Consider the following 109,315-nt stretch of genomic DNA (forward strand, 5'->3'; position numbering starts at 1 on the left):
ATATACATATATATTTTTGAAAGGCTACACAAGAAACTTAAATGTGGTTATCTCAGGAGCTAGGTGATGAAGAAAAGAGAAGCTTTACAATTAGAATATACCGTTTTGTTCTGGCTTTTCTTTCTCACCATTTGCAAGTAGTACGATCCTTTTTAATTTAAATAATAGTTCTTTTTCTTAGAACAAACAACAACAACAAAAAAAACCTTAAGAAAACGAAAAAAGAACACAGCGAAGAGCAAATTAATAACGGCAAATTATGGTTTACTGAGTACCCGTGAGCCTAGAACTTCATAGGCTCTAATCCAATTATTCTGCATAGCAAATTTACTAAGTAGAGAGCTATATCTCCATTTCACAGGTGAGGAAACTGGTGTTCAAGGAGACTAAAGGACACAGTAAATGGCAGAGAGCAGATTCCAACCACAAACTGTGCAATCCCAAAGTCAAGCGCACCTTCCCTCGCAGTCCCCCGGGCTTCGCCTCCAGGTGAGAAGCGCACGCACTGGACGCAGGTCCACGCGGCGTAGCGCTCAAGCCCGGCGCACCCGCGGCCCCAGCGCGCAAGGGGCTCCACGCTCGGAGAGCGCGCGCACGCAGTGGCGCGGGCCCGGTGGCAGCAGCGGCGGCGGCTGCGACGACGTCACAACCCGAGCTTTCCTTTTCGGGAGTCCCCGGCACACATCCTGTGTCCATGTTTGGGCATTTACGTCATGGCGGCAGGGCCGGGGCCTCCCGAAATGGCAGTGGCCCGGGGAGTCGGAAGCCCTGAGCCAGCGCCGCCGCTGCTATATAAGTGGGGGGGCCGCGGGTTGGGGGAGCCCGGCTGCGCTTTGAAGAGGCGAGGTGCGGTTGCCCGAGACTAGTCCCGGCGAAAAAAGAGAACCCTGGCCCCAGACCTTTTTCCCAGAGGTGAGCGCCGGGAGCCAGGAGCCCGGGCACCTGGGTGTGTGCGGCGCGGGGCGCCTCGACTGCTGGCTTGCCCATCACCCGCGCGCTCCCAAGCCTAGCGGGCGAGGCCCCCGGCGCCCCGCAGCTGCGGCCGCGCCATGCTCCACCTTAGCGAGTTTTCCAACCCCGACGCGCTTCTGGTCAAGTCCACCGAGGGCTGTTGCGCCGAACCCAGCGCAGAACTGCCTCGGCTGCCCGCCAGGGACGCTCCCGCGGCCGCCGGCTATCCCGGAGGTAAGGAGCGCGGTCAGGGGTGCTCAGACGGCGGCGCAGCGCGGGGGCACTGGATACCGGAGAACCGGCGAGGACTGGAATGCAGGAACTGTGGGGGTAGGGGCCGTAGGAGGCTCCGGGGTCCTGTAGTGCGCACCCCTTACCCACCCCCACAGGGCCGCCGCCTGCGCAGAAACCTTTGCGTGTATCGAGACATCCTTTGCCTGCACGTGTGTTTTTCGTGTGCATGCTCATGTGTGCGTCTCGGGGCATTTGCCGGCTGCGGCTGGGTCAGGATGTGCAAAAGACATTTTGTGTCAGTGAGCACCACGGGCTTCCTGGGTAGGGGGTGGAACTCCGAGGCGTGCCCTTTATTGTGCCCGCAGCTGATTCCTGCTCCCCCCTCAGCAGGCGACTTCTTGAGCTGGGCTTTGAGCAGCTGCGGCGCCGGGGGGGACTTAGTCGACTCCTGCTTCCTGGAGGGGCCTGCGCCCACGCCCCCTCCCGGCCTCAGCTACAGCGGTAGCTTCTTCATCCAGGCAGTACCCGAACACCCGCACGACCCGGAGGCACTCTTCAACCTCATGTCGGGCATCCTAGGCCTGGCACCTTTCCCTGGCCCTGAAGCGTCAGCATCCCGGTCTCCGCTGGACGCCTCTTTTCCCGCAGCTTCCGATACCTTGCTGCCGGGACCGCCGGATCTTTACTCCCCGGATCTGGGCGCAGCCGCTTTCCCAGAGGCGTTCTGGGAGGCCTCACCCTCAGAGGGCGCTCCCTCGCAGTGCCTGTACGAGCCTCAGCTCTCCCCGCCCGACGTCAAGCCTGGCCTCCGTGCTCCTCCAGTCTCCCCAGCGCTGGACGCTGCCTCCTCTTTCAAAGGTCCCTATGCTCCCTGGGAGCTGCTTTCGACCGGGGCCCCAGGGAGCTGTGGGGCACAGGGAAGCTACCAGGCCGCCCCGGAGACCCGTTTCCCTCCTTTGGGGGCCAAGATTGAAGACCTACTGTCCATCAGTTGCCCGGCAGAGCTGCCGGCGGGCCCGGCTAACAGACTCTACCCGACGGGGTCCTACGACGCTTTCCTGCTGGCCCCGGGTGACCTAGGGGAGGGGACCGAAAGCCTCCCTGGGCTCTTGACCCCTCCTAGTGGGGAGGGAGGGAGTAGCGGCGACAGTGGAGAGTTTCTGCCGGGTACGCAGCCTCCGCTTTCTCCGCTGGGCCTCCACGGCGCGGCGGCGGACTTCCCAAAACCTCTGGTAGCGGACATCCCAGGGACCACTGGTGTGCCCGAGCCTCCGGGGCCGCCGCCACCAACTCCATTCCCTCCGGCCAAAGCTCGGCGCAAGGGGCGCCGGGGCGGCAAGTGCAGCGCGCGCTGCTTTTGCCCGCGGCCTCATGCCAAGGCCTTTGCCTGCCCGGTGGAGAGCTGTGTGCGCAGCTTTGCGCGCTCCGACGAGCTCAACCGCCATCTGCGCATCCACACGGGTCACAAGCCCTTCCAGTGCCGCATCTGCCTCCGCAACTTTAGCCGCAGCGACCACCTTACCACACACGTACGCACCCATACGGGCGAAAAACCCTTTGCCTGCGACGTGTGTGGCCGCCGCTTTGCGCGCAGTGATGAGAAGAAACGGCATAGCAAGGTGCACCTCAAGCAGAAGGCGCGCGCCGAGGAGCGGCTCAAGGGCCTGGGCTTTTACTCGTTGGGCCTTTCTTTCGCCGCCCTGTGAGAGAGTGGTGGGTTTGTAGATCGAGGCCGGCGCCGCCGCCCGGCTCGCAAGAGAAGACTTGGCCCGCTCTTCTCTCTGCTCCTCTTCCAACCTGTGGTCATGCTTCCGGCGCGCCCGGGGCAGACCTCTGGTCCTGCTTCCAGTTTCCTTGAAGCGCCCGCAGCACACGCCCCGTTCAGCACCAGCTCCGCGGACAGCTCCCGCCGTCCGGGCGCTGTCGCCCCACCTCGGCCAAGCTTTGGGGGAAGTCCTCTTTGGTTACTCACGGAGTAGGTACTTCCAGAGACTCCTTGGGACTCCAGACAGTCTTTTGTAATTGGCGCATGCCCCACGCCTTCCCCTCGATTCCCCAGAGACAGGCTGGGGTAGTGCCGAGCCGGTCTCGTGCGGGACTTTGTACAGCAATGTCGTTTCCAGCAGCCATTGGATGTAACGTTTTGCTTTGGGGTTATTTCCTTTTAGTTGTTGTTAATTTTTTTTTTTTTTTGTAAAGCAAACGCTACTTTCAAGCAGTTGACAAAACTGTTTATTTTTGCAATTAAAATTGTTGTGCTAAAAGCTTATTGAATCTACCATCGGAGCTCCTGAGCCCTCCCCCTGCCCCCGCTCCCCTAGGAGAATTTGTGCCAGAAGAGAAGAGATATCCAGGCTCATGGAGTCATTGCATATCTGTCAGGCCTTGTGGCACAAAGTAGGCCTTCAATAAATATGTACTGAACTGATGGATAAATTTAATCACAGCTGACCCAAGAGCTCAAGATATTCCTGGAACTTGAGAGTGATTGAGAAGCTTAAGGTTAAACATTGTGTGTATGTTACCCTTCTGAATCCTCATAATCCTGAGTGAAGCAGGCATATAATCCATTTCAAAGATAAGGAAGCAGTGTAGGTCACTTTCTGGGTTATCCAGCTAGGAATGGGCAGGGTCAAACACAGGTCTGGCTCCAACGCCATTGCTTTTTTCCCCCAACCCAAGAATGGAGGCACATCAGCTTAAGCACTGTTTGGAAAAGTTTTCTATCAGGAGGTGAGAGACAGATTCCACAGCTAGAGGGAGCCCCAGTCAGTGGTGATAGCATAAGACTACTATTTCAGTGCTGTTTGTGAACACCCAGAGTGTTGGTTGGCACAAAGCCTCTAGACAGAGCCTATGCATGTGTCTGCAAAACACATAGTGAGGGCCACAAGGGACTCAGCATTCAGCCAGACCATTGATGAGCAGAGCCAGGCCCAGCTAGGAGGGGGTGTTTGCCCGAGACTCACAGCTGCCTTAGTTGCTCTCCCCTCAAAGGATCTATTCCATGGAGCAAGGGCCCACTGACTGTCCTGCCCTGTGCCTGCCACAGTCCCTTTTCCCTCGCTCTCCTTCCAGGGGCAACCTTCATGGTTTTGGGTGAAGATAGAAGCATAGTAAGTAAAGCATGATCCTATAATGGGGAAGGTGGGACTCCCTGAATTCCCAGCTTGGAAATTTTTGCACTCTTTCTGGCCCCATGGGCAGATTGTGGAGCATTACAAGCCTGCTATGTACCACCTTTCTCTTCCCCAACTGCTCCTCTCTGCTAAGAACAGAAAAAGGTCTGTGTAGGGAACTTGCTCTTTTCTCTTAGAAGCTGAGTTATTCTTGAATTAAGAAAGCCTTTCAGTCCTAGGCTGTCAAATCAACCCAGCTTCTGATCCTCTGGCTCTCCTCCATTCTCAGATGTGCTCACACTCCAGCTCCACAATCTGGTTGATCAGAGACAAAATTATCAAAACAGAGATTTCCACCTATTTCTCTCCCCAGGTGTAAAGTGCTTTCACATGGTTGAGTATCTTGTGTTTGATAAACTGATTTATAGTAAAGGAGTTAATATTACTTCTTGGAGAGTTAACATTTTAAAAGAGTAGCCTGCAGAGGGCAATATTTAACCCTATCAAGAGGCTCAAATGATGGACTCTCAGGCCCTGTATTGGATAAGTTGTGGATTCATGGAGACATAAGATGATGATGACCTCATTATCTTACTATTTAAATGACCACATCTTTCAAGTGTAGGTATGAAGGCTTAAAGAGGTCACCTGGAAGGAGAGCTAGGGAAAAGGAGCTATGGCAGACACATGGCAGGAAAGCCAGTGGACCACTGCTCCCTGGAGAAGATCCTTAGAAGGGAGAGCAACTAAGGTGACTGTGAATGTCCTTGCTGGCCTTCGCCTGCCCATCACTTAAATGTAATGTGATAACTTTCATTATGTTACTATTTAAGTTACCACACCTTTCATTTACAGGCACAGGCATTTTCCATACAGAGAAAGGTAAGAAAGAGCACAAAGGCTTAAATTTCCAGCAATAATCCCAAATTGCACAAACGGAAAAAAGGCAGAAGGCAGACATGCTGTGGGTGAGTGGCTTATTATAATCCACTCATCCTTGCTCCTTTCAGTGGCATTCCACCAAGTGCTATAAGCTCTACCGTATTCTTTCTAATCCCCCTAGTCTCCTGGGTTTTATGTCACTGTTGAGCACGTTGAACCCCATAGAAGTAGTGGTACCAGTACCAAAGCCCTGCCTGGTTCTAGAATTCCTAGATAGAAATCCTTCCTATTATTTCCAAGGGAAATTGCTCCATTTACTCCATTACTTTCTCTAGGGAGTGAGAGAAGAGCATGTTAGACCATGAGATGGAAGGAATTAAAATCAACCAATCAGAAAATCAATGCAAAACCAATTGGAGACCAATAGAGACTATTGAGGACTCATTTTCCTTACTTGCTCCTCTTTTCTATCTGGTCCTCAAAATATGGGTGTTCTCCTAGACTTGGTTCTAAGCCCTCTCCTTCCTTATTTCAACATTCATTCCCAGGCCTTCAGCTATCACTGATAGCACAGATGATTTCTAAGTCTGTCAGCTATGTTCTCTACCTGTCACAACCACCTAATCCTGACAACTGAACATCCCCCAAATGTAGTTCCACCATCATTTCAAACATAATCTGGCTAAAGTAAAATCATCCTTTCATATACCCACTTTCTGCTAATGGCAACCGTCAATTTTTGGTTACATAGACACCTAAACAACCACAATTCTCCTATAGGATTCACCTTGGCCTCTTCCTCCTGCATATCCACAGGCTATCACACAGATCTGTTGGATATTATTGAAGTCCTTCCGGGTCTTATATATGCTCACTCATGGTTCATTGTTTCTCTTATGTATTGTAATTTTTGGCTTGTGAGCCCATCTTCAGTGGGCATTTACTTGGGCAGTGACATTCTCTGTTTCAAGGTATGTTTCTCCTGAGCAGTGTTGTGTTTGCTTGCTAGGCATTCCAGGAGCATCAACTAATAGAGACCAATTTTTATGTTAATTTCTTGGCTCAGTGTTCCTGCACCATGCAGGTGTTGTGAGTTCAAACTGTAACTCAAGTAGTTTTAAATTCTTAGAGGCAACTCCCTTTATTCCAACAAGGGCCCAGGTCAGGACAGATAAGCGATATGCCCTCCTCCCCATACCCCCTGAGGTTACACACAGCACATCTCATGCTTACATTCTTGTTTAGGTCCATGTAGATATTTTTCCTTTCTTGTAGGTTTAGTTAAGCATTTCAGTTGTCTGTTTTTTGCAAATCAGCCACACTTTCTGCAGCAGGAGGGTCTTTGGGTTATTTATTCAACAACATTGATGAAAAACCAATACCAGAAAATGTTAATTCTTCCATTAAAATATTGCCCACATTTAGCTTCTCTGTGCCTATTACCAACACCTCAGCACCCCCTCCACAACTTACACACCCATTGACTATAACATCACACACCAGTTATAAAGGTTCACTGAAATCCTGATTCTTATGCTGGAAAGACAAGAGTTGAGTAATATAAATCTTTATGAAACAAGATATGGGGGAGAGTTTGGCAAAACAATCCAGAATGTGTTACTTCCCATCCCAGCCTCTGTGCCTTATTTGAGACAAGACTGCAGTAAGCCAAATCACTTATTGTGGTCGCTTTGCTTCCATTCCTTTATCACTTCATTCCATATTGCACAGCAGTACTGACGTAATTTCTCTAAAACATTATTCATGGTGCTTATCCCAAGCTGGTCACAGTTTTCACCTTTCTACAAGAAATACACTGCACCACAAGAAGTACAAATAAACCACCAAGTCTACTGCCCCAAATATTAAGTGCTTAATTATTGTGTTGGTTGGCAAGGGGGAAAAAGCCCTAAAGGCCTAAAGGGAGAAAGGAAAAGAAACGGGAAAGAGTAAGGAAGGAAGGTAGATGAAGAACATAAAACTGGGAAAAAGAGGAGAGAGGAGGAGGGATAAGAAGAGAGAGATCGAAAGATGTAGGACTGAGGCCCTGATCCAAACCAAAGGCTTCCATGAAGGGGATCACATATCTGGCTGGTCTGTACCTGTCCAAATCATGTGGACTCCCATAACTGTGCCTCAGATGTAGCCCCAGATGTGTCTGTCACTCAACTCTTTGTTTCTCTGGCCCAAATGGAGTAGGATTCAGTATAAACATTTTTAGAACTGTGGTTCCCATAACAACCAAGCAGGGATTGTTGTCTGTGAAATGTAGCAGGAGCACACATGCGCACAGGCACACACACATACATATATGCACATGTACAAAAAATACAACCCACACACACATACATGGACTCACACATTGCATGTACCCACACATGTACGTGCATGTGCTCACATTCATACACATATGTGCATGTGCATAGCTATATACCTATATTCACATGCCTATATACACACATGCACAAAAGCACACATATACCTACACAAACACACTCCAAATTGTTTTTGAGTATTCACAGTAAGCACTGAGTGAAGATAACCTTCACTACAACAAAGGTAGAACCAAGAAAAGATATGGATATTTTTGGCTCTCTGCAAAAGCGGTGCTTTTAGGGAATCTGCATTTTGGCAGGAAAAGGCTCAGTAAGCTTAATATAGCAAAGAAGTGACAGGAGAGCACTGTATTTAAGCACAGACTTTGGAGTTTGGCAACTTAAGTTCAAATTCTGGCTGTGCCATTCACTGAGTTCTGAACTTTAGTTTTCCCACACTATTAGTATCTCCAATCTAAAGAGGGGCTAATAACAATACCTACTTGGTATGCATAAAAATTATGGGTATGATGCTTGCACTTAGTTAATGGAGCTATTATCACTTAGGTTTTAGGAGAGGTGATTTATCATTAGTTCAGTTTAAGAAGACTTTCTCAGAGAGGAGAGAAATTCAGGAGTTAGGGGGAGGAAGAGAGAATGTGGGGAAGGGAGAGTTTGACCACTGTTCAGCCTCAGTCTTTTTTCAACTTGCTTCTCCTCAAAAGCCACCTGGCAATTCAACTTGCTTCTCCTCAAAAGCCACCTGGCAAGTCTATAAATTATCCTTCTTAATATTGAATGCCCAATGCTCACTCTCAGCAGTACGATGGGGTGAAGGGAAGTCTCCCTCAGCCATGTTTACTGGAGAACACTGGGGTTATTGCTACATTTCTGTTCTGCTGCAGCTGGACTGCCCATCACCATCTAGGGGCTCAACACTGCCCAAGTCCATCTCTATAACTTTGCCCAAGCACCACACCTAGCCTGAAATGCCAGCTCCACTTAGCCTCATCAAAAACCCACCTCAGCCCTGGTGTTGGCAATCCCAATGCCCTGTCTCATTTCTCAGGTCCTCTGCAACCCTGTTGGCCTCCCCAGGCTTAGGGCCTCCATATTGTTGCTGCCTTAACAGCCTAGATAGGCCTCAAGCCAAGGGGCTGTGTGCTCCTTCCAGGGAACCAGGCTTTCCTCTGACCAAGTTCAAGGTGGGAGTGGGTGAGAAGGAACACGGGCTGTGGAGGTCACTGTCTCTTGTCTTCCAGTAATTCTGGGATGGGATTTGTGACTAAAATACTCCTAGACGGCACCTTCAAGAGCAAGATTGGTCCCCGGGACTTGTAAGGCCTGGCCACAGCCACTCCCAGCTCCCTAGCACCCCTAGGTATGCCCAGAGGGGACTGACCCAAGCTGTTACCGGGACGCCTACTGCACAACCCAAGCAGCGCAGTGATGTGTCGGTTTAGGGACCATGGCGCTCATCCCAGGAATAATGCAGCGCCCCCTCCCTCCTCCAGACCCACAGGACCGCCCACCCCAGGATGAGAGGGAGCAGGCCCAAACCAGACTGGTAGGGTTAGGACGGAGAGGCTCGGATTAAAGGTGAGCTGCAGAGACCAGGATTGGAGGTTCCCGGGACAGGGTGAGAGCACAGGGCGGTGCCGGGAGCCTGGAAGCTGGGACCCAGAAGCCGCGCAGCCTGCAGCCCTAGCGTCCCCGCACACTCCAAGCGGCTTCGCGGACCCCTCCCCCCTTGAAGCCACCTTCAGCGGAAAACGTGGGGTCCCGGCGCAGCCGCTTCAGGCGCATCTGCCGCTCCCCAGCTCCCAGAAAAGCCCGCCCCGGAGGAGGGGCCGGCTCCGCCCCACCCCCTCGCTGCCTCCCTCCCCCTTCCCTTCCTTTCCTGCGGCCGCGCGCCCCCTCCTCCCGCCTCCTCCTCTGTGCTTCCCCCGCCGGGTTTGTGTGCCCCTCCCGCTGCGACTGGCTGGGAGGCTCGGCCGCCCCCGCCCCGAGAGGGAGGCGGGGGCGCGAGCCGCGGCGGCCACCCGAGGTTGCTGGGCGAGCGAGATCCGAGGCCCCGAGGCGGCCCTGCCTCTGCACCGGGCACGCGGGGGCTGTCTCTGCGCCCCGAATCGAGGGCCGCGGGGGCCTGGCTTCGCCGCGGGCTGGAGAAGGTAAGGGAGAGTCGCGGGGCGCTGCAGGACCGCTCTGGAGAGAAGGCAGGGAGGACCCAGCCGCTGCCTCCTCTTCCTTCCGTCTCACAGCCTCCTGGAGGCCCGCTAGGCTGCCAGGGAGGGATTCTGGGCAGGCCAGGCCAGGGGCGAGGAATGGGTTAATTTAAGGAATTAAAATCAGAACGATTTGAGATCTGACTTCCCATCCCCCCCTCTTCGTAGTGCTCCCGGAGCCAGACTGGGGGGCGGGGACGGACCCCAGACCCCACTGGGACTCCTGGCCTGGGAGAGCAGGAGCCAGAGGGAGGGAGGAGGGGAAGCGCCCCCAAACCCAGCCCTTTCCACCTGCTTCTGAAAGGGAGTGGGGGAGGGGCCTGATGTTGAGGCCTGGCTGGCACCTGTGCGGGTGTCTGAGGGTGCGAGGGTTTGGGGGCCCCTGTGCGTGCTGGTGTGCACGTGTGATAGTCTGGAGGTGTGCATGTGTGTGGACCCATGTTTCTGTCTCCTCATGTCCCAGAGCCTCTGCTGGTGCCTGTGCCCATAGTGATCTGGATGTGTGCACCCCACTGCATTGCTTTGCACGTGAGTGTGTGACAGGGTTCCTGTGTGCACTGGGTGCACTTCCCACTGTCTGCCTGTGAGGAAGAGTGGGGCCTACTCTCTCCTTTGGGTGTCTGCAGTGAGGGGCCCCGATGGCTTTCTGGGTGTGGGATCCAGGTGCTGGAGTCATATGCATGTGACCTTGGGAGGTGTGTGCATGTTTGCAGGAGCCAGAGAGTGAGGGGGAGCTTAGAACAGAACAGGCCATGTCAGGGCTGCTGGGAAGCAGAGGACTGGCTGCACTGACCCCTGCGGGTCTTCTCCAGGATACAGTGACTCTTGTAGGAAGCGCACATGTTCAGACTTTAGCCCCAGTTGTGGATAGCAAGAGCCCTTGCCCTCTCTGGGGATGCAGGGAGATAAAGATTCAGGGGGCATTCCTTTATTTCCCTTTGCAAGGGACACCTCCTGTTGCCTCCCCACCCTTAGAATACCTCCTCCACCTGCTGCCAGATGTCTCCTGAAGGCACAGAGTTTAGAGTGTCATTTCTTTGACCTGTAAAACCACCTATTAATAGCCAAATCGCCCCTATCCCCCTTTTTCTGTAATTCCCCCTTTTTCTGAACCTTTCCTGCATGTGGATTTATATGGAAAAAGGGAGAAAGAGATCTTGGTCCCAAAAAGCCAAGTGGGAGGGTAAGGAATAGCCAGATAGGGAGTTGGGGCCAGGAAGGATGACCATCAAAATCCAAACTCTGCTACCAATGGCTGAGCTGATGCATCTTAAGTTTTAATTTCAAGTCTACAGGTGTGGGACATCTTCCAACTCTTGTTTATCCAGAGTGAATGGAGAATGAATAGGCCACTGCTACCACCATCCTTGTTATTTTGAGATGGGTTTTCCAGAGTTCTTTTAAAACTAAATACTAGCCTATTGTAAGTGCAGAGTCTTAAATAAAAATAAGCAACAAGATTGGGTAAGACAATATTCACCATGAGACTTCATGACTCGGTGCTCAATAAAAAATGTCTAAATTGTATCCAAAAAAAAAAAAAAAATCCAAACTCTGCTAACTTCTCAATTTTGCCTGATCTGAATTTAACAGAGAAAGAGAAAGAGAGATAGACAGAGGGAGTTGGGTGATATCCAACAAGTATTTCTAGATTTAGGGATGCCTAACTTGCTTTTGGCCAAAGCATGGCCAAGTTCTAAGTCAATGTGGAAGGGGACCACATGAGGGCAAGAATGCTGGGAGACATATCATTGGGGTCACGGAGGTCGTTGTTCGTTACAGTTACTTATAGGCCTTGGGCAAATGATTTGGTTACTGTGATCCTCAACTTCCTCATCCTAAAATGGAGATTTAGTCAGTAGGTGGTTTTACCTACATGGCATCACTGTTGTGAGAAATAAATGAGAAACGAGGTGTTTGGCCAGAATAAATAGTAGGTAAATGCTCACTGTTTTGAAGCACTTTGAGGGCATTACTGTTTTATTCATCTTTGTGTCCCCAGTGTCTGGCACCTTCCTTGTGTTTGATATCTTGTTGTTGGGTGGGTAAATAGAATGGAGCAGACAAGTCCTAAGGCTTGGAGCTCAGCTACATCTATAGTGTTAAGAAGACACAGCAACTTCTTACCTCTCAGAGGGTAACTAGCAGAGCCTAGGAAGTTCTTGTTATTTGTGATGATTCTTGGATTCATTTAATTGTCATCAAGTTCACCCATTTCTATGATGATGAGTGATAGAAGTCACTTTGGTTACTTGAAATCAATCAATCCATTACTCACTCGATTCCTCTACGAATATACTGATGTCTGCTGTGTGTGAGGAAGGTATAAGGATGAGCCAGTGACATTGTCTCTGTCCTCCATTGTATGTATAAGGCAGGATCTGATGTATAAACAGATCCATGACCATCCTGCATATGCTACCTGTTACTACTGGTGAAGAACTGTGTGGTGGGAAGTGACTATGTTGTGATGTGACTTGAGCTGGAGCAAGTGGTCAAGAAAGGCTTCCTGGAAAGGGTAACATTTGCTCCCTGATTGCTCACTGATTGCAGAAGGGGATCCTAGGAGAGGGGCCAGCATGAGCCAAAGCTGGAGGCTGGAACAGTATGTGATATGATGAAACTAAAGTCCGTAGAGCTCAGTGAGGATGCACATGGGCAGCAGAGGCAAAAGCTCGGGCTGACAAAGTTAAATGGTGGTCAGATGCCAGCCAGACTTGGAAGCAGAAAAAGCTGGGTGGACTTTACCTCTCAGAGGATGGCCTGCCTTGAGGGAATTTTTTTAGGAGAGTAACATGATTGGATCTTTTTGTGCAGGAAATGCAAGAATTCAAAGCTGGTGTTAGACTCCAGTTAGAAATAGTACCAGTGGTCCAGATGGAAGAGGATAATAGGTCTGGGGCAGTGGTTTTGGAAAAGAAAGAAATAGTCAGATATTCAGAAGGTAGTGTTGACAAAAACCAATGATTGGTGAGAATTCAGAGCTGCCTTGGGAGTTCCCTCCAAGGACTGAGTAGATAATGAAGATGTTAGTCAAGCTGGGAAACATGAGAAAGAAGCAGGTTTAAAGGGAGTGTTATAGTATTGTGAGTTCACTACTAGCCAGAATCAGCTCTGAGCCACCTACATTAAAATATTATCCTTTTCATCCTCTCCCTGTCTACTAGCTGCTCCTAAGAAACACACAAAAAATGGAACTGCTATAAATGTAAGGCCTAAGGCATTGAGTTATCCATGCCTCAGACTAGTGGAAGTGATGGTATAGATTAGAATTTGGTTTTCTGTAAGAAACATGTAAATAAGTTCTGATCTCTCATTAAAAACTGCTTCTGGATTCTTTCTTTTTTTTCCTTACATTTTTGTACAGTAATTGGTTAGTTGCTTCTCTCAGGTATAATCCCTGCAGTTCACCCACCATCATAATACCCATGAACCATCACCATTGCTTCTGGATTCTTCCACTTAATATTTGAGCTCTTGTGTCCATTCGCTGTTCTACTCACATCCTTACCTCACTCTCATCAGCATGGCTCATCAAAGTGACCCTCTCTAAAGTCACCTGTGGACTCTTTTCACCTCTGCCCTGACGTGAGTTGCTAGCATTATTTATATTGCTGTTCCCAAGGTTTCCTCCCAAAATTCCCATTTCTGCTACTGGTTGTGAGGAACTTCTTGGTTCTCTTCCTACCTCTGCCTCTCTGAGGGTCCACCTTTCCCCCTGCACTCCTTTCTCTCCACCTTCTTCTTGTTCCTGCTCTTCCATTTTTGTTTTTATGCTCAAGTTGCCAAAATTGTATTTTCAGCTCCATATTGTAAATTATGTGCTGAATATATCTTCTTTTCTCAAACTCATAGAATCTACACCCAAACTTGTTATATCTCCCCCAAACCTGCCCTCCTTTATTTTCCCTCCTTACTGAAACCCATCCCCATCTTACTAGATGCTCAAAACCCAAATCTGAGCATGATCCTTGACTCCTCCCTTGCAGACCTGCCACAGTCATTCTGTCACCAAGCGTTCTCCGCGCTCCTTCCTTAAATGCTCCCATATCCATCCTTCTCCCTATTCACATTGCTCTCCCTTGGCTAACAGTTTCCACTTGCATTGTTTCCACTGCCTTCTTCCTGACCTTGGCCCTCTGTAGTCCATTTTTCAAACTCTATATCTGGTTAAGTCCTTGCCATTCATTCATTCCATAAATACTTACTGTGCATCCACACCATGTCAGCCACTGTTGTAAGGACTGGGGAGACAGCAGTGTTTGAGACAATGTCTCTACCTTGCAGAAATTACATTTTTGTTCTCTGAAGGAGGCTACTCTTCCTCACTTCCTTGCTTTTGTACTCACTTGTTTTGCTGTTCATAATGCCTTTCCTCCCCTTCCCAATCTCATAGTTGGCCTTGCTCACCTGACACCTTTACTTTGCTAGAAGCTACCACCTGTGGGGGTTCCCCAACCCCCCACTCCTCAAACTAAGTGTAGAAACCCATGACAGGTTCTTGCATAGCATTTATCGCCTGGCTGTATCATTCAAAACCTCTGTCTGGCCCAGGAGATCATAAGCTGCTGGGAGACAAGGACTGGCTCTTGGCTGAAAGTCCTCAGCATCCCTAGCACAGTTCTTGATATGGCTCATGGCACAGAGCAGTAAATGTGTGCTAAATAAATGCATGTTTGGAAAGAATTCTAGGCTAGAAATATAGATTTGGAAAACTATTAATTAGAACCTTTGATCACAAATGACAGAAACCCAACCCAACCTATTTTCAGGGGGAAAAAAAGAGAATATAATGCCAGTTCATGTATTGGAAAGGAGGATGAGTGGTTCTTGGCCATAACGCTGGCCACAGTCTTAAAAATGAACTGAGGACTCTGTCTCCAGCTATTGGGTCACTTTTTTTTTTTTCTGCATGCATGAACTTTCTCCATGTGAGTTGAGGTTACATAAGACCAGAGACAAGCTTCATCATCTTTGTATGTGATCTCAAGAGACAGGAGGGCTCCTCATCTTTCATATAAGTTCCCAGTGACAGACTGTTGGCTCAACTTGAAGAAGGTACCCATCCCTGTGGCCAAGAAGATGGGGGTACCATGATTAGCCAAGCCTGGGGTATGTGTCCATCCTACGAGGATTGGCAGAAACCATAGGGAGTAGGAAAGGGCAGCTCACCAAAGAAAAGATGAGATGTTGCTGTTACCAAAAGGTAAAGAAGACTCAATGAGCAGATAAAAGTAATAATGGCCACTACAGGAATTATCAGTGGCCATTAAAATGCAAGATCATCTGTGTTTCTGGCAGAATGAACATGTGAAAATGAGACAGACAGGAGTCAGAGACAACATACATCTTGAGATGGTTGATCTTATTTGAAGAGATGAGACTCACATCCCTGAAAGCCTTTTTTAAAAAGATACCTCTGATTGGTTCTTCAACCCAAACAAAACCTTGATCTGGACTTTAAGTAGCCATTTCAGAGGATCCTAGGATGGTGAGGAAGGAGGGAAAGAACAAAGGCAAATCTAATGTTCTGTCATGGTGCTGATAGTACTATCTTTTTTTTTTTTTTTAAGATTTATTTATTTATACAAGTACTGGGTACAGTGAGAAGCACGGGAGGGTAAGAGAACTCAACAGAGCCAGAGCCGGGAACAGAACAGGCAGATCTACGAAATACACTGCTGAGGGTAGCAGCGGGTGCTGCAGGAGAGGTCTGCGTGCCATGTGGGACCCTCGCTCTGCCGGGCGGCGCTGCAGAGGCTGCCGGCAGCTTCACAGCCCAGCGCTCAACCACTGTGCCACCCGGGGAGGCTCTATTTTTTCCTCTTCTTAACCCTTCTCCCCATCCCCATCTCTATCACCTGCATTCAGCAAGCTTCATGTCCACTCTGAGAAGGGTATACATTTAGACAAGAATCTTCCTAAGAATGATTCATAGTCATTCCTCATCTCCAACAATGGAGGGAAACTATGGGGCCAGCTGGTGGCAAGTGAAGAACCACTTTCTCTCAGAGCCTCACTAGCAGGGTGATGTGCAAGCAAAAGGTGCTTTGAAATAGCATGGGGTAGGGATGGAGAAGGCTGGCTACTTCTGAGGCCATGAAAGGCACCCCCAACAGGAGAGTTGAGCACTTAGCTGAAATGGACAGGCACATACGGGAGCCTGAGCACCAGGCGAACGTACATTCCAGGTAACTCTCTTCCTGAACAGTTTTGTGTGTGAACTGAATTCTACTTATGATACCCCTGGTCACCTTGCCAAATCTTTCAGTTTTGTCTATTGTTATTAGTTTACTCAGGTTTTCTGTTTCTTCTTGAGTCAATTTTGGTCATTTGTATTTTCCTAGAAAAGCATTTAGTTCATCCAGATTTTTAAAATGTGGGCTGTGGAGCATTTTAGTAATTACAAAATATATTATCTGTGTCAGTGGTCATAGCCCTTTACTCATTCATAGTTTACATATTTGTTTTCTTTCTTCCTTTCTTTTCTCTCTTTGAATAGATTTGCCAGTGGGCTGTATATTTTGCTGGTCTTTTCAGAGAATCATCTTTTGGATTTACTCCTCAAGCCTACTTTTTGGATCTTAAGGGATGGTGATGTTAGAACAATGACTATTTATTTTTTAAAAAGAAGTCTAAATCCCTGTTTTATACATACTAAGGCATTTGGGTATGAAATAATATGATATCTAGGATTTGCTCATAACTATCCAGTGGCATGGGTGGAGGGAGTATGAAGCAAGGGGCAGTGTATAAGTGAAAAATAGTTGGCCATGGGTTGATGATTGTTGAAATGGGATGATGTGTTCATAGCTCATCATCATATTCCCTCTAGTATTGAATATGTGTGAAAACATCCTTAACAAAAAGGTGTTTTTTTAAAATCCTTGTCTTACCATACATACCTCGAATTGCTGGGTTAAAAATCTATTGATAACAAGAAACCACACAGCTTAAATTTTTTGTATGTCACCAAGTCCTTCTCAGTTTATGGTATTATGGTTATTTGCTTAACACTTTTAATTGAAAAAAAATTGTAGACTTTAGAAAAGAGGAAATCACCAAGTACTAGAAGTTGAATATAATCTTGGCATAGGGATGGGCTTCCTGAGCATGACAACCAAATCACCTAATCATAAATATTTTACTGAAGCAAACCTTAGCATATCAATAGAGACCATAAGCTAAAGTAAAAGCCACTCCACACACACGGGAAAAATATTTGCAATTATAATCTTATAGATGACAAAAGATCAATATATAAAAAGCCCTTGCTAATCAATAAGAAAATATGGATGTTCAGTATAAAATGTATACATAGACAAGTTAACAAAGAGTTATACATGATTGGCAAATGTGTGCGAAAATATGCCCAGCCATAGTAAGTCAAAGAAATGCAAGTGAAACAACCAGGCCACTTTAACTTTCAAAGAAGCAAGAGTACAGGGAGGCCAAAGGTGAAACTGAGGAGTTTGGTTGTATTTAATAGAAGATAAGGAGTGATTGAAGAAGCATGAGCAGGAGTGATATGTAGAGGGAGGAATCTGGTGCCTTCTAGAAGATGGAAGGAGCTGTGGGATGATAGACTGGGCTGGCAGTCCAGGTGTGAGGACACAGTGGCTCAGAGCAGCACAAAGCATGAGAGGAGAAGAGATGGGTTGAAAATATTCTGAAGGAAAAGTCATCAGGGGTTGATGGCTAGCAGAGAGAGCAAAATCAAGATGGCCACCAGTGTGGTGTGGCACCATTGAAGGCAACAGGGGAATGGGTGAGAGGAAGCCCAAGGTTTGTTTTTGGAAGCTGTTTTTGTGTAAGTCTAGAGTGTTATTGCAAGTGACTTGCAACTGACTCAAATGATTGAGCTACAAAAAGAACTTACTGACTCACCCATTGACAAGTCCTGGGTTAAAGTTTCAGGTACATCTGGATCTGGGTGCTCAAGGGATGTCATCAGGAGTTTTTTTTCTTTTTCTTGCCCAAAGAAAGAACGCAAGCAGCTCTAGGCTCACATTCTACTAGCTGAGGACAGGTCTTGGAGTGGCTGGGTTAGCCTGAACTAGGACACATGTCCAGTACTGAGTGATCACTGTGACTGATCAATAGACAAGGGTCATGTGTGCTGACTTGGAGCTGGGAACTCACCCCTTCCTGACAATCAGTATTCAAAGTTGGGGAGAATGGCTCACTCTGGGAATACTGGGCATCTATTCACAAAAGAGGACTGAAACTGAGCAGTAAAAACAATAAATGTCCAGTACATTCCATCTTGGCTGTTTAGAATCTACATCGATCACCCTTCTCATATAATTAATTTTTTTCTGTTTATCACAATGCAACTATATCCCCCTCATGGAACTTAAAACCCATTTGTCACATCTTTGGAAGGAGATGTTCCAAGTTCTCTCCCACTTACTTTATTCAGTTATAATTCAGATCTTGGTGAGAGGCTATCTGTTTGGCAAGGTACTGAGCAATCCCCTCATAATCTTTTAACTAATGGACAGATTACAAGGTGGAGGAAAAATCAGATATCTGAAAGAACAAAACCCTCCCATTGAAGAGGGGAGATAAGGAAAAGCGCAGGTCCAAAGCACGGTCCACATTCTCAACCTATGGAGGACAAGCTTCCTCAGCCCACCAATCAGCTGCTCTGGTCTGCTGTGTTGAAGAGCTTCCCATGTCCTTTGTGGCCATGCAGAAGGGCCATTGAGGGGTCACCTCCCATTGGTGCAGATTTGGGGGCTGGGGAACTTCAGGAGCTCAGTAATCCCTTGCTTTTGTTTTCCTGGTTTCTTCAAATTCCCTTAATCTTTAAGAGATTTTCAGTAAATTCAAATTGAGTCATCCCCAGAACTATTAACCAAGCTAGAGATCTCACTGAAAGTTATAATTTCTGAATTGACTCCCTGGTGGTGGTGTTGGGGCAGGAGGTGGGGTTATCTCTTAACAGACCTTGATGCTCTCCCCATCCAGGGAACCTCTGGTTCTGTAGCTTCTAGCTTCGCTTCTGCTAAAGGGCAATGCCAACCTGTAATCTCGGGTGGGAGGCAGAGCTCGTTTGCCTCTTCCTACTCTAGCTGCATCCCAGTGGAAGGCTGCTTGTAATGGAAGCAACAGTGGCCTCCCTTGAGCTGGGAAGGCACAGCAGGAGGGAAATACAAAAGAGCCTGAGGAGTCAAGAGCCTATCAGGCCCTGTTTGTCTCCTTCTGTTTCCAACCTCCCTGTCTTGCTTGAGCTGACTTTAGCTAGAAGCAGAGAACTGGCTTTTAATTATCTGACTCTCAGCCATATTGGATTACTGGCCTCAGGCAGAAAGGGCCAATTTGGGCAAAGCAGCTTTTCCTTTCTTCGTTTTCAATGGACCCATTTCAGTGTCTCTTTCTTGCTGTACTTACTGAGGCCATGGGAAAGTGTGCACTCCAACATCTTGATATTTTCAGTAAGTCCCTTAAAGTTTCAGCCTTGGTAGGAACATCATCTGAGCTCCAGAGGCAGTAGGACAATTTAATTAACTTCTTCGCTGCTGTGTAGTCTGGTTACCAACCTCTGAGTGGGGGAAACTATCTTACTATCCCATTTAGTTCAGCTGATTCTTAGGATCTATTACTTGGGGGAATAATTTTTTATTTTAATTTCTGGGTTAGGATTTTTTTCTTGGTGCAAATAACACTCAACTCCAACTGACTTAAGCCAAAAGAGAATCAGGATCTCAAATAGTGTCTATGAGGAATCACTCTTTTTCCATATCAGTTCCATTTCTGTGTTGGAACCCAGGTTGTTCCTCCCAAAAGGAAATAAAGATCACCTCCCAGTTCTGCCCCCCCCCCCGCCCCCATTAGCTTAGAACTTTTATTGTAAAGAGGTTGTACTCCTCCAGTTGTTCCAGAGACATCCTGGAGAAAGGACTCATCGACTCAATGAGAAAAGACTCACAATTGTAAACAAAGGCAAGTCAACACAATTTGATTAAAAAAGAAAAGGTGCATGGGTTTCACTTGGGTGATCTGTGCCTACCCCAGGGCTCTGTCCAGGACTATGTAACATTCTTACTCCTGGACACAGGGTAGACCATTAATCCCCACTCAGACCTTGAGAGCTAAGAAAATAGGGAAGGAAAGATGGTTCCCCAAGATCAATACAAGATGCTATTACCAGAAGGAGGACTGGGTTCTGGGCTGAAAAAGGGGCCAACATCTATCCATATGTCTTTCCTTTTCTCATTGAAGTGGAAATGCATGAAAGCAAATGGAACTCTAGGGCAGGTCAGGATGGAGAGGTAGAGCTGAGAGTCAATGTTTTGGAAGTGGGCATGAACTAGTCTGCCTGGGAGATGCTAGAGGCAAAAGGGTGTGTGAAGGCAGCCTTTCTATCAGGAGACGGGAAGATCAGGAAGGCAACAAGAAGAGGAGGTCAGAGAACCTAACTGGGACAGCTTCAAGGCAGCCTATAAAAATGGATGGATCGGGAGTAGAAGCCAAAGGACCAAGTGGGTGAAGACCCTTGATGACAACTGGTTTGTCTGATTAGCAAGTGGTCTGTGGCCCAGAGGAACACAGTGACAGCAGAGGGTGGTTGAAGCTCAGCCATAGGTAGATAGGATGGAGACAGCATGCGGAATGGGATAGAGATCCCATAAGGCAGTGGAGGGGTAACTGGAAGCTAGGGATATGGTGGAATGCCGAGAAAGATGGTTTATGTCAGAAGGGGTCTGGGAAGGACACATGTGATCCTTGGAACAGAGGACAGAGCAGGGGCACTTATTAGAGACCAACCCAGCAAAGAAAAATGAAGAAAGGAACTAGATCCCTGGAGTGTCAGGGTTGGAAGGGTGTTGTGCAGAAGTAGGGACAGGAGCAGTGACACATACACAGATGTGTCACTTGATCACTACAATATGGTGCCAATAGTCTAGTCTGTCTGATTGGTGTGGTTTGTACAACATGGAAATAAGTGTTTTTTAAAGTTTTTTTGAGATGTCACACACATACATACAGTCACATACATCCAGTGTACCCGCTTTAAGTGTACAGCTTGACTGGTTCCATAGGCATACACCTGTGTAACCACTACTCATCTCAAGATAGACAACATTTTTAGCATTACTTATGGTTCCCTCCTGCTCCTTCCCAGTTCATAGAGTCCCCAGAGGTAAACTCTGTTTTGACTCTGTCATCAACTCTGGTTTGGCTTCTTTCCTGCAACATGACATCGAATAGATTCATCCATGTTATTGTGTGGCCCATGGTTCCTTTTCTTACTGCAGGATAATATTCTATTACTTAATCCACGGTTTATCCATTCTACAGGTGATAGGTTGAGGCTGGAACTATTGTAAATAAAACTAATGCTCCCCCCCAATACAAAAAAGGAAATCTTATTCTTTCTCACTCATGTACACATATGAACCCTTGCACAGGTGCCAGAGCAGGCCAGCCCCTCTGGGGTCAGACCACGCATACCCCCCTTGACCTTCCATTCTGGGCCTGTGTTTCTTGGGGAGCCAATTTCCTCACAACGGGGGGCACCTGGGCTGGGGAGGGAAGCAGTGATACCATCCTCCTAAGACTTACTCCCTCTTTTCTAGCCTCCTCCTTCCCCTGACCCTTGACCCTCAGAGCCTTCCTGACTCCGCAGGGGGGCTCGTCCGCACCCTCCCATGAGCGCGCCCGGCTGACCTGCGGGGCGGCCGAAGTGGAGCCCGGGCGCCCCGGCGGCGGTGGGGCCATGGCCTCGCTGGACCTGCCGTACCGTTGCCCCCGCTGTGGGGAGCACAAGCGCTTCCGGAGCCTGTCGTCCTTGCGCGCACACCTGGAATACAGCCACACATACGAGACGCTCTATATCCTCTCCAAGACCAACAGCATCTGCGACGGTGCCGCAGCCGCTGCTGCAGCCGCTGCTGCCTCCGGCTTCCCGCTGGCGCCCGAGCCCGCCGCCCTGCTGGCCGTGCCCGGCGCCCGGCGCGAGGTCTTCGAGAGCACCTCCTTCCAGGGCAAGGAGCAGGCGGCGGGGCCGTCGTCCGCAGCGCCACACCTGCTGCACCACCATCACCACCACGCACCCCTCGCCCACTTCCCCAGCGACCTGGTGCCCGCCAGCCTACCCTGCGAGGAGCTGGCAGAGCCGGGCCTCGTACCCGCCGCCGCCGCGCGCTATGCGCTGCGTGAGATCGAGATCCCGTTGGGAGAGCTGTTCGCCCGCAAGTCCGTGGCCTCCTCGGCCTGCTCCACGCCCCCGCCGGGTCCGGGCCCCGGCTCTTGCCCCGGGCCCGCTTCTGCCTCGCCCGCGTCTCCTTCACCAGCCGATGTGGCTTACGAAGAGGGCCTGGCGCGCCTCAAGATCCGCGCACTGGAGAAGCTGGAGGTGGATCGGCGGCTGGAGCGGCTGAGCGAGGAGGTGGAGCAGAAGATCGCAGGCCAGGTGGGCCGGCTGCAGGCGGAGCTGGAGCGCAAGGCCGCTGAGCTGGAGACAGCTAGGCAGGAGAGCGCGCGGCTGGGCCGCGAGAAGGAGGAGCTGGAGGAGCGAGCGTCTGAGCTGTCCCGCCAGGTGGACGTGAGTGTGGAGCTACTGGCCTCACTCAAGCAAGACCTAGTGCACAAGGAGCAGGAGCTGAGCCGCAAGCAGCAGTGAGTGGCCCTGGGGGTGGGTGTGCCTGCAATGTTCCCGAGTGGATGATCGTGTGTGTCATTGTGCCATTACCACCACCATGGTAAGTGTACCTGAGTGTGACAGTGAGTGTCTGTATGTGGCCATGGCTTTGTAATACGGGGTTTCATATGCGAGCATGTCATGGTCTGATGGGGCAATGTGTGGGGCCAAGAGTGTCATGAGGAAGTATGTAGCCGACCGTCAGTCCCATGACAGAAGGAATGATCTGTGAACTCTTTTCCTTCTCTGTCCTCCTAACCAAGTCTAGTTCCTGCATTAAAGCACCGAATCTTTTTTCTTTTGGCTACTCAAAGATATGATTCAATTCTCCCCTTTCCCTTTGCAATCATCAGATTTTCTCTATCTACTGTATCATCGTCCCCATAAAAGTATACAAACACTTCTTTTCTGCCATCTGCCGTCACCCTCTCTCCCCCTTAAACCACTGCCCCTTTTCTCTCATCCCTACAGAAAAACTCCTTGAAAGTATTGTTTATACTTCTTGTCTCCAGTTTCTTTTCCCACTTTCTCTCTTGAACCCACTCTGATCAGGTGTCACCAGCACTGCCCTCCATGTCCTCCATGACCTTCCTGTTGCCAAGGCCAAGTAAACCATCTTACATGGACAAGCTGGTCCTTGAAGCATGCACTTCACTTGGCTTCCAGGACACTCCCCCTGGATTTCCTTCTATCTTTTTTTGTCTGTCCTTAGTTTTCTTGCCTAGTTTCTATTTCTCTGATTTTCAAATATAGAATTGTGAAATATATACATGTTATCTATCTATCCTTATTGTAATATAAGCTTCATGGGGGCAAGAATTTTTCTGTGCTTGGTCCACTGCTATATCCCAAATACCTAGAGCAAGTGTCGCACTTAGAAGGTGCTCAATAGAGATTGAATGGTTGCATGAACAATTGTGTGCATTTGGGAGTAAATGTGTGAGTCCTAAGTGTGCTGTGTAAATATGAAACTCCTGAGGTTGGTGCAACAGTAGGTATGCTTCTGTATCTGAGAATGTTTCTGAAAGTTTGTGCATGTGAATGTTTGAATATGTTGGAGGACCGTGCTTGTCTCAGACTTGAGCATGTGCCTGAGAAGAACATGATATCAGTCCATGTCTTGAGCACATGTGGCTGTGTATTGGGCTATGTGTACATGGCTGAGTGGTTATATATACCCATGTTTCTGGAGGGAGGTGGTAGCTGTGTGTGTATATACCTCCGTGTGGCTGTGTGACACTTCTGAGTATTTATCTAGGGCACAGGATGTCTAGTTGTGTGTTTGGACTGCGTGGTGAGGTGTGTTTAGTTTAGTGTGTATGCTTGCTTTTCTGTGGGTCCCATGTTTGGGGCAGTGTGCCTGGGCCTATGCTGCATGTTCCCATGAACAGATGCCATAGACACCTGTGCCCACCTATTGCCCCACTGGTGTGGGTCTTCTCCAGAGGGTGAGTGGGCAGACGGGCCGGGGCACTGGGGTAAGAGACTGCTCCGGGCCCAGGGAGGTGGTGCAGATTGACCAGTTCCTGAAGGAGACTGCGGCACGGGAGGCCAGCGCCAAGTTGCGGCTGCAGCAGTTCATCGAGGAGCTCCTGGAGCGGGCCGACCGGGCTGAACGGCAGCTTCAGGTCATCAGCAGCAGCTGTGGCAGCACACCGAGTGCCAGCCTGGGCCGTGGAGGGGGGGGCAGTGGTGCTGGACCTGGGGCCCGGGGCCCAGGCAGAATGGTGAGTGCCCACCTGCCTTCCCTTCTCTACCTGTCCACTTGTCCGCCCATGGCCCCCTTTCACACATAACCTGACATCAACCCCCACCGTAATGTTCCATGCTGCCCTTCTTTGACTCGTCTCCATAAGCAGATCCAGGCATGAAAAAGGGGTTCAGAAACAGGGAGCTCCTCTGATTGGTCAGAATGTCAGCCCCTGAGGCTGTCATGAGATGTGTTCCAGTGGTCACAGTCTTCAGGGCAATCCCTGCCATCCCTGCAAATGATAGCCATGAGCCAGGGTCTGAGGTGTTGGGTGGATATGGGGAGGAGGCTGGTGAGCCTACCTCTCTGGGCTGTCTGTCTGTCTATTTGTCCATCTTTCCCAACTTTTTTCCTTCTTCTCTCTTTTCCCTCCTCTCTTCTCTCCATTTTATGCCGTTTCTTCTTCTTCTCATCCTCTTGATTCCTCTGCCCCCCCTTCCCTTCCCTCCTGCTCTGGGGGCCCACAGCGAGAACACCACGCAGGCTCGGCCATGCCTAGCACATACGCGGTGTCACGGCATGGCTCCTCTCCCAGCACAGGGTAAGCCTTGGGCCTGGCCCACCCCCCGAAGCCCACCCTTACCCTGGAAAGATCCACTGTATTGGATGGCTGGCCCATCTGGGGGCATGGTTCCTCCTTTCCCCACCCCCATCCTTTCTGGGTCTCCTCTATCTGCCTTTCCACACTCAGAGGGGGCACTTAGAAAGTAGGGTGGTTGGGTGCCCTTGTCTGGTGGGAGGGTGGCTTGGGAAGTTCTGGTCAGCCTGGTGCCCCGCCCCTCACCAACTGGTCTACCCTACCCCAGGGCTTCCAGCCGCGTCCCAGCTGCATCCCAGAGTTCAGGCTGCTATGACAGTGACAGTCTGGAGCTGCCCCGGCCAGAAGAGGGCCCCCCAGAGGACATTGGCCCTGGGGGCTTGGGCACACGGGCCCAGGTGGCCAACGGTGGCTCGGAGCGAGCCCAGCCCCCTCGAAGCTCAGGCCTGCGGCGCCAGGCCATTCAAAACTGGCAGCGCAGACCCCGCCGGCACAGCACGGAGGGAGAGGAGGGCGATGTCTCAGATGTGGGCTCCAGAACCACGGAGTCAGAGGCTGAGGGTCCCTCAGATGCTCCCCGCCCTGGGCCTGCTATGTCTGGGCCATTGAGTAGCTGCCGGCTCTCAGGTGAGTCCTGGGAGGGTGAGCACAAAGGTCAGTCTTTCCCATGGTCCTGGGCCCTCTCTGGGGGACACAGGGCTGAGGTAACAAATCTCCTGGACTCCTGCACTGCCTTTCCCTTTGCCCCAGACTTCCCACCAGGAGAGTGACAAAGTCCCTCCCACACAGTGCCCTTCCAGCCTGGGGCGAGGAGTCATGTGACAGGTAGTGCTGCAGCACAGGTGCTGAGGTTGGGTACTGCACAAGGATGTCACAACCCAGGGGTCCACTCATATAGGTGGGCCCATTGATAGGTGATGACTCTGGCAGCCTCTCACCTGCCTTCTGTTCACAGAGGCCTGCTTTCTATTCAACCATACCCTAGTCCTCCAAACACTTTCCTTCTCCAAACTTGACTCAGCTGCCTCATCCCGGGGGTGAGTTGGACTATGTGATGACCTATGACCTTAAAGAGAAAGTTTACTTAAGGAAAGGCCACCTTTTTCTAGTTTGCGAAATTAGGGATGGGGTGATGCAGAAGAGGGGAAGCAGAGGAAACTTGTCCATCCTCCCAAGTCCTTGGGCCCCCAGCATGGTCTCTCACGCCCATTCATCCTGAAGTTCCTACCCTACCCCAGCTCCCCACCCGCATCTTCACACTGGCCTTTGACCCTCCACACTCACCTTTGACCCTCTGGTATTGTGCAGCCCGCCCTGAGGGAGGCAGTGGGCGGGGTCGGCGAGCAGAGAGGGGCAGCCCCTCACGCTCCAACGAGGTCATCAGCCCAGAGATCCTCAAGATGCGGGCCGCCCTGTTCTGCATCTTCACCTACCTGGACACACGCACACTACTGCATGCTGCCGAGGTCTGCCGGGACTGGCGCTTCGTGGCCCGCCATCCCGCCGTCTGGACACGGGTGCTGCTCGAGAATGCCCGCGTCTGTTCCAAGGTGCCTGTCCTTGCCCGCCACTCTTGCCCTTCCACTCAGCCCTGCTGTGAACCCACCTTTCCCCCTGGCAGAGTCTGGTCCCTCAAGACCTGGTCGTTGCAACCCTTACAACACCCTAACTCCAGCCTGGCTCCCTGAAATGCTCTCCTGGGGCTGGTCCACCTCCAGTCAGCCAAGCTCAGATCCTTTCATCCCTGGAAACCTCTCTCTCCCTGCAGTTCCTGGCCATGCTGGCTCAGTGGTGCACCCAGGCCCACTCACTGACACTGCAGAACCTGAAGCCCCGGCAGAGGGGCAAGAAGGAGAGCAAGGAAGAATATGCCCGGAGCACCAGGTGAGGCTCATGGTGAGGGGTTGGGAGGTTGGGTGCTCCTGAACCACAGACCCCAAATTATACGGAGAGGCTTCTCGGAGGAGGTGGTGTTTCCAAGCAGCAACTGGACCCTTTGGCCATCCCCAGGGGCTGCCTGGAAGCAGGGCTGGAGTCCCTGCTGAAGGCAGCAGGGGGGAATCTGCTGATCCTGCGCATCTCCCATTGTCCCAACATCCTCACTGACCGTTCGCTCTGGCTGGCCAGCTGCTACTGCCGTGCCCTGCAGGCTGTCACCTACAGGTGGGTTCACCCCTCCAGAGACAAAGCCCGTACCCCCTTGGTCTCAGGCCAGGGACCCCGGGCCTCTGCATACCCTTCCCTCAGGGCTTTCAAGCTGCGGGACTCAAGAGCTCTGAGAGAAGAGAGCAGAGGCCACCAGGGTGGGTGGCCCCAGCTTTGTCTTTTTAACAGAAGTGCCACGGACCCCGTGGGCCACGAAGTCATTTGGGCCCTGGGTGCTGGCTGCAGAGAGATCGTCTCCCTCCAAGTGGCACCACTGCACCCTTGGTGAGCCCTGGAAGGGGTGGGGAGTGGATCGGGGTGGACGGAGTCTGGGACTGGGAACAGATCTGGGCGCACCCCCTAATTTGGTTGGAGACATAGATTCACTTTCATCGATCTGTGTGTTTGGGCATTAGGAGCAGGACTTGATAATCAGAGCTGGCGCATGCCCTGGCTTGCTAGCAGTGTGACTTTAGGCAACTTGGTCATAGCTTAATTTTCCGACCTGCAAAATGAAGGTAATAGTTAGGAATCTGTCCACCTTTAGGACTATTGCTGGCACGAATGAGATATATACAAAAAGCCTGTAAGGTCCCAGTCAATGTTCAGTTAACACTAGCTAGGAATACTAATGTTCAGGTTTAACTTGGCATATGAAAGGGTAGTTCAGGGAGGTCAGTGTATACAAGAGTTGGTGGAAAATTCAGACTCTGAAATTGTTCATCGCTGTAGTTACAGTTGGTCAAAGATGCCAGTCTTTCTTGCCCTCTATATGGCAGCTCCTCCCAGGTCACTCAGCGTCCCTTTACTAACAATCCCCAGTAGATGCAGTCACTGCTCCCCTGCCTCCTTTCCTATTACACCTTCCCCGATCCCTGCTGTAGTCCACTCTACAGTCATATCTGTATTTCAGTCTATACCGAACTCACAATTCATACTGCCAACGCTGGGAATGTCTGTTTCTGTATCCCTGGTACCAAGTGCATGACACCAGGGAGATGCCTGTCACCTGGGCGAGTGTTGAGGGATCAGTGTTGAGGGAAACAGCAGGTTTGGCTGAGCAACTGTTTGGTGTGAAAAGGAAGATGGGGCAAGATCAAGAAGGTCTTTTCTAAGGCGTTTAGATTTTTGCATTTTATCTAGAAAATACTGAGGAAACATTGGGGGGTTTTAGATCTTAAAAAGGGATTAAATCCAACCGGTAATGCTCTGTGCCCCATGGCCAGACTCCACTTCTTGAGTACCATGTATCAATACTGTCTATACTGTCCCCTTTATCTCCAACTAGCTCAGTTGTTTTTGGTTCTAATAGGCACTTGCGTACCATTTGTTGAATGACTGAGTGAGAGAAAGTATGAATGAATGACTCAATGTCAGCAGTATAGAGAATGAATTGGCAGGGAGACTAGTTATAAAGTAGATGAATATAGATGGTGGTCTGAACTGTGGGTTGAAGAGTTACTCAGGAATCAGAATCTGCTGGTTTTGGTAGGAGATGAGGAAGGAATCGTCAGGGGTGATGCCGGGTTTCTGACTTAAGCAGCTGGGTGGTTGGTGGGAGCACACTTGGGGTCAGCAGCCAGAAGCTTCCCTGACAGCCTCCTTCTACCCTGTTCTCCAGCCAGCAGCCCACGCGCTTCAGTAACCGCTGCCTGCAGATGATTGGTCGCTGTTGGCCCCATCTCCGGGCCCTGGGGGTTGGGGGCGCTGGCTGTGGGGTGCAGGGCCTGGCATCCCTTGGTGAGTCTTTGCTTGGGATTGGAGTAGGGGTTGGTAGGGAGTAGGCATGGCTGCAACACTGCACTATGATAACCAGTGGGACTTGGGGGCGCAGCCTGGGAGGGGGCAGGAGCACCAAATGCTAGGCAGCAGGTGACTGGAGAGTTTGTTAGCAGAATTATCCCCTTTTTCCCTCTTTCTAGCAAGAAACTGCATGCGGCTGCAGGTCCTGGAGCTAGACCATGTGTCGGAGATCACCCAGGAGGTGGCAGCTGAGGTCTGCCGCGAAGGCCTGAAGGGACTGGAAATGCTGGTGCTCACAGCCACCCCCGTTACCCCTAAAGCCCTGCTGCATTTCAACAGTGAGCAATGGGGGAATACAGGGCAGGGTACAACTGTCCCCTTTTACTATATCTTGTCAGCAAGTAGCTTAACTAAACTCCCTGCTGCACCAGGGAGCGAGCACCAGACTAACCAGGGTTCTAGTCCTGGCATTGCCATCAGTGCCTTTGGAGGCCTGTGTGCCATTCCAAGCCTGCCAACATCTGATCCAAATAATTTGGTTTCACAGACATGTATTACCCTGTGCTTCTGCCACATTGGAGACATGAGTTGGGGATACTATATGCCATGCTGCACACACATACCTGTGAGCCTCTGGCCAAAGGCAGAGGCAGAGCTGCTAAGAGCATAGATTCTAGAGCTGGAATGACCTAGGGCTCAGTTCTGGCTTTACTGATTATTATCTATGTAACACTGGACAAGTCACTATACTTCTGAGTTCTGTATCTGTCTTGTAATTTGACTTTCTTACAAGGTCAACTTGTGGGAGGATTAAGTGAGACAATGTGTGAGTCCCCGAGGAAAATTCTCCATGTGCAGACTCCTTTCTCCCTGGTGTAGGCTCCAAATCATACCTCCTCTGGCTCTCCTTACCCTGCAGCTACCCCCTGCACTTCCAGTCATTTCTCCACCTCCACTGAGGACACAGATACCCAGGTTGGGCTGCTTGCACCCAAATGAAACAGTCAACAAGGATCATTCGGCCCCTGGGAGGACCCCATACTCTGAGTACCGAAGATTCCTTGACCTTATTATCTCCAGGATCCTTTTCCCTCCCCTTTGGCCCCATGACCCTGCTTTGAACCTGACCCCTAGAACCAACTGTTCAGTCTCTGAAATCATGATCTCTAGAATCTCTCAGCCTTCTCACCTTGCTTCTCCTCCGCTGACTTCACGGCAACAGCAAGTCCCTCTGTACTCAACACGTTTGCTTTCTCTCTCCCTCCTCCTCTGCTTCAGCCAAGACTCATCAGCCTCTCCTCAGCAACCTTGTCCTTGTAATTCATTTCCAAATGCCCAGGCCATAGCACAACTGTCCACTCTGCCAGAGAAACCCCTAGAGTCCCCTAGAGTCATTGTCTACTCATACTGAGTGGCATGGATCTGCTCTCCTCTTTATATTTGCAGTGACTGGCTCATGATTGTCTCTCTATAGGGGTATATACCATTAAATTAGTGACAGGAGAGGAGGCAGCCCCATTTGCCCAGGCCAAACACTGACCCCCACCTTACCCACCTTTTTCCAGGCATTTGCCGGAATCTCAAGTCCATCGTGGTCCAGATTGGGATTGCCGATTATTTTAAAGAGCCCAGCAGTCCTGAGGCCCAGAAGTTGTTTGAGGACATGGTGACAAAACTCCAGGTGAGGAGACCACCCTAGGCTTGGGCTGGAGATCTGGGTATGTGATGGGAGGGCCCCACCTGTCTGGCTCTGAAGGGGAACTAACCCAGGGTTTGGTCTCTGCAGGCCCTACGAAGGAGGCCCGGTTTCTCTAAGATCCTGCACATCAAGGTGGAAGGCGGCTGCTAACCCGGGTTGGGGGCGGCAGGGCTCCTGCCAGCCCCACACTAGGGCACTCTCTTTGTACCTCCAGAGGAACTCTGATTTGAACTAGACCTTCAGAGGTCTAGTGTTATCCCTGGCCTCTAGAGGGGTGCGGGGGTGGGTGGGGTGGATGGTTTCCTGGTCTCCTCTTGGGACAGTGGAGCAACAGGCCTGAACTGCCTCTCCCAGAGCAGAGGCTCAGACAAAGGTTGCCCTCCGACCCCCACCATACCCCAGCTGAAGCAGCCTTCTGGGCACAGCCAGTGAGGAGCTAAGTCACCACCAGCACCTGGTGTCACCACCCTGAGGATCTGCAATAACCATCCAGCGGTTCCTTGGCTGCTCAGGCAAGCCCCCCTTCCTGAGGCCCAGCTTCCTGGTCAGGGGCCTCTGCTGGACCCCTGCCAAAGGGTCTCCACAAGGCAGCTCAGACTTGGCAAAGAGGAGCCTTTTCTTCCCAGTGCCCTCTCCTAGCCTTCTGTGGGGCACGCCTTTCAGATGGTCCTCCTGGGCTCTGGGTCCGTATTCTCCAGGGATAACACAGACAGGCCTAGGTGCCCGGACATGTGGTCAGAAGAAAGAAGGGGCTGGGGTGGTGAGATAATGGGAGTGGGCGTGGAAGGGCAAAAGATTCATCTAGAACTTGTTCCCAGGGTATTGAGACCACCTCTCTCAAGGGGAGGGAATTCCCAGGTAGAAAAGACTTAGTTTTTACTTCTGTAGAAAAGACAAGATTCCTCCTCCACATACCCCCACAATACCCCAGAGCTAAAAGGTGCATGTTTCTATACCTACCACCAATCCCGAGCCTCTGGAGGGGCAAGGTAAAAGGGCCTTGGAAAATGCTGTCAGCAGTGAGAAGCAGTTCCTGTCCTCAAGGAATGTCCTTCTAATCCAGGTGCTTGGGAATCTGATGGTCTTTGGGTCTCCAAGGCTGTGTGGGAGTGTCACTGGGCTGCCTTGGAGGAGGCTAGGAGGGCGGTTCGGTTGCTTCCTTTTCTGACTGGTTTGCTTGAAGATGTGGCCAGACCTACAGAATCCTAGCCAGTCTTGCCCCCTTCTCAGTCTCCACCGGCCCCGTGTGCTGAGGGCTGGATTGGGTATCTTCAGCCTAGGGGCAGTGCTAGGTCTGAGCCAGAGCCACCTGGCTTAGAAGGGAACATATCTTCTAAGATACGCTTTAGGGACTACAAGGTGTGTGTGGGGGGGTGTCACTGACCCTTGTATGGTTCCCAAAGGACCAGGTTCTGGCACAAAGGCTCCAAAGACTCAGGTTTCCCCAGTTGCTCCTCTTAGCTTCCACAGTAGATTCTGCCAACCTGCATTTGGAAAGTTCTTTCAAATATGAACCTAGATCCACCTTAGGGTTTTTTTTTCTATAGAGGAGCAGCTTTTAACCCTAACCAGTGGGCTGCTGGTCCTGGCTGGGGTTCTCTAGTTTCTCAGTCTTTCCCAGGGACCCTACTTTCTGCCACAACCTGGTTTGAACATCAAGACCCAACCCTGGATTAGCCGGTACAGCAGCGCACCCACCTCCCTTGGCTGCACATCCAGCTCTATCCCAGCTCTCTTCATTGTTGTTGACTTTTCCTCCCAGGCTTCTTCGAGCCTTCCCTTCTGAGACCCCAAATACCAAGGGTGTCATGTTGGCAACTCTTTGTCTAGTCCTGCACGAAGCCTTGGCTATGTGGTACCTCCTATTCCCTGCTTTGGAGCAGCTGGCTCCATTGGCTTCCCATCCCCAGACCAGTCCCCAGGAGTCATGGGAAGAAGAAGCACAACTTTTCTCTGTCCTCCAGGGACCTGGAAGGGACGTGGAGGCTTATGCAGGGTCTGATTGATCTGGGCATATCAGTCTTACCCTGCCACCTGGCCCTCTATAGCCCCTGCTCCATGTGTCTCTAGGACCAGAGGTGCTGCCCTCCCTGTCTCCTGGACTAAGCACAAAGGGATGCCCTGCTTGGCCTGACCCTGCCCTACTGAGGGATGTTTTTTTGCTCCTGGAAGCCTCTGTCCCTGAATACAAGGGTATGGAATTTCTCTTTGGGTGGGTGCTCAAGTGCAGCCCTGAGCTCACTGGAATCTCTGGCACCAGCCTGGGAAAGGTGAGCTAGAGTGGGAGAGGTGGTGATGAGGACTGATGCCAGTAGGTTCCTTCATTCATTCACTCATTCATGCATCAGCTTTGAGTACTACCAGTATGAGGGGCAAAAGAGTGAACAAGAATCCCCTCCTGCTGGTGGGAAGTTTACCTTTCATGGATTTGGCTGTTTCCAGGAAACTCACCAAGATCCTCCTTCCCCAGTTTTCCAACTGAGTGTTATGAAGGATGTGTGGGAGTGCATCTTATATACGTGCCTGAGGCGGACAGATTTGCATGCCCTGACATTCCTGCATGCCCTGAGAACTGCAGATTTGCAGGCCTCCCATCCAACTCAGTGCTATCCTTTTGCTTCTCTTTAGGAGGATGAGCCCTGCTGCTGAAGGGGGAGCTTTTGTTTTTTGGGATGCTCCTTTTGTTCACTCCTTTGGCAATCATACACCTAGGGCTGAGGAGAGGGGAACAGGGATGGAGGGCCTGGCCACCTCTGGAGCTACCTCATCCTTCACTCACGCAAAGGAGAGCCCTTCTCACACCTAGTAGCAAAGAATATCAAAAGTAAACCATGGCAGGTCCTGGCAGGAATCCCAGGCATGTGTAGAGGGCCCATGGGTGGTGACCACTGCGTATTCCTACCACCTCCCCCTCTATCCAGACAGACCTCAACACCCAGAAGGCTTGGCATATTCGGCCTGTGTGCTTCGTGTGTTGCTCGGACTTCCTCCCTGCAGCACTGGCAGGAAACAAAGGAGATACTCTATATATCTGGGTCCCTGAAGGGAGAGGAAGTAGGCTATTCAGAGCCATGGCTTTTCACTGGCCAGGGATGACCACCTAGGGACCAAAGCAGCTCAACTTTTCCTAGTCCCATGAGAGTGGAGATTGAACCAGCCCCTCGTGAATTGCTTCCCCCAAAAAAGAAAAAAACCAACCTCCTTCTTCCCAAGGCCTGCTGCTCCAAGGTTTGGCTCTGTCCTTTGCCTTTGGGTCCTGCCTGTTCCCCTGGCCCTGGTCTCTAGTCCTCTGAACATGGGTGGATGGGGAGCCACCCAGGCCCCACTCCCTCTTAGGGGCTAAGTTGAAGATCTTCCCTGCGTGACTACTGGTGCCAAAGACCCAGTTCCAGGTGGACTTGGGGTTAAAAACAGGAGATGATGAGTGGTGCACAGAGGAGTTAACTCAAACTCATGAGCTCTGTCCCAGTCGGTCCCTGAGGAGTATAACTTCCCTTCCCAAGGGGCCTGGCACTTCTGTTTGTCCTTGGTGACCATGCTTCCTCACCCAGCCTTGTCCTAGGCCTGCGTTTCTGTATATATTGCTGTGTATCGTGTGTATGTATTTATTCCTGGACAAGTGTGTTGATCTGCAGCCCTTACCTAAGGATAAGGTTTAGGACTGGGTGAAGATCAGAACACCAGGGCCAACTAAGGCAACAGCTCCTATGCCTTTCCTAACCCCTTGGGACCCTGGCCAGTCCCAAGACTGCCCTGACAATCAGGCAGGCTTCCCCCCTCCAAGCCCCAGCCTCCCTTGCCTCCATTGGCACGACCCCAGGGAAGCTTGGCCTTGGGTTCCCTAGCCTCTGCTCTGCACTAGTAGGGGTGTTGCATCCAGGTGCAGAGGTCTGAGGTGTCTTAGGCTTGCCTCGTGGTTGCTGCCAGTTGGCTTGGCTCTAGTAGGCACTGCTGGTGGGGAACCTGCACAACTGGCCTTCAGGCCCTGCCTTCCCTGCATAGCCAGGCTGCAATGGGCCTGAGTTGTGAGAAGGTAGTTTCCCTCACCCCAAGCACATCAGGCAGAGGGGTGGAGAGCATTTTTTGGTTTTGTTTCTAAAGTGGTGCCTGTACCTCCAGCCCCCAGGGGGCCTTCCCTGGCCCCACTTCTCTGCCCCACCCAGGCATCACCATCCCAGCACTTTGCTTCGTGTCACCCATAGATGCCCCTTTGCTGAATGTACCCAAGTGTATGTATTTAAAAAGACCCAGGGGCATCGGAGAATTTACGACTCTGTATCCAATAAAAGATGGTGAAACTGGAATATCTGCCTTGGGGGAGTAAATAGTAGGTTTATTTGTCAGTCTGTGTCACCAAGTCTTTCTGCAGCTACATTGCACTGAGGCAAGAAGTAGATGATCCTGTAGGCATCAATGGGGTGAATGAAGTATTAGGAAGATTTGTCCTAGGACTACAGACATCTTTGGAGAAAGGCATCCAGTTTGCTGCCCCAGCCACAGTTCACCCTGGCAGTATCTGCCAAGGACAAAAAGCCTTAGTTGCATTTTTTACTGTCAGCTGGGAGAAGCCCTCTTAAAGGGCAAACCTGGCACAAGAGCAACAGGTACCACCTGGGTCCTCACAGGCTTGATCTCCCCAAGAAGCTCTAAGCCAGCTAATCAGGTTTTGGCATGGAGACAAAATTGCCGATCATGGTGTGACCTCAACTTCCCCATTTTACAACATGGGGTTACCCCACAGATTTAATAGGTCTTCAGAAAAAGGACAGGTATTTCAACTAAGTGTGCCTCTAGCATCAAACAAGTAGAATGCGCATTTATCTCCAAAACTCTGAGCCAGATGTCCTTACCTTTGGCATACTGATAAAATAGCTGAAACAATTAGTTTGCCCAAAGACCATCAAGTTATGAGGATACCACCCAGCCTGCTTTTGGGTCTATCACCAGGACTGGTCAGATTCAAGAGATTTTTAAAAAATCATGTCCCAGTTTCAGGTAGTGAAAAAAGTTGCAGGGCCTCAAGATGACATAATTTTTTTTTAAATTTCTAACTCCAAACATTACTAATTACAAAGCTGCAGATGAGCATAGGACTAGTGTATACAAGGAGGCACTTGAGACCCTGTTGATTACCAGTTTCTTTGTGCTGGTCATTCCATACTTCCACTGGTTAGAAAAAGTGAAAGGGACCCCCCCCCCCCAAGGCCATCAGTGGTTGAACTGAAGACCAGGTGCTTTATTCTTTCAGCCACCTTCTAAGAAGCCAGAGTTGCGAGGGGATGTACCCCTCTAAAACATTCTTTCAAGATAGCCTACTTAATCTGAAGGTCTTAAGTAACAGGGATCAAAAGATTCAGCCAAGAAAATGCAGACAAGGCAATGTAACACATTTACACAAACCCAGAAAGTAACCTTGGCGGCAGTGCCTGGCAAGGACAGGACTAAAGAAAATCATGTTAGAAGGAAGCACCTGTGCATCTCCCAGCAACTTCTGGGGCTAAGAAAACAACCAAAATGAACCGTCTCAACAAGGCCATGCAGGTGGAGCACCCCAGTGACAGAGTAAACCCACTCTGCCCTAAGAACCACAGGCTATTGAGAACTTACTCCAACAGAAGGGAAGAGTCTTTTCTACTTGTTGGGTGAGTATATATAAAGCTAAAATTCCAAGCTGCAGTCAAGATGTTTATGAGTAACACTAACAAGCCCGAATAACTTGCAAAGTGGATTGTAAGTCTCAAGTTTTATTTAAATAAACTTCAGTGAGAACAGACTGGGCCACCCTGTAAAAGCAATGACCCAAGACAGGAGAGTAGTGCACCCTACAGCCAGCCTGCCAGCCACTCAGGTGAGGAGTGAGGTGCTTCTCAATGGGGCCGGCCACGACCTCGCCCACGACCAGCAGCTGGGGGAGCATCCACTGTCGAGCGAGGGTTCTTGATTGTTTCATCTACTGACACGATAAGGCATGCGGCCTCAGAGGCTGCAGTCAGGGCATTGATCCGCACCATAGCTGGTTCCCACACGAAGGCCTCAAAGTTGTCAGCAATGTCCTCATTGTTGATGTCCACCCCATACCACTTACCCCCCTAAAAGAGCAGGAAAAGAGGAGGTAATATAGAACTGCCCTCAAATTTCTTCTCGCATACCTTGCAAAGACTCAGATTTGTTAGGACCCCCTGACTCTCTGAACCTGCTGATGTCTCTGAGAAAGACAGCATATGTCTACAGGAGTCTATCAGGAACCTGGAAGTGCTTCTATTCCCATCTCTGCCCCTGCTCACCACACCCTTCAGACACTGGGCATGCCGATCATGCTAGAGCTCCCAGATAAGCTGCTGTGTACCGAGGACTGCGGAGCTCAAACTATGGTTCTCAAGGAGAACACTTTCCAATCCCTTATTTCATTTATCCTCTCACTGCTTCAATTAATCACCATTTTACTGATGAGAAAACTGAGAAAGAACTAGAGTGACTTGCTTAAAATCCTGGCACAAATCAGAAGCAAGGCCACTGAGTGCTACAGTGTTAAGTACTTAAATCTCCAAATAAACATTTGCTAAAACCAATAAACAAATAATTTTAAGTTGGACGTCACAAGTTGGAGTTGGTAGAGCCATGGTAGGACTGCATGTCAGCAGGGTTCGTCTGGTTCCCCTGCCCTCAGAGGAGTCAGTTATCAATAGTTGGTGTCAACTGGGCTGAACATGCAGAGTTTGAGCAAACACAGTACATGCCACCACACATTCAGATCTAGCCTCATCCAATCATCCCCGAACCCTGGAGAAATGACTCACCTGGGCATGCCGAGCTCTCAGCTTGTTGAGGATATTGGTGGCATCAAAGCCAGCATTGTCACACAGCTGGCGTGGGATAATTTCCAAGGCTTTGGCATAAGCCCCAATCAATAGCTGCTGCTTTCCTGGAATGGTCCTTGAATAATCCCGCAGGTACTTAGAGAGCTCCATCTCAATGGCCCCGCCACCAGCCACCACTGAATCATTCTGCAGAGACCAGACCCACATCTCAACGCAAGCAGATCCTCCTGATTCAAGCTCCAGTCACTGTCAAGTGGGGCTGCTCAGTCAGTAGGTCCTCTAGCCCAGAGAGTGGTTTTGCATTCCTTCCTCCCAGCCTAATTCCCAGGAGTCCTGGTATGGCCCTTGCCTAGCACATTCCAACTTCAACCCACTGAACATATGGTTTCTGATCATCTTCAAGATCACCTGAAGGCCAGGTGCTTGAGGGCAATGGCACAACCCTTGAGTGACTAATCCACAAAGACAGGTCTTAGCCTTTAAGGCACCATGACCTATTATTATGAGACTGAGGCTCACTTCCTGATTTGTTAGGCACATGAAGACCAGTCTACTACCCAGGACAGGTTATACAGGGAAGGAAGGAACACACAAGGAACACACTAGGGTCTTGTCAGTTTGGGAGGCAGAGTGGCCTGTGTAAGCAGGGAGATACCAGCCCAGTACCTTGATGGCCCTCCTGACAATCATGATGGCATCATGCAAGGACCGCTCTGTCTCCTCCATAAATTGCTCAGCGCCACCGCGGAGGATGATGGTGCAAGTCTTGGCCTTGGGACAGCCAGTGAAGAAATTGTACCTACATCCAGGGTCAAATCATACACGTCAGCTCCTTTCTGTTAACCAACCTCCTGCGTTCTGATCTCACTACCAAGTTCTCAGCAGCTGTTCTTCTGTTCCCCACTAAGTTGCTCCAACCCCACACTTGAAAACATGTTCTTGGGAAGTTCTGGGGCTGTACCACAAGGCATAAAGAGTTGTGGAATCAGACTTTAGACCCAACTAGATCTTCACTCCTGAACACTCCGTATCTGAGTTCTTTATGTCCCAAAAGGTGAGAGCTCAAGAAAAAGTATCATGAGGTATAAATGACCATGCTCAACAGATGGAAAAAGGCCAGACCCAGGACTCAGATCTCAAGTCCAGTCAAAAGGTTGCCCAGGTCAGTGGCTCACCTCTCGCCTCCAATCTGTGTCTCTTCAAAGACCTGGCAGCGACCCAGCACGTCTGCTGACAGAGAATTCACACTGGTCTGGATTGAGCCTCCGCAGGCCTGAAGAGTACAAGGCAAGATGATCCAGCAGTGAAGGCTCACATAAGGCTAGATGTCAGCTTCCTGACACGTAGCCTCAAAATCAATTCCCATGTTGTACTCTGCCCCAGAGCCCTCTGCACTAGGAAATCCACTTGTTCCCTTGACCAGTAGGTGATTCTTATTCCCTCTAGAAGGGCAGAACAAAACAGAGCTAAGACATGACAGGCAAATAGGCCCAGTTAAAAGGAGATAGGAGACTTAGCTTTACCCAACACACTCTCTTCCAAACTAGGGCACTTTGGGTGAAGCAAATTGATTGAGGATCAGTGCTTTAGAACTAAAAGTGTCTCTTGTAAGATGCACAAGAATGGAGGAAATCTGGCTGGAAGCACCAATCATTGAGCCTGCTTAGCTGTTTACCACTTAGCTGTTTACCACTTAGCTGTTTACCACTAAGTTCCCTCACAAACCCGATTTGTTTCCTGACTTGTTCTGGTTAGAGAAGCTTTACAGCAGTCTGTATACCAAGCACATGTATACTGTGCAATGATTCACTGAAAGTTAAAATGACAGGGTTGGACTGACATTTCAACTGGACAGTGTTGAAATGTCAGCATACCAGGCATAAATGAAAACCTATCCAGGGCCCTGAGGCCAAGAAGTAGTCTCTCAAAGTTTGGTTACCATCATTGTCCTCTTCAGATCCTCCTCCGGTACTCGGCCAGCACAGAACATGTCCCTGTCAGCAAAGTACTGGGTAGCTACGTCCCCAATGGGGAGTTTGGATAAGACGACTTTGGCTCCAGAAAGATGGATCTTCTCTAACTTGTTATACAGAATGTTCCACTCAGCATCGACAATTGCCTGATAGTCCTAAAGAGACCCAGAAAAGGTATGGTAGGGGGCAGCATATATGATGGCTAAAAAATAAGCCCAAAACAAAGTATGTTGATTTAGTTGGGAATGAAAAGGGGTACACAGAATAATGTCTCTTCAGTCCAAGTGAAAAAGGACCCTCATAAAATTAACTTGGGAACCACTTAAAAATTTTAGACATAAATGCAAAAAGTAATCCCAGAATTGGGAGCTATTCAGAGTTGACACAGTGAGATATGAAAAATAGTTTAGCCTGGATGAGTTCTGGCCTCCCTTGGGGTGCTTCACCCATGAAGTTCCCAATGAGAGGAAAGACCCCTTTCCAAAGGCCATACTGTGTTGTGCACACACTGCCTAAGAGCTCATAGCTGGGGGATACTACTACCTCTAATGATAGCCTTGATGATCTCAATGACAGAAACAACTCTCTCTGTAGCATAGACCCAGTTTGGAAGGGGAGGACCCCACACCTGACCAACAAAGAATCAAAATACTGAGTAAGCTGGATGGCTAGAGAGCCCATGCCAGCCCCATCCCAAGGGGCAGGGGATAGTATTTCAGGTCTGCCCTATCCAAATCTCCTCAGGCTGAGGTCACTCAGGGAGAGCATAGAGTGAGAAAAGCAGCACGCCCCTATTTAGACATTAACATTCAGGGATATAGGAGGGGAAAGGGATCCATAAGGAGCTTAAGAAACAGATGGGCCCAAAATGACCAGAAAATTTTCCATTTCCATGCCACTGCCAGCTGTTGGTGCCTACCTCAACTGTGTGGACTCTAACTTCAGCATTATCTTTCTCAGCTTTCAGCTCGAGCTCAACATTTAAAAGTGCAATTGTTGGATTATTGTACTTTTTGGGTTGCATTTCAAAACCAGCATAAGAGAAAGTCTTCTTGAATGCGACGCCAGCTACCAGCTGGGACTCCTGTTAAAAAAAACCAAATATTCCAAAGTTTAGTACTAGCATGAAACAAAATCAAGCTAACAAATGATATGCTGGACTTGTGTGTTCATTCCTGTGAAGGGGAGTTAATCATGTCATTATTTCACTGTTGTAACAAAGCCTTTCATTATCATAAAGGCAGGGAAAAATAGCATAAAACTTATTTTGCTCACTTCTCAATCCCTTAGAACATGAACTTCTTTGCTTGTGCCAAAACAGAGTATCCTATGGGACATAATGTTACACTTGGGACTGACTTCAGAACTATTAGGAGACTTAGGTTCAAATCTTAGGTCTCTCTCTTACTAACGAGACCAAGTCATTTCCCATTCCATTAAGAAAGGTATTCAGTTCAATAGCCTACAGGTTTTCTGCCCATGCCAATCTAGAATTCTAATGTATACTACTGCAGCCAAATGGTGAACAAATTCTTGCATCATTCAAAACCATAGTCTTCTAAAGGGAATGATGTCTGAGCCAAGATGGAGGAACGGAAATTAATTATATAGAAATAAGGATGACAGGAACGTTCTCAAGAGGCAGACAGTGTGGTGGAATCAGGAAACGAAAAGTCACTTGTAGTTGCTGGAATATGAAGTAGAAGGCAGGGACCAGTTTAGGAGAATCTTACACAAGGCTGAAAGAAGGATGATCACTGGCAAAACAAAGATCTTGGGAATAAGCAAAAGATATAGACTGAAGAAATAAGCAGTAAACTGGTAGGTGCAATAATGGTAATCGACAAGTTGTGAGACTTGAGAAGGTTTTCCAGGATGATCCTAGATTTTGGATTTGAATTTGACTTAACAGTTGTGGTACCAATTATGCTAAGGAATACAGACAATGCTGACAGGTATGGATAACAAGATAATAAAGGCAGTAGCAGTCAGGAGTGTGAGGCTCAAGGGAGAAGTGAAGACTAAAGACATAAATGAAAGTTCTCAGTGCTAAGATAACTGTAAGTAATTACTCCTAACATTTATTGAATGTAGTGTGTTAGGCTTTATGTTATAGATTTTACATGCTAAGAATGTGGGACAGTCTAAGGAAAACATAAGAGGGGCTTAGGGCCCCTGCATTCTCACTGGATAAGATTATTAGTTCTGATCCCTAGTTTAGTGGATGCCAATCAAGTACCAAGAGTACTTCATGCAGTGAGTGAAGACAAAATCAGCAAGCCATGATGTAAAGAAGGAGTTAAAACTGATAACGGGGTTCAAGGACAGGAAAGTGGCTCAGATGCATCCAGCTTCCCCACAACTTTACTACATAGAGAGTCTCAAATCCACCCACAGGTGCTAGGACAGGAGAATGTCATGAGTGAGAATGCAAATTGGGAAGATGAAAGTCAAAGAATAAAAAGTGTAAGGGTCAGGCTATATTTTAAGCAGGCCTGGCCCTGTCCAAATCACTTCAGGCTCAGAAAGAACAGAAAGGTTAAGGAAGAATACAGTAAGAAATACAGCTGGTCAGCTGTTGGAAAGGTCAAAAGTAACACAGAGACTCCAATATCAAAGAATGTTTTCAGACTGATACCACTGTTGAAAAAGAATCACTTATGCGATGTAATACAGTAGCTAATCATGTGCTGCCAATCATGTGCTGCCATTTAAATTTAAATAAATGAAAATAAAATTTCAAATTCATTAGCTACCTGCATTTCAAGTGCCCAGTAGCCACATCTGGCTAGTGGCTACCACAATAGACAGCACAGATGTATTTAACAGTCTCACCATCACACAAAGTCCTTTTGGGTAGCAATGAGTTAACAAATCCTAAAATGTTGGTAAATGGACAGAAGTTATAGGATGTGGTGTATCACAAGCAATCATTTATGTCTAAGGAAATAATTATTTATATAGAGATGCACATAGTAATTCTGGAAAGGGAAACACCCACATACAATATTGGTTGTAGGGGCAGGAGTGGTATAGGGGACCTTTATTTTTTACTTTAGACTCTTTTATAAAGTTTGAACTATGCATTATCTATTCAAAAGAAATTAGTAAAAAAAAAAGTTGACTATATCACTTGGAGAAGAATGAACTAAAAAGTGCCTCTCAGATTTATTCACCAAGACGGCCATAGATAATTTATCAAAGCCAGTCTACCCTCTTACACTTTAGCACTGTGATTCTGAAAAATCAGCTAGTTCAGTCTCCCATTCTGCTGACAAATATTGGTCCATAGAGGATACAAAATTTATCTCCGGTAACAGCCAATATTGGCTATATGCAGAATACAATTCAAGTCTGACTTCTAGTCCAATGTGAGTTCTTTCTACAACTATGTGTACTCTCCTCCTATATCAACGGTTTAAGCCAGAGCCTTTTGGGGAGGCCACCACAGGCTTACCTCTAGGGCTCCACCTTGTACCTTCTTGATTCCAATCATTTTAAGTTGCAGCAAATCATCAAGCATCATCACTGCATCCACCACCATCTTAGCGAAGAAGGCTTTCTGCTGGGAGATCAGCTTGGAGCTCAGAGCAGTCATGGCACACTTTTCTAGCAGTTTTCTCTGCTCCCTGGGACAGAGTGGTGGGACCTGAATTAGGCCTTGGAAAGACTCCGTTGTTTGATTCTCTTGCAATGTACAGACAGTTTTTAAATTCAGTCTATAGCCTCTTTTGTGCTATAAGTTGAGTCACATAGAAAGAACCATATAGCCCCAGCCCCATACACTAATCACAAAACACTGCATCCAAGTTGACCACAGAAAGTCAATGTTCTGACAAAGCCCACCACCACCACCAACTTACACTTTATCTGCCCTTTTCACAGTCACGGCAATCTCTTTGATCTTGTTAACTGCCTGCCAAGAACAAAAGTTGAGTGAATCTCTCATGCTAAAGATAAACAACAGAAGTAGATTTCAGTCTCTTTTGCCAGTCCCCAATCTGTCTATTCCCAAATATTAAGCATTTCTATTCTATAACAGTTGAAAAGACTTTCCTAAGTCTTGTAGGTGCCCAGAAAAATATAAATCTCTATAGTTTTAGAAAACTCCCAAAGTTAGAAATGTAGTGTAGGTACAGTTCTGAAGAATCATCAGGGTATGCCAGGATTTAGCTCTGGATCTGCAGGTAATACACTAAAATAAATGAGTAGAAACAAGCTATCATACTAGATTAGCCAAACTTTCTGGCTTATGGAAAATACCCGATAATTTCTAACACTTTATAATTATTATTGTGTCACATTAATTAGATGTTATATACAACTTTGTGCCTTTTCATAAAAACTTCTCAGTTATTTTAACGTCACTCCCAGAGTTAGTGATGGGAGAAAGTAAGGCCTGGTGGATTGACTTGCCCCAGGTCACAAAACGAAAGTCAATAAAAGCAAGGTCTCAAGATATGCCATGATGTACCTGATTAAAACAAAAGCAGCAATCACAAACTGAGCCTTATGATATGTCTATATGATAGCCTATCAGGAAACCTGAGGCATAATAACATTAAGCAATATATCTAAGTCAGATAGCTACTAAATGTCATAACTGAGATTCCTTGGAAGTAGAATTCAGAAAATGTCCAGAGAACCCTAATCCCAGTCCTTCTACACCCTACTAAAGTTTTATCCTGAGAAAACAGCAAGGTGCCTGGGCACAAGGCAAAGTTAATTAATACTCCCATACCAACTGAGTGGCAGTACGGAAAGCTCGAATGATGATCTGTGGGTGCAAACCTTCCTCCACATATGGTTTCACCTGCTTCAGAAACTCTGCAGCCAGTAGTGTCACTGAGGTGGTGCCATCACCAACCTGGGAGAGGACAATAGGATAATTCACATTTTCGCATGGCAGGGATAGAGTCCCCAAATCCCATTTTTGGGCAATATACCCATTTAAACTGAGGGCTGTTTATTCATTTTTTTTTAAATTATTTATTTATACATACATACAAGCACTGGGTACAGTCAGAAGCGCGGGAGGGTGAGAGAATTCACCAGAGCCAGAGTGGGAAACAGTACAGGCAGACCAATGATATACTGCTGAGGGGAGCAGCGGCGGCAGGAGAGATCTGCGCGCCATGTGGGACCTTTGCCGGTGGCTGGGAATTGAACAGGCGCTGCATAGGCTGCGGACAGCTTCGCAGCCCAGCAGCCCAGTGCTCAACTGCTGCGCCACCGGGGAGGCCCATAAACTGAGGGCTGTTTAAATGGGTATAAAGGACTTTCTGAAAGCACAGGTTTTTGCAACACGTAGAAGAAAGCGGATGGGTGTTAGGTATCATCGCATTCAATGGTCCTAGGCCACAAATTTAATTCCTCAGCCAGGCTCATTCTTCAAAGAGAGCTAATGGGACAATCAAAATTCCTCCAGATTAAAAAAATCATATATGCAAATTAACTGATGACTTATTTATTATGTACAAAGCACTGTAAGACCATCAAGTGATGCTTATAATGCAATGCTCACTTGTCACAAAAAATCATGGTAGCAAAAGGCATGAGATAAATATTCTTTTAGGAGCACAAAGAACTACAGGAGCTTATAATTTTCAACCAAATTCCACTTTTAACACGAACCTCCCAGATCAGTCCAAGTCCCTTATATATATTTTTTTTTCTATAGAGGCATGTTTTATTTATTTATTTATTTGCTTGTTTGTTTGTTTTGTTTATACATGCACTGGGTACAGTCAGAAGCGCGGGAGGGTGAGAGAATTCACCAGAGCCAGAGCGGGGAGCAGAGCAGGCAGAAGGACTGAAGTACACTGCTGAGGGGAGAAGCGGGCGGCAGGAGAGGTCTGCATGCCATGTGGGACCCTCCTCCGGTGGCCGGGGAGCAGCCGGGGATCGAACTGGCGCCGCAGAGGCCTCGGGCAGCTTCGCAACCCAGCACTCAACCGCTGCGCCACCGGGGAGGCCCCAAGTCCCTTATATTTTAAACACTGTTTTGCTGTTTGGAATAAGCATATTACTTAGTCCACTAATCTTTCTTACATGGCAATTTTCTACAATGGGATCTAAGCTTTATTTTTAATGAAGGAGAAAAAGAATAAGGACTATTAAGAACTCTACCTATCCTCTCATTTGGAAGAAATTTACCTCATTTACGTTTAATTCATTTATAAAGGAATCTCAAGGGGGAGGGAAGGGTTACTGTGGTGAAGAGTTTAAGCTGTCAGAATTTTGGACAGGAAGATAGTACTTCCTTGCTGAAGACTAAGAGACCGAACCCAGATTCTTCTCACTTTGTCATACTGTCTCATAGGCTATTAGGCTCCAATAAACATTTTAATATAACTTCAGGACACACTGTAATACCTATCTCTCTCAACATTTACAGATTTCCCTTTTATCCAAAAGTAGAATACTCCTATTTTATAGCATTTGGTTGGTTATGTTTTGAGATTAGGAGCACTATTACCACTAAATTATACAGAAACATTCTGAGCATTTCCAGACCCCAAAAATAACATACTAAATCTTTCCAAATAGGAAAGGTCTACTTTCAGGTGGTAGGAAAACCAGAATTATTGACTCCAGTGTTAGTGGTTTTTAAAAAGGTACACTGGTTGATACCACTTACTTTTACACATTAGGATGGTAAACTACCAGGTCTCCCTGGTGGCCAACGGGTTAATTCTCAGTGCTACCACCATGAAGGCCCGAGTTCGATTCCTGGCCAGGGAGCTAACCTACGTGGCACAGAGGCCCTCTCCTGTTTTCCCACTGTTCCCCTCAGCAGTGTATTTCAGTGGATCTGCCTGTTCAGCTCCCCACTGTCTCTGGTGAATCCTGTTACTCCCCACATCTCTGGCCTGCACCCCATTCTATGTAAAAATAAATAAGTAAAATCTTAAAAAAAAAAAAAAAAAAAAAAAAGATGGTAAACTACCACCATTAAAAAAAAAAAAGACACATGGGAAATGTAGTGTTTCCAGTCCCATTTTATATGGTGACTAACAGGTGAGAGTGTATATTATTTACCTACCAACTCATATGAATGGCAGCACCTGGTCCTGGTTCTTAAGATACTGGCTACATGCAATGAAATGGTATACATTTTTAAAAGACTACTAATTCCATCTAAGTATGTTTATAAGCATGTATTATCTGTATAAGCATGTATTAACTTTACATATAAAAATCACAAGATTTTGGGGCAGAGCAAAGGAGCACACTGCCATGTGTTCCCACCCCATTTAAACACATAGGCTTGATTTTCCCACCTCAGCATCCTGGGATTTGGCAATGTCCACTAAAGTTTTTGCTGCAGGATGGACGACATCAAGGAGTTTCAGAATTGTGGCCCCATCATTAGAAATTGTTGCTTTGCCTTAAAAGGAAAAAACACAAAGCAAAAAATTAAAGGCCTTTTCCTTTAAAATTTTATTTTAATTAAGTTATTTTGAGCGAGGTAACACTGGTCTATAACACTATGTTTTAGGGGTATGGGGCCTTCAAATTATGTCATTACACTAAACTCCCCAGAAGCACCAATAATCCTCCACTAAAACCCATTGAGCTCTTCCATTCCTTATTCCTCAGGAGCCCCACCTCCCCTTCTGATAAACCTCAATAAAAAACCTTTTCTAAAATTGTCTTCTAGGTAGACAATTTAAGACTTGGCCCCACGTGCACTTAGTTAGAGCAGGGCAGAGGAGATTATGGCAGGAATGAAGGGAAATACCAATCTGATCTTTTTAGCTTTGTGCACAAAGGACCACTTAAATCACAAATTTCCAAAGATCATGAGCTCCTGATTTCCTCTGAGCAGCAAATCAGCATAACTCAAATGGATGCAGAAAAATGTGTTCTAAATAAGAATGAGTAATCACTTAGATATTAACACAACTGATACCCTAGTATCTCACATGTTATCTAATATACTAAAACATAAGGAGGACTTACTCATTGTCTTGGAAATATGATACAATGATGACATTGGTGGTTCCACTTCATGTTTCTAGGTTGTATCTCTCTCTGAGACAACAGGCTCTTAAGCCCAGTTTTCCCAACATAGTCCTGCAGGGCTCAGTATGTGGGACAATGTATGAAATGGAAGTGCTTCACAGTGATTAATTTCTCAGAGATCTTAAAAGCAGTGATTTCTGACGCATCCTCCATGAGCCCCAAATGCTCCCCAAGGACCTTCGCCTCTCCTGCACACTTACCTCTCCCATCCACAATGAGCTTGTCCATGCCACGGGGGCCCAGGGTGGTTCTTACGGCCTCAGCAATCACCTGGCAGGCACTGATGTTACTTACAAGCTGGGGAATGCCTTGGGAGCTATCAGTCCCCTCTTTTAACAGGATAACTGGTGTGGGCTAGACAAGAAAGAGCAATTGACTGTTTTTAATAATCATCTATCAAAATGACTCAAGGAGGAAGGGGAGAGGAAAAATGTTCCCAACTTCCCTGCAACAGAAATAGCTAAAGGCCCTTTAAAACCACATCTCCCAACTGCCCACCACATCCAATCCTTAATCGTACACTGGCCTCTACCTCCACACACTGCCATGGCCACAACATCCTTTGAAGGTGTGTTAGAAAGTGGTTTGAGAAGCACTTACCTAGTCTAAAAGAACAAATCAAATAATGCACCTCTGGTGCCCAGTTAAACAAGCACAGTTTTCCAATATCTGACCCTATTTCCAGTGTTGAGGAATCAGGTCAGAGCACAGCGGGAAGCAGCAGGACATGCTCAAGGTTCACTCTCCAGCAAAACATCTACATATTAGTTGGTGTTGGAGCTTTAATCCTAGAGAAATATATAGGGGCACTGACATAAAACACAACCTGCCAACAGCCTTAGTTGTCTCAAGAGATGCCCATGCAGCTTTACCTAGAAAATAGTGAAGCAGAGCCACAAATATCACTTTTGTCCTACCTCACAAAATAACAACACATCTAATTTCTATGTTTCCCACTCTCAGGCTGGATCCACAAAGCTCTCTGTGAAAAAAATCCAGCCAGATTTTCCAAAGAAGTGTTTCTTTCACATTAGTCTCCAGAACAGTCACTAAATTCCCTTACAGACTTAATTTGCAGACCTGTTTTAGAAACTCTGGGAATACAGGGATAATTGCTTATTTTAAGGGCCTTAGACAACTTTGCTCCGATGATCGAAGATAGCTTAACAAACCAGAGAACTTTCTCTCCATGGTGAAGCTCATGCCACAGAGCTGCGTTCATGTGCCAGACCCAGTCTTCCCAGGGCTTGTGACTAATTATGTCTATGTGAAACATAATACAGTAAGGTTAATTACTATTTTGAAAATTTTGGTATATTAGTTGTGTATGTGCTATTAGGCTGTAATTGAAAATTTATTTCTTAAAAAAAATTTAAAATTTTTTTTCTTATATGAATTGCAATAAAAAGTTTGAAAGTCACTGCCCAGGCTTCATCTAGGGGTACTTCAGGTCTCTGAGCAAGAAAGACACAGGAAAACATAGTCGCCACAGCCTAACAATGAGGAATCAGGAGTTCACACACCAGAATGTCTAGCAACACATGAGACTGACTCCATATTAACAGGGTAATTCCTTAAAAAGTTCAATTCTTTGGCCAGGAGACTGGAAGAAGGCCGAAGAAACAGCCAGAAAGACCACTGATTCACTTGGAGATCACACTGGAGTTTAGGTTTTTTTCATACCAAGGAGGGAAGCCCTGGATAGGCTTTTAGCCAAAGAATGGCACAGTTTGGTTTATGTTAAAAACAAAGAAAAAACATCACCTACAGAAAATGGCTAAGAAGAGAGAAGAGAAAATATGCAAATGTGCAAAATGGGGCATACTCTAAGGAACAAGTATGGCAGTAAATAGAGTTTTAAAATTTTGTATTGTATATTTTTTGTTTCAATTTTTCCCCTAAAGAGCATAAATTCTCCACCCCCCCTCCCACCCCCTTAAAAGAATGCCAGTAAGATAATCCTCTAAGTTTGGGGTCAAGCATGTGCTGGAGGGAAAATTCCTTATTTCTTATGATAATCTCCCAAGTCTAGTGATAAGAAATGGTTTTTCTACACTACCAGTATTCTTTTGGGCCATTTGGTTGACCTGGTCCTTGGGGTCTTCTATCAGGAGAGATGCAAACTCTAAAAGGTGCCACCTCCTCTCAGGTCTGCTAAATCATTCCTCATGGCAGCCTCAAGTACCCTCTGGTCCACCCTTGCTCTGAACACAGTTGTACACTTTTAAAATCAAAGTCAGTCTTTTCCTATTGCCTCCAATAGATTTCTTTCACCTTCCCAACAGGCGATCTTATCCAGTGTTTTTGTAGACCTTTTTTCACCTCCACATCCAAACTGTACCCTCATCTACAAAAGCCACCCTGTCACTTTCTACCAAACCCTTTTCTTACCACCAGGCAAGCAACTCCTCAGATATTCAGTCTTCTCTAGAGTAGTTAGCAAGGGCATCCTAAACAGGGAATCCCATAACTTTCTTATTGCTTCCTCTTATAAAGAATTTTTATATTACCATTCATTTTAAAAGTATGAGCTCCTCCCAAAGTAAAGACTATAGGAATCTCAATTTGTAGGGTGCCAAGTTTGGCCACATATAAAGTAGTAATACAGCAGCATTTACTGTTGAAAAATCAACTTTACATATATTAATACTTGAAGTGTTTGACATAAAGCATGAAGTAAGACAGCACAGTGCTTTTTACTTTTGGAAATAAGAATTGGCAATATGGTGACACTAAATTGACTGAGAATTCTTAAGCACAAAGCAAAATGGACTTGAAAGCAGCTGACCACAGTCACCGAGTTCCCTATGCTTCAAAGGCTGTACAGAAAAGGCAGATTGGGAAGAGGAGGATCCTATGGGGGAGAGAAAGGTGGCCGGGTTAGAATGAGCTAAGCCAATTGAAGCAGGAGGTGCCTGCTACAGAAAGTTCAGCTTCTGTCCCTAAATTACTTCTTAGCCTCACTCATTTTTACTCAGTAAAGAAACAGTAACAGTAGCTACCTACCAAGGGTATTAATGGAAGATTTAGAATGTTAGTTGAATGATCTTCATTCTCCTTAAAAACTTGTATTAAACAGTCTTAAGCTTGATATTCTATAAAACAAGTGTTCATATGCCCAGGCACACAGTGCTCAACACCAAAAAGGCAGGGAAAATATTTCATACAAAATGTTTCTAAGTCTCAGGAGTGAAGTCTGAAGGAACCCTTTTATCTCTCTTCCAATCGCAGAAGGCTTTTTAGCATATCTGGAGCCAAGTAGATGACAGCAAGGAAGAAACCTGGTGATAGAAGTTTTACATTCCAAGAGGAGAAGAGATACAAACAGCCATTACAGCAAGGAAACAAGGCAAAACCCAAGTATGTTAGTCTGGAGTTCTTTGGTAAAGGATTTGTCAGCACTGAAGGACTCTGGCTCTGACCCCCATCCTTTGATGGGGGGGGTCCTTGACAGGGGGATGGATTGCGAAGGAGGAAAGGTAGCAAGCAGCCCACCTAGCAGAATAGCTAACATTTGCTAAGCACTTACTACATGCTGGGCACTTTATATATTTAATACATTTAATCCCATAAACCAATACACTCTTGCTATCCCATCTAACAGACTGAGGGCAAGAAATTTAGTAACACGCTCAAATTCACAGAGCTAGTAAGTGATAATGAATTACAAACTTAGTAAGTGTAGTCCTTACTCAGTTGCTACACTATGCTGCCTCCACACAGAAGAACATGACTTCAGGAACATACGAAAAACTGATGATGTAATGAAAAGGGGCAGCACTGGAGGTATGAAGCGGGGAAGGAACACATATAAATACCAAGTTCCTTCAATCTTGGACACAAGTTGGATTCACAGGGTATTTAGCAGCAGACAGAACACGTCACAGCTATCAGCTTGACATCGACCAGGACAAAAGAAGCTTCAGGAAGCAGGAAAAGAGAACTGACTTGAACTAATAGGCCAGAATGAATAAATGAACTGCCAAGCAAACAGGGAGCAACATCTTAGGTTTTGCTCCAAGCATCTCCTTAAAAGCTGGTCTGCTTAAGGAAAAAGAATAACTACAAGAAAGAAAACATCAAAATCAACAAATAATTATGAACAAGAGACACTCTATGGGGGGTGGAGGACGGGGAAAGGAGGGCTTGGGGTAAAAATAAGGGGGTTGTAATTGTATAGGGAATATAAAAATAAAAATTAAAAAAAAAAAAAAAGCTAGTCTGCTTAGCAACTCAGGGTACACTACAACTGCCTGCAACCCATGGGAGGTATCTGCAGTTCTGAGATGGAGGAAAGGTATGCCACAGAGGGAGGTAATGGCTACAGAGAGCCTCCAGGACTTGCTAACCCCCCTAGTCTAACTAAGTAAAATCCAGAATTGGGTGGCCAACTAGAAAAGCCTAGTCTAATGTCATATGCGGAATGGGGCTGGCAGGGTCAGAGAGAAGGGCTCGTTTCCCCACCTCCCATCCGGTGTCTCCATCTGCCCAGCCCAACCTCCTGGCTGAGGAGTTGCACCCTCAACAACTATCTGGGCACGGAACATTCAGCAGGCAATACAACAGCGCTGACTTAATGTGAATGAATTAAAGCACGAGCGGAGGGGTCGGTCTCTGCATCAATGGACCGGCTGGGGGACAGCGAGAGACCCTCCTTGCCATCTTAGGCTTGACCCAAAATTAAAGTCCCCATGCTGCCTGTGGCCGTGCCAGGAAGCACACATCTTTACAGCCAGAATTTCCCAGAGCAGCCAGGGTTTCCAAGTCTGGCCGTCAACCCCATGTGCACACTGAATTCGCATTCCTGTAACACACCCCACGGGCGTGGGGGGCTGAAAAAACAACACCCCAGTCCCGAAGCAGTTCGCGGCCCCGAAGCAGCCTGGGACTTGTAGTCCCCTTCCCTCCCGACCAGAGGCTACCCTCGAGCCCCACACAGCCTCACCCCAGGCCCTTGCTCCTTGCCGGGGCCAAATAAGGCCGCGGTGGGCAGGGGTCGCCTACAGACAGGGGGTCCGGACAAGGACGGAGTCAGTAGGTAGGGGAGGGGCCTGTCGGACAGAGCCCAGTCAAATGGCGCCAATCACCGGCCAGATGGCTGCGGATGGCGAAGGATGCGCGAGACGCCACTCACCATCATCTTGGATGCTTATTCAGCAGCGGCCGGATACGTCTGTCTTCTCCTTGTTCAGGCCGCCCAGCAACCCCACAATGCCCCGCGCTAGAGAAATCCCCAGAAGCTTCGCCAAGCCGTTGGCCCGGGAGAGGAAGGGGACGGACCACTTCCGCCTCTCTATGGTTCGACCACAGAGTCGCTTTGGCTAGAAGGGCCAGAAGCTGGGTCTCCCCCGGCGCTCTAGGGAGAAGTGCTGGTTTTCCAAGGGTTGCAGGAATTCCGTCCTGCTTTTTCTCTTGGTGTGCAGAGTTCCTGCTCGGCCCGCGTAACCTGCTAACCCTATTTCCTTGTCCCCTCTCTGCCCCACTCCCCCGGACGCCAGACTAAGGAGTGCTGTAAATGCGGACTTTTATTGGGCAGGTTTAGGCTAAGTGAGCACGTAAGGAGAGTGATCACATCTAATCTCCCAACTCTACCGCGCTGGCACTGTTAAGTCTTTTACAGATGAGGGTACCGAGGGTGAGCGGTTAGGAAACGTATCCAAAGTCACAGTTGCACAGTAAGTGATAGAAAAGTGGGTGTAGGCACCTGACTCCAACGTCCATTTTCTACTTCTGCAATGGTCATTTCCTGCAGGGTGGGGTGCATCAGGCCGCGTCCCCGACAGTGGAAGTGAGCAGAGCAGGGGCCGCGAGAAACCACCTAGGCGTTGCAGAATGCTGCCCAAGGAAGGGAAGGGCGGGGGGCGTCACAGCTGGGACAAGGCGGCCGCGGGCAGCATCCCACCGAGTCCACAAAGACTGCGGGGACCTTCGGCGACTGAAGCGAGTCCGCCCGAGCGCCCACTTCAGGCCCCGGGCCTCCTCAGACAGCCCACCTGCCAGCGAGCTCCAGGAAAGTGGAACCCGACCTGACAAACGCTGTGGGGCCGTGGTGGCAGCCAGCAGTTGCTATTAAGAGTTTAGGCCAATCAGCCCGCGGCTCCACTTCTCTCGGCCAATAGAAAGTGGACTAAGGCGCAGAGGCGGGAAGTGCAGGTACATGGGCAGTCGTCAGAGCCAATCAGGCGTGGGCCTCGTTCCTCTCAGCCAACGGGCTGCTAGAGCGGGTCTGTGGGAGGGAGGCCGGAGCAGCTGTCAGGCTGAAGTCCGGCCAGCGACGCGCGGCCGGGCTGCTGGAGGTAGCGCGGCGCCGGGCCGGGCCCTGGAAATGGTCCCCGGCGCCGCGGGCTGGTGTTGTCTCGTGCTCTGGCTCCCCGCGTGCGTCGCGGCCCACGGTGAGCGGCAACGGGTGGGGCTGCGCTGCGGGGCGGGGTTGGCCGTCAAGCTTGCGCGCGTCTCGGGTCGGGGGCCACGGGTCACCTTGGGGACCCTGCGAGTTTCGAGCAGGGCACGAGCGGGGACGGGCGGCTGGAGTTGGGTGGGTGCTAGTCCCCAGTGACATGAGCTTGGCGCTGCCTGAGTCTGGACTTAGAGTCCTCAGCTCCCCTTGTCGAAACCAGCCTGCCCTCAAGCCTCCCCCCAGGAGCCCCTACTCTGGTGGCTGAGGGGGCGACTAGGAGGAATATGGGACAGCAAGTGATATTATCACCTGCTCACATACATAAGAACTCACGTTCCTACCTGTGGACACACGTACATACCGCCTGTTTGCACCTTCACTAGCACAAAAATGTATCTGCGTGAGCATGTATGTATACCCACGCTTAATTTACACAGATCAGCAGATGCAAAAGGTCAGGCAAAGATGTCTGTGGGAAGGAGGGGGAGTTTAGTGCTAATCCAGAAGGCTTCCTGGGAGTCTACTTTTATCTGATGGGAAATCTCCACCTCCAGGTTAATAGAATGCATAGCTCTGTGCCAAGCCAATGGTGCTCTACCTGGTGGTGGCTGTGATTTAGGCAGAAAGCCACCGTCCTGTGATCTTGGCACAGTTGTGACTTGGTAGTTTGTTGATTGACCATTTGACCTGTGCAGTGGCTTCCACATTTCCATGTTTCTCAATCTCTCTGGACCAAGGAAACCAGGGACTCAATTACAGCTAAAATATTAAACTTCAGTGCAAATGAAAAGTTCCCACACCCCAGAAAAACCTGGTTCTTCTGACAGTTGTCTTCCTCAGTGCAGGGTAGCTGGAAATAATTGTTCATTCATTCAATTACTTTTACTGAACACCCACTATCTCCTAGTCCCTGTGTTAGGTAATGTGAATACAAGATTGAATGAAGCTACAAACTCATGGTCCTTGTCTTAGGGGAGGAGGCAAACATTAAACAATTACAAATACTGTATAGTGTTCAAATTATGTTGAAAGGGCCTCCCCTGGTGGCGCAGTGGTTGAGCGCTGGGCTGCGAAGCTGCCCGCAGCCTCTGCAGCACCGGTTCGATCCCCGGCCGCCGGCGAGGGTCCCACATGGCGCAACAGACCTCTCCTGCTGCACCCGCTGCTCCCCTCAGCAGTGTATTTCGTTAGTCTGCCTGATCTGTTCCCCACTCTGGTGAATTCTCTCACCCTCCCATGCTTCTGACTGTACCCAGTGCTTGTATAAATAAATAAATCTTTAAAAAAACAACAACAACAACAAATTATGTTGAAAGTGGGCCTACCAGGTGGCTCAGGGGTTAAAGTCTCAGCCCGATCAAGCTATCACCAGCCATTGCAGCATGAGAAGCATGGGTTCGATCCCTGGCCAGGGAGCTAACTCACATGGCACAGCAGATGTCTCAGGTTTTGGCCGCTGCTCCCCTCAGCAGTGTATTTCAGTAGACCCACCTGTTTTACTTCCCACTTTGCTTCTGGTGAATCCTTACCATCCTCACAACCCCACACCGCTGGCCTACACCCTAGTTCTTATATGCATAAATAAATGAAAATAAATCTTTAAAAATATTATGTGGAAAGGGCAATGAAGAAAAAGTACTTTTTGAATGTACTTTCAAATTGAAAGGGAGGCCAGTTATAGGGCAGTTTCTCTGAGAAAGTGACATTTAATCTATGAGTTGATGGATGACTAGCAGTGAGCCAGGTAAAGAGGTGGGGTGGGGTGAAGGTAGGAAAACGCCTATGGAGGGAAGAGCTTGCAAGAAGTGGAGAAAAGAAGAAACTGAAAGGAGGCCAGCATGGCTTAAACACAGGATGGATGAGATTGGTAAAGTAGCTGTAGGTCAGATGAAGCAAGGCCTTGCAGACAATAGTGAAAGAGTTTAGATTTTAAGTGCAAAGGGAAGCTGTTGTAGAGTATTGAAACCTCGGGCATGGTGACATAATCACACTTACTTTAAGACATTTTAAGAAGATCCCTGGCTATTGTTTGGGAAGTGGATCTTAGGGAGCAAGAATGGAGGCCAAAAGACCAGTTAAAAAGCTGGAGGTAGTCAGGACAAGATATGACAGTGGGAGGAGTAGGGGAGACAGTAGTAGAACCTGATAGTCAACTTTTAAGTTTTACTGAGAAATGTTTTGTACCCAAGCTACCACATCTCCACCTTGAAACCCCCAAGTCCACTCAGAGCAATAATGGACTACTTTATCCTCAGGATTACACTAGATCCCTCAGTCTTCCTGGATCACTTGTGTAAGCAGCAGCAGCATCTATAAATCTCTGGTGTTACTAATTTCTTTTTTTTTAAATCCAATTTTATTTATTTATTTTTAAGATTTATTTATTTATTTACACAAGCACTGTGAACAGTCAGAAGCGCGGGAGGGTGAGAGAATTCACCAGAGCCAGAGCGGGGAGCAGAGCAGGCGGAAGGACCGAAGTACACTGCTGAGGGGAGCAGCGGGCGGCAGGAGAGGTCTGCATGCCATGTGGGACCCTCCTCCGGTGGCCGGGGAGCAGCCAGGGATCAAACCGGCACTGCAGAGGCTGCGGGCAGCTTTGCAACCTAGCTCTCAACCGCTGCGCCACCGGGGAGGCCCCTGGTGTTACTAATTTCTGTCTGCGTCAACTCTGTCGTTCCAAGGGCAGAGCCAATTTGTCCCACCCACCTGGAGGACCCATTTTGCTAAAGCTGGATCCCTGGGCCCAGACTATCACTAGCCCAATTGAAGACACAGGGTCCGTGATTTGAGTCTGAACCAACTTGTTCCCTGGAGGCTTCTCACCTGTACCCTTTATCTTTCAGGCTTACGCATCCATGATTATTTGTATTTTCAAGTGCTGAGTCCTGGGGACATTCGATACATCTTCACAGCCACACCTGCCAAGGACTTTGGTGGTATCTTCGTAAGTTCAGAGAGCTTCTCTCCTCCTCTGCCCTCCACCCCCCATTTCTGATCCTAGCTTCATCTTCTCCACTAAGCTGAGATGGCCCTCACATCCTTCAAACAATACCTGGGTTCTGGGACAGGGACGGGAGCAGACTCCAGCTCTGCCCCCTCAGTGGCTGAAGTGCAGAATAGCTTCCAGCTGCTCCACTGGGTCTAATAGACCTGGGCACCTTGGAGGGACAGACTGTCTTCATTGGGGTCACTAATTAGTGAAAGACCAAGGGCTCTGCTAGTTCCCCCTCTGAACGGTGTGACTTAAGGCAAGTTACTTCTCCTCTTTGGGTCCACACCAACTCCCCTATCTCACAGAAAGGCAGGCTGGAGTAGGATAAACCTTTGTGAGACCGAAGTAAAAATGCTTACGTGCACACAGAAACCACAGCACATTTCCATCACATTTTGTGGGACTGTCAGCCTGATGATCTGACAGTCTCTTCACATTCTCACCAGTCTAATGTCTTACAGCACACAAGGTATGAGCAGATTCATCTTGTTCCCGCGGAACCTTCAGAGGCCTGTGGGGAACTCAGCAACGGTTTCTTCATCCAGGACCAGATCGCTCTGGTGGAGCGGGGGTAAGGACCACATGGGTATGGGCACAAGGAGGGCAGGCAGACACCAGTAGGGGCAGTGGTGTTTTGAAATAGCTGTTTATAATTTTAAGAAATGTCTTAAGATTATCCATGTGTTTTGGTAATTTGCTTTAAAGCCTTTTAAAGAAGTTCTCCATGATCTTTCATCCTCCCCGGGTGATGGTGTAAGGGGGGGGGGGTAGGTAGGAACCGCTTTCCTTTGGTCTCATCACCACTTCTTCCAGGGGCTGCTCCTTCCTCTCCAAGACCCGGGTGGTGCAGGAGCACGGCGGGCGGGCGGTGATCATCTCTGACAACGCGGTTGACAATGACAGCTTCTACGTGGAGATGATCCAGGATAGTACCCAGCGCACCGCTGACATCCCTGCCCTATTCCTACTCGGCCGAGATGGGTGAGGGCTCCTTATTTTTGGCTGTGTCAGCACCAGGCTGGGTGCCATAACTTGGGGAGGTCAAGGGCAATCACCAGTCCCTTCCCTCAAGCCCCCATCTTGGGGTGCCCTAGTTGGAGGGCAATACAAGTCCTTGGGCACTGAAACCCCCCAGTAATGGGGACAGTGGGACATGATGGGGTGCCGAGAAAGTGACCATCACCACCTCTCTTCATGCCCTCCCAGCTACATGATCCGCCGCTCCCTGGAACAGCATGGGCTGCCATGGGCCATCATTTCCATTCCAGTTAATGTCACCAGCATCCCCACCTTTGAGCTGCTGCAGCCACCCTGGACCTTCTGGTAGAACTGGTCCCACATTCCTGCCATAAGCAACTCTGGGCTGGGAAGGGGGAATCCAGGAATTCTGCTGTTTGGGATTTGGGGATAGCACTTGGGGAAAGGTGGAGACAGGTACAGGTCATAGGCTAGGGCCTCGGCAAGGCTAAGGGAAGCTGCACCACTGGCCTTCCCTTCCCCAGGGTACACCCAAGGGTATCTCATGCTGTGGGAAGAGGCAAGAGCCAGATCCCAGGGCTTCTGGGTAGAATGTGGAACAAAAGAAATTAAAGGCAAGGAACCCAGGAGCCATCTGTGACCTGCCAAGTCCCACCTGGCTCCAGTCTCCCCCACCCAGGGTCTCTTCCTCACAATGTTCTTCACAGCAGTTCCTGGTGTGGTTTAAGGATTGGGTGTTTGGGGACTCAATAAATCCTCAGACTTTTTAGCAATAAAGTCTCTTATCAGGGTTGCAACTGTGTCCTAGAATAAGAGTATAGGGGTGGGGGGAGGGAGGGGTGGTATACAAACACTCCTCTGATCCCATGCTCTTGTTTTGATGGGAGGAACTGACTGAGGCCCAGAGGGGATACGTGACTTGATCAATTTCCTGAGGACCAATGCTTGGACTGCTAATGTTGGATCTCAACACAGAAGACTCATCTTGCAGCTGGCACTGGGCATTCACACTGGACCTCAGAGGACCCTTCCTCTTGGGTCTTAGAAACATTTACACAGCAGAGTTAGAGACCAGAGATGAGCCCAAAGTGGAGAGCTGGAGCCCCTGTCTCCTGCTATCACCCTGTCTATCCTGTGCCCCTATGCACCACTTACTTGGCCTGCTGTGTGCCACAGCCAGCCTGTTAAACCACTCTTCACAAAGCATTCCTGCAGAGGCCTGTCACCATTCATATTTTATTGAGAATAGTGGGCAGGCAGGGTGGGAGGGGGTGCTAGCTTCTGTGAAGAACCCAATAGGCCAGACAGGCAGGTTCCATCTGGCTCCATAATCCAGGAAAGGGCCTGTGGGGCACCTGCCCTCCCTGGGATCCCTCAGGGGGGTGGGGTGGTGGCAGGCCTCTCAGGGAAGGTAGGCTGGAAGGAACTGAGAGTAATGGGTTGTAATTCCCACAGCATCCAACCTAAGAGTGAGAGGGGTAGTGCTAATCTGAGGGGAGAGGACACAGTCAGGGCTGATCTCAGAGTAGCCCAGCAAGTCTAGGTTTCTGGAAGACTTCAATGTTCTGTGGAAATCCTAAAGATGGAGACTGAGGCCAGGCGTCTCACTGATTCATTTTAACTTGGTCCCAAGGAAGACTCTAGAGCATCCTGAATTAAGCAGCATGGGCATGTCAACACCCAGGTTTCAGCCATGTTGCTGGAGTCCTCAGTGGGACAAGGGTATGAGGAAAGGGTAAAGATCCCCCACATGCCCCTTCCTCCTGAGGGAGGCAGCGGCCCCTTCTATACCCCAATTGGGCCAGCCACTGTGCCAGAGCCCACGAGGCAAGGCACAAGTGCAGATTGTAGAGTCTGGGGGAGAGGTTAATCTTTACTATCCCAGATGTTTGGATGGTGAGAGTGAGGAGGTGGAGAGAGGGACATAATCCCCCTGGCTCAGTGTTCTCCTGATGGAAGAGAGCCATAGGGAAGGTCCTCTGGATGCCCAGTTCTTCTTTCCTGTCCCTCACAGCTATGTAAGCAGCTGAACAGTTGCCTTATCAACTCTCACTAGCAAGTTGAGAAGGTGGAGCCTCAGGCGGATGGGTAAGCATGGCCATGGGGCCAAGGGGAAGAAATACTGTTAAGCCCTGACATGGTTCTAGCCATTCACACCCTGAAGTGAAGTGCCTCAGGGGAAGGCCAGTTTCGAAAGGCTCAGTGTATAGCGCAGAGCCCAAGCCGCTCAGCAGCAGTGTCCAGGGCGTGAAGTCTGGTGGGGGATGGAGAGCCTAGGGTCCAGCCTCTGTCCTACCCGCCTGCAGAAACAGAGCTGGAAGGAGGGGAAGCAGGCAACGGGATTGGGGTGTTCCTTCCAAGCCTCTTCTCTGAGGGAAGGCCCCCTTTCCCGGCAGGATCTGGGGCAGGGCCTTTTCTAGGCAGGCAACATCACACATCAGTCATCTCATCCCCCAGCTCTGCATCCTCCTCCTCCTCTTCGTCTTCCTCCTCCTCTGAGGTCACGTTGGGTTCATCTGCCTCTGCCAGGCATTTGGGGCAGGAACAGACAAAAAGATAATTCTCCCTGAAGGGGGTGGGAGGACAGTGGTGAGAGTGAATAGTCAAGCAGTCATCAGGAAATAGGACCCGAGAGCCCAGCTGCCCACCACATCCCCGGCAGGCACCTGAGAATCTTGTGGCGGCTGTGGCGGCTGCGCTCCCGCTGACAGCAGTCTAAATAGCTGATACAGATTTCCTGGAAGGCAGAGAAGGGGGGCAGATTCTGAAGGCCTGTGCTCTCTATCAAATGGAATAATGGCCTCCCTACCACTGCCTTATCTCCAACCACTGCCCCAACATCCTATGTCTGATGCTGAGAGGGGACTGCAGCTAGTCTCAGGCCATGGTTAAAGGCAGTCAATGGCAAAGGTCTGTTTCTGAGGTCAAAGGTTATCTTGATGCAACACTCTGGAAGAAGATTCAACCAAACTCTTTGTCCTGTGCTAACAGCCAGGCCCCCAAACCCTACTAGCACCCCATGGTCCAAACCACAATGAGCCATTTCTCCTGATTTCTTAGGAACTACCAAAAAAAAATTTTTTTTTTTTTATAAAAATGGGCTGGAGACAAGAACCTGGGTGCACAGCTATCTCTTTTAGGAATTATTTTTTGAAGAAGTGAGGTTAGAGCTTTCCCAATGGGAAAAGACTCATGTCTTAGGGAGTGTGGGATTCAACCCAACAGCCCCTGAAGCCCCATCCAATGCTGTTCCTGACCCCAAGAGAAAACATGAAAGGTCCATTTCCTCCCCACTCCCAGCTCTTGGCCCCTCTCACCTCTCCTGGCTTAATATCCTCCAAGGCAGTGACATGCAAAAGGAAGTTGTTTTCTGGGAAGGAAGTCTCTGCATTGGGAACACAGCTGTGGTTGCCTGGATCACAAGAAGCAGGTAATGAGGACAGTTGACTAATGAAAATATCAGCCTCAACTCTGCAGAGCAGTGGGTCCCATTCTCCATGTTCTCTGATCCTTGCTAAAGTTGAGTAAGTACTGGCAACCAATCCCTAACCAGTGCTCTTTCCTGAAGGCCACAGTGCACAGGCACAAATAGACTCCCACATCACTCCCCTCTCCCACCCGCTCTCCTCACGGGTCAACTAGATCCTCAGCTGTGTTCTATCTTGCAAAGGGAGGAACAGGGCTATGAAAGGAACACCAAACCACACCACTTAACTCAGTCTTGTCTGCTACTGGACATCTGGTGATAACTGAACCAGGCCCTCTGAGAACTGAGTTAGGGAGGGAGAGAATGGCACTAGAGCCTGGGAGGAGGGGTCTGCAATGAGGAAACCAGAGGCTGGTTAGGGCTGGGAGGCTGAGATCTGGAAAAGATGACAGCCTGAGCTGGCTCTCCTTCTTTCCATCAGCTGCTGATGAGACTCACCTTCTAGCATGAGCTCCTCCTCCAGGATCCTGAGTGCCTCCTACCCTCTCATGACACTCCCTTGCCAAATCTCACAGGGCAGTGGTGGTGCAAAGTCCACACTTCCCTTTGCAAGAATCAGAGATATGTGCCCTTGTCTTAAGACAGCGCTTAGTCCACTGCAATGTTTTGTATATAAACATATTAAGGCACAAGCAGTCCGATGAATGTATAAATGAAAACATGGTGGAATCAAATGATCCAGGGGAATCTAAAGGAAACTGAAGACCTAACCCTGCACCAGACTCAACTGCATCAGCCTAGAAGGGGCCAAACAAGAGAGCTGAACTGTGGCTGCGAGGCCCTCCCTCCACAGCACTGTTGACTCACAGCAGCTCTGAAGCACAAAGAGGCCAGATCCTTCACAGTTAAGAAACTCGCCAGTTGCTGTAAGACAATAACATGCAGATGTTATTCTATCCATTTTCTAGATGGAAAAAGAAACCAGGCTTACAAGGACAGGTACTGGTTCCACTGTCCTGTCACCCTACCAGGATGCTCCACCTGCCAATCCCTACCATTTACCTGAAGTTGCTTCTCAGAGGCACAAGTCTTGCTTTTTTATAAACACTATCGCCCTATCTGTGAGCCCCCCTCATCCCCCACCATCTTCCGAAGTCCAACTCTAGCAACAAGCCTCTGTATGGATCTCAGGGCATTTCTTGTCTGCATGTCCTAGTGACAGATGTGAAGCTTCCACTGGCACACAGGGATTACCTTCCCCAACCATGAACTCAAAGCTCCCTGGGGGAAGACTGTGTGTCTGCCTTCTGACTGGGGAGGCGGGGAGATGGATCTCCAAGGTTGGGTAAGGTGAAGACTCCATGTTACCAACCTGCCTCGATGTCCTTGTAGAGCTGATCGATGTAGTTGTCCAGTTGTTCTCGGTCCTGAGGTTTCAGCTCCAGAGCATCACAGGCATGAACCCACTGGCTCAGGGAGCTGGGGGTCCCAGCCAGCCATAGTTGGAGAAGGAGGCCCCGCTCACAGGGCTCTCCACCCCAGGCAACTTAAGCCCATTTCTTTCTTGAGGATGAGATCCCTTTTTCCCCAACAGACCAGTGCTCCCAAGAGCAGACTCTACTTCCTCAATCTTTCTTACTCCACCACTGTGTCCAGTCCAGAATGCTGGCACAGTCACACCCTGCCCCACCCTAGTTTTCTTGAACAAAGCTGGGGCTACCTTCCTCATTAATCTCCCACCCAATCCCCGAGGGCCAAGTCCAAAACTCTGAAACATTCTCTCCTAACCTGGTCCCAATTCCTTGGCCATTGGTACCAACGAGAGCAAAGAGAGACCGGAATCCATCTGGAGTGAACCACTGTGGGGGAAAGAGCAATAAGCACTCAGGTTACAGTCACTTGCTTTTCTTCTTGTCAGGAAATCTCCCATGAGTCAGCCCTATCCCAACTCCAAAAGAGCCAGTCAGCTGTCCCAGCAGGAACAAGAGATGCTCACCCAATTGCTCCTGGAGAGCAAGCGGGGCTGGGAGGCCCCTGAACATTCCCCATGCTCACCTGGCTAAGTGCTTCCTCATAAAGGGCCTCTGTGAAGAGTCTCCGCAGAAGTTCCAGCTGGCCCTGGTGTAAGGGAAGCAGGGAAAGATTTGCTTCCCTATGAATTTCCCATTAGCATCCAGGCACAGCCCAGAATACCAGGTGAGGGGAGGAAAGAAAAGGGCCCTATCCGTAGACAGGCTTTTCTGGGAGCAAAGGAATGCCACAATCCTTACCTACAAAGAGCAGTTTTGTGGCCTGCTCCATTGCAGGGTAGCACCCCCAAACTCCTATTTTCCAGTACTGGTACCAGTGGGGCTGAGGCAGCCTGGTTTAGGACATCCATCCTCACCACCACCCTCCAGGCTTCCTGTTCTGACTTCCTGTCAGCAGGAGTCCCCCTCCTTCCCTTAAAATTCCTCTTAGGAAGGTGTGGTCCAGACATTCTTTCACACACCTGCCTCCACCTCTAGGTAGCACATGCAGGGAGCGCTGCTGTGCTCAGTGAGAACATCTGACTCATGGGAATGAGTGCCCAATACACTGTCAACTCAAATACTCCTTTTCACATGGTTCCTTGATCCTGTGGATTCCCAATCCTTCCTTTCCCATCACCCCGTAACTGCCCACTGCTATCCTACTGTGGGGTCCTACATTCTTACACCAGAGTACCTCACCCCTCCGTCTGTCATCCCACTTTCCAATTTTAGGCCCACATTAGGTCATAAAATTAAATAGTAGTAGAAATATAAGTCCTCTAAATAGATTTTTGGCTCCAGGCTCTCAGCCTTTCCTGTGGTAGGAAAGGGGCCAAATGTGTCCTCACCAGGCTATTGGGGGTAAAGGGTGATCAACAGACCTTGAATTTGTCCCCCAGGAGTTTGTGGACAATCTCTTCCTCCTCATTGGCTGTTTTATTACAGAACTGGGAGAAGAGCCTGATCCAACGATCCTTATCCTTCGCCTGCAGTGAATAAGCAAACATTCAGGGTACACATGTGGACTCCTGGACATCTGCTTCCTTACCGTCACTCCCACCTACATGGGAAGGCAGCCTGTGATTCTAAAGCCTCTGCCATTGGGGGAACACCATCACACTTGAGTTTCTAGGGAGCCCTCTACACTCCCTGGGGCCTTCCTCCCCACCCTACCCACACCCAACCAACTCCCCAACTGGGGTCAAACTAGCCAAGTCAACAACACTAGGAAAAACAGAAGAATGAGCCTGAGGAGCAACAATATTAAACAGAGAGTTGAGTGGCTCCTCCTACTTCATGCAGGAGATGCAGTCCTGAAGAAGTGGTGCTCAGAAACTGAATGCATGGATTCTGCTGCACGAGAAGTCCTCCCTTAGCTCAGTCTATAGACAAGATGACCTTTGTCCTCTCCTCCTACCAGATTTACAGTTAGTTACTCCTAAGGTTTATGGAGCAAGCAGCTCTCCTTTTAAAAGCTCAGCAGAATTGCTGCATCCAAGTCAGCATTTGAGGCGAGGAGGAGACTGAAGTCAAGAACTGAATGAGGCCAGAGTCAGTTTGCCTGGGAGGCAGATGGAGTCACCTGCTTCACTGTGGCCACCATCCGTGCCATCAACATGATGCTTGCTGTCTCAGGTGGATAGTGAACACTCCTGGGGAGAAAGAAAAATATTGGGTCTGGAAATCTACCCCCACCCTAGTATCTGAGTTCAGGGAAGCCCAGTCTGATTGTTACAGAGAATCCTTCCTAGCAGTCCCACAAAGAGAGAAATTGGCAAGGACTTGGTTTTACAACCCTGTGGGCTTAATGGGCTTCTTTCTGGGAGTATGTAAAATGTGCTGGATGGTGGTGCTGGCAGCTCAGAGGAAAGCGGGTAGGGAGGAGGGTAAGGTGGGCTTGACTGATGTGACCCCTGTTTAATCCTAAGAATGGATAAAATCCAGGGCATGGTAACTTAAGAAAAACGGTTATATCTGTTGAGCCCAGGCAAGCAGGGAGGGAAGGACAAAGGGAAGAACAGATGAAATGTTACCTACCTCCATGCTTCCTGCAGTTTATTGAGAGGATGCAGAGGGTCATCTTGGGAGGGGCCTGGGCACAGGACCTGATGGTATTGCTCAGCAGCTGCCAGGCGACATTCTGCACTGCAGTATATCACCTGTTTGGGGAAGATGGTGGAGGTCAGCACCCTAGGATCTGGCCGTGGGCTGAGGCACACACATCCCACATGGTCCTCACATCCTCTAGCTGCACTCCTTCCACAAAGAGCTCTGGGTGGTAGCTCAGTGGTACGACAGAGCATAGGGTGCTCTGAGCATGTAAGAGGCGCTTCTGACCCAGGCCTGTAAACTCATGGGAAGGAAACAGAGCTCTGCAGCTAGAGGGGAGAGTCTCCACCAGGATCCCAGGAAGTGAGCTAGCTCCCACCAAGTCCATTTTCTGGACAATGGGGCCAAAACAGGGAGGACAAAACTTGAACAGTAACTGAGCCTTTGCAATCTCGACCCTACATTGTGGCTCTCAAGAGCTGTGACCAGGTTTGTCCTTATTTCTGCCTCCCTGAGGAGGACTTTATGAGCCTCCTTTCAAGTACACTCCCCAGGGGTGCTCACCTGGCATTGGGGACAGTTCTGGTGGAGGTCCTTGCGCACAGTGCACAGCTCGGGGTGTGGCAGAACCTGGCCTGGTTTCCCAGTTAGCCGCTGGGCGTTCTCCTCTGCTTTCTCCAGTGCCCGCAGACAGTGGTCACAGGCTGATGGAGAGGGCCAGACATGACAATGTCAGTATTTTGAGAGCAGCAGCCATATTTATCCTTTTCACAGCAGTATCCCCAGAGCTAGAATAGTGCCTGGCACACAGTAGGTGCTTAACAAAAGTTGGGGAAGCGAGTGAATGAATGACTGTGTTAAAGAATTAAGTTAATGAGCTTCATTCATTCAAAAGTCAATGATTTCCTTGCAGCAGTCTGTCTGCCCACCTGTGACTATGCAGGTGTTTCTTTTCACCAACTTTCTCTCTCTGCAGGGCAGCAGCCTCCTGCCTGTCTGTGACCTGTACCATGCTGGGACTTCTCTTCACTGACTTCCCTCAGTGGAGGCAGCTCTCGTGGTTGCAGGCCGCCTGCCTGCAACCATGCAGGCCTCTCTCACCAAACCTGTCCCTTTTGGGGCAGCTCTTCCTGCCCACTTGTGTCTATGCAAGTGTCCTTTATTCTTCTGTCCCTTTCCTTAATAAATCTCCCCTTTAAATATATTTTTTTTTAAAGAAACAAAGTCAGTGATTTCCTCTTCTCTCTCTGGAGTCTCCATCCATGCTGTCAGACTCTGTGTCTTGATGGGACTTTATTTGTAGGGCTTTCCTCCCCTGCCAAACTGGGCTTTCCCCACATTCTACAACCATTCTGACCCTCCTTTCAGTTTTTCTCTAGCCTATGAAAAGGGTGAAAAAAGCATGTGGCTGGTCAAAGTTTAGCTTTTGACCCCTATGTCAGTCTTTTTTGACCAAGGAGCACATGGCCTTCTCTTTGGCAGAGTCCTTAAGCATGACGTCCAGTTCCCTATGGGCCAGATTGAGTTCTACCTGCATGACAGTCCTCCCCTAGGGAGCGCTTCAGTCTCTCACCTGCAGGCTCACTGCACCCAAGTGCCTGAGATTAGACAAAAGCATGGTTTTCAGGCAAGGTTCTCCAAGGGAAAACGGTCTTTCTTCCCAATACCCAGAATCCCAGAGTCATCAGCCATGGGGAGTGGGCACGATGAGCTCACCTCTGTAGCGATAAAGTGCATTCCAAAGAAACTGTGCAGCCACCAGGGGCCGTTCCACAAAGATGGTCTCTCCCTTCCGGATCAGCTGTGTGGCAAATAGCCCTTTCCCCTAAAAGGGCAGGGAAGGAAAAGGATGGCCATAAGGAGAAAGAGGACAGGGCTCCAAAGGCCAGAGGGCCACCCAGCCTCACCCCCAGGTGCTTCCCACTCAGCAGTGGTCTCTGCCTTGGGAGGGTTCATGGAGCATGGTCAGCATCCCTCACACAGCCTCCTCTGAAAATGCAGTGCTGACCTACTTTCAGTCACATTGCTTTCAGTTTGTTTAGGGCAGAAGGCCTTGGACAGGGAGTGCCATGTCAGCCATCTCACACCACTCAGAGAATTTTTAGACTGGCCAGAGCAGGGCCAAAGCTCAGAGCAGGCTGCAGTCTCCTGGAACAGGAGCTAGAAATGACAGCGCAGTCCCTTCTGAATCCCATGTGCCCCTTCAGGATCCTGGCAATGATGCTACTGCTCAGGGTTGCAGAGAAAGTCAATACCACAGCAGGAATGTGTCCTACTTCCCTAGTTGGCTGGGTACTTGTGACACCTACCATAGTACCTGGTCCCCAACAACTTCTCAGGTGTTCCACTGAAAGGAATGACTGTCCTTGGTCCTAGAGCTAACTTGTTGTTAATCCTTATAGCTATGGTAATAGCTAAGGTAGCTAATAATAGCTAAGGTAGTTTTCAGGATGCAATGATGTAGCATAGGTAAATGTAGCTCATGAGTTTTAGCTCCTTACTACTCAAAGTGAGGTGAGAAACTGACAACATGGGTATCACCTGGGAGACTGATAGAAATGCAGAATCTCAGCCAGAGCTGCAGAATCAGAACCTGCAATTTAACAAGATGTGCCAGTGATTCATATGCATGCTGGAGTTTGAGAAGCACTCATATAAAGGGTGAAAGATGAGAAAACCATTACTGAACTGTCATCCCTCATGTACAATGGGACTCACTCAGGAGACAGCTTCAGAATCCAGGCAGTCACTAGGCCTGCCAGGCACTTACTCTCACCATCCACTTAACAAAGAGGGGTGATGCCTCTGCCAACGTTGAACTGTCACAAAAATGTAGAAAAATCATTCAGCAGAGTAGTGAAATGTCCTGTCATGTGGCTTCCCAGGTAGCTCCTTATTTTCTTCTAGCACTGGTGCTATGGCTAGACAGGAATACCTCCCAAAGTCAGAATAGCATGGGCTATTCTGAGCAACTCTGGGGCCTCTAACAGGATAGTGACACAGCTGACAGCTGGGCAAAGCTGTTATGGCACCTCTGGTTGTCTTCCTGGAGCCCTATAGCCATGCCTAGTAGCTCTTGGGGCACAATCTGGCAAAATAAAAATTTGGCCTTCCTCTGTGGGACAAAAATATATGAACAGGGATCCATAGCATCTCTGGTGACCTCAGCGCTCAATACTGGATAAATATTAATTTTTTTCTCCCTCTTTCTGGAGAACCAAATATAGAAAATATTTGGTAGTTAAAACAAAGGGAAAAGAATCAGAGTTGATTTTCTCTGAAAACACTCACCTTCAAAACGTGTCTCAAGAAACACAGTTCCACTCCATATTACCATGAAGTGGAGAGAACTGAAGCTGAACTAAAAGGGCACAAAGCAGGCCAAAAATTTCCAATTTGAAGAGTAACTTTTAGAAAAGATGCAAAACTCTTAAGACTATGTAGTAAATTTAAAATTTTATTAAAATAATGATTTTCTAGAAAACTAAAAACTGCTAAGAATGAATTCAAAAGGAGGAAAGCCTAGGCAGACTAAGCAGCAGTGGGGATATCTGACTGATGTGTATCAGTAGGACATTTGGGTTGGCTTCCATTATATATGGTCAAATTTCTGTACTGATTGGTCTATCCCTGGCATAGCGATTGGTAAAAATATGAAAGTCATTCCTGGCAATATCTATAGAAGCAATAGAGATATAGGTAAAAACAGAGAAAGTGGTCAAAAACTACTCCTATGTGAGGCCCCCTTGTCTACTTTCTCAAACCAAGAAAAAGCAAATATCATGTTCTTGAAATATTCAGAGGGAAAAGGGAAAGCTCCACTTTACCCCCCCCAAAAAAAAATCAAGCATATATGCCTAATGTGGTAACCCGAGTAAGACAGCACAAATACAAAAAATTACAAACCAATCTCACCTGATGAATACAGATGCAAAAAGCCTACCCAGGATAATCAATCTTGTCACCAGATGGGATAGGTATGTGACCAGGTATAGGCATGGGGAGGGCAGTCAACTCACTCTTCCTGAGCTGGGGTTTTGACAAGAAGGCTTGGATAGGACAAATGGGCAAGGAGAGTGACTGAAGTGATGAAGTGAGAGGGGGGGAAAAAGGAAAGAGGTAGAAACAGAGGGCTAAGTGAAGGTATATCTGTACATAGGAGTGATGGAATGGAGACACCATCAAACTGTCAGCTAATGGAGAGTACTAGAAGCCAAGGAGGTAAAGATAGAGATGCGAGCATCTGAGGCAGCCAAGGATGTTGGAGACCTAATGACAAGGAAGAGGAATGCTCCAGATTCCTCTGAAGTGAGAAGAGGGCAGATGGAAGGCTAGGTTGAGAAAGAGGATTGGTATGAAGATGTGGAGAGCAGGAGACAGATGACTAGAAGGCTGACATCTTAGGCAAGGACCAAGGGTAAGCACAGACGCTACACATAACGAATTATTCAACCTCACTATTAAACAAAGAAATGTAAATGAGAACAAAGTGATACCAATTTGTGCTTATCGACCAGCAAAGATAACTAAGAAAGAAAATACTCAGTGCTAGATACAATAAAAGCATACATATGTGCACAGAGTTCCCAGACCTTCCACCTCATGGTTAAAAGATACAACAGAGTCCATAAATAAGTAATTGGTTGAGTGAACTGTGGCTCTCCCATGAAACAGACTATTATTCAATTTTTTAAAATGAATACGTACAAATAGGTTTGTTCCTAGCCAAAGATTTAGGGCTGCATCAAAAGCAGTTTCTGAAAATGGAATTTTAATATACACATACTTAGCAAACACAGGATTTAAGTGATGTTTACTTTCCAAATTCCGTGGTACTCCAAGGGCCTTGGTGAAGGCTCTTGCCTCCCCCCAACCCCAAACTCTCAAAAAGTTCCCTGAGGATCCAGTCTTGTACCTCAGTGCCCTTCACTCAGCACGTCCCCGCCCGTCGCTCCCTCTGTCCAGCATCAAGGTCCCCCAACCCGGCCTGGAGTGGCAGGGCCGCAGGCAGATAGGCCCGGCTCCGCGGGGGTGCACTGAAACCCTGAAGACCCGATCCACCGCGTGACAGCCCCGGAATCCTGTGCGCAGGGACAGACTGGGAGGCTCCGGACAGCGAGCAGCGACTGTGCTCAGTGTAACATACGTGCGAAAGGAGCCCCCAGACTCCCGGCATGGGGTCCCATGGGGCTGGCTCCGAGGCCGGACCGGGTGGGGGCCCCCCGCCGGGTCTGCACCGGCCTCACCTTGGCGCTGCTCACAAAGCGGACTTCCACGGAGACCCGGGCCCGGCCTGCCACGCCCACGCAGAAGGAGAACACGTCGCACATGGAGGCCGCCATCTTGGGCGCGCCTCCGCCTTCTGACCCTTGACCTCGTGTCGACCCGAGAGGCCCCGCCCCCTCCGGCCCCCGCGCCGGGCGTGAGTGTCCACGAGGCCGCGCGGATTTGCGCGCTCGCTTGTCGGCCCTGGGATCCCTCCTCTGATCATGTGTTTAGGTCAGTTCGCTCGCTGACCGGGTGTAGCGGGGTCCGCCTTTGTGCATTTCCATCTGTGTCTTCGCGGCCAGTGTGTGCCGCGGACACCTCTATAGCAGACCCAGTGTGTGCGTGTGGTTTTGATGTATCAGTGCGTCTGCCAGTGGTTGTCCACCCAGTGGCCCATCTTGAGTCAGGCGCTTTGGGGACCCAGCTGAGGGGTGGCACAGCAGCTGACCACTTCTATCCTCTCTGACCCCCAACCTGAAGGGAAGGGACTAGCTTATCCCATGTGTCCATTCTACAGAGTCCGCACAGACTTCTCTTCCTGGACCCTCTTGGGCAGGACAGACAGTACTACCAAAAGCCAAGCTCGGCTTATTCTTTTCCCAGACGCTTCAGGGGCTACAGGGGTCTACAGTCAGCTTTGTTCTCCAATTGATTCTGTGCTCTTTGAAAAGAGACCAGTGTCTGCGTCTGCTATGGTGCCATGGTGGACACCACTTTTGGGATTGGGTAGAGTCCACTAACTGCTGAATAGGTAACTTAACCTTGTTGGTTTTTTTTTTTTTTTTGGTTTTTTTTTTAAAAGAGCCAATAGCTCCTGGAAGAGGCAGATGTACTTGGGTTCCTTCAGTTAATGTTAGGTTCAGCATTATGAAGCATTTTCCTGTATACAGGGACACAGAAGGGTTCTTAAAGCTGGGCCCTGGTACCCTCAAGTTTGTGAACTGGTTGGTATCTGCGACTGGAGGATTGTGGTCTCTGCTCCCTGCCCTTTCCGCTCTCAACAGAAAGCGTTACAGAAAACTGACTTTACTCTATCTCACCACCAGGTGGCAGGGCGGATCTCCTTCCACCAGCTCACCTCAGCACCCAGAAGCCCTTCTAGATTCTAAGGCCCAGAGGGAGAGAGCTAGAGAAATCAGTTCTGGTGGCAGACCTCACAGGGTTTCTGAGAGAAAACAAGCATATGCCTGGGTAGGAAAGGGATTAAAGTCAGGGCTGTGAAAGGGAAAAACCACTGTGTGAAAATACTTCTGAGTTTATGACAAAATGCCTTGGTAAAGGCAGAGTCAAATTTCTCTATTCTATATGAAGATGGAAAAGAGTCAAGGCTGGCGTCTAGAGAGAAAATTGGTGGTTAGGGTAGCATATCTACTCCAAGGAGGCAACTGGGCCTGACCTCCTTCTGAAAGTGGTAATAATTCAGACAAAACAAGAATATTTGGGAAAACTCTGTGAGAGAAAGTGGGTTAAATGGTCTGCCTTTCCCTCCTCTTTGCCCTCAACTCCATTTGTGGTAGAGAAGTCCTCTATGCCCAGGCACTGATTCAAAGAGACTCCTCCTCCACAGCCAGGCCAGGGAAAGATCCCTGGAGAGGTCAGGGTTGGTACACCCACTGCTCCCCCAGATGAGAGAGAGCTATAAGCCTTAACAGCTACTGCAAACTCAGCACTGGGCCTAGCACACTGTAAGTGCTTTACAGACATTGTTCGAGCCCTGGGAGGTCTAAATGATCAATATACTCATTATATAGATGAAGAAAAAAGCTCAGTAGTTCAGTAACTTGGTGAAGGACATAGCTGAAGGTCAAAGTCTGTGCATCTGACCTCACATTATTCCAACTCCCAGAGGTCAACATATATAGAGAAAGGAACTGCTTGATAGTTCATATTCCTCTTGTGCCTCTTGGCCCTGATGAGTCTCTTCTTAGGATGTAGGGAAGGAAGTTCTTTCCAGTGGGTACCCTCAGAAAGAACTGGCCCAGACAGGCTGGATTGAGCCTCTGTCCTGGTGCTTAGTTGTCCACTCCTGACTTGGCGTCTTCTCTTTGCATGCTGGTGTCCAAGCTGTTAGAGGGCTTGACGGGGGATGCAGTCATGGCAGACACAGTTGGCAGTTTCAGTCTCTGCTGCTTCTGATACTTGACCCTGCGGTTTTGGAACCAGACCCTCACCTATAATTGGAAGCAGTGGGCAGAGATCAGACTGTGACCAGCGGTTCCCACTGCACTTACCCTATTCCTGCAGCACTTATTCCTTTCTTCAAAATTTGCCCTTCCTTCTAAAGGGAAGCATCTCCTCCAAAATACTCTTCCATATAATTCCAGTTGCCATTTACTCATCCAGTGAGTCTTTGTTGAGCTCTTATTGGGTAACAGGCCTTACCCTTGGTGATCATGATACAGTGGTGAGCAAAAGGGCATAGTCCCTGCTCAATAGGGGCATAGTCTAGTGGAGAGAGACTAATAACAAACCCGGGGAGAATGATATAAGTACGAATGAGAGTAACTTGAGCATCCTTGAGAACCAGCACTCGGGATGAGAGGACATCCTGGTGGCAACAAAGTAAGCTGGGGCTAGGGACGACCTATAGCAAGGCTCTAAGGTGGAACCAAGCTTGAGGGTCAGAAAGGAGGAGAGCAGGGGTGAAACATCTGAGAGTGAGAGGAAAAAGCAAATAGGGAAAATGGAGAGGTCACTAGGGGCCAGATCATCCATGACTGTGACGTCCAGGGGTAAGGAGTATCAACCTTGATACTTTTAAGTGTGATGTGACATCATCCTATTTACATCTTAAGTGAATTGCACATCTTGCTGTTGTGTGAAGAATGAATTAAAACAGGTATAGAGAGATAGCTTGGAAGCTATTGCAGTGATCCAGCAAGAACTGGGGCTGGTATGAACTGGGGACAAGGGAGATTGATAACACAACTTCAGCTGCATTTTGGCAGTAGTGGTTACAATCAAGGCTTGCTGATAGATTGGATGTGGGAGAAAAGGAGGATCTAGGATGAGTAAGCATTTTGAGCAACTGGGTGGGGAGTGGGGCTTTGTGTGGGGAAAGGAATGGATTTGGGGGAAAAAATATCAAGAATTGAGATTTAGACTTGTCTAAGTATCCATAAGATACCCAAATGGAGACCTCAGAAAGGTAGTAGTACAAGTCAGAAAAGAGGGAAAAGAGAGTGGGCTAGAGATAGAAATTTGGGGATCATTTATATATTTATTTATTTAAAGCCATGGGAATAGGGCCTCCCTGGTAGCGTAGGTTGTTGAGGGCTGCACTGTGAAGCTGTCTGTAGCCTCTGCGGCGCGGGTTCGATCCCAGCCAGCCGGCCGGGGAGATTCCCACATGGCGCAGCAGACCTCTCCTGTCTTGCCTGCTGCTCCCTTCAGTAGTGTATTTCAGTAGATCTGACTGTTCTGCTCCCCACTCTGGCTCTGGTGAATCCTCTCACCTTCTGCGCATCTGGCCTGTACCCTGGTTCTAGTATATATTAAAAAAAATTTTTTAAATAGTCTATTAAAAAAAAAGCTATGGAAATAGATGAGATCAGCAGGGGGGGGAAATTTGAGGCCACAGAGAAGAGTAGCCTACACAGGGGCAAAGAAGAGGCCAGCGAGTTGGGAGGAAACCAAGAGAATGCGGCGTCTGGAAGCAGAGCAGTATTTCTGTGAGAGAAGGAGTGTTTAAATGCTGACTGCTGCTGAGTGTAGTGTAAGATGAGGAAAGAAAAGTATCTGTTCACTTGAGCAACACAGATTAGAGACCTTGATGAAATTTCAGTGGAGTGGTAGGGAAAGAATTTGTACTGAAATGAGTTAAGGAGTAGATGAGGTTAGGACATGGAGACAACACTGGCAGTTCCTGTGGAGTTTGCCTGTGAAAAGAACAGAGAAATTGTGCAGTAGCTAGGGGAGAATATGAGGTAAAGGGAATTAAAACAAAATAGTATCTAGTTTCTTAAAAGCCTGTTTAATTTCACTGTCAGCCACTTATTTCACATGGCAAGATAACATTATAAAGTTCTAGATTAACTTTGTATGTTGTTCCCATGATGTGACTTTGAATGGGACTGCTTTTTTCATCATGCAGGGAGTGTGCCAATGGTTAGGGCCTATCTCCCCAAATGGCCTGGCACAGAGGACGACGGCCCATGTCTTCCTCCAAAGTCCTTTTCAAATCTCCCAGAGAGATCTGTCCCCAGTTGTGGTCCAGGCCCTATAGGAGTCCCTGCTCCCACCTGGTTCTCTGTAAGGTTGAGCCGGGCTGCCAAATGGGCTCTCTTCTTCCCCACCAGATTGTGCTGTTTTGCAAACACTTTCTCCAACTCTTCCAGCTGCTCCAAGTTAAACATAGTTCGAACCCTCTTTTGGGGTCTCTCAGTGTCCTGAAGATCCTCAGCTGGGGCCCAGTCTGGGGAACTCCAGAGGCCTGGACAGTGGGCCAGCTCCAAGCCTAAAGGGCAAACAGCAGGAGGGGAGGTTATCCAGCACCCATCGGTCCCCCACCTTGGGGTAGAGAGCCCAAGCACACAGCTCCACTGCCCTGCCTTGCCTATGACCAGGGAACACAGTAAGAAGGTAGCGAAAAGCGACTGCATAGAAAGGAGAAAAAACAAATAGGAAGGGATAGATAATCTTCTGAGACTACTGCGCCACTGTTCTCTAGCTGAGTAACTTAGCCTCTGGCCTTAAGAGAGCTGCCCCCTCCTCCATCTTTCCTTGCTTTCACTTTTTTTTCTTGGCAACTTCAGGACATCCCATGCTGTGGGGGAAGGAGAAATCACCAATTGCTGACCCTTTTAACATTCATTCAGCAAATACTTTCTGAATGTCTACTATGCGACAAGCACAGTTCTAGGACAAACAAAATTATATAACAGTAAAAAAGGGAAATAAGTATAATTTTGTGTATATTAGGAAGTGATTATCGTTGGTGAGAAGAATAAAGTAGGAAAGGATATGTGAGTGTTAGGGGTAGGACAGTTTGCATCTTTATAAAGGATAGCCACCTCACCTCACCGAGGTGACCTTGAACAGGGTCACTCTGTGCAGCTGTTCTCCACAGAGGGGGCAGCTGAGATGTAAGTGGAGGTACCCAGCTGAGAAGCTAAGTGGTGTCTGAAATCCTGCCTACTCTCCATAGGCCAAATCCTGTCCTCTGGCAAGGTGCTGTGTCTGACTGAAGGAAGCAGTGTCCTTCTCTAGTGCACACAAAGGTGCTATTCAGCTCACCACTCTGTAGGCCAGCAGGGATGGCCAGGGGACAGTATCTGCATCATGACTTGGAAGAAATGAGGAAGTGAGCCACTGGGCATGGGGGAGAGGAATGTTCCAGACTGAGGAATGGCAGCTGCAGTAGTAAGACTCCTCTGCTCCCACTAGCCTTGGGGAGGCTCTAGGACTGGCAGACAAACTGCCCCAGTAAGGGAGTGAGGCAAGGCCCTGGCTACCTGGGACCCTAACCACTCACCCCACTAGCCTTATCATAAGCTTACTAACAAAAGATGAGAAACAATCAGTGAGACCTGATTAAATAAATTATGGCACATCCTTACAGTGGACTACTCTACAGTGTAAAGAAACTCTGACTGTTGATATGGAAAAATCTCCAAGATATATGGCCAAGTGAAAAAGAGTAAGATGTGGAGCAATGTGTCTAATATGGGGGTTGGGGAGAGGAGAAATATATATATATATATATATATATTATATTTATGTGTGTGTATACCACATATGCATACATGTATACACACAGATGAGTGTGTATTTAGGTGTTAAGTATGCATTAAATACCTCTGGAAGAATAAAACAGAAGTCACTGGCTGTTTGTAGGGTGGGGGTAAGCAGGTGGCTGAGGGGAGGGCAGGAGTGGTAGAGGAAACTTCTTCATATAACTTAGTAAACATTTTGACCTTTGAACTGTGTGGGTGTAATTTCTACACAAACACTTATTTGAAAATGAGACAACTGCAATATAAAGTAGTAAATTGCATTTCAGGCCTGGGTTGTGTGGGGAGGTTAGAAAAGTTGGCTCCCAGACACAGTGGCATGACCAGAGGGGTTTCTCTCCAACAGAGGGGGAAATATTCAGCGGGAAGGAGTTGAGGAAATGTACGGTGGGGGAAGCCCAGGGAGTAGGAGCCAGATAACGCTGTATCACAAGGGTCTTGGTACGGGAGGGCATGCATTAACTGTGCCCCTGTTTTCCTGGTGGCTACCTGGGAAAGTATGAGCCAGGTGGCCCAAGGTGGCCAACATTTGTGTAAGTAGATGTTTGTGGTGTTTTTTTTTTTTTTTTTTTTTTTTTGTGGGCCCCTCACCAGTGGCCAGGGATCAAACTGCCGCTGCAGCCCAGCGCTCAACCGCTGCGCCACCAGCCACCAGGAGAGGCCCATAAATAGATGTTAATGCTAGTCGCCTTAACAATTAAACTTAACAAATAAATGTTAAAGTTGCCTTAACAATTAAATTCTCACTGGGATGTAAGTGCCTGTGCTCCAGAGTCCTACGGTACCATTGCAGGAACAAGCAGGTTCCGAGCAGTTAGGTGTGGAGACTACGTTCACACAGATGTGAGCAGTGGAGCAGGTACCCGAGTCTGGGTATTTGCCAGCTCCCAGCAGCTCCTCACTGAACGGTACCACCCGGGCCCGCGCTTCCCCCACCCCCCGCTAAGACAGGGCGGTGAGAAGAGTCTGCCCTACTAAGCGTTATCCAAATGCGGTGTGTCAAACGCAGGGCGCTCTAAATCCCTAGTGCAGGGACCGGAGCTGGAGCCGGGAGCAGGGCTGGGTCCTGCTGCAGCCCCAGCGCTGGCCTCGGCAGTTTCCCGAGCCCTCTCAGATCCACCCGACCCTTCCGCGCTCCCCAGTTCCTCCCTCCTCCGGAACCCTTGCGTGAGCTTCTCGCTGGGGTTTCAACTGCAAGGTCAAGGGTCACAAGGTTTCCACTGCAAGGCCAAGCCCAACCACAGGTGGCTTTCCAACGCAGGGACTTCATCCCGTGCCCACGGTGGCGATCTCCACTCTTCGGCCGCCCCCCACCCCCCACCCCCATGTCCCGGGTCCGGAGACCCTCGTACCTGTGACACCGAGAGCCTGGAGGCCGCAGAGGTGAGGCCCGCGCAGCCCCCGCACGGCGGGCGGGGGGCACGGCTGGTAGAGGCCCGCGCTCAGGCAGGCGGGCAGCCACGCCGCGGGGCGCGCCCAGGGCACAAGCCGGGCCTGAGGCCGGGGGGCTGCGGGCCAGAGCCCCGGGGCAGCGCAGGCGGAGACTGACCGCAGGGAGGCGGCGGGCGCGCGGGGGCCGGGCCGGGCTAGGAGGGCCTCGACGGAGAAGGAGGACTCCAGGCGTCGGGAGGAGCCGGGCGTGACCCGGCCGGGAGAGCGGCCAGGGCGCGGGGTCTGCACCCGAGAGCCCGCGGGAGCCGGCGGCGGGCGGCCTCGGGGCGCTGGGCTGGGCATGGTACGGCCCTCGCCCGAGCCGCTCGAAGAGGGAGCTGGCCCCTCTAGGGGATGGGTGGGGAGCTCGAGAGACGGGTGAGGACACCGCAAAAGAGAGAGGACTTGTTGACCGGGAACGACCCCCGCAGTCGGCGGGGGCGGGGACGGCCTTTATTCCGGAGACCTGGGCGGGGTTTACCCCCGACGCGCCAAAGCCAGGGCACCCCCAATCCCCAGGCCGTGCCCAGTCCCGGTCTAGTCAAGGTCCCCACAGCGCTGGGGAACGTACTCCCTCCCTCCTCCGCATCTGAAAAAGCCCGCCTCGACGCGTCGGGAAAAGCACTCAGGGCCGGCTGGCTGGCGAAGCGGCTAGCCACCCAGCCACTGCTCGCCCTCAAGGGGTTCGGGGCGCCAAAACCCACGTGCGCCTGCGCAGTTTTTTTTTTACAGTTTTACAATTTAAATATCTTTTTTATAAGCACAATGAAAAGTAAATTCTCACCCTATCCCCAGCCTTTCAATTTTCCTGCCTGGAGACATTTCCGAGGTTACCAATTTCTTCTGGATCTTCCCAGGGGCTTTCTGCATCCACATTACCTATGCCCCACGGGAAACAGCTTACCTACACCCAAAAAGGCGAAAGGGGGAAAACTGTAACGGTTCCAGATTAAGAAACTTACTGCCAATGTGAAGGCCTGTAAATCTCCTTATGTTATATAGGTGTAGGACAGGCATCCCTGCTTTATAGGTGGGTGATCTGCTTACTGTCCTTTCTTAGGCAAGTTACAAGTTACTATTTATATTTTCTTACCTGTAAAATGGGTGGTTGTTGTAGCTACTTCATGGAGTTATTGTGTAATCGCATAAATTAATGCATGTAAAGCACTTAGAATTGGTCTGGTGCATAGTGAATCACTATTCTGTGATAGTGGGGTTGGGAGGGATTCCTGCCTCCCAGGTTCCCATTACTTTCTGTGTCCCCAAATCAATACCTAGCATTGAACTGCTGTTTTGGACACAAATATTGCCTCTTCTGCCCTGCTAGAAGAGGGGAAGGAGGAACCATGCTGGGATTTGCCACCATCTGTGCCAGCCTCCTCCTTCAGCAAATACTGGCCCTGCCTTTCCAGAAGCCTCCCAGGCAGCTTGGAAGGAGAGGCTTCTTGAGAGGAGAAATTGTGGTCCAACCTGGCCCCCAGATCTAGGCTTTCTTAGTTCAGGCCAGGTGATGCTACGTCCAGGTGAGGTGCCAACAATATAAGCCTTGCAGAAGGGACTTGGGGGAGATGTGAATTCAGAAGAGTGACTGAGGTAGACCCACTGGGAATTGGGGGGATCCAGGTGAAAGTTCTAGAAACTCCCTCTAGCCCCCAATCTTGCAAACAACACTTCATTTCCCAACATGTTTCTTTCGGAGGGGCTTTTCCTCTGAGAGGAAAGAGCTGTGTGAAATCCCCCCACCCCCAAGAACCTACACAGAAGACAATGCCAAGGTTTGGGAGGAGGGACACCTGGACTCACCTTTCAGCCTAGAGGACATCAGTTGATGCTGTTAGGAGACAGTGGAACACTGTGGGTTTGGGAATTGGGTAAGCCTGACTTCAAATCTCCACTTTGTCATTGAACATTACTGTGACATTGGGTAAGTGGCTGTTCACTCTAAACCTCAATTTCTTGTGAAATTTAAATAATAATTTCTTAAGCAATAATACACGATTAGATTGTCATAAGACTTCAATAAAGTTGCATTTGTAACTATTATGGGAAGGAGACAGGCAGCAATGGTAGATGAACTGGGCTAAGCTTCGTAAAAGAAATCAGTGAGAGATAGGATGAGGCAGATCTATAGGACCATGATTAAGTGTCTAGTCTGTGCTCTTTTATGCACTGAGACTCTCAGTGAGTTAATTTGGTAGCAGCATGCACCCTGGGATCAGGGAGAATTGACAAAGAACAAGACAAAATCTTGTAAGAAGAAAAGTTCATAAACATTTGGTAAAATGATTTGTGCTAATTTTTAGGGCCTCCCCGGTGGCGCAGCGGTTGAGCGCTGGGTTGCGAAACTGCGCGCGGCCTCTGCGGCGCCAGTTCGATCCCCGGCTGCTCCCCGGCCACCAGAGGAGGGTCCCACATGGCGTGCAGACCTCTCCTGCCGCCCGCTGCTCCCCTCAGCAGTGTACTTCGGTCCTTCTGCCTGCTCTGCTCCCCGCTCTGGCTCTGGTGAATTCTCTCACCCTCCCGCGCTTCTGACTGTACCCAGTGCATGTATAAACAAAACAAACAAACAAACCAGCAAACAAATAAATAAAGCATGCCTCTATAAAAAAAAAAAATGATTTGTGCTAATTTTTAGACAGAATATTTAACTGCTATGTCTCTAGTTCTGGATTTTCAGTACATAATTCACTATATTTGTGTACATAGTTATCAGTTTTCTATTGTTTTACTTGTTCCTCCTAAGTTCCTGAGGCTAGACATTAATATGCTCAATTTATCTATGAGCAAACAGAACCTGAGAGGTTAACACATTGTCTAGGTTCAAATCCCCTAGCTATGTGACCTTTATCAAAATGTGGTTTTAGTTTGCCTTTTTCTGAAGACTGTTCATGTTGAGCATCTTTTCATAAAATTTTCAGCCACTTGAATATCCTCTTTTGTGTGAAGTGCCTCTTCCAGGCATTGGCTTATTTTTGTATTGGATTATTATCTTTTCTTCATTAACTTGTTAGGCAATTACTGTATAATTAGAGTCAGATATTTTTAAATCAAGTCCTTTGTTGTAATATATAGAAGCAAATATCTCCACCCACTCTATTGCCTGCCTTTTCATTCTTTTAATGGTATTTTTGTGGGCAAAAGTTATAAATATTAATAAAATATAATGATCTACATTTCTGTCATTTTAAGGAAAACTCTCCCTACCCCATGTCATAAAGTTGTGAATTTCTAAAAATTCTTTGTTATTTAGGTCTGGAATTTATTTTCGTATAGGTGTTAGGTAAAGGATTTTTTTGTTGATTCATATACACAAACATTTTAAAATTTATTTTAACAGTAGTTTGTAATTGTAATTGTTTTCAACATGATTTTAGAGACTAATCCATTTAAAGAAAAAAATCATTATTAGTGTAAAAGCTAGTATTACTGTAATTTTGGTTTGTAACTCCAAATCTTGGTTTCTGTATAATTTGAGAAACCAATGCAATTAAAAGAATTATTAACTTATATGTTTTGGAGCACACTGTATATAAAGATGTAATCTCGTGACATCAACAACTGAAAGAGGTGGGGACAAAGTTGTAAATGAGCAGATTTTTGTATGTCACTGAAGTTAAGCTGGTATAAATTTAAATTAGAGTGTTATAACTTTAGTATGTTAAATGTAATCCCCATGGTTACCACAAAGAAAAATAGCTATAGAACACACACAAAAGGAAATGAGAAAGGAATTTAAATTTCACTAAAAACAAGCAATTAAACAGAAAAGACAGTAATGCAGAAAACAAGTGACAAAAAAACTGTAAGGAATATAGAAAACAAATAGCACAATGACAGAAGTAAATTCCTTTTACAGTAATTAAATATAAATGAACAAACTCCAATCAAAAGACAGATTGACAAAATGGATAAAAATGCATGATCCAACTATGTACTCTCTGTAAGTAAATCACTTGAGATCCCCAAAAACACAGGTTGAAAGTGAAAGGATGGATTTCCATGGTTACCATGCAAACTATAATGAAAAGAAAGCAGGGGTAGCTATACTAGTATCGACAAAAGACTATTATTGATTGATTGATTGATTTTCTCTCTTTATTCCCTTTATTGATCTTCAGAATCAAAAGTTTGACTGGTGTTTTATCCTGATCTTGACACCTAAAGCTTTTCTGGGCAATAACCCAAATCATGGCTAGGATCAATGCCACTTGCCACTGGATTTTCTCAGTGCAGTCATCTCACTCACTCTCACCACCCCTACCCCACATACTGTCTTTATTTCAACAAACTACTTCTCAAAAGTCTTATTCTGGTAGCTACATACAAAACTCCATATATAGAACATTTCTGCTGCCCTGGCCTCTGGAAACATGTCAATATTAACAAAGGTCTGTCTGTACCTGGGAAATGGTAGGCAGAACTGTGTTTTCCTGAAATGTTGCAAATGTGGCAAACAGAATGGTGACTGTCAAGGAAAACGATCACTCTGGGCACCTTTTTGACTGCAGCAGCAATGTGGAAGCAGCTATAGCTTCAATAAGGGTCACTAAAGTAGATTTTAAATTAAAAAATGTGGTAAGAAACAAAGAAGGACATTATGTAATGATAAAAAGGTTCAGCACAGAAAGAAATGTAATAATTTATACATTTATGTACCTAATGAAGACCATCAAAATATATGAAGTAAAAACTGGCAAAATTGAAGGGAGCAATATACAGTTACAATTTTATTTAGAGACATCAATATTCCTCTCACAATGCTGGATAGAGCAACCTACAAAATATAAATAATAGAGGACTTAACACAATAAACTAACTAAATCTAATAGACATGTACAGAACATGCTACCCAACAAGAACAGAATACATCTTCTCAAGCGATGTGGGGCATTTTCCCAGATAGACAATATGCTAGGCCACAAGTTAAGTCTCAGTAGATTTTGAATGATAGATATACAAAGTCTCTTTACTGACTACAACAGGATGAAGTAAGTGACAACAGGAAAATTGGAAAATTCACAGAACTATAAGCAACTAAATCAAACAACACATGTTCAAACAACCGATGGATTAAATAAGAAATCACAATGGAAATCAGAAAATACTTGGAAATAGGGCCTCCCCGGTGGCGCAGCAGTTGAGCGCTGGGTTGTGAAGCTGCCCGCAGCCTCTGCAGTGCCGGTTCTATCCCCAGCTGCTCCCTGGCCACCGGAGGAGGGTGCCACATGGCGCGCAGACCTCTCCTGCCGCCCGCTGCTCCCCTCAGCAGTGTACTTCGGTCCTTCTGCCTGCTCTGCTCCCCGCTCTGGCTCTGGTGAATTCTCGCACCCTCCCGCGCTTCTGACTGTACTCAGTGCTTGTATAAATAAATAATAAATAAATAAAATAAATAAATAAATAAATAAATCTTAAAAAAAAAAAGAAAATACTTGGAAATAAATGAAAACAAAACCACAACATACTAGAACTTTTTGGATGTAGTGAAAGCAGTGCTGAGGAGGAAATTTATAGCTGTAAGTCCTTACATTCAAAAACAAGAAAAGATGTAAAAGCAACAACCCAATTTTGCTATTTAAGTAACTAGAAAAGGAACAAACTAAAACAAAGCCAGCAGAAGGAAGGAAATAATAGAGATTAAAGCAGAAATATTTGAAATTGAAATAGAAAAACAATAGAGAACTTCAATGAAACAAAAAGTTGGTTTTTTTGAAAAGATCAACAGAGTTGACAAACTAAACTAGATGGGATAAGAAAAAGAGAAGATTCAAATTACTGAAACCAGAAATGAAAGTGAGGTCATTATTACACCTTCAACAGCAATAAAAAGGAGCATAAGAAAGTACTATGAATAGTTATACGACAACAAATTGGATAACACATGAAGTAGACAAATTCCTAGAAACACAAAACCACATTAAATCATCAATAGAAAATATGAATAGATCTAAATAAGGAGATTAAATTAGTAATCAAAAATCTCCCAACAAAGAAAAGCCCTGGGCCTGATGAGTTATACCAAACATTTAAAGAGGAAATAATGCCAGTCTTTCTCAAAGTTTTCCAAAAAATTGAAGAGAAGGAAACACTTCCTAACTCATTCTATGGAACTACTGTTACCTTGATATGAAAGATAGACAAAGACACTATAAGGAAACTATAGATCAATATTGCTGATGAACATAGATGCAAAAATCCTCAACAAAATCCTAGCAAATAATTCAGTGGCATATTAATTAGAACTGACACCAGGGCCCGTTGGAATTTATTCTTGGAGTGCAAAGATATTTCAATATATGAAAATCAATGTCATATGTCACATCAACAGAATGAAGGAAAACCTCACATGATCTGAATTGATGCAGAAAAGGCATTTGATAAAATGCAACAAACTTTTATAAAAACAACCAGAAACTAGGAATAGAAGGCCATTACTTCTACATGGTAAAAGGTGTATGGAAAACCCACAACAAGCATCATACTCAATGGTCAAAGACAGAAAGCTTTTCTTACAGGATCAGGAACAAGGCAAAGATGCTGGCTTCCACCACTTCTATTCAACACAAAACTGAAAGTTCTAGCCAGAGCAACCAGACAAGAAACGAAATAAAAGTGATCCAAACTGAAAAGAAAAAAGTAAAACTCTGTTCGTATGGTCTTATATGTAGAAAACGCTAAAGATTCTACAAAAAAGTTAGAAGTAATGAATGAATCTAGCTAAGTTGCAGGATACAAAGTCAAACATACAAATTCATACATTTCTATATGAACAAACTGAAAAGGAAATTACAAAAATCAATTATGTTACAGTAAGAGTGAAACAGTTACTGGGCCTCCCCTGGTGGCGCAGCCGTTGAGCGCTGGACTGTGAAGCTGCCCGCAGCCTCTGCAGCGCCTGTTTGATCCCCAGCCACGGGGGAGGGTCCCACATGGTGCGCAGACCTCTTCTGCCTGCTGCTCCCCTCAGCAGTGTATTTTGTCTGTCTGCCTGTTCTGTTCCCCGCTCTGGCTCTGGTGAAGTCTCTCACCCTCCCGCGCTTCTGACTGTGCCCAGTGCTTGTATAAATAAATAAATAAATCTTAAAAAAAAAAAAAAGAGTGGAACAGTTAGGAATTAACAAAGGAGGCAAAAGATTTAGTGATGAAAACTAAAATATTGGGGGTCTCCCTCCTGGTGTAGGGGCTAAAGTCTCAGTGCTATCAAGCTATTGCCAGCCACTGCAGCATGAGTTCTATACTCCGCCAGGGATCTAACCCACATGGCACAGCAGACCTCTCCTGTTCACCCGCTCCTCCCCTCAGCAGTGTATTTCCATAGATCTGCCTGTTCTGCTCCCCACTCTGTCTCTGGTAAATCCTCTCACACCCCCATACCTTTGGTCTACACCCAAGTTCTTGTATGCATAACTAAATAAAAAAATAAATCTTTTTAAAAAAACTGTAAAATATTGCTGAGGGCCTCCCTGGTGGCACAGGGGTTAAAGACAGCACTATCAAGCTATCGCCAACCACTGCAGCAAGAGGTTGATCCCCAGCAGGTCAGGGAGCTACCCACATGCACAGCAGACCACTCCTGTTTCACCTGCTGCTCCCCTCAGCAGTGTATTTCAGTAAATCTGCCTGTTCTGCTCCTCATTATCTCTGGTAAGTCATCTCACTACCACCCCTCCCTGCACCCTCCCCTTGCCGACCCCCTCCCCCCAACCCGCACCTCTGGCTTACAACCCTGTTCTTTTTTTATTTTTTCTAAAGATTTGTTTATTTATGCATACAAGAGCTGGGACGGGTGGGGGTGGGGGTGTGTGTGAGAGGATTTACCAGAGAGAATGGGGAGCAGAATAGGCAGACTCTGAAATACACTGCTGAGGGGAGCAGCGGGTGAGATAGGAGAGGTCTGCTTCGCCATGTGGGTTGCTCCCTAGCCAGCTGGGATCAGCTGCAGAGGCTCTGGATTGCTTCATAGTGTGGTGCTTAATCCCTTGCACCACCAGGGAGGCCCACAACCCACTAGTTCTTGTGTGCATAAATAAATAAATCTTTTTTTTTTAAAGATTTATTTATACAAGCACTGGGTACAGTCAGAAGTGTGGGAGGGTGAGAGAATTCACCAGAGCCAGAGCGGGGAGCAGAACAGGCAGACTGACGAAGTACACTGCTGAGGGGAGCAGCAGGCATGGCAGGAGAGGTCTGTCGTGCCATGTGGGACCCTCGCCTGCAGCTGGGGATTGAACCGGCGCTGCAGAGGCTGCGGGCATCTTCGCAGCCCAGCGCTCAACCATTGTGCCACTGGGGAGGCCCTAAATAAACAAATCTTTTAAAAAATATTGCTGAAAGGAAATTAAAGGAGACATAAATAAATGGAAACATATCACATGTTTATGAATTGGAAGACTTAATGTGGTGTCAATACTACCCAAAGCCATATAGGATTCAAGCAATTTCTATCAAAATCCCAGTGACCTTTTTTTTTTTTCCCAAAACAGACAAACCTACCATAAAATTCATATGGAATCTCAAGGGACCCAAATAGCCAAAATAATCTTGAAGAGCAAAACTAGAGAAGTCACAATTCCTCATTTCAAAATTCACTTCGAGCTAAAATAATCAAAACAGGCATAAAGACAGACATAGACCATGTAATAGAGAGTTCAGAAATAAACCCTTACATTTATGTTCAAATAATTTTGATGAGGATGCCAAGTCATTCAATGAAGAAAGGACATTCTTTTTAATAAATGGAACTGGGGACACTAAATAGGCACATGCAAAAAAATGAAGTTGGATATTTACCTAACACCATATAAAAAAATTAATGGTGGTTGCCAGGGACTGGGGTAAAGGAAAATGGGGAGTTTTTGTTGAATGGGCACAGAGTTTTAATTTTACAATATGAAAATAATTATGAGGATGAGTATATTTAATACCACTAAATTGTACACTTAAAAATGGTTAAGATGGTAACTATTTTACCACAATAAAAAAGTAGGGGAAAAGTCAATGTATCAGCATCTACAAAGTTTTGAGAGATAATAATTGTCCACCTAGAATTTTATATCCATTTCAACTATCATTCAAGAGAGAGGTAAAGATGAAAATATTTTCAAACATACAAAGGTCAAGAGAGTTTTCTCCTCAAAGACCCTTCCTTACTAAGAAAACTACTGAAAAGGAGAAAAGAACTCAGGAGGTGCAGGAAAAATAATCATCATTGGGGTTGATTAATCTATTGATGAAATTTTGTTAGGTTAATTGTCAAAAGTAATCTTTATTAAATTAAGAAAACTTAAACTTCAAACAGTAATAATAAGGTTGAAAATATTAAAAAGTAATGGGCCTGTTAAGGAGAAGGATTAAAAATATTGACTAATTTTATTTATTGGTAGGCAAAAATAATAGTTAAGAATGTATATTAAAAATGTAAAGACAAAGATTAAAGGAACAGCTTCATATCCACAAAGAATTTTTTCAAGGACACAGGTTTTATGTGGAAAATTTTATCAGTTCTCCTTAAGATAGAAAAGGAGATGAACTGAAATTTTAAAAAGAATAGTAAGCAGAAACCATTAAAAAAGTCCAAATAGAGAAGAATTCACACTACAGTATCATTATTCATAGTTAAGAGATGTTCATTTCTCTTCTAGCTGAGTCATGCTTCTCCTGTGGCATTCCTATGATTTAATTACTGTCAAATGATGTTAAAATCTTAGACAGTAGAGGAATGGGGGTGTGTGGATATTTTGGTTTAAGATAAAAAATATTTACATTGAAGTAAGGAGAAAAGTTTCAGCCATCTTTTCTGTAACCAGTTGTGCTGTTTAGCTGGTATTTATAATGCTCTTCCACTCCCTATTTCATATTCCCTGACTATTGGGGTGACCGTTGCTCCTGGTCTGAGCCATTGGCACTCCTTCCTATATTGAGTTGTCATGGTTTTGCTATTGACTTTAATCACAGGAGATGGGAATACTAAGATGCTATCCCTTGGTAGTCAGAACCATTCACCCCAGAGGATGCAATAATCCTCTTTGCTTGTTGATTCACTGGCAAGAGAAGCCCAAAGTAGCCAGGGACAGCCTCAACTTCCAGTTCAATGGAACCACTGTTGTGTTCTCTAGGAAATAATTCTCTCTTTGAAATACCTCTAGATTAGCAGTGCCTAAGTTTTCAGAGATAGAGACACTTTTGTTAGGGAAGTACTATGTGTTATATTGAGGGGAGTAGTGTTTCTACCCTCTGCTTCCTCACAGGGAGACACAGCTTGGGGAGACACAGCACCATGAGTCAGTTGCTGATTTAGAGCACATCCTGCCTAGGGACACTACCCAAGTCCTGCAAGGTGTTGCTACCCAGCTGGTGCCATAATTCCAAAAGGCCATTTTACTGGCTAGCTACTTTAGGGTGATGAGGAATGTAGTAAGACCAGTGAATTTGGCTGAAACCTACTGGAGCTCTTCATTTATTGAAAAAAAAAAAAAAACAGTAAATTGTTTTTGGTCAAAAGCAATGCTGTGTGGGATGCCATAACTGTAAATAAGTCATTCTATAAGTTCACAGATGGTGAGTTTGGCAGCAGCATTGCAGGCAGGGAAGGCAAATCTATATCACAGTAACTGGATTTTCTAGAGAGAGCCCCTATCTATGTAACCAACCCATCACCACCAGGTGTCTAATTGATTTCCAAACTGGGGCCTCAGTGTTGGTCTCTGCTGTTGGCAGACTCAACAATGGCTGTGGCCAGATTGGTTTTGGTGAGTGGGAATCAATATTACTAATCTCATGCATGAACTCCACCCCTCCCACCTTGGCCACATTGTTTATGAGGTCATTACTTTCTCTCTAAGCACCATCACTTGGTTTCTGCTAATGTAGAATCTCATCATCCCCTGTAAATAAGGGGAGCCAGGCTCAATGGAATAAGTTCCTTCCTTCATTTCTTCCCTACAGAAAATAGCCACAATAGAGCTCTTAGAAGGTATCATCGAAGTTTTCCTCTTGAATGTGTTTGGGCTCACTGAAAGGACTGTACTCTGGGGCTTTCTGGGTATCTATTTAGAGAGCAAGTAAAACAGATGTTACATGATAAATCTTCTCTGGCATTCCAGTCTTCCTTAGTCATTGTATAATTTCTTCTACAGTTCATATTTCAGCTTCCACATTTCAATCAACCAACTAAACAAACTGTTAGAACCACTCAAATTCACACATTGAGTCAGAAATCTCTGCTTAATGCATCCTAATAAGTTAATTCAGCCTGATTTGACTTTATATTTATTCCACTGTGATTAACGTACCTGAAGGATTCATGTCTATACATTTCCCCAGGTTTATATTGATATGTAATTTAGCAAAAATCATGTAATTTTTTGGTGTGTATCACACCATCTTGTGGATCATGCTTTGTACTTCACCCTCTGGATCCTGTTTGAATTTGATTCTGTAAGCAATGAGTGGTGATGGAGGTAGGTCTGGAGAAAAACCACAATCACTACTGCAGGGAAGGCCATTCCCAATCTTTCAGGCAAGGGAAGACTAGTTTCCTTAGATAGGGGTAGAAGGGCCATTTCTACTGAAAAAGGAGATTCAGCAGAACTTAGGAACCCAAGGTTCTTTGGTATCTGCCCCTATATGTCTCCATGCTCACTTTCATAGTCCCACTGCTTTCCAGTCAGCTACCTAATCTATTTTTTTAAAGATTTATTTATTTATGCACACAAGAACTGGGGTACAGGTCAGAAGTGCGGGGGGTGAGAGGATTCACCAGAGACAGAGCGGGGAGCAGAACAGGCAGACTGACCAAAAGTACTGCTGAGGGGAGCAGTGGGCGCGACAGGAGAGGTCTGCTGTGCCATGTGTTCCCTCCCTGGCCAGCCAGGGATCGAACTTGTGTTGCAGTGGCTGGCGATAGCTTGATAGTGCTGTCTTTAACCCCTTCACCACCAGGGAGGCCCCAGCTACCTAATCTTAACAGAAGAGACATGTGATGTTAGGAACATAATCTGTCCCATAGGACAGTCATAGAAACTTTCAGGTCCTTTACACAGAGCTTGGGAAAGGAATTTAAACCCCTTATGTGTCACCTTCTTTCCCCAAGTTATTCAGGGCACTTAACAACAACTCACCAAAATACATTTGTTATGCTCAAGCAAATGCTGGTTAATCAGAACTTTTACTTTGTAGGCACTTCAGTTTTAAAACGTGGTTGGAATTTCAGAGCCACGGCAAATCTAGGAAGTTGGGGAAGATGCATTGGGAAGTCTCTTTGTGGCCTTTTCTCCCCAGGCCCTCGTAAGTCCTTGTCCCTTTTGTGCCTTAGTACCCTCTTTTTTTGCAGTGTCTCTCTCTCTCTTATAAGCTATTTTGTTTGCCACCCTTGAATGTCTGAATCTGAAATAGAATCTTAGACTGGTGCCACATATCCACCAGGTCATTTACCTTTAGCACCTGTCTCATCCCCATAGCTTTTCCAGAACTTCTACCTTTACCATGAAGCGCCATGAATTTTCCCAATTCAAACCTGGACTTCTTTTGCATTTTTACTTTTCTAACAAAGACGTCATGGAGCAAGTAAATAGATTGGCAGACCTTTTCCCTATCTTTCCCAGTGCTGTCTGGGATCAGTTTATTGACCACCTCTTTCAAGTCACTTGTCTGTACCTTAGGTCATGATTTCCATTGCCTTCTTTGAGACTTGATGGATCTGTTGGTGCTGAACATAAGAGGTCTTCTGAATCTCACTTGCGTTTTTTTTAGTAAAACCAACCTAGAATAACAAAGCAAAGAACCATTTGTAGTCTTGACATTAACATGAACATCTATCGTGGTTGGCCATTTATTTATTTATTTATTTATTTGAAATTTTTTTTTTAATTTTTAAAATTTATTTTATTTTATTTATTATTATTTTTTAAGTTAATTTTTTTAAGATTATTTATACAAGCACTGGGTATAGTCAGAAGCGCGGGAGGGTGAGTGAATTCACCAGAGCCAGAGCGGGGAGCAGAGCAGGCAGAAGGACCGAAGTACACTGCTGAGGGGAGCAGCGGGCGGCAGGAGAGGTCTGCATGCCATGTGGGACCCTCCTCCGGTGGCCAGGGAGCAGCCAGCCGGGTATTGAACCCAGAGGCTGCAGGCAGCTTCGCAACCCAGCGCTCAACCACTGCGCCACCGGGGAGGCCCGTGGTTGGCCATTTTTTAAGAATAGAGCACATTTTGTCTCGGGTACTATCCATGTCTGAAAGATAGCCCAGCAACTTTTGCCCTGAACAGCCTCAGTAATTAGTTTGAATTTTCTAGTTGCAACTTCACCATTCTGCAAGATAGATCAGCAGGGCTCTCTTCACAAACATGACACTTGAGGCTATCAGATGCAATTTTGGTTCCTTGAGTTCTGTATTTTCCCAATAGTTCTCAAATTAAACCTTGCTGGTGCTTTCACATCATACCAATCTTTCTTAGAAAATGGATCAACCACTTCCTCTTGGCTCCCTTTTTGCCACCTCTCGTAAGGCACTTCTTTCTGCCTATTGCAGTAGTGCTGCTCAGAGAGCCAAAAGTGTCTCTCTTAAAAAAACACCCTCTTTGTCTCCTATCTTTCCAAAGAGAGTCTTTTTCACCCAGAAAAGGTGCTAAATGGGGAATAAACAGGCTTTTGGAGCTGAGATGGAGGGCCCCCACATATCAAGCCTCAAAGCTAAACCCAGGATGAGAGGGCCTAAGGGCTACATGGGGATCCCCACACCTCCTCCCCTGCCTGGCTGTCTCAGCTCCAGCCCACACCTGCTCCTCCCCTCATCTGCCCCCCTGCAGCCCCTTGCACCTGACAGGCCAAGAGCAAACAATGTTGTTTGTTCCTCTTTCCCCGGAATGCACAGGGACACAGAGGTGGTGCCTTGCAACTTCGCAGTTTCCTAACTTTTTCCTATGTGTACTGATTTTAAGACTTTCTCTGAAATCCTATGCTCTTCAATTATACAGAAGTCAACAAACATCTAGTTGTTTGAGGTCTATTTCATGTGGTGAGTTTTGAGTGTTACAAAGGAGTGAAGAATGCTATTTCCTCCCATTGGCTCCTCACAATCTCATGGTGGGGGAGGGAAGAACAGAGACACTCAACCTCAATGCACTAATGCAAGCATCAAACAATAGAGACAGAGTCTATGGAAGTATGAAGACAGAGATTAATTATTACTGTAGAGATCCAGCTCCTTGGAGGAAGCTTTCCTCTGTAAACACCTCCAAAGAGAGGAAAGCCTGCAAAGGCATGGGAGTGGGTAAGATCATGCAGAAAGAAAATGCTTCTAGAGAGAAGAGCTAGCTAGTAGGCTAGTTGGGGTCTCCAACTTCTGGGGTAGACAAAGACAGTGAGAAGAAGGGATGATCAGAGAGCAAAGTTGAGGATTCGGACAATCTTAGTGCAGTGAGGCTAGCACATTTTCTACTCAGTAGACACTTTAGAGCTGATTGGGACCTTAGCTGCAAATTGGTCAAAGCCATTTGATCCATTGAAAAGGAAGGACATTGAGGCCCAACTAAGTGGGAAATTCTTTGCTCAAAAGACAAAACTTGGTCCAGGACTCTGAGCTCTACCTCATTCTATTTCATATCCCTTGACAGCCCAAGACCCAGGTCACACCTCATTCTTCATTTTATTCACCACTCACACCACCACGGTGCTGTGCACATGGTAGGCACATGTCTATTTGCTGGATGGAATGCTCTTTCTCCGCATGCCTCCAGTTTCTGAAGAAAGGGACAAGTGATTCCCCCACCAAACCTCTGTAACGCCACAGACACTGTGCGGGGTATATTTATTCTCTCTTGTCAGTCCCCACAGTCACTTTTCAGATCTTGGAGAGCTAAGTGATTTGTTTTATAGCTAGCAAACATCCAGAATTCAAACCCAGGTCTGACACAAAATTCCAAAGTGAGAGTTTCCATTTAAATGCCTGAAAATAAATTCAGTTAAATTGATTTCTCCTCTGTGCCCACACCTCTTAGAGGGAGATGGGGGATATTTTTCCTTTGGGGTAAACAGGAAATAAGTTGTAGTAGAAGAGTGTCTGTGAGAATAAATTCTTTTAAGGACTAACTAGTTTTAACTACATGTAACTTACTGGAGTTCCAGTAGAAGAGGTGAACTTTTTTTTTTAAAAGATTTTTTAAAATTTATTTAGGCATACAAGAACTGGGGCGTAGGCCAGAGTTGTGGGGAGTGAGAGGATTCACTAGAGACAGAGTGGGGAGCAGAACACGCAGAACAACTGAAATACACTGCTGAGGGGGACAGCGTGTGAGACAGGAGAGGTCTGCTGCACCATGTGGGGCTAGCTCCCTGGCCAAGGATCTAATTCGTGCTGTAGTGGCTGGAAATAGCTTGATAGTGCTGAGACTTAACCCCTGTGCCACCAGGGAGACCCCAAGGTGAACTTTTTAAAAAGAAAGACTTCAGCCCCTCTCAACTTTATTGACATTTGAGTCTGGTCTGAGAGTTCAATAACTCAGGGTTCTTGTTAGAATGGAAAGATACAGAAAAAGCTGGGTTATGACACATATGACTTCTTCAAGTGTCTTGCAAGCAGGAGTTGGAGAAAGGAGAAACTGAGAAAGAGGTTTTTGTGCTTAGAGGAGAGGAAAACAGAGATGATAACGGTGGTGATGGTGATGGTGTTGGTAGCGGAGTGTGGGTGCGTGTACCGTGTTGATGCCAGATGGTGCTGGACAGGGAGAAGTCGGATTTATCATAGACCCTGAATACTAGCCAAGAATTTTTCTTGTCCCCTTGTAATCTTTTTAAAACTCTTCCATAGGGACTTCTGGGGTTATCACCAAGATTTTGCTACCCCCTACTATGCCTGGGAAGGTTGACTCCAGAGGTTGGGGGCAGGATGGGAGAGGACTGACATGGATGGGGTGCTGAGGGGAAACCTCATTATCCCAGCCAGGTGCAGAGGCTGGACCTTACTGCCAGCTGGGGGTCCGGGAGTGGGGCAGGGCCTCTGGCTGCTATTTGTTCAGCTCCAAACTGAGGTTCCTGTTAGGAAGTGCCCTTATTTATGTCCAGACTGATTTGTTTGCTGTTCACACTTGCATGGAGAGTTGCCCCTTGGAGTCCTGACTTCAAACAGGGGTAGGCGTGAGAAGGGAGAGTATGGGTCAACTCAGAGCCCCAGGGTCCAGTGAATAATCTGGGAAAATCAACCTCTAAAAGCTCCTGATGAGGAAGGGGAGGGTTGGACCCCACTGAAAGCTCTGCCCTGGGTACCTGTTTACCAGAGAGGAACCATGTAGGGTTTGCCCAGCCAGGTGTCCTGGGTCAGAAAGGCACTTGGTTGGCATATTCACCAGGGGATCTGCCTAGTGAGGAGGAAAATCCTAAGGTCAGGCCCCATTTCTGGCTTGGTGATTCAATTGGTCTGGAGTGTGGCTTTGGCATCCCGACTTGTAAAACCTCCTGAGGTGATTCCACTGTGCAGCCAATGTGAGAACCAGGGTTCTAGTGTCTTTTGTTTCTTTTTTTTTTTTTTTAAAGATTTATTTATACAAGAACCAGGGTACAGGCCAGATGTATGGAAGGGTGAGAGGATTCACCAAAGACAAAGTGGGCAATAGAACAAGAAGACCAACTGAAATACACTGCTGAGGGGAGCAGTGGGCAAGTCAGGAGAGGTCTGCCATGCCATGTGGGTATCTCCACGGCCGACGGGTTTCGAACGGGCACTGCAGAGGCTGTGGACAGCACTGCGCTCAACCCCCTGTGCCACCAGGGAGGCCCCAAGAGTCTCTTGTTTCTTAAACTTTAATGTACATATGAATCACTTGGGGATCTGTTTAAATCGCCAGTAATTCAGCAGATCTGGGTTGGATGCTTAGATTCTACCCATGCTCCCAGGTGATGCTAGTTCTGCTGGTCTAAGGACCATACTTTGAGTAGCAAAACTCTAAACGTGCTTTAGACTCCTTGTTCTGTGTTCTCATGAGTCAGAGGGGAGGGGGTAGAGCTTTCTGTTCACCCACTCTTCCCCACCCTCACCTCACTTGGTAGAGTGATCAACAGACCCCACAGACCAAGTGATCAACAGACCCCACAGACTCTCTGACCAATGCTATTCCTCTAGTCATTCTCAGGAGCAAAACAGATCCCTGACCCTACATGAGAACAGTTCAACTAGGTCCAGTTGGGGAGTGTGGCAGAGGTAGGGAGAGGGCAGAAGCAGTAGCAGAAGGCACGTCTGTCTCTTTTCCCCTGGGGAACTTTGCCTGTTGGGTAGATGGAACACAGACATTGTGTTCCAATGGCTTCTTGGATCTCAGCTAGCCTCTGACTTGTTTGGTTCAATAGAATGTGGAAAATGTGGAGAAACTAATACTGTCTAACGTCTGAGCCTCGGCCATATGATCTGAAGTTTTCTGTTGGAACTTGGGATGCTCACTATTGGCATCCAGATGTTTTGTGAAGAAGCCTAAGATCTATGCAGAGGATGAGACAGCCTCCCAGGTGAACCTGCCAAGACCCTGCATTTGTGAGTGAAGTTATCCTGGATGTGCCAGCCCCAGTCACCATCTAATTGCAGCTCAGCCTAGCTAGATAAACTGTGGGTCCAGTATAACATACAAACACAGGGGCCATTGTTCAAAAACTATTAGGAATTTCAAGCTAGCAACAGTAGAGTATTAAAACCAGCTGCAGGGTCCCTCGGAGTGTGGGGCCCCATGCAACTGCATGGGTTGTATGCCTTGAAGCCAGAACTGATTGCAAGCTCATAAGAGAGCCTTGCTGAAACCATGTGAAGCAGAAGGACTTCCCAACCAAGCACTGCCCAAATTCTTGAACCTCAGATTTGTGAACAAATAAAATAGTTATTATTTTGATTTAAACCACAAAGTCTTGGGGTGGTTTACTATATGGTGCAGAGAATAAAAACACATTGCATGGTCTGACTCTCATAGCATGGGGGACCTGTGAGAAGAGATAGGGACAGGTCAATGATTTGGGAGTCTCATAGTCCTGCCCCTGTCTGGGGCTCCAGGGCTCTAGGTTCTGGGGAGACAAGACCCTCCTATCTCATTGTCCACTCCTCTTACAGTGCGCTGCAGAATTTAGGTCCTCCATTCAGCCGGCGGTTTGTGAAGGTTGGGACTTGTTTGGAAACCTGGGCTCTGTCAGGTTTGTTTCATGAAGTAAGGTAGGAGAGTCACTTAGTTTCTCTGTGAAGTAGGATGATAAGCTCAGGGGCCATGACGCTACTCATGGAGGCACTATTTTTGCTTTTGCAAGTTCTATCCCCCCGGGGCGCCGTCCCTCCCCGGCTGCTGGAACTTAGCGCCTTTAGGAGGGGTGCAGCTTCTCGAAACCAACGGCCTAGGGACCAGGCCGACAGAGGCTGTCGTTTCTCGCATCGGGCAGCAGGGGGCGCGCGCAGACCGCGTGATGGGGCTCGGGATGCCAGGAGTCTCAGCCGGTCCCAGCCAAGGCTCTGAGAGGCAGCTGAGCCTCCAAAGAGATTCCTTGCACAGAAGCCTGCAAGTTAGGATCAGCTCGGCATGCAGAACACTCTGAAGCTCTGGGAGGTGGGACGGGTCGCTGTGTGCCCGCTGGTGGAGTCAAAGCTTCCTCATTTCAGAGGAGAACACGCATTCCCTCCCCGCCAGGAGAGTGTAGCCTCAGTTGCAGGTGACCCCACCAATGTCAAAACGAAAAAGACTACATTTCCCCTCTGTTCCCTTCCCGACTCTGGGGGCGCAGGGGAAGGGGACAAGGAAAACAACCCTTCCCCTGCGTAGTCACACGTGGGAAGTAGCAGTGTGTGGGGGGACTCATCTTCCCGCGCCCCCAGACCACAACCCTTCGCAGCCCAAGTGTGCTGCTGAGCAACACCCTTCTGTCCTGACAAGATGGGCTCATAGATGTTTCTTTTCTGGTTCCAAGACTAATATATACACGTGTGGCATAAAAATAAAACAATACTAAAATTACTATGAAGAAAATGAAAGCCCCTCCATAACCGCTAACAAAGTAACCACACTGTTAACGGCATTTTCCAGGTTTACTTTATTCCATGCATATACTAACATATCTATTTATTGTAATGATTTTTACAAAACTCACTGAATCAAACTGTAAAACTGTTGGTTAACTTGCTTTAGTTCTCAATCCATATTGCACACTTCACCATGTCAGTGTATACAAGCTCCACTTCATTGCTTGTACAGCTTGCAAATGGTGGGGCCAGCCCACCACCCATGGGCTTTAACATGGCTTCCCGTCCCCTTCGTGACAGGCATCCTGTGGACTCTGTGCTCCCTACAAGTTCTCCTCAGGAGAGATTCTGTACAATTGCTGGAATATGAGAGAGGTTCATTTTAATGTAGGCCAATGTAGCTGCATTGCCCTCAGCAGACTGTGGTGCCTGGTCAGCATGTCCAGCGTGAGGGCAAATTCCTGGTAGAGTTAGCCATGCATGGCTCTCAAGGTGAGGATTGAACCCCCCCAATTCTTGGAACCCCCCAATTCTTGGAACCCCCCAATTCTTGGAACCATGGCCCTTCAGGACATCCCAGCAGCTCATTAAAGGACTTAGGGGAGAGGAAGGGAGGGCCAAGGCAGGGGGGGCCACTGTTTGTTCAGTTCAGAAGTGACTAGCACAAGAAAAGCCTTTATAACTGCTCCAAGACGAGGGCTGATTACAAAGTGCTTTTTCCAATATCAGATGGTTTCACTTATAGGAAGAATGTAGGGGAACCAAATAAGGGACCAGGAAAAGAATAATTATATTAAATTAGAAAACAAAATTAAGAGGCAACTATTAGTCAGAGACACTCTGCAGGAAAGGGCCAGGGAGGGGATCAAACGGGCAGGGAATGTGATCTTACACAGGGGACTATGGTGATGGTGCACTGGTGAATTTTGCAGGGACTACACCCGAAAGGAGAAAGCATGCATTGTACAAAAGGAAGAATGATGTAAAATATATATATATATATAATTAAATTAAATTTAAAAATACACACACATACACACAAACAAACCACAAAGTGCTTTTTCCTCCTGGGGAACCATGATGGGGGTTGAGGCACCATGCCCAGGAACCAGTTGGAGTGAGGCACTGGGAGGGGAACTGTCACTCCTGAGAGAGTGAGCACAGGTGCCTGGGAGACCAACCCACTGGGCTTTCAAGCTCCAGCATCATCTGGAGGTGGGCACGGGGAGCAGATGCCATCTCAGGCCAAACCTATCAGCTCCACCAGAACATACAGCCTGTTTTTGAAGAAGGGAGAAGGCTCAGGAGTCCTTCAGAGGGATCCTGCGATGGAATCAGATGCAAAATTATTCAGTCTCTGAGCTGAAAAGCCTTGGAGGCTGGCTGTGCCAGGTGGGTGGGCAGGATGTGGACCCTTGGAGAAGCTGAGTAAAGACATGTTTGTAAGAATGATCATCCTGGTTTTTCCATGGTACCCAGAAAGAGGTTCCCAGGGCATTGTTCTGGGTTCCCATGGGAACTTAAAGGGAAACTTTGACACTGGCCAGAGACTTGAAGTCTTGCAGATGAGAGAGGAAGATGTCCGCAAATTCCTTGCAGCAAGAATCCACTTAAAGGGGCACCAAACTTGACCTTCAAATGGAACAGCCCATGTGCAAAAGGAAAAGTGGTGGCATCTACATCATGAATTTGAAGAGAAAGTGGGAGAAGCCTCTGCTGGCAGCCAGTGCCACTGTTGCCACTGATGCTATCAGTGTCATGTCACCCAGAAACACTGGTCAGTGAGCTGCTGCTGAAGTTTGCTGCTGCTGCCAGAGCTACTCTTATTGCTGGTCACTTGGAACCTTCACTAACCAGATCCCGGCAGCTTTCTAGCAGCCAAGATTTGGGATGGTTACTGACCCCAGGGCTGACCCCAGCCTCTCACAGAGGCTGCCCACCATTGCTCATGAAACACAAACCCTCTCCTGTGCTGTGTGGACATTGTCATCCCTGCGATTACAAGGGAGCACACCCAATGGGCCTTACGTGGTGGATGCTGTCCCAGGAAGTTCTGCACATGTGTGGCACCATCTCCCGTGAACACCCATGGGAGGTCATGCTTGACCTCTACTTCTACAAGAATCCTGAAGAGACTGACAGGAAGCTCAGGCTGCTGCTGAAACCGCTGCCACCACGGAGGAATTTCAGGGTGAATGGACAGCTCCAGCTCCTGAGTTTATGGCTACTCACCCTAGGGGGCTGCAGACTGGTCTGAAGGTGCAGTGCCCTCTGTGCCCTATAGCAGTTCCCTGGTGAAGACTGGTCTGCAGCTCCCCTGCCAGGCCACTGAATGGGGAAGGACAACCACTGAGTCCTCTTACGCTGTCCTTTCAGAGCCTTTAGCGGAAAATGGAAAGAAGGCTGATGGAAAAGAAAGTTTCTTTTAAAAGAAAAGAAAAGGATGATCAGTCTGCTTAGGAACAGGTAGGAGTACAGATTGAGGGGAGGGGCAAGGAAGGGCAGGAGGAGCTTTAGCTGGGGACCTGGCAGAGGCCAGTGTGGGGGTGTCTCAGGGCACCTTGTGAGAAGGTTTTCCAGGAGCCTTAGACTGTCCTTTTGATCTCTGGATCCCTGGAAGATCTGGCTTAAGACTCAACAGCTCCTCTGGGGCTGCTGGAAGCCTGGCAAAGGCTTGCTTCCCCCAGGTCTTGGGGGCGCTGACAGCATCAGTGCTGTTCCCTGGGCACTGGGGGCTTCTTCCTCCTTCTATGTGGGTTCAGGCCCTCAGCTGTGCCTGGCAGAGGGCTCTTCGCCCTTTACACCAACCCCTCCACCAGGCAGACAGAGAATTAGGGGTGCAGGGAGAGGGGAGCTTTCGAGCCCGCCTGGAGGGTGAATCCAGAGGGGTTGGAGGGGCCAGAGGAGTTGTGCCAGGCTTTCCTCCACTGGCCCTTCCTCAGCTACTCGCCCTCGTCAGCCAGCTCCGTGTCCTTCAGCCCGTGCTCCTCGGGTCCTGCAGTTTCCTGCGCCCTCCTTTTTCCCTCCGTTCCTTGTCATGATTTTGGGTGCAACTCAGTTTTGACGGAGTTGGCCCTCGGCGTGTAGGCCCATTCCGGACACCGTGCAGAATTCCTGCCACTGGAAGGAGGGGGCACCCATTGTTCCCCTGCCGGGGAGCTGCCTCCTCCAGCCGCCCCGACGGGGGAGCCCACGCCCCGCACCGCGCCTGCTGGCGGCCGAGCCTCCCCAGGGGCGGGCGGCCGGGCCTTCCCCCACGACCCTCCGCCGGCGGCCGCCCGGGCCTGTCGCCGCGGGCTGAATCGAGGGCGAGGGATTGAGGCGGCCGCCGTGTTTGCCCAGCGCCCGCCCCCGCCGCCGCGCGCCCTAATCTCCGATACACTTGCGAGTCGGCTCCCTGCCCCCGGGCCCCGCTCCCCAACACGCAGGCCGGGCGCGGCGGTGCATCCGAAATGCGGCATTTGAGTCGCGCGCTGGAGGAAAACTGTAATTGCCCTTCTCCGCCCCTAATCCTCCGACAGGGCCCCCCCCAGCCGGCTGTGGCCCACAGATTAGCGCGGGAGCCGCGGGCCGTGCGCGGAGCGCCCCACACCCCATCCCGGCCTAAGGGGCAGTCTGGACACGACACACCCCACCCTCAGCCCCCTCTGCACCCGAGTTCCGAGTTCCGCCGAGGTCTGTCCAGATGTGAGGGCCAAGAAGTCCTGGAACGGGCTCAGGAGATTGCCCGGGGAAAAATAGGGGTAGACGCGAGAGGGAACACGCGCCAACTTGCCAGGGCACACCCCAAACGAAGGGACAGGACACCCTAGACCTTGATGTTCTTACTGTGGCAAGAGAAGGTGTACAGAGGGTCCACGGCCGGAGCTGAGAGCCTACGATGGAGCTGGGAGTTGGGAGGTCCCTGTGTGCCCCCAAACCATCCTCATGGTCTCAATGCTAGGTGGTTAGCCTGCTCCTTGCGGCTGTCCCTCATCAGTCTTCAACCACTGAAGATGGGTGGGAGTTAAGAGTGCCTAGACCTCCCTGGTCTAGCTTGGCTCACACTTGGTTTCTCTGTGCAAGACCAATACCTGGTGCTGTGGCTTTCTGAGGTCCAGGGCCCAGGGCCCAGGGAGTTGGGGCTTCCTCTGACACCCTGAAGCCCAGGGAAGGAAAGCTAGGCTGGGGCAGAGGCTGGGCTAGTGTAAGTGTAAGTCTACAGAAACCAAACACAAAAACGTAGGAGAGAAATCAGGCTGTGACTAAGAGGATGTGATACCAAAGTAGACATCTCCGGGTACCTCCCCTAACACTCTTCAATGGGCCTGAGACTGGGATGAGGCAAGTGGGGGGCATCACCCCAAACACAGCTTAAGGAGGCACTCCCTCTCAAGGTTACACAAGTGCATGTCAGTACCCAAGAGAAGTGCCTCCTTTAATTTTGCACCCCAGGTACCTCCTTGCCTCACCTTACATCCAGGCCCCTGGCCTCAGGTAGCCTCAGTCATTGTCCTTAATCTGTTGATTTGTCACAGCCCCCACACCACCTTGACATCCTCATTATTCACTTGGTTGGTGCCAACTGTCTCCCAGCTGGGACAGAAGCTGAATGAGGCAGGGACCTCCTCCCTTGAAGTCCCTGCCAGATCCGTGTCTAGAGAGGCAGCGAGAGCTGAATAGATACATAGCAGGTGAATGAATAAGTGACAGTTTTCTCCCCATGCCTTATTCCTGGTTGAGGAGCAGGCGGTCCGAGTCACATGTGTCCTCAGTAACCGAGAAGGGCTGAAGCCAGGCTCCTGTGTCCTGGAACTCTGTCTGTGTACCCGGGCTATAGTATTTCCACTTCATGTTTAGTAATGGTGTCGGGCAAATCCTGAAGACACAGCTTTCTGCCTCATGCATGGAGTGTGGGTTGGTGGGGGCCTGTCAGCTTTCTCTTATCATACCAGATGCATGGCCACTAACTGCAATAAATGTGACTGTGCATGTGTGCGTGGGTGGGATTGTGTATGACATCTGTTGGGGGTGTGGGGGGTGTCGGCTGTGTATGAATGTGTGTGTGCCTGGGGAGGTGTGTGTGTGATGTGGTATCAGAGAAGGGTGTTATGGACTCTTGGATACCAGCATAGGTGGGGGGTGTTGGCTGGGTGTGTGTGTCTGCTGGGTGTGGGTGTGGATGTAGTATCTCCTGGGTTGAGTCTGTGTTTGAGGTGTCTGCTGAGGATGAGGGTGAGCGGTGTCTGTCAAGCATGCACATTTGGGCTGGCGCGTGTGTGTAAAGTCTGTGCTGTGTGCAGGTAGCTGCTGGGTATCTGCAGACTATCATGATGCTGCCTTCTGGATGGCTCTATGTAAAATGCCTGGTAATATTCTCCCCCTGATGACCATGTGCCTGGTCAGAGAGTGCTGCCCCTAGGTCTGGGCTGGCTACTGGGGCATTCACAGAGGGTCTGGGAAGTCTAATATCTCAGATAGTCAGGAAGCTGAGGGACAATAGTTACTGCTATGATCGGGGGCATGAAGACCCAGGCAGGGCTGGGTACTGCTGCAATAATGGGGCAGAGGCCAGTGCCTGGAGTCTCCAATCTTGTTGAATACATGTGGCAAGGCCCCATATATCACACAGGTTCCAGGCAAGGGAGGGCAGTGGACTCAAGCCGGGCAACAAATTCAGGCTCAGGATAATTTAGATTCAGGGGGAATCTGAATCTGGGAGAAGGCTGAGCTCAGATGGTTAGGGCATGGTAGAGAAGTAAGCCAGCTCTGGAAGTCCAGGTCTAGCCTATATGGTCCCCTTCTGGGTAGATGTAGCCCCATTGCAGAGCACAGGAATCAGTGCAGGAAGCAGGAGCTGGACCCACAAGGTCAGGTGCCCTTGTGCAATACACAATGTGCCCAACTGTACACAATGACCCTGGACCTTGGCCTGGGAACCTGCGACCTCTGCTTCTCAGGGGCTAAGCAGAGAGGATGTCCTCCTTAGGCTTTGGAGGAGAGGGATGGCCTGGCTGGCTGGGAAGGGGCTGGCTTTGGAGCAGGATAGATGGAGGCCTGTAGGCTGGGCTGATTGAATCCTGGGTTCTGGGCTGGCCTTCACAGTAAAGGTACAGTGGAAAGCACCAGCAATCTGGAAACTTCCCATTCAACAGAGGACCAGAATGGCCACTCAAATTAGTCATGGAAGACTTGGGATAGGAAAGAAAAGACAAAAAAGCAGAAGGCGGGTTGACCTAAAAGGGCACTCAGCAGGCTAGACAGTATGATAGAGTTGAGTGAAACCTCCCAAAAAGTGACAGGAATCACCAAGATGACTTACTCACTGGGCTTGTTACCTCGGATTCTTAACTCCTTTCTGGCCTCAGTTTTGTCATCTGATGCATTAAGGTTCTTTCCCCTGTGACTAATCACAGACAGAATTGGCCTGGCTTGGGACTGACCCAGATGAAGGTTGACACAAACTCTTGGCCTTGTTTGCAAGGGACACTGGGTGGGGGTGGAGAGCGTGGCGATAAGTATAGCATACCACCCCCCACCCCACTCCCCACCCCCACTGGAGATGCCCATGCAGAGCCCACATCCTGCTGGCTGGACCGCCCTCCCCGCCAGCACATATATGAACAAAGATGTGTGACTACGACAGGCTTTTAGCTCCAAGAAGGGTGGTATCTTTCTAAATTCTAGAATTAAATGTGGAGCCCTCATCTCTTGACTTCCAGATCTGGGAAACTCACGCAAACTTCAGAGCTGAGAGGACCATTTACTTTGGTTGCTGGGGCCTGGAGGACAGAGAAGGGCAAGAGGCAGGGAATTCCAGGGCTTTGGAGGTCAGAGAAAACGGAGGAGAGGAGCCAGTCAGCTGCCTCAGCACCCAGGCGGGAGGGGCAAGTGATGAACAAGATTCTCCACCCCTCAGTAAGACAAAAAAATTATTTCTCCTATTTCCTTCCCTGAGATTAATGATAAACTGTCTGTCCCCTAAAAGAAAATGATAAAGACTCTAATTTTACTTGGAGGCTTAGAAATGCCATTTCTACGCAAAACAGGGAGCCCATAATCAGACTTGAGCGGGGCAGAGCTTTGATAGAAAATGTTTTCCTCTCCCCTTCTATTTCCTCCCCTCCTTTCCCTCCCAAACCAAGATGCCCGACAGCTAAGAACAATGCTCAATAAAGTGAAATAATATTTTAGTCAAAATAGGCCAAGACTGCTCCCAGCCAACTGTAAATTAGCATTTTGAGGGCAAATATGCAGACAATTTGAGATAATGAAGGCTGATTATTCAATCCAATGAATGTTAACTAGGGAGCAGAGGCTCCTTGGCCTTATCTCACTCCCTTCGATTTATTTTTTTAATCGTTTCACATTTGAACTCTTTATTTGTTTCTGTTCTATGTGCCCCCTCCCTATTTGTCTCCCTCCCTCCCTCCCTGGCTAACCCCTTCCAGTACACACACACACACACACAGAATCTCCCTTTTTTCTCCCCCTCTTCCACCCCTGCCCAGACCACAGAGCACCACCAGAGATAGTCTGTCCACTTAGCCTTCTGCATGGCCTTGGGTCAGCTTAGTCAGGTGGGCAGGGCCCATGGAGCACCCACTGTGCACGGCCCTTTGTGGAGCTAGAGGGGGTGGGGTCCGATGTGCACTAAACAGACAACACAGGCCTACCACTCAGAGTTTAGAACAGGACTGGGTACAGGATATGGGGCAGTCACGGACTTTTATAAAGAAATGTGGGGAGTGGATTTTTATAAAGAAGTGTGGACGAAGCCTGGGAATCAGGGGATACAGAGGAAACCCAAAACAATGGGAGGAATACCTTTCAAGATCTGCAACCTTCCCTTTCTGAAAGATCCTTGGGGAGCCCCCCAGGTCCGAATCATGGAAACTGTTCTTAAACTATTCTTCATTCCAGGCAAGATTATTTTCATGATTTGGGGGACCGGCTACAAAGTGAAACTGCAAAGCCCCTTGTTAAACAAATTACTGATAATTTCAAGGTGGTGATGACAGCGCATTAAGCCAATAATGCCCTGTCCTTCTTTTGAGCAGGAACCAGGCAATTGTGCCATCCATACCCATGCAGCTGGCCCTGGCCAGGTAGAGGTAACCTCAGAAAGTTTTCTAGAGGGGAAATGAAGCTGTTTTCCAGTGAGGGGTGCTTCCTGAGACTCTGGGGAGTGTCCTTAGTAGACCAGGGCTAGTGTCTGGAGGTGGGGATGGTGCTTGGTAGGAACCCCCAGCTCCTTAATAACTATCAGCACTGCTGTGTCTCCCCTTGGCAGTGCCTATCCTCCAGCCTGGAATAATGTTTACTTGGTGGTGGAGAGATAGCTCCCATCTGGGTGAAGGTCCCTCCACTATGCTGATGGCGCCTGGGTCTCAGCCCCACTCTTGCCCTCATCAGCCCCTGCCTCCTGGTTCCTGACTGTTCCCTGTGGGCTCTGCCCAGAGCCAGCCCTGCAGCTCTGCTTCCCTCAGTACCCATTGAGTGCCCTCATGGGGAGTACAGAAGAAGTCTCTGCTAAGCTTGGCCTGGCCTCACCCTTTCTCTGTCCTACTCAGTGTGCCACACCTCACCAACCCTCCTGCATATGGCCACCCACCTTCACCTGCTCCAATCTCTTGGTGCCTCTGCTCATGCGGGCTCCTCACTTGGGGAGGGGGGGGTCTTTCTTCAACCTTCCCACCTCTTATCACACCCAGCCAAAGAGCTCTGGTGTCAAACAGCTCTGGCACTATGCCAGCGTGTGCTGCTATAGGGTGACCTTTGTGGATGTACATGCAGTCAGCTCACTGCTCGGAGTGGCCCCTCGCGCTAGCCCATAGGGGAGGGCTACCATCTCACAGCTACTGTAGCATGTGGCATTCTCATCACACAGTATGACCACCGGGGTCAGGGCAGAATTCTTCTGGAAATCATTCCTGGGTGTTCAGGTTAGAAACCTTTATTCTGGCTCTTCCAACAAATTTGAAAGCACCCAGTTATCTTTTTAAAGTCTCTCCTTGGAGATAGTCTGTCCACTTAGCCTTCTGCATGGCCTTGGGATTTTTTACACAGAGACTGGTAAGTATAGGTGCAAACCAGACCCTCTTTCTCCTATATGCTCATGCACAGCAGCCAACATGGGTTTCCCTGTCCTGAAGAAAGAAAGCCTCCTTCACACAGCAGACCCACACCAAGACCAACCTCTGTGCTGAGCTGCTCTGCCCCAGTGCTCATGGCCTGTTTGCACCAGCATTCATGTCCGGCCCTCCCCCAGTCTGTCCTTATGCAGGGAGCTGATCCCTGTGAATTGTGTTTCCCAGGTTACCTTGCCCACTGGTTTCCTGTTGGGTACAACCAATGTGAGACACTGGTGCTGGGAAATTATAGGGTGGATGGAGGGAAAAGGCCAGAATACAGCCCTCTGTATTTGTCTTTCTGTCTTTGGTAGTGTCTATTCTGTGCTGCCAACTTCTGCCAGGCAGTGCCTGTGCCCCAAATTGCTTCCAGCTGTTGGCCCCTCCAAGGTATGGCTTTGACCTGGCAGCCCCAACTCTGACTCTGGTAAACACCATCTCCTCCCTCAGATTGTTACGTGTCCTGCACTTGTTAACATTTGAGTCTCCTCATCTCCTGTTTCACCTCTTCAGTGCTCAGAGGAGAGCCCTCTGTAGCAAGCTACCTGGTGTGGCGGCCTTTCCTGCCATGGCATTCCTCAGACATGTGGTGGTGGGGCTGAGCTGTCTCCTCGTGGACACAGCTTGTCTCAGGGGCTTGCCCAGGCAGCTTATTCTGGACTAGCCTGCAGAAACATCTGGGCAGAGTCCTTCTGGGTCCCCTTCCCCAGCTGGGGATGGGGGGCGAGGGAGGAACCAGGGTGAATGGCAGCTCTCGCCAACACCTCACTCTTCTCTTCTCGACATGTTTACTCACAGGCTGTCTGGAAAGTGAGAATCCTCCTTAATGGATGTTTCACCCAATTAAATAATTAACTCTGAGTGTTGCTAAGCATCCTCGGCAAATGTCTTCCAGTCCTGGAGGCTCCCTCATGCCAGGCTGTGGTTGCTGCCAGCTAGGCCTGGCCAATGCCGAACTGAGAGAGGATGTTGGGAGGAGCCAGGGGCAGGACATGAGTGCACTGGAGAGAAGGGAGGGCTGAGACTCGTAGAGGAGGCAGCAGACTTCTGGAGTCTTTCCAGTTAGACCTGCACAATTCACCCTCCACCTCATTCTCTCTTTTCCTCACTGCTCAACTCTTACCCCTTCAAGGTAAGGGAACAAGAGAGAAGCAGGCTTCTCCCTCGGGTGTGCTCTCAGTTATGGGAAAAGAGCTGAGCTGCCCTCCCCCCTACAGCAGGCAGGCTGCGAATGCTATGTTCATTCATATCGTGGAATATGACTCAGCCCTTAAGAGGAGTGTGATACATTGACATGTATAGGCAGGAAAAATTCTCTAAGATATTGTGAGTGAAAAAAAAAATGCAGATGTCAGGACGTACAGTTTGATCTTATATGAATAAAAATAGCATACACATATTCATCTATACTGTCCATCTATGGAAAGAGGGCTAGAAGGAAGGAGCCCGGACGTCCTTGGGTTGACCTCTGTGCCTGGAAGTGGAGTGAGGAGAAGGCGACTGTTCTCATTTTACTCTCTACATGGCTGAAATGCTTGACTCTTACAACCAAAATACCTTCTTTTATCATGTCTATAATTAAAGCAAAAATATAGTGAGGAACAATACTGTTAGGGAAAAGAAGGAAACAGCTATGTTTAAAAAAATGGCACAGGGGAGGATGTAGGAGTTACGGTAAATTAAAAAAAAAATAGATACTTAACTCCAGGGAGTCTGGAGTCTATTTTGGGGGTGGTGTGTGCTCTTTGGCCTTTAGTTGGGGATATGGACTATACCATCAAGCTCACCTACTTGAGGGCTTTCACCAGGCCATGCTGGCTTCCATGCGGATTTGGATATCCACTCTTGAGGCCGCTTCCATGGCCCCCACCTGTTCAGACTGGACCTTCTCCAAGTCCACGTTGGCTGTCCCCAAGCTCAACCCGTGAGAAGTCACTGCCTCTTCAGCCAGCAGCTGCACGGAGGAATCTGCATTCACCTCGCTGGTGATCATGGTGTTTTGGGGGGTGTGGTGCTGTCCTTAGCACACTCACAACCACCAGACCCGCGGGAACTGCAGGGAGGCACGGGGCAGCCAGGATGCCCAGGGATCCTGTCTGTGTGGGCACGTCTATCTCCTGGACATCGGGGCCTTTGAAGGACACCTGTGCGGAGAGGTGAAGGTGAAGGGCAGAGGTGCGGGCCGGCCTCAGTCTCCTGGAATCATGATTCTTAAATCAGTACTTTCCATTTTGACTTTAAGTCATAGAGAAAAATAGGTTCTCAGCAGACCATACTACTCACATGTAGAATATATTTGAAACAAAATGTCCATAAAATGATGTTTACATTTAGTTTGACATCATGCATGTCATACTTTTCTAATTTTCCCTTAAAAAGTACTGGTTGTGACCCTCTAAATAGATTTGATGAGCATTAATGGGTTCCAAACTACAGCTTGGAAAGACACTGCCCAAACTGGGGCTTTGGAACCCTCTAAGGAAAGGCTTGGAGGTCAAGGGAGGAACCCTGGCGGGTAGCTCTGTCTCCCTGAGGGGGCAGAGGGAGACGTTATTCGAAGCATGGCCACTGGGTGGCACCACTGACTGCATTTGCCACCAACTCAAGGGGCAGCCCACAGATTTATCTTTAAACCATTAGGAGCCAGAACTGAACCACTGCCTACCTGCTACGCCACCTCCAGGGGCCTGGGAACTGAAAGGCATTACAGGCTGACCCCCAAATAGAAAAAAAATAAAAAGAACACCAAAAGAGGCCCCTGAGAGACCCAGACCCTGGCCCCCACTGGGGTTGTCTAGTCTTAAGAATGGAATCTAATCCCACCCAGCTTCAAACTCAACTCTCCACTAGCTGTGTGGACTTGGAAGAGTTCCTCAACCTCTCCATGTCTCAGTTCCTTCACCTGCAAATGGGCATGGATAATACAATCTCTTTCCCTCAAGGAGTTGTAAAAATGAAATGAGTTAACATGCACAAGGCGGTAAGTGCGTTGCCTGCAGTCAGTAGTGTAAGCTATTACTGTTATGCTGCTTTTCCTCCTGACTGCTCCCTCTCAGAGGTGGGGCGGAAAGTGCTTTAGAGGTCAATTAACTGTAGAAATGAATGAAATGAAACCCGTGAGAGCACATTTCCACTCTTCCCTGGGCAGGGCAGTGGGCTGGAGCGGGAGGTGGAGTGTGGCTGATGAGGCTGATAAGCCACGACTCCCTTTTCCTTGTGACCTACCCTGAGGCCTGGCCTCCCTGACTCACCAAACACCCCCCCCCCCTTTTTCACCCCACCCCGACCTGTCTCACCATTACTGAACCTCACAGGGCGAGGCGGGAGAGATAGACCCTGACTCATAAACCCTGCCATGGCTCACATCACCCTCTGAGAAGGGGGGTGACAAGGCTCTTCCCTCCTCTGCACCTTGGACGCCCCCTCTCCCCAGTCCCTCTAGGCCGGGCTTCTGCCCAAGGCCACCTCTTCCCCACCTCTCACCCATGGCAGCTCTCCCTCCTGTGTTCTCAGGTCCTGCTACAAAGCACCCTTGAAGCTCCCCACACCCCTTTCCTGACCTGACTCCTTCGCAGGCCAGGCCTGTGTCAGCCATTGCTGGGCCTGGGGGACAGCACCTTCAACCTCTGACTTCAAGTTTAGTCATTTTCTATTTATCAGGGAATGATGTTTATTTAGAAACCTGAAAACACCCCAAAGTATAAAAGGTAACCTTTAAAATGATCACATTTCTTTTGGAATTGTCTCAATAGAATTGAGGCAAGTGGGACCTCCCTGGTGGTGCAGGTGGTTGAGCGCCGCACTGTGAAGCTGTCCGCAGCCTCTGCAGCGCAGGTTTCATCCTGGCCGGCCGGGGAGAATCCCACATGGCAC

At 48.3% G+C, this 109,315-nt stretch overlaps 6 protein-coding genes and 2 pseudogenes across 10 annotated transcripts; 4 read left to right on the forward strand and 4 right to left on the reverse strand.

The window, feature by feature from the left end:
• Window positions 1-504: 504 nt before the first annotated feature.
• EGR4 (early growth response 4) lies at window positions 505-2,891 on the forward strand (the record flags this gene model as incomplete). 2 transcript variants are annotated; one of them, XM_084235132.1, is made up of 2 exons in its annotated part: window positions 505-1,185; window positions 1,573-2,891. In XM_084235132.1, the coding sequence occupies 2 exons, from the start codon at window positions 1,050-1,052 to the stop codon at window positions 2,889-2,891; spliced, it is 1,455 nt and encodes a 484-aa protein (XP_084091258.1). The 2 variants fall into 2 exon arrangements, with proteins under 2 accessions (XP_084091258.1, XP_084091259.1); XM_084235133.1 differs by having other exon boundaries at window positions 1,050-1,185; window positions 1,576-2,891.
• An 18,560-nt stretch (window positions 2,892-21,451) lies between these two features.
• Window positions 21,452-30,400, forward strand: FBXO41 (F-box protein 41; the record flags this gene model as incomplete). The annotated part of the gene is made up of 12 exons (XM_084235894.1): window positions 21,452-22,353; window positions 23,877-24,102; window positions 24,593-24,666; window positions 24,932-25,290; window positions 25,972-26,213; window positions 26,432-26,547; window positions 26,674-26,826; window positions 26,998-27,093; window positions 28,430-28,548; window positions 28,731-28,889; window positions 30,117-30,232; window positions 30,338-30,400. The coding sequence occupies 12 exons, from the start codon at window positions 21,452-21,454 to the stop codon at window positions 30,398-30,400; spliced, it is 2,625 nt and encodes an 874-aa protein (XP_084092020.1).
• Window positions 30,401-35,897: 5,497 nt separating this feature from the next.
• On the reverse strand, window positions 35,898-47,312 carry CCT7 (chaperonin containing TCP1 subunit 7). The gene is made up of 11 exons (XM_084234707.1): window positions 47,264-47,312; window positions 46,325-46,425; window positions 43,783-43,908; window positions 42,905-42,957; window positions 42,499-42,670; window positions 39,961-40,125; window positions 39,008-39,196; window positions 38,244-38,341; window positions 37,735-37,867; window positions 37,048-37,254; window positions 35,898-36,339 (listed from the first exon to the last, which is right to left on the reverse strand). The coding sequence occupies exons 1-11, from the start codon at window positions 47,295-47,297 to the stop codon at window positions 36,118-36,120; spliced, it is 1,500 nt and encodes a 499-aa protein (XP_084090833.1). The 5' UTR covers window positions 47,298-47,312; the 3' UTR covers window positions 35,898-36,117.
• Window positions 47,313-53,394: 6,082 nt separating this feature from the next.
• Window positions 53,395-57,788, forward strand: PRADC1 (protease associated domain containing 1; the record flags this gene model as incomplete). 2 transcript variants are annotated; one of them, XM_084235343.1, is made up of 5 exons in its annotated part: window positions 53,395-53,461; window positions 56,313-56,413; window positions 56,923-57,032; window positions 57,275-57,442; window positions 57,668-57,788. In XM_084235343.1, 5 exons carry the CDS (start codon window positions 53,395-53,397, stop codon window positions 57,786-57,788), a joined length of 567 nt encoding a protein of 188 aa, XP_084091469.1. The 2 variants fall into 2 exon arrangements, with proteins under 2 accessions (XP_084091469.1, XP_084091470.1); XM_084235344.1 differs by lacking the exon at window positions 57,275-57,442.
• Window positions 57,789-59,869: 2,081 nt separating this feature from the next.
• SMYD5 (SMYD family member 5) lies at window positions 59,870-70,269 on the reverse strand (the record flags this gene model as incomplete). The annotated part of the gene is made up of 13 exons (XM_084235552.1): window positions 59,870-60,005; window positions 60,106-60,176; window positions 60,757-60,851; window positions 61,734-61,790; window positions 62,239-62,345; window positions 62,655-62,725; window positions 62,922-62,984; window positions 63,760-63,864; window positions 64,461-64,530; window positions 64,916-65,037; window positions 65,492-65,631; window positions 66,644-66,752; window positions 70,174-70,269. The coding sequence occupies 13 exons, from the start codon at window positions 70,267-70,269 to the stop codon at window positions 59,870-59,872; spliced, it is 1,242 nt and encodes a 413-aa protein (XP_084091678.1).
• A 1,938-nt stretch (window positions 70,270-72,207) lies between these two features.
• Window positions 72,208-77,661, reverse strand: NOTO (notochord homeobox; the record flags this gene model as incomplete). Its single annotated transcript, XM_084234838.1, has 3 exons — window positions 72,208-72,366; window positions 74,437-74,651; window positions 77,280-77,661. 3 exons carry the CDS (start codon window positions 77,659-77,661, stop codon window positions 72,208-72,210), a joined length of 756 nt encoding a protein of 251 aa, XP_084090964.1.
• A 12,118-nt stretch (window positions 77,662-89,779) lies between these two features.
• LOC311171781 (small ribosomal subunit protein eS1-like) lies at window positions 89,780-91,437 on the reverse strand (annotated as a pseudogene). The gene is made up of 3 exons: window positions 91,430-91,437; window positions 90,521-90,889; window positions 89,780-90,167 (listed from the first exon to the last, which is right to left on the reverse strand). The product of its transcript is annotated as a small ribosomal subunit protein eS1-like (transcript).
• Window positions 91,438-97,780: 6,343 nt separating this feature from the next.
• LOC311171782 (small ribosomal subunit protein uS2-like) lies at window positions 97,781-98,664 on the forward strand (annotated as a pseudogene). The gene has a single exon. The product of its transcript is annotated as a small ribosomal subunit protein uS2-like (transcript).
• The last annotated feature ends 10,651 nt before the right edge of the window (window positions 98,665-109,315 follow it).

This window comes from Talpa europaea, assembly GCF_964194135.1.
Source record: "Talpa europaea genome assembly, chromosome: 6".
Lineage (NCBI taxonomy): Eukaryota > Metazoa > Chordata > Mammalia > Eulipotyphla > Talpidae > Talpa > Talpa europaea.

What these genes read in the sequence shown, in the direction of transcription:
- CCT7 (XM_084234707.1), bottom strand. Translation starts at nt 47,297, where the DNA reads ATGGACAAGCTCATTGTGGATGGGAGAGGTAAGT. An exon ending in TGTGGATGGGAGAGGTAAGT is followed by an intron (nt 46,426 to 47,263) that starts GTGCAGGAGAGG and finishes TTTAAGGCAAAG; the next exon opens with CAACAATTTCTAATGATGGG. An exon ending in CCAAATCCCAGGATGCTGAG is followed by an intron (nt 43,909 to 46,324) that starts GTGGGAAAATCA and finishes GTCCTCTCCCAG; the next exon opens with GTTGGTGATGGCACCACCTC.